At 39.9% G+C, this 144,179-nt stretch overlaps 2 protein-coding genes across 4 annotated transcripts; both read right to left on the bottom strand.

Moving 5' to 3' along the window:
• Positions 1–30,912: 30,912 nt before the first annotated feature.
• On the bottom strand, positions 30,913–43,394 carry LOC115426982 (multidrug and toxin extrusion protein 1-like). The gene is made up of 16 exons (XM_030145334.1): positions 42,610–43,394; positions 41,572–41,673; positions 41,130–41,198; positions 40,860–41,008; positions 40,320–40,362; positions 40,133–40,177; positions 39,943–40,040; positions 38,715–38,812; positions 37,914–38,095; positions 36,160–36,268; positions 35,935–36,010; positions 34,992–35,061; positions 34,267–34,399; positions 31,642–31,736; positions 31,482–31,545; positions 30,913–31,403 (listed from the first exon to the last, which is right to left on the bottom strand). The coding sequence occupies exons 1-16, from the start codon at positions 42,781–42,783 to the stop codon at positions 31,183–31,185; spliced, it is 1,728 nt and encodes a 575-aa protein (XP_030001194.1). The 5' UTR covers positions 42,784–43,394; the 3' UTR covers positions 30,913–31,182.
• A 7,066-nt stretch (positions 43,395–50,460) lies between these two features.
• frmpd1a (FERM and PDZ domain containing 1a) lies at positions 50,461–120,204 on the bottom strand. Of its 3 annotated transcripts, none has more exons than XM_030145066.1 (16): positions 119,938–120,204; positions 94,270–94,383; positions 76,995–77,117; positions 75,505–75,665; positions 69,185–69,287; positions 68,995–69,040; positions 66,665–66,769; positions 64,308–64,403; positions 63,897–64,022; positions 63,661–63,780; positions 62,353–62,489; positions 61,688–61,907; positions 61,410–61,592; positions 59,621–59,765; positions 58,209–59,495; positions 50,461–56,020 (listed from the first exon to the last, which is right to left on the bottom strand). In XM_030145066.1, exons 3-16 carry the CDS (start codon positions 77,111–77,113, stop codon positions 52,488–52,490), a joined length of 6,381 nt encoding a protein of 2,126 aa, XP_030000926.1. In that variant the 5' UTR covers positions 77,114–77,117; positions 94,270–94,383; positions 119,938–120,204; the 3' UTR covers positions 50,461–52,487. The 3 variants fall into 3 exon arrangements, with proteins under 3 accessions (XP_030000926.1, XP_030000987.1, XP_030001071.1); XM_030145127.1 differs by having other exon boundaries at positions 94,316–94,383; XM_030145211.1 differs by lacking the exon at positions 94,270–94,383.
• Positions 120,205–144,179: the final 23,975 nt, after the last annotated feature.

The following is a 144,179-nucleotide window of genomic DNA, read 5'->3' as shown; positions in this document are numbered from 1 at the left end:
AAGGCCTTCAGAGACCTGAAGGAGGCCATTTGCAGTCATCCTGTCCTCCACAGCCCTGACTTCGACCAGTCCTTCATCCTGCAGACTGATGCTTCTGGGGTGGGACTAGGAGCAGTCCTCCTCCAGGAGAAGGATGGAGAAAGAAGACCAGTCGTGTTCCTCAGTCGTCGCTTGTTGGACCGGGAGACAAGATATCCAACAGTGGAGAAGGAGTGTCTTGCGATGAAGTGGGCCATTGATTCGCTGAGATACTACCTGCTCAGGCATCCCTTCATCCCCGAGACTGATCATCAGGCACTCCAGTGGCTGCACCGCATGAGGGATGCTAACACCCGCATCGCAGGATGCTAACACCCGCATCGCAGGATGCTAACACCCGCATCGCAGGATGCTAACACCCGCATCGCAGGATGGTACCTCGCCCTGCAGCCCTACAACTTCACTGTGCAGTACCGGCCTGGGAAGACCAACATTGTGGCAGACTCTGTCCCGTGTGGAAGAAGACTGAGGCTTCGCCTTCCCGAGAAGGGGGGGGGGGGATGTGACAAACAGCTGTGTCACTTAAGTACCAAATACTGACACCCGTGTTCACTTAAGCACTTTAACTTGCACGTGTAGTTTACAGCACAGCACTTTAAACATATTTGCACAAACAGTAATTGCACGCAATTGGTTTTTTAAAGTAGTTTATTGTCTTTCCTTTTCAGTTTTACATCCAGTGGTGCGTGTATTTTAATTGATTGATGATGGCTTGGCCCTGGAGAAAAGGAGACACAAATTAAGACACAAAGATAAAGTGCAATATAAATGTGCAGTATTTAAGTTTAGTTTGTTTAGTGTCTGTGTGAGTGGATTTTAAAGTGTTTTAGTGAATGGTGTTTTAGTGTTTGTGCTTACCCTGTCCTTGTGTCCAGGTCCGTCAGCAAAAAGAGTCCCAGTGTGAACAACAGCCCTTAAGAAGGTTCCGGCCTGGACCAAGCCAGGGAAATGTGTGGGGGAGTCTGGAGATGTATTTTATGGGTTTTTATTTAACTTTGGTGTTTAGATTTAGAATTTTAGATATTTAGCTTGGGTTTTAGATAGGTTATGGTTGTGGGTTTTAGTTATGGAGGTTTTAGATTAGTTTTAGCAATTTATATTGAGTTGTAACTTCCCTATGGAGTGGTAGTGGTTTTAGCCAGTTAAGTTGAACAATATAAAAGGCGCCCATTTTCATCAGTTGTGTGGACTGCTGGAGAAGACACTGCTGCTCCAACCTCCGCATGCATTTGCACTTTTTTTGGCATTTACACTTTTTTTGCCTTTGCACTTTCAGCACTTGCACTTTGCGTGAAATAGACAATATTGAAAACATTAAAAAAATTGTGGACCACCCCATCTCCTGCCTCTGCCTCATCTCCTTCCTTATTTCACGGACCTCCACCCGCTAAACGGCCAGCCAACGTCACAATCACCCTGGCAGCTGCTTTTACTCATGGTGTACTCTTTGCATAAACAGACCTGTCACCACGCATATGTAGTGTGCCATTACTGTAGGTAGGTCTGGCATTCTCAACTGTTTTGGAAATGGGCTAAAATTTATCGTGTTATTTGGTCAGCTTTGGGGCAGCACTGAGTTGTGCATTAACAGTGCATTTGCAAAATTGTGTTAGGGGAGAAGTGGTTTAGTGGAACACATGAGGATGAGGAAGTACTTTGTGATTTTAAGATGATTAAACCCATACAAAATAAAAGACACATAAAATGAAAAGCATCTTTGTCTAAACTTGCCATTTTCAGTGTGTAGTTGCAGCTTGAAGGCTATGCTTTTAAAGCTATACCTACTGATCTGGCATGTCGCACAGCACTTAGTAAAAATTTGAACATGAATAACCCGCCTCCCTCCAAAGCCCCACCCACTTCCCCCGCTTGAGCTCTGATGCTCCCCTCCTCACCTGACATACGCAGTGGGAAGCGGAGGTAGAGGCGGAGGTGTGGAGCCCTCCCTCAGCAATCAGAGACAACATCATCCACGTGCTGCACGGCAGCAGCTCCTGTTTCATTAGGAGACTGTATTTAAGGCTCTGGTCTGTACAGCGCTAGATCATTGTTTTCACTGCACCTCCTCGCCTGGGCATACTGTGCCGTACTGTGAGCAGCGGGGACTCTGCACACTGTCTGTAGACATTTGAGGTTTCATAGTCCATACATTTATCATCCAACATCATCCTACATTGTGTAACACCATGTGCGTGTAAGTGGAGTCCCACGGTCGTAAAAATTGAGCTTTGCATGGACATGTCTGCAGAGTCAAGTACACCCGACTCCCAGACTTTTTCTCCATCCTTCATTTACCGGACTCTGAGTACTGCAATCAGGTTTTTCTGTTTGTTCCCCTTGGTTGTTGTTTCTGTTAATAAATCAGTTTCTTTCCCTTCAACACCGTGCATTTGAGTTTTATCCTTTCACGCCCCTAGACAGGAGGAGCAGTGGGACTGAAATGTCAGATTCAGAGGCACTGGTATCTGATGCGGTAACGGATGACTGACAGGAGGCTCAGCCAGGCTCGGCCAATTATTTCATTTGGACTGAATAAAATGATTGGTCAGACTTTTATCAGAAATATATGAGAATTAAACATTTTTGAGTTTCAAAACCTGGTGGATTTCTTTTACATTTTAGTTTGCCACATGCTTTTTAGGGGCATTTTAAGATTACAAAAGAAAAGTGTAAAAAAGCCGCATTGTACAGTATAGCCTTATGCAACAATGGGGACTTTGAAAGTGGTAACACACACAGAAGGGAGAAGAATGACAATCATGCCACCACTGCCGCTGTGTAATGGGAATATTCACCCTTAACTCAATAGAGTATTTCCAGCAAGCCAGGCGACTCATGGTGTGAAAGCATCACTGCTCTGCATTTAGTGAGTCTATAGTCTGTTAGCACCAAAAATGCATGTTAACCTGCAAAACATTGTGTGAAGTGTTTTGTTGCCACAGTAAAGTCATGACTTAAATCATGTTCAGATCAGGTTCAACTGTCATGAGTAAACGTCCAATCACACAATGAGTCTGGGTTAGAGATATCAGTTTCTGTGTAAGCAATTTATGAGCATGAAATTACTACACAGTGGAACTTTACAGTACGAGTGCGCCGCAGTGCAAGAAATTTGCTTCATGACCCTTGGCTTGGAATGTTTTTCTCGAAATATGAGTGTATATGAGTGGAAAAGTATGAGTAGGTGCTCCACTTCAAGTTCAGAGGCACCAGTATTCAGATGCTGTGGTGGAGATTACAAAATTCCCCCACAAGGACAGTGTAGTGGAGTAGGCTTTCTCAAACTCTCATTCTATCTCTAAATTAAAAGAAGTGTTGACAAAGTGGCAAGAGGTTTCTGACTGGTGAAAAAAAATCATCCAGACCAATTAAGTGGATACGACCTTTAATGAAACGACCTGCAAGTGCAAGCGGTGATGAAAGTGAGGCCAGAAAGCCCAAATTAAGAGAAGAGAGTGAGAGAATGCCAGAAATTCTTCTACCTGACATTTTAGTGGAAGGACAACACATCATCTTTAAGGTAAATAACTTTATTTAGTTATTAACCAGTTTATGTACAGTACTTTTATTTTCTTTTCAACTGCATTTTTTTCTGCTTTAAAAAAACCCTTAAAAAAGGTTTCATTATATTTCAATTCATTTCAATGTGGAACATTGATTTGTTAAATGAGTAAATCCCAAATTGAGCATGGTAATGGAACAAATTACATTTGTACTGTGAGGTTCCACTGTACTCATTGTACCACAGTACATTGTTCTAGGATGTATGATCTTAATGCTTATTTTCTTGACCCTTCAAATGATAATTTCAAATTGGGCCTCTGCTTTGTGACATTTTGTAATGGTTAGAATGGAGAAATGTCTTGTAGGTACTTCTTATTCACATTTCCAATCTTAGAGAAGCATTTTTCACTGTGATACCACTGGAATACATGTTGTTTTCTTTTTCAACAGCCTAGAAGTGGATAATTCCATTGGATACAACTAAGGATTCCAGCTAGTAAATAGATGTGTCAGTAACAATTGCATTGTATTCAAATATGTTGAATTCTTATCGTTACTGGACCTGTTATTAACCTCATAAAGGACAAGTAGGTGATAACAAACTATAATTTCCAGAATGTGAGTTGTTTGTATTTTCTTACCTACAATTCCCATATTTGTTGCAAACATCAAGGTCACACCAATAGCAAAGCCAATGAAGTAATATCCCCCACCAGGTTACATGCAGCACCAATTATCTGCTTTGCTGCTCCTCTAAGAACACCTCCAGTCACACCCTATAGTTAGGAAGTGCAAATTTGGCCAAATCAAAGTCTACGACTGTTAGAAATAGGTTGAAAATGCTTTAGTGGTTAGTCGCATGTATGTTTTAGCTCACCGCAATGGCATCAGCAACATGCATGAAGGCAAAAATAATCATGACATCAACCAACTTCTTTACAGCATCTCTAGAAAACATACAGAGGTTTTTAGGCACAAAAACAACATAACCTAAGCCTGAAGGAATATTGTGGTCATATCATGTAACTACATGTGAACTGAGTACATGGTTGAAGAGTTAATCCAAACTGAAATCACATATATGTTATGCAACATAAAAATCTATATCTACAGACAGACTGCATTATGTTCCAAAAATTGAACATTTCTGAATAACAAACATGGTTTTCAAATGCAATGTTTTACTAAAACTGGAATGAAATGCACATTGTGAAAGTGCTGAATGGTATAACACATGAATCAGTACATCAGTGTTAGTAGCTGAACGACAGCTGTACTTCAGTGGGAAGCAATTCATGTCTCACTGCTAAACATGCCTTGGAGTGCTGCACTGTGTGTACTGAGAGGGAACCTACTTACTTTATCATGTAACAATTTTAACCCTTTGCTACGCCCCACCCACCATAGTTACTGTTACTATGTCTGTCAAGGTTTGGCATATGGCATGCCACTTTATGCTGTTTATAATGTTATCTGTTTTAAAACTGTCGCCATCCACATGTAACATAGGTTCAGAGAAATGGTAAGACTGGCTTCCAGGTTTGTCTTATAGTATTTTTGCTAACAGCAGAACACTTAAACTCATCTTCACAATTTACAGAATGAGAAAAAAAGCAGTCCATATCAGTATCTTCTGATGACTATGCACCATTGTAATGTCCGGCAAGATTCCAATTGTTGACTAATATATATAAATATTGTAGTATACGCTGAAAACTGGAATCTAAAAATAGCATCATGATTCACATGTTTGAGCATACCACCCAGCGCTACACTGCATTCGCCATGTTAAAACAGGTTACAAGTGACCATAATGTGATTATTGCTATTCTTTTAGGAGTCTTCTAGGCTGAAGCCTGATTATGTTTAATGTTCAGTTGTTTCAAGACTTGAGCAAAGAGATGGGATGAAAAATTTGACCCTTGGTCACTTTGAATGATCTTAGGTATACCAAATATTGCTATAAACTGAGTCAATGCTTTAACAATGGACTTAACAGTTATACTGCGAAGTGCATATGCAGCTGGATAGCGAGTAACCAAGCACATGACTGTCAACAAATACTGCGAACCTGACTTGGACTTGGGCAAAGGCCCCACGCAGTCAATAATCAAATGTTCAAAAGGATTTTCAATAGCAGGTATTGGACAAAGCGGTGCGGATTTAATAGACTGGTTTGGTTTGCCTGTAATTTGACATGTATAGCAGGTCTTGATATAAGCTGCAACGTCACGCTTCAGGCGAGGCCAAAAGAAGTAACGAAGAATATGATTGTAGGTCTTTTTAACCCCTAAATGGCCAGTTTGATCATGAGAGCAAGATAACACTTTCTCTCTAAATTTGATAGGCACCACTATTTGGAAAAATTGATTTCCCAAAAGGTCAGTACTCTGGGGAACCCACTTCCTAACCAATACCTCATCCTGTAGGAAACACCCCGATGCTGAACTTTGAACCTCTGAACCAGGTCGTACTTGGTCAAACAGCTCACTCAAGGATGCATCTGCTCTTTGTTCAGTGACCAATTCCTGCTGGGTGATAAAAAAAAGACTCAGGTAAATGAAAAACAACTTTGAAATCATTTCCATTTTCTTCTGTAGAATAATCAGACTTAGCCTTTGTCGTGGCCCTGGTGACAGCACAGGCTGTGAACACATCTGGGAAGTTCTGCTCACAGTCATCTGGTCCTTTTGTTTGAGCTGAAACTTTAACAGGACACCCAGTAGCCCAAACCCGATTCCCAGCCAAATCATTACCCAATATTACGTCAATGCCCTCTATTGGTAGAGCCGGCCTAACTGCAATGTTAACCTCTCCTTCTACAAGATCGCAGGACAGAAAAACTTTATGCAAAGGAGCACTCAGTGGAACTAAACTGACACCTCTAACTATCACTCAGTCACCAGTATCGGTCTCCTCTGAAAATGGCAACACTGAAGCTCGAATAAATGAATCTGTTGCTCCTGTATCTCTCAGAAGTTTTACAGCCACTTTCCTACTGGTGCCACTAAGGGACACAAATCCATCAGAAACAAAGGCTTCAAAACCAGAGTATTCTTTAGCCTTAACATCTGAAACTGAAGACAGTTTCTCCCTGGCTGGCGCTATAAAGGCAGCAGGTTTGCCATTTCTAGCACTAAAACGACCACCTTTGTTTCTCAATACAGGACATTCTAACTTCCAATGACCTCTTTCATGACAGTAGTTACACAATTGATCAGAACTTGTAGACTTAGAAAAACGACTAGGCCTAGGAGACTCAAACCTGTGGAACCTAGCAGTGTGATTTACAGGTCCAACATTAACAAAATCAGAGGGACAACTTCTCCTATGTTTTCCTTTATGTGCCAAAACAAACTCATCTGCTATGGTAGCTGCATCAGAAACAGTATCTACCCCTCGCTCAGTGATATGAGTAGCAACTTCAGGTGGAACACAGTCTTTAAACTGTTCAAGCACTATCAGATCACAGAGGCCCTCATAAGTTGTTACATCCAAAGCAGAACACCATCTTTGGAAATGTTTACACAGATCCTTCGCAAACTCCACATGTGACTGCTTTTCAGCCTTCCTCCATGACCTGAACCGCTGTCTGTAGGCCTCTGGAACTAACTCATAAGCCTTCAACACAGCCTCTTTAACAGTTTTGTAAACCTGGCTGTCACGTTCACTTAGGGCAGAATATGCTGCTTGGGCCTTCCCTGTAAAGACTGACTGCAACATTACGACCCGTTCTGAATCAGGCCAACCTCTTGCATTAGCTACCCGCTCAAAAAGTGAAAAAAATGTATCTGGATCTATATGTATCTGTATTAGGAACAAGGCGCAAATTAGAAACTAAATCAAACTCTTTCTTCTGAGCAAGATTAACAGAAGACTTCAACTTTTCTTGTTCAAACTGAAATCTCTCCCTCTCAACCATAAGCCTCAACTGTTCCATGGCCATCTTTTCCTTTTCCATTTCTAAATAAAGTAACTCCCTTTTTTGTTCAAATGTTAAAGTATCAGGATTAGTTTCATTTAAATCAGTTATAATTACATTACTTTTCCCTGGCAAAACCCCACTATGTACCAAAACAGACCTCAAACACAATTTAATTTCATCTTTCAACTTTCTGTCTCCAATATCAACGCCATAATGTTCAACTAACTGTAAAAGTTGGTCCTTAGTGCAACTATTTAACAGCTCTTCTGATGGCGACTGAGTAAAATTTTCCACTGAAGCCATACTGATTTACCAAAAAAAAAACAACACAGCACTATGGACTAGGGCTCCCCCGCTACCTACTTAAATCAAATCTAACTTAACTCACCCCTAGTCTTCGTGCAGCATACTAACAGTGGGTTTTTATGCACTGGAAACCGTTGGGCCGCAGAAGGCAACTGCTATGCAGTGACCACTCGTTCCCAAGGACGTGCTCCCGAGACAACTGCTCAAAATGCTTTCACTGCCACATAAAGAAAAAACACACAAAAAAAAAAAAAAAAAAAAAAAGAAAGACCGAATCCCATAAGGGGAAACGCTCCTGCAGCCTACAAGAGAAAGCCCCAGTCCCGACCAGTGCTTAAATTTGAATCAAAAACAAAAATTGCAGGCTTCAAAAATATAAAACCTGAGGTCTGTCACAAAGTCTGCTCCACACCATGCCTACCCAACCTGCTCCAACCAAAAAAACCACTACCAAACCCTACAACCATTCACACCTGAACTAAATTGACCCAAAACTTATTGTGAACCTGTGTGATCTCCCCCTCAAAACTATGGTTAAATATGATATTATTACCAAGAAAATATAACAAATTTATATATTGTACAGAAGTATTAACAAACTTACCCCAAAACCAGGTTTTTGTCATGGGACGAGCCCCCACTTGTTACTACTCTGGCTCAGGAGCAGCAACAAAGAGGGGAGACCACACAAGGCACAAGCAGTTTAACAAAGATTTATTAAATAAAAATAACGTGAACGTGTAAGTCAGTAGTGAAAGCAGTGATGTTGGTGCATGTGGTGTGTGGCAGTGTGGATCAATCAACTAAACTAAATGAAGACAGCCCATGGTCAGGTCAGGAGAGGAGCAGAGAGAGAGCAACCATGCTCTCGGCCATTTTATGGGCTTCAGCCAGGTGAGGCAGATGAGGGCCTGATTAGGACAACACCCCCAGCTTCCTGGACAGACAGGACAAGAGTGAAGAGCAGCAAGGGCTTCACCATAAAGGCCACCTTCTGGCCGTCACAAGATTGATATTGTTAGTTGTCAGTTGGTAATATGTTGGCAGTTTTTGTTTACGAAAACAACCTTGACTGTCTTTTAGATTTAATAAAAATAAACACATTTGCAGCAGACAGTTTATTTTTATTCAAGGCCCATCTCACACTGAAGCTGAAGCCTGCCTTTCTACCGCTTTACCGCAGGCTGGTCCTGATGACACAGCTGGTAAGGTTTTTTTTTCTACAAATTGTGTCTCAATTTAAACTGTGTATTGTGCTGTAAATTTATTGACATATTTTCTTTGACAGCTTCAATGAGGACTTCAAATGAAGAGTAGGCTTCAAGCTTGGGAAAAACCACTCAGTCTGAGCCAGATCCACTTGATCCTGAACTGTGACCTGTCAGACCAAGTGAGGACAGATTTGATGAACAGAGGATCCTTCAAGTAGGCAGAGACTTAAAGTTTCCCAAATCCCATTCACACAGATGTTTCCATTACTATTATACATTTAGGAAACTTGCAAATGGAGAAAGAATAAGAAAGTGCTCCTAGTTACTATACTCAATACAGAAAGATACAGTCTACTGCTTTTGCGGTAAACTCTTTACTAATGAATAATTTTTAGACTTATCTGTCACGTATCTGACCTTCCTCTTGCATTGATTCTCCATTCAACTATGCATTCATTCTCCATTCATCTGACAGCGCAGCCCCTACATCGCTTCGAGTTGCAGGTTTGATGGGTCGAGTTGCAGCAAGAAAGCCATTGCTGAGACTTCAGAATAAGAAAAAGGCTTGCCTGGGCCATGAAACACCACCAGTGGACTACTGAAGGCTGGACGAAGGTGTTATGGACTGATGAATCAAAATTTGAAATCTTCAGTTCATCCCACCAGACTTATGTACGCCGTTGAAAGGATGGTTCCTCAGTGTGTGACATCAACTGTCAAACATGGAGGAGGAAGTGTGATGATCTGGGGCTGTTTTGCTGGATCCAGACTTGTGCAGAGTGAAAGGCACCCTGAACCAAAATGGCTACCACAGCATTCTGCAGCGCCATGCAGTACCCTCTGGGATGCGCTTAGTTGGTCAGGGGCTCATTCTACAGCAAGATAATTACCCAAGACATAAGTCCAAGCTATGCCAGAACTACCTTAAGAACAAGATGGTACGCTTGAAAACATGGAGTGGCCAGCACAGCCAGACTTAAACCCCATCAAGAGGGTTTGGGATGAACTGGACAGAAGAGTGAAAGCAAAGCAACCTGTAAGTGCTACAAATTTATGGGAACTTCTGCAGCAGAGTTGGGAAGAACTTTCTGAAGAATATTTGATTTCCATTGTAAAAAGAATGCCATGAGTGTGTTCAACTGTTATATGTGCCAAAGGTGGCTACTTTGATGAGTCAAAAGTTTAGAATATGTTTTGGTTTCTAAATTGATTCCATGATTTCTTTTTTAACTTCAGTTGTTTATTTGTTCTATGCTTTAATTTCAGAGTACACTGAGACATTAAACTGTGTCATTTTCAATGAAATTCTGGAAAAATTAGGGTCTTCTAAAACTTTTGACCGGTAGTGTATATATCATGGAAGTTGTTTCAGAATAAAGTTGTCCATTCTAGTATAAGATGTTGAATATAGGATAAATAATGAATACATTTATGACTGCCATAGGTAAAAGGGAATGAGACCAACACACACAACACATAACATTTTAAAAAGTAACTGCTCCACTTCAAGTTAAACAAAACGTCCCACTAATTTTCATACTCATACATCTAAGTGTGTGACATTTGTTCTTCTATCTATTCTAACCTGATGTATTTACTTGACTGAGAAAAATGCATTTGGCATGTATGCAATTGAGGTTTTGCACATACGTCACATGATCGCATGGTTTGCTGTTTACAACGCCATATTGGTAGGCAAGCTTTGTACCGCACAACGGAGTTAAATGATGGACCGGCTAAACTCCTGTGTGTCGTTTATTACTTAGCTTTCACCAATTATAAATTAGGCAGAAAGACCGCTTGGTTCCATTGGTGGCAGCGGTGGTCCTTCTTCTGCCAACCGCTGTTTATAGTTATTACCGTGGTTAGCATAGCTTCTCAGTATAGTTAGCCTGCGTGTCTGTTGCGCTTAGCGGCGTGGAAAAAAAAAATTGTCATCATGTGGTACGGTGATGAAGACCCCTTTAAATCTACCAGGAGGGCTTCCCCTGGCCTATCACCCTATAGAGAGAGTGATTGTGGATCTACCTGCTCCCTTTGCCGGCAATGGCAGCCAGAGTTTCCTCAGCTAGGTGAGGCAGATGGAAGAGGCAGTCGGAGCTACGGCGGGTGACACCAGTGAGTTCAGTGGGGAGCTGGTGAGAATACTCCCCACCCATCTGTGCACGTCTGCTTTTCTACTATGGGACAGCCTTCCCGATGCAGTCAAGTCAAATTATGCACCCGTGAAAGAGAAGATGGGATCAGCTTTTGGACAGAGACAGTTAATGGGCCATTTTAGAGCTAACATATTGGCTCATTCACAAGTTCTGGGGGAGAGCCTGGAGGTGTATGTGGCTGACGTGAGCTGGCTGGTGGCTGATACTCATGTTTTTGCCTCCAATTCACTGTTGTTAGTAAACATTGAAACTCATGTATGGTGCCTTTATCACAAGCAGACATACTCGCAAATAACAAAACACGCAAACACGAGTCCAAAGAAAAACATGATATAAAGCAACAGTTCTGACTTTCTGGATCCAGATAGTGTGCCTACCAATATGGCGGTGTAAACAACAATCACATGGCCAGTGACGTCAGCTGCAAGTCCTCAATAAACACTATCTGGAGGTGAAAGTGGTATTTATGTACAATGAGTCGGGAGGTGTTGTTTCTCTTCTTCTTCAAGTTCTTTCTTTTTCAGTTTTTCTGCGCCTGACAGGTACAGTCATTTAGACACAATACTGATTGATGCGTCATCCTTGGGTTGCCAGGTTTTCATTACAAATACAATTTTCACTGGTGCTATAGTAAATGCCTGCAATAGCCCCAATACACAGTCTGAGGTTGTTAGGTCATCAACAAATTAAACAGAATGACACTTAATGTGGCGGGCTGTGGGAAAATTGACGCATTGCTCTGAGGGTGTTTGACATTCTATGTTCTATTCCATGTTCCGTTCAATGTTCTGTGTTATTTGCATTGGATCAAGGGATTATTGTGTTTATGGGAGTTTAGGTGAGTGTGTGGGCGTGGCAATAGTTTATCTGGCATTTCATGTTTGTTTTTCTGAAGTGACACTATGACTGAAGGTCATAGGCAGAACAGTGCCTTTACACCGTGCAGCAAATTTATGAGGTTTATTGGATTGGTTTGGCGGACTGTGACTCGTCAAAATAACAGCATTATTTATAGGAGTATATACAGGGTGGGGAAGCAAAATTTACAATATTTTGGGGCAGGGATTGAAAGACAGTGTATGACCAGTTAGTTTATTGAAAGTCATGAGAATTTATTTGCCACAAGAAAATTTACATAATAGAAAATATTTTTATCCTATGTGTCCTCCTTCTTTCTTCAGGAAGCCTTCACATGCTTCCTGAAACTTGTGCAAGTGTTCCTCAAATATTCGGGTGACAACTTCTCCCATTCTTCTTTAATAGTATCTTCCAGACTTTCTCGTAATAGTTTTGCTCATAGTCATTCTCTTCTTTCCATTATAAACAGTCTTTATGGACACTCCAACTATTTTTGAAATCTCCTTTGGTGTGACGAGTGCATTCGGCAAATCACACACTCTTAGACGTTTGCTTTCCTGATTACTCATATGGGCAAAAGTTTCTGAAAAGGTATGGATAATAGTGTTAGGTATGATTATGACATTAATATATGTTTGGTTTCAAAACAATTGACGTAGTGCCTGCTGAGAAAAAACAACTAAATGTTCATTGTAAATTTTGCTTCCCCACCCTGTACATTAATGGTAGGTTGGGCGATAATGGGAAGACCGACAGACTTGGAGAGAAGTTGCACTCACATGAACTCTGTGAGGAAATTCGAGTAATTTGCTGGAGGTATAGAAGACAAATTGCAACAAAGTATCAGTCTCATCATGCTAGTGTTGATCTGATACCGATACTCACCTTGGTATTGATACAATTGATATTTACATCGATAACAATTTGTGTGTAGTAAAAGGTAAAAGAGGAATTTTTTTTTTTTTTTTTTTTTTTTTACAGGTGAATTGTTCTATATTGTAGTTAGTTAATAAAAAAAAACCCAAAAAAAAACATGTTTATTTGCCTAAAATCTTTGTCCTGTGTTTTACCATAATCTTAATCAACTAACTAAAGGAAAAATCACAAAATTATTCAATGATCATGACATTTCAAGTAAAAAGTATCAGTAGTAGTGATACTTGGTATTGGATTAAAACCAAAATTCCCAGTATGGCCCACCCTTAACTTTTGGCAGTCTGGACAGGTGCCAAGTCCTTCGGAAAAATTAAGTTAGTATCTCCGTAAAGCTGGTCAGCAGAGGGAAGTATGAAGTGCTCTCAAACTTCCTGGCAGACAACTGCATAGACCTTGGACCTGATAAAACATTGTGGACCTACACCAGCAGATGACATGTCTCCCCAAACCACCAGTGACAGGGGAAATGTTACTCTGGACTTCAAGCAATTTAGATCCTGTGCCTCTCCTCTTTCCTCTTTCATCTGAAAAGAGGACTTTATACCCCTGAGCAATAGTCCAGTCCTTTTTATCCTGAGCCGAGGAAAGAAGTCTCTGACATTGTCACTGGTTCAAGAGTGGCTTGACACATGGAATGCAACAGCTGAAGCTCATGTCCTGGATATGTCTGCGTGCGGTAGCTCTTGAACCACTGACACCAGCAGCAGTCCACTTCTTATGAATCTCCCCCAAATTCTTGAATCGGCTTTGTTTCATAATCCTCTCAAGGCTTCTGTTATCCCTGTTATATGTGAATTCTGTGAACAGCCAGCTTCATTAGCAATGACCTTTTGTGGCTTACCTTTCTTGTGCAAGGTGTCAGTGATTGTCTTCTGGGCAACTGTCCAATCTGCAGTCTTCCCTATGATTGTGTGGCCTACTGATCCAGATTGACAGACCATTTAAAGGCCCAGGAAACCTTTACAAGTGTTTTTGAGTTAATAATTTGATTAGAGTTTGACCACAAGTGTCCAATATTGAACTTCATCACAAAATGTACATATTTTGAGATACTGAGTTTTGGGTTTTCATTAGCTGTAAGTTCTAATCATCAAAATGAAAAGAAATAAACAATTGGCATATATCAGTCTGTGAGTTGTGAATCTATGTATAAAACTATGTTTCACTTTTTGAATTGAACTACTGAAACAGATAAACTTTTGATGATATTCAAATTTATTGAGATCTACCTGAATATATAGATATTTTTATATATACCTTTATATTGCTGTTATTGTTGTTATTATTTCTATGTAGATTTTTTTTTATATCCTTTTACTTTTATACTTTTTGTGGTTGTTGTTTTAGCTGGCTCTTGAATAAAGGACAAGTTGTCATATTCAGACATGTCTTTTTCACATTTCATTAGCCTCATAGCATAATTGCCAGAGCCAAATGGATATTAAGCAGGTAACTCTTACCACTGGTCCTGTCAATTTGAAAACTTGTAGCAGCTCATTCCAGTAGATGACAGGGATAAGGTCTTCAGATATGATCTGCAGTCTTCAGCTGAGTCCTGAATAGGAGGATCTGCTTCACCTGGTTTTACATCCTTGATGTGCATGCTTTCTTTTCCGTTAACAACCATAACTGAGACAGACAGTCTTTTGAGTCTTATTTAGGAGTGCTTCTCTTTTAGCAGACCCAGACAAAAAGAAACAAGGTGTGCTATACTTAAGTTGTTAATAGTTAACTGAAGTACATCATTCACCCACAAAGCACACAGGAGGCAAAGGTGAAATGTTAGAGTGAAAGAAATAATGACTATAATTTATATACAATGACTTAGATTTGACTGACTATAAATAATAATAATAATAATAATAATAATAATAATAATAATAATAATAATGGATTGGATTTATATAGCGCTTTTCTAGACACCCTAAGCGCTTTACATTATTGACCCATTATTACTCACATTCACACTCAGGTGTGTGGTAAACTACATTTGTAGCCACAGCTGAATACAATGAAAGAATACAATGGCCTCCCAATGGCCAATCACGTTGCTATGCCTAGAATCATTGAATCATCACTGAAGTGGGTTACCTAGTAACAGATAAACAATAGGGCCACATTGCCATAGTGTCAAATTTCATCTGCAGAAACACAGATACCAGCTGAGAGGTTATTCAACTGAAAATGCTAGTGGAATTTACCCAGAAAGTAAAGAAAGTACAGGAATGACCTGTATCAGAGGATCTAGAACTCGTGGTTCCCCATGGGTCAATGCACTAGTGCTGTATAATCCATAAATAATCTAAAACCATGAAGAGAATCCTAGCACTTCATAGTTCTGACAATTAAAAGAAGTAGTATTTAAAATAGTATTTGATAAGCAGTGATGGAATGTAATGAAGTAAAAGTACTTTGTTACTGTACTTATGTACATTTTTTATGCATCCGTACTTTACTGACATAAATTTATGGAGGGGTACTTTTTACTTTCACTTCACTATATTTTAAAACGGGAATCTGTACTTTTTACTCCACTACTTTTGGAACTGTGTTTGCCCTACACACTACTTTGTTTTCTTTGTTTTGTAAATTGATTGTTTTACCATGTGCACAAAGTGCTGTGTATGGAAGCAAATGTGTGCCATCAGATATTGAACGGTTGTATTTTGCAATATTTTTTTGAATAGTTGTATTTTGTAATTTGATTTTTTTAATAGTTGAATTTCTTTTTTTTTTTTTTTTTTGAATAGTTGTATTTCATCATTTTAATTTTGTTAATAGTTGAATGTTTTATTTTGAATGGTTATATTTCAAGATTTGAATTTTTTTCAAATTCAATCTAAAAAAAAATTCAATATATCACGGACATCTTGGCCAGGCAAAACCAATGGAGTACTGAGCCACTTGATCCAACTTTCACCCAATCATGAGTCACGCCAGATATCATGTGACACTCAGATGGCGGCGCCATAGACATATATAGGCACTGCTGCTGCCCCTTAGAGTGATGTGCCTACAGGGCGCCCATCACAGTACAGTGCAGCCAAGCTAGCACAGTGCTACTCGCTGCTACTGCGTTTTAAGTCTAGATTGGAAAAAGGTGTTTGTTTGCACTATTAAAATGATCATAAATCACTCAATTGTTAACATATATTGTTTGTTACAAACATCAGACATGGAGGACAGATAGACAGACAGATACAGACATAAATAGAACAAAAGAAACTCAGAAAATGTCATGGTGTGTTCAGGTCTTTATTTTAAAGAATTGCTTTAAGGGTATATATTGCATTTGATTATTATTATCATAAAAATACTATTATTATCACTATCATAAATAATACTATTATAATTTGACTATTATTATAACAACCACAATCATAATTAATATTGTTATCATCACTGCCATATTATCATTATTATTATAACTTTGAAATATCTGAGACAAGGGCAAGAACATAAAGAACCCCCTAGAAAAACATTTACAAATTTACAAGAATATTTACCAGGGGCCTGTTTCACGAAACTAGGATAAGGGATTAAGCCGGGATATGTTGGCTATCCTGGCTCAATTTATCCATGATCCGGTTTCACAAAAGCAGGATAGGGGAAAGCAGGATATGTGTTGATATAAATTACCATGGAGATTTATTCTGTGGAGCTAGCCTGGTCCAGACCAGGCTAAATTCCAGGATTTATTTAATTTCATCCCTCATCTCAGTCAACAGTCACCACAAATGGAAACCAATAGTTATTCCACTGCCCACTACACAATGGAATCATATTAACTAGACCCACTGTCAGTATACAAACATTTGTGATTATTAATTGTAATAATTTTACATAAATGATGATTTTAGATGATTTTGCAATCATTAGATAAGTTCAGTTCAATTGTGTTTATTCAGACATTTCAAACATTAGACATTTATGCATATACAATGTTTAAAAACTAAAGAGTCTGTAAAGGAATAGGTTGAAGCCTAAGATCATTCTGCTCCCCATTCATATCACCAAACAAAATGAAATAAAATAGATACCAATGCCTTTAGCTTAGTAACAATAGAAACAACAAAAAACTAAACAGTTCAATAGTTTGAGTGGAAAAATAAACATTCACATTCTTCATATATTTTAATGACATTTCTTTTAAACATAGTTTTAAACATAAATAGCGTTGTACAGTCTTTGAACTCAGGACTGAACTTGTTCCAAACATTTCCTCCAACACACAGACTAAATGTGTTCATATTTGTTCTAACAGAAGGTTTATTGAACACATGACTTCCTCTGAAATTAGAAATACTTTCCCATATTTTAATCAAGCTCCGAATATGAACAGGCAACAGATTATTATTTTTTTGAACATAAATTGGGTTGTTTTAAAGTGGACTAAGTCACTAAACTTTAAAATTTTTAATTTGATCATAAACTGATGTGTGTGTTCCACATAGGACACTTTATTGATCAGTGGTATTGGCATTTTCTGAATAATGTTGATTGGATTTGTATTAGTTCTGTCGTTATTCCCCCACACCTCCATGCACTACAACATACAACAACTGCACTTCTTTTGTATAATTATTCCAAGGAATTTGATTACATTGACCCTTTCAGTCTGTGTATTATTTATACTAAACTGACAGTTTCCCATAGACTATATATGTCATATAAATATAAATACACAAAGAGTAACATGATGTTCCTTCATTGAATAAGGATCAATCAAAGCAAGTAAAACCATCAGCTCCTTTAAAACTGAAGTCACACAGAGACTGTAAAAGATAGAAAGAACAGAACCAAAGCATATGACAGAACAGAAGAATAAATACACATTCAAAAGTAGAATACAGCCCACACGTCTGCACACTAAAAGAAATACACGTCTGCACACTGAAAGAAATACATGTCTGTACACTGAAAGAAAAGCAGGACAAATCCATACATAACAAATGAACAGACAAATGAATGGATGCAGTAGCCTCCCTGCAACACAGTACACACACAGTATATACACAGTATACATACAGTATAAATACAGTATACATACAGTATACGTACAGTATAAATACAGTATAAATACAGTATACAAACAGTATACGTACAGTATAAATACAGTATACATACAGTATACATACAGTATATACACAGTATGAAACACAAACATCAAAACAGGCCAAATCAGTTTAAATTGAATACCCAAAAAAAAACAAAAAAAAACAAATTACTCTGCCCCTGCAGGACATATCATCTTAAATCATGCATGTGAACTAAAATAACTGAACACATATTGGTCCCTGGCCAGCTGACCTCTGCGGTCATCAGGGAAGATGGCAGGATTGTCCCAGTCCATGTGTGATGCACCTTTTTTTTTTTTTTTTTTTGGGGGGGGGGTCCCTTCCTCAGGCCACATTGTGGAGGACAGTACAGGCCACAGTGATGTCACATGACCTCAAAGGGCTGACCCTTAAGTGGTGAAGACAGTGAAAGCATTCCTTCAGGAGGTCAAAGGTCATTTGGATCCTGGTCCTTGTCCTGGCATGGGCATGACTGTAGGCCTGCTGTAGTTCCTGGGGGTCTGTGTATGGTGTCAGGAGAAAAGGATGGTAGGTAGACCCCCTGTCCCCAGGTAGACCCCCTGTCCCCCAGACACACACCAGACAATTCACCTGTCAACACAAAACCTCAGCATCACAACCTCATAAATACAGTGACAGTCTGGACACAGATATGATGTAAAAAGTGGTTGTTAATAGAGGTTGTGTGGCTCACCTTGTGATCAGCGCTGACAGATTCCAGAGGTCCGATGGACTCAGGAGTCATGGACCGAGCCAGAACCAGACCGCTGAGACACAACATTGATGAGACAGTCAGCATGGACCTGATAAGATGAAGAATATGAAACCAAACAATGAACAGTGTTCATTAACCCATAAAGGCCCGGCACTACTTTAATGTCAGTTCACAAATGAATTTTCTCTATATCTAACCTTTCTTAAGTGATTTATCTCCATTTGTTATAATGTTATCTTCTGTAGTTTGTATTTTATCAGTAAAAATTAGATATTTTCCTATATTTAATTCACTGATCATGTAGATGTTCATTAAAGCTCAGATTAAAGTTGATGGTTATTATATCAGAAACAGATCAAACTGAATAAACAGTGTCTTTTTCAGTCCAATCTGTCATTAACTGAACATAAACCCAGTGTGTCCATCCACTGTCATTGATCCAACTCCGTGGGTTTTACTGGGAACTCAGTGTTGTAGAAGATGACGGTGTTTCCATGTTCACTACGGAGCCTCTGAATGTCCAAATGGGTCATATCTGATGACTATGAAAAGATGAAGAACTACATTTTACACCAATTATTGACATGGATTAATAGAATTAGTGGATCAACAGGGATTAAACAGTTGAGATCAGTAGATGGTTTTGGTTGGTGATGGATATTTGGGTCTTTATGGGTTAATTAACAATATCAAAAAGTCATGAATCACGATAAGATAAGTTTATTTATCCCAAAGGTAAATTCATTGAAGTCAGTGAGCTCATCTATTCATCAGAGTTATTCAGTCTGATGCAGTTACATTTAAACAGTTTCATTCACATCTACAGTCAGTTTAACTTACAATTTCACAACTACGTTTTCACAGATATTAATTAACTATTTGGGTTGTAATTGTGATGGTTTCAGCGGAGCGGTCAGTGTGTGCTTGTGCACTTCTTACTCATTCAGGTGGTCTGCAGTAATTTACCGCTGTCTCTGGTTGTTTTTGTAATTGTGGCGGTGTTTGTCTTTCTTTCTGATTCGGTCCTTTACTTCCTCGTTAGCCAAAATGAGGAGTTTTGCGTCCGACGGGGGAAACAAACTGTGGTCCTAATGGAAAAAGGGAGGAAAATATTGAGTGATGTTTCTAACTCCTCACTTCCACGGCTGGCTCACATGCTTCATCTCATCCCTCAGTCCCACTGTGGGCACCTTGGGCATGAGCGTCTTCCTGTCAGGAACACATATTCAGCAACTACAGTAGGTTTAAATGGATGCTCATGTGGAAATGAGTGGCAGAAAGCAACAGTGATGAAGGTTTGAATCTGTCCAGGGTCTCGATGCTCTCATGTGTTTGAGAATTATTACATGTAAATACTTCCAGCATTACTGTGAGGGTCACCCTCATGGAAACGCTGAGGTAAATCCACTGGCAGGCTCTCTTCAGCTTTCCTCTACGCTTTTGTGGTCCTTGATGGTGCTGATAAAATTAAGAAACATAATACACAATTTAAGAAAAGTATTAAGCATCCGGAAGTGCACTGTACTTTTTTCCTAAACATGCAGACAGAAAAAAAGTTTAGAAACTTGTGGCATTAAGTAGTTATCAAATACTTACAAAGGTATATGAATCATAGACATTGGTTATTTAGCCAAATGGCACTGTAGTGGCAAGTTACATTTATTCCATATATCTTTGCATGCATTCCATATGTCATACAGGCTTTTACATCTATTCCATTTATCCTTACATACATTCCACCGGTCATATAACAATGGGTGACTTTGTCTCTAGTTTATGGGATCATGTTAACCTTTCCTGCCTGTTGTGTCGAGTGTCGAAGGCCAGTCTGACACCTGTGTGGAATAAAAATGATTTCACACAGAGACCTTATCTCTGGGTTCCAGGACTTCCTGGCACTAGCTGGACAAGTTCGACACAACATAATTCTTTCTTTCCTTTTTGTATAAGAGACAAAGACTGAGTGTGATTTGGTGTACTCTCACACAGACAGCATGAGCTTCCGTTTGATTTTGTACCTGATTGGAGCTCCAATAAAATTATACTTAAAAGACACTGATCGCCTGATGACCATTTCTTAGTTTGAGGACGAATTAGTAGACTATTACTTTTTCCATAACAGCACTTATCCCTTTCTACCTATCTTTTCAAACAACTGTCTTTGGAGAACCTTAGAAATGTGAGAAAAATATCCAGAGATGTAAAAAATTGTCTACAACAAAACAGAATGTTCACCATTCACATAAAGGGTTAATCCATAATCCATAGGCCTACATATTTAATACATCCAATATCTATCATTAATTGTAATCTATTAAATGCTGTATTCTAACAGATCAATGACTGCAGTCTAAGGTCTGTTTTTTTTTTTTTTTTATACCAAGAGGCAGTTTATAGATAACATTTTAACCTCAGTTTTGTCTCACTTGTAAGCAGCTGTGGGATTGTAGCTCCACATTATGTAATAACAGTGCAATATGTCATAATGTAATAATTTTTCACCTCATTATGTAATATCACCGCATTTTGTAATAAAATTCTTGAACGTATTTTGTAATAAACTTTGCTCCATTTTGTAATAACTTATTACGTATTGCAACAGTTAATGCAAAATGCGAGTGTGGCACTATTTTTTTTTTTTTTTTATGAAAATGTAATAATTTGGCACTTTATGTAATTAACCATCAAAAAACCATTGAAATTAATGCCTTACTTGGAAAAACTATCATACCAGCAGAACAACATTAGGCATTCCAGCTTAAATAGAATTCATTAAAAAACAAACAAACAAACAAACAAAAAAACTAGTCAAATGTTTCATTGGTCAAACCTAAATCAAATGTAGGTGTATATTCATTATAATGGGGAATGTGTTTGCAAACTAGAGACAAAAGCTGTTCTAATTAAGCATTACTGGCAAGAAACTTACTGGTGCACTTACATTTCTGAAGTTACTACAAAATGCAGCAAAGTTTATTATAAAATGCATTAAAGAATTTTTTTTTTTTTTTTTTTTACTTAATTTCTGACAGACAGAAATAATACACATACATACACAAACAAGGCTGGGATGGGGGTGAGGGGTTACAGAGCATTATATTAGTACAATTTGTCACACAAAAAAGAACAGGACCATCAAATTAACATATTTTTAAAGCAAACAAGATTTGTCAGTGGCCCATGGCCCTAGTGTTTATATTCACTGGGAGAATCCAAAAAAAGTGAGGCCTGTTCCATCGAGCCATCGGGCATCGAGAACTAACTCCAACAGGAAATCGGCAAATTGCCTTTCAAAGTAAAACCCTCAGTTATATATATACAGGGTGGGGAAGCAAAATTTACAATATTTTGAGGCAGGGATTGAAAGACAGTGTATGACCAATTAGTTTATTGAAAGTCATGAGAATTTATTTGCCACAAGAAAATTTACATAATAGAAAATGTTTTTATTCTATGTGTCCTCCTTCTTTCTCAATAACTGCCGTCACACGCTTCCTGAAACTTGTGCAAGTGTTCCTCAAATATTCGGGTGACAACTTCTCCCATTCTTCTTTAATAGTATCTTCCAGACTTTCTCGTAATAGTTTTGCTCATAGTCATTCTCTTCTTTCCATTATAAACAGTCTTTATGGACACTCCAACTATTTCTGAAATCTCCTTTGGTGTGACAAGTGCATTCAGCAAATCACACACTCTTTGATGTTTGCTTTCCTGATTACTCATATGGGCAAAAGTTTCTGAAAAGGTATGGATAATAGTGTTAGGTATGATTATGACATCAATATATGTTTGGTTTCAAAACAATTGACGTAGTGCCTGCTGAGAAAAACACTACTAAATGTTCATTGTAAATTTTGCTTCCCCACCCTGTATATATATATATATTTAAGAATAAAAATGAGGACATGATAAAAATGTGAATGGTACACACACACAACACACACACAATAAAGTTTTTCAAAATCAAAGCCTTAATAAAAATGGTAAAGTATGAGTTTTATGCTCAGCTGTTCATACAATTTCAAGTCACTCAAACGGATTCTGTTTGTCACACACACATATGCATACACACACAGTAGGCTTTTCAAAATTAAAGCCTCATCAAAAGAAGATGGTGGTTTCAGCAGAGGGGCGCAAATGTTCTGTAGGGATGAAAGAAGGATGGATGCAAAAGGGAGGGGGCTGGTGTTGGGACAGAGAGGTGTGAGTGGAGCTGAGGTGTCGACGGTCAAGGGAGGTCAAACGCAAGGGAGGTGGAACGCACGGGAGGTGGAACGCATGGGAGGTGGAACACACGGGAGTTGGAACGTATGGGAGGCGGAACGCCCGGTGCGCAGTCCCGCCCAATGCTGCTTGCAGCTTTAATTTAGATTGAATTTGAAACGCACTGTATTTGAGAATATTGAATTAAAAACCTTTTTTTTTTTTAATAATTGAATTCAGATTATGAAACTCTATGTGTAAAAATTCAACTATTAAAAAAAAAAATTCAACTATGAAAAATTTAAATTGTGAAATACAACCATTTAACAAAAACATTCGACTATGAAAAATTCAAATGATGAAATACAACTATTAAAAAAAATTCAACTATAAAAAATTCAAATGATGAAATACAACTATTAAAAAAATATTCAACTGTAAAAAATTCAAATTACAAAATACAACTATTTAAAAAAAAGATATTGCAAAATACAACCATTCAATATCTGATGGCATACATTTGCTTCCATAGATCTTCGGCTGTGTGCATCACCGTAATCAAACTGTAGAGGTACCGCTGGATTGATCTTCTCTCCCAAAAGAGTGCAGGTCAATTAAAAAAACTTTGAAAATCAACTCCTTTTGAAGTTGAATCATAAATACTGGTAATATTCAGATTTAGAGATGTCTGGCCTGTTGGGTTGATTACTGTGTCCGAAGATTCTGTTTCTTGTAGGTCCCCTGTTATGTTCTGATTCACCTTTATTTTTCCCCCTTTGTCTTTTGTGGGTTTTTTGTTAGAATTCTTACTTTACACTTTTGGGTAATTATTGCTCTCTCTGTTGTTTTTGTTGCCTTGGTAACATTTTTGTAAAATATTACGTATTTAGTGTTTTTGTTAATAGGTGGCCATTCGGTTTTCCCACCGGCAAAGCCTATAAATTGGACCGGCGCTTGGCTCTCGCTCTGTCTCGCCTCCTGCTCTTACCTCCTCCTCCTGCAGCGATGCCGGCGTCCAGAGCACGCACGTCGAGGTGCACATCCGCTCCACTCCATGCAAGTTGCTACACGCCAGCGGGGCTTTTGTTAGCCTTTTGTTAACTTAATCTTTTTGTTTGGCCAGGTGGATCCGGATGTCCTGTTTTCGCTTTTCTTTCATTAGGACTTATTTTGTGGTTTGTTTTTTTGACAGGGTAGCGGTGCGCTGGCAGCTTCTACGGCCCTGTATAGGGTTGGCCTGTCCAGTGCACCGTCCTTATGTTTATTTTGCCGGTCCACTCTGGTCTTTTCTTTTGTTACTTTGGGTATTTTGGGTTTAAAAAGGGTTTTGATTCAGCTAAATTAAAATCAGTTTGTTTTCAACAAAAGAGAATCGACGAAGAACAAAAAGAAATGCAATACAATAAAATATGTTCTTTCGAATTATACTCCTTGACTCCCGGTGTCCTTTGGAAATATGTTTCACCTTTTGGGTTGTAGCACTCTTTACAGTTTAAGACCAGAACTTGTTATGCTTCTATTTACAGTGCTCAATACTAAATAAGTTGAGCAGTCAGTTTTAATACTGGTTCTTGTTTACTGCACACAGTTCTAAATATACTGACGTGAAACACACTGAGTCCAGCTCAGTCAGAACGTTTATTTCACCAAACGGCTTCCAGGTACAACATCCTGTAACCAGGTAATGGCCTAACTGTCACACTGCCAACTAGTGGGGAACGCATTTCACATATCAATACATTAAATAAAGAACTGAGCTGTCATTTAATACGCTGGTTCTTTTTTTGTATAATTACCAAACGTCCCATTCCATCAATTTTAATTAATATTACTTTATTAAGTATAATGGTTGAATATAGATTAAATACTTTTATGTTTTAAGTACATTTTAAAATGAGTACTTTTACTTAACTAGCATTTTTTAAAATTTATTTATTTATTTATTTATTTATTTATTTATTTATTTGACCTTTATTTAACCAGGAAGTCCCTTGAGATGAAATCTCTTTTTTGAGGGAGACCAGGGATTTTCCCTGGATACTTTTACTGAAGTAGAATTTTGCCCCTGTATTTGTACTTTTACTGAAGTAAAAAAAAGTACTTCATCCACTACTGTTGATAAGCTAAAGCTTGTCTAAAATTCCAGCATATTGTGAAAATACGTACAATGTGCTATAATGCAGTTATACTTGCCTATTATTTCCAGGCCGGTATTTACACCGGTGTAGGACTCGTCGTTTGCCATGGTAGCTCCTTGTAGTAGATGCTCATGCTGGATCTGGCAACCCCTAGTCTGGGGGGAGGAGGAGGGGATATCATGCTCTACAGTATTTTGAATGTGATTGCAGTGCCAGTTTTGGTCACAAACCTACACACAACTCCTTTAAAGCATCCAATGGTCATTCAGCACTGAATTTTAATACAGCTTGATTCTTGTTAAAATAGTGAGTGACCATTAAATATGAAGTGATGAAGCCTGATCTTGTAAGTCTTTATGAATCCTTATAACTGTGGTTATACAATATGACAGCTGCCTTATAACACGTTATAAATAACTTCATATGATGTTGTAATGAATTATAGACATATGTGAAAGATGACATGAAAGAAAATGTAATGGTTGTTGTAATATGAATCTGTCTTCCAAACAGCACTGTTGGAAAATTCATGCCACATGCCATTACTGCCACCATGTGGAAATTGTAAATATTACATTTTCCAAGCTATGTTAGAAAAAAGTGCTTTTTTGGGGTTGTTTTTGCTGTATTTTTTTTTTTTTTTTTTTTTCATTATAAAAATGTAATATCTGTCAGGTAACCAGTCATCCACTGTAGTGTTAGCATTATGGCTACATTTTAGCCATGTTTAAAGTACTTTAGATTGTTAGATTGTGTGTTACATTAAACACAGAGACTGGAGGATATATATGCATATTAGTCTCACACCTCTATAATAACATTTGAACTCATGGAATGACATTGACCAAAAAGGCCCGTCTCAGAACTAGGTAATAATTTAAACTTGATGCTTCATGAACCGTGAACTCATCCTAAACTGTAGCACATTACTGCCCCTGTGTGAATAATGTGAAAACTGGATTTGTTTTTCCAAACTGTGCTAAAACAGCAAACATTATGTAAGTCATTTTGTTTGTTTGTTGATTTTACTAGTATACTGACTTTCTTAGGTGAAGCAATATGACATGCAGCATGAAGGAGTATTTATATGGACATTCTGAATCAGTTTGCTTTTCTTTCTCTTCTCCCTACTGCAGATACAATGCTGAACACAAGTTAGTTTGTACATGGCCATGTTGTTATAAATAGTGAACCACTTCAAGGGGTGACACTGGCTTCAAAATAAAGATGTAAAAAAATGAGGACTAGAACAGAAGTTTTGGTACTTGCTCTTTAAAAAAAAACATTTACTTTAGAGTGCGCATGCACGTCTTGTATATATTCTGTTTTTTAATTCCGGATGGTTTGAGGGAGGAAAACTACACCAATCAAAAAGACTAGAAACTAAACAGTTTCAGTCATTTGTACACCAAAGAAATTATAAATTAGATGGCTTCGATGAATAAGACATAAAGGAAATAACAAAGAATATCCAGACATTGGTTTTAATGGTGGCAGCATAACAAACAAAGAATAGATATAAGCTCTCAATCATTCATTAAAAAACAAACAAACAAACAAACAAACAAACAAACAAAAAAACAGTCTGTGGGAGCAAAATACTGCATTTTATGACTTGAAACCGGCCTACTTGAGATTACTGGAAGAGCAAATCACATATTCTCTGTTGCAGTTTGGGAATTAAATGCAAGGAACTGCAACCGTGTTATAACCAAAAGGAACCGAAGTTGTATATTTATTGGATGGAGAGATTGTGATGTTACCTGTTTCATTTTTGAAAGGCTGATTTGAAGCCAATGGATTGTAATTTGGTAATACCATGTTGTGTTTTTAAAGCCATAGGTGACCATGTTTGGATAAAAGCATCAGAGCTGGGGAAGAGCACGGGGTCAAAGCCATCTGCAAGGTGTTTGGAAAAGCTAATGCTAGATGCTGCCTTAATGACTTCATCAAGCACTGTGTAACAGTCATTTTCCAGTGTTGTTAGTGGAATTTGTTAAACACACAGTGGAACTGTCTGTCATAACAAAAAAAAAAAAAAGGACCAATGGCCCTGTAGCTTACCAGCTAAATTAAAAGCTTTGGGAAATGTATCCAGATTCCATTTATTATCACCCAGTTATGTGTATTTATTATATTACAAAAATTGCCCATGTTTTGGTCATATTCCGATCAGATCTGTAACAGATGTAAATTCCAACTTGATATCATTGATACTTACTGATTTATTGGACCACTTCCTATCTGTTCTAATGGGGAAATTTTTCAAAGTCACACCAAAACCAGAATCAGATCTGGATCGAAATAATTTCAATACCTTGTGCTGACATCATCATAAAGAAGTTGTATACCAAATTTGAAGTCAATCAGAACTGTAGTTTCAGAGAAAAAGACGATTGAAATTTATTCCCCATAAGAGCCCATGTTAAATTTTCCGTAAGGTCCCGGATCCAGAAGAAGATTCTGATCAGCATGTGGCCATTATGTTTTGGTCATCTCCCCATCAGGGCTGTACTGTAGAAATTTCAACTTGATATCATTTATATTTACTGAGTTATTGCATCGATCCACTTCCTATCTCTTATAATGGGGACATTTTTCAAAGTCGCACCAAATCCAGAATCAGATCCGGATCCAAATATTTTCACTGACTTTTGTTGACATCATCATAAAGAAGCTGTATACCAAGTTTGAAGTCAATTGGAATTGTAGTTTCGGAGAAGAAGACGATTGAAATTTTTGTAACGGACGACAGATGACATATCGAGAGGGGCCAGCTGAGGTGGCTCGGGCATCTGTTTCGGATGCCTGCTGGACGCCTCCCTGGGGAGGTGTTCCGGGCATGTCCCACTGGGAGGAGGCCTCGGGGAAGACCTAGGACACGTTGGAGAGACTATGTCTCTCGGCTGGCCTGGGAACGGCTTGGGATCCCCCCGGAAGAGCTGGAGGAGGTGTCTGGGGAGAGGGAAGTCTGGGCATCCCTTCTTAGACTGTTGCCCCCACAACCTGGCCCCGGATAAGCGATGGATAATGGATGGATGGATGGATGGATGGACGACAGACGATGACGACAGATGACAACAACAGATGACGGCAGACGATGACAGATGATGCCGACGGACACCGCATGACAACAATAGCTTACAGCCTGTGGGCCGGTAAGCTAAAAAGCAGTTTCATTACAGAAGCAGAAACTCCAGAAGCCAAACTTGGCAGACAATCAAGCAGACATCAAAGCTTCTATTTGCCATGAGAACTTGTGACAGACAACCAGATCATTTATTAGTTAGACTTAGGTTTTAGAGAGAGACGTTCACTGTAAGTCAGTGACATATCACAGCTTTTGGGAGCAGCCAGTGTAAGTGGCTGTAAGTGGTATTACACTTTGCCCCTTGGTTTCAGAACATGATAAATATATGGGTCAATTGCAAATAAGAATGGACATGTTTAGTGGTTAAAAATGTTATTTTAAACTTTACTTTACTTTTGTCGTTTATTTGACAGGGACATTGTACAATTACACAATTGCACCAGAGTTAGCTAGAGCTAATTTGCATCTGCAGTCCCTGGGCAGGTAAACAGACAACAGTAAATACACTATAGAAAAACAGGACATTACATAAAACAGTTGACAAACAATTTAAAAACAAAATACAGGTACAGATACGACAATATAGTATAAATATATAAATGCAATAATCACAATATTATCACTGTCTGTGCTGGCGTGACTGCCGGCTCCTCCCTCTCCACTTACCTATGATCAGACCCACCTGCTGCGCGCCACTTGACTGCAGCATATCACCATTTAGCCTATTTAAGGCTTGGTGCTGCAGCTGTGCAGCGCTGGTCCATTGTGTTCTCCACCCACTCCATAACCTGGACATTCAACCACTGCTACAGACTCTGACAACAACCCAGGTTTTTTGTTATCCCTTGTTTTAGTTTTCATTTATGTCGTTAATAAACCCGTTTTTCCCTTCAGCACCGAGCAATTGAGTCCATTGCTTTTACACCATTGTGACAAATGTAGTCTAAATAACACAGGATAAAAAATATAATTTGTACAAAGCATAAATAGTAAATATAAATAGTACTCAGGCCAAGTATCATTAAAAGGCCCTACCTTTGTTATAGCAGTGTCTTTAAGGATCAAGAACTGAGTGAGATTCAGTAATACAAAAATAAGTGGGCAAAGGCGTTTAATTATGTTTAGTTTTGTGTGGATTTTAGCCAAAGTTCATGTCATTTTTTAAACAGTGCAAAGCTGCCAGACCCCCTGATATCGGCGGGAAGGAAATTCGACTTCCCCACCACTTTTACAGAAAATACTGATTTTCCAAGAGTTGTTCTCTTAAACGCTGGTACTCAAGTCTCTCCTTGAGGATGCGCTGGTTTGTCACCTGCACAGTTCTACCTCTGTCAGGTGAGTTCAGGCACGCTCTAATGGGAGGGGGTGCAAACCCATGAATAATCTTGAACATCAGGCATACGTCTGAGTAGAAAAGGTAGTTTTCAAAGTTAAAAAGGTTATATATATTTCTTAGAATATTACAGTGGCAATACTCCCTTGTTTTTTTGTTTTTTTTAATTAATCTAATGTTTTTAAGATCTGTTTGTAAAGAGAATATACTGGTTTGAGGGCGGCCACCCCTGCTTGGGACCAGGTTGTTATGCAATGTGACAAATGAGGAAGTATCATGGAATGTGTTTAAAAGTTTTGCAGTAGATGTAGTCATTTGATGCCTGATGCTCTTAAAATTACTCAAACTGAACTTTACTTTCATTGTTATTGTGCTGAAATGTTTTTTTAAAAGACAAATTACTGTCCATAATGATGCCTGAGTATTTAAAGTGCTTTACAGCTTTCACAACTCCCCCATCAAACAAAATATCCAGGTCATCTGTTTTAGTAGTTTTTGAAGTAAAATATATGCAAACTGTTATGATAATATATATTTATATATATAAACATGATTTTGCAAGCCAATCAGACACCTTGCACATAACGTCTCTTGGTTTAGCTTGCTCTTTAGATCATGCATGTGCAAAAATAATCATATCATGAGCATACTTTTGAATGTTAACATCTGGGTATGCACTGAAGCATGAAAGAAAAACCCAGGACACTGGTGTCAATCAAGGGAGAGTTACATGGTCAATAAACACATACGACCAGATTTTCAAAATGTCTTCGTATGTTAGTTTTATGTTGTTTTTTCTGAGAGTCTGCTTTTTTCAGATACACCCTGCATTGTGAAGATCAGATATGCTTCATTTATTGGTTGAAGGAGTCTGGTTCTATTTCCAAACTTCTTAGCGAGGCACCTTACAGAGTCTACAAATTATGTTTTAAAATGGTTGTCATTAAATCCATGGATCTGGTTTGTTCAAATGCACATTTTGTATTTAGATTTATTTCAGGCATGTAAAAGTAAACTTGAAATTGACTTGCATTAGTTTTACTTGCTATTAAATAATAAATAATAGAGGATCGTGCCAAACCTGATAGGCTGATTATTATTGACCCTTTTCAAGTAGGTACAACGAGACCAGTATTTCTGCAGAATTTCCTGAAATAGTCTCTAAAAATCAATTAAAGCCTTATTTTTTAGACTAAGCCCTCAAAAATGTCCGGAAGCAATTTGTGTGTTTATTTTCAAATGTTAACCTGTTTTCAGTCTTGATTAACAAATGGTGTGTCATCAAGCTGAGTGTCACTAAACATTAAGTTCTGTAACACTGAGATAAGATGTTTACTACTTTATTTTATATCAAAGTTGGTACTTATGAGAAGTTTCAGTTATAGCAGCCAACAAGCAGACTGCGATGAGAGAATGGGATGTCACATTCACACATTTATTAAATTAAATTACAGATTTTTGTGTGACTATATAATACAAAGACTGGCATTGCGCTTCAATTAATTGTATAGAGAACCGAGAACTGAAATAAAACCGATGAGAACACAGTATAACTCCAACTATTGACTAAAAATGAAAAATATCTACGTAAGTACAATAACTTAAGGAATTACTAACTGAATGTGTTAAATATATCATATGAAGAAATGAAAGATATTACACTATAAAATAGCATACGACTAACAATCATTTCAGCAGCCTGGTGACAAAATGATTGACAATGATTCCAGCAACAAGGATGAGGATCATGACAATCAATGTCAAGCCACGGCGTAAAACCAGCTGAGTTACAGACAGGACCACTCCCACTGTAGTTGTGGCAGATTTACTCTGGTCTTGAACCTCCTGATATGTGTGGTCCTCAGTGCTCTCACACCTGGATGTAATGATGCTGATCTGAGACTGACCTACAAGTTTCACAAGAGAACATATTAGCATCTAAACTTTTCATACAAAGGATGAGTCATGTGAACACTAATTCTTACCTGTGGTTTCTGTCATGGCCATCTCTTTTCCTTGTGGGACCTGGATCCCTGCTCGAACAAGAGCCTGACAAAGATAGTAAAGACACCGAAAAGCGTGTTTCAACTTCATGGGTATATAACAGTAGTATCTTTAGTTGTTTTAGAGCATAAAAGTACGCACCTCGTCAGCAGCCTTCTTCCAATTCAATTTGCTCAAATATGTAATAAAAAATGTGGCCTGCAGTAACACACAAATAGTAAGTCCTGTCCAGAGCCCTATAATAAAGATGGGAAAAGAGTTCAACAGCTTTTTCAGAGCAAGTGAGCTAACATGACATTAATATGGTGGATTGTGCTGTTTTGTATAAAACTGGGACAATCTCTCCACCCAGCTACATGTTCCATATATACAAGGGAATTTATGATCTTGACTGAGCAGTCTGTCATAGAAAGAAAGAATAAGACGAAAGATTAACATAATAAAAGGGACCTAATTAGAAGGTAGACAGGCATTTATCCACTCTCTGGTGCAGATGAGAGCTGGTGGTTTGCTCCTGTGCTTTACACAGTAAAAGGCACACAAAGATGATTTTTAAATAGATGAGTATATTGAGTTGGCCAAAGGTCACTGCTCTGAAAGGTGTTGCAGGCTGTGGTGTCCTGAAAGTAGAAGGGGCTCCCAGGAGGAAGTGCATGATGATAAGTACCTTGTTGCCTAAAATGCACAGAGCCAAGTCTGGCAAGTGCTAGGGGCAGTTAGCCAAATGCTTATATGAGGTCAAGGTTGGCAAAAGGGTTATGGTTGCACTGCGATTGGTGACACTGTCTCAATCCAAGCTGCAGGAGGATCAAACCTATATGATGGAACTATTAGCCGGATCTACTAAGATCCTAATTTGCATGTACTAATTTGCATGCACAATCTAACATTTTGCATGTGGGGCTGAACTGTGGTCTGTGGGTGATTTACTAAGAGTGACTGCGTAAATGACAGCAAGTGCAAACGTGTTGGAGACACGCCTATTTAAATGGAGATTTTGCATATTTTTTGTTGGTTTGCAGCATGGCAAGTTTGGAAAGATGAAAGCGCAAAGCTAAATTCAACCCTTAAGAATTAGAGGTGTTGGTAGAAGAAGCAAATAAATACTTCCTTCAACAGCTCCAAAATGACAAGGCTGGATAGGCAAGTTGTTTTAATGAGTGTTTCCTCATTCATTCTAAAAATGTTCACACGAGGGTGAAAAATGCAGTCTCTGTGTCTTGTTTAATCGTTTTGATGTCTCCTTCTTGCGACAATAACCACAGCCATGTGTGCACAATTACACATTCAAACCATTTGCACCTCCCTTTGAGATGTGTTAAATATAGACACAGTTTCTATTAGCAAAATTGCTTTCGGGTTTATTAAATCACTCTGCTTGTGCTAAATTAATATATTTACATTTTCTTCTCCCAGCACACGCACAATTGTGCGTAAACTAAAGAATATTGTATATTCATTGCTGCAAACATTCTAACTGGATGCAGATGTGCTATTTTGCACCTTTGAAAGACGCAACCATTAGTGAGCACTGTTAGTAAATCAGTTTGTACATTTTTTTGCATTACGTTTTTGTACACGCAAACCTTTAATAGAGTACAATCAGCAGTTGTGTCGGGCCAGGGGGCTGAAAACTCCTACAACAAGCTCAGGGGACCCGTGATTGCGCATGGGAGGGGTGCACTACCTATTAGCATTGGATGAACACTGGCCATCAAAAGAAGTAGGAGGAATGCCCCCATCAATAATCTAACACCCTGAACTCATATTTAGAGGGAATCTAAGCAGGGACGTCTGCTTGGTCTCCATCATGATGGGGCACAGGGTTGAAGATTCCACCAGCAACTACCCTCCTCTTGACACCCCAGCCACCCACCACCCTACCTGACTCTATAACGTAGTCTGGACAACTATGAGCACAGCTCTTTGGATGGCCTCAACATTGACCAAAGATTGCTAGCTTCATTTTGCTTTAGTTTCATAAAGGCAGAAGAACTGGGGCTGCTGGAGCATATCAGTATGCAAGGCTTGAGTATGACCGGACTCATTTCTGCTTTACTTTCAAGATGGATTTTGGGTTACTGAGGAAAGACAGTGTGGTTGTGGCAGTGCACAGATAGGCCTTGGTTCCCTGTGCCATTACCGGCTTGCACAATAGCTATGGATGTGGGCATCTCCATGCACTCCATCTCTTAACATGGCCCACCAGTGGCTGCAGAGCTTTTTTTGGTCTACTCCTTACAATTCTTGGGAGTCAAGCTGACATCAGACTTTCCCCACGTGTCTTGGTTCACAGACAACTCACCACTGAAATACAGTGTACAGGAGTCCGTAGAGGTCCTCAGGGGATACATTTTCCTCAGGGCTTTGGGCTTTGCCCCTAAAATAAAAACTCTCTCAATAAATAAAGAGCCAACTACACATGTAAGGTGTCCTTGCAACTTTCACTTCTGTGGTCATTGGTTTGAGATAGTGCCATAGCATACAGCAACAGCAAATAGTTTCCAGTGTATAAATTATACATGTTGTATATGGTTGGTTTGTTGTATGGGTTTGGGTTCATGAGACAGTTTCATTGACAGAACACTGATGATGGTTTCAGGATCCTGAAAATATGAAGCTGCTTGGAAAGAGAGTGTCAATACAAAACTGCAGGTGAATAATGTAACCATTGTTCTTCGAGTGAAAATAAAAGTTATGTAGGCCTATTTTTTCCACAAAAGAAAAATGCTTCATGAAAGAAGCTGTGTTTGAGTTTTTTCTTACCTACAATTCCCATATCTGCTGCAAACATCAAGGACGCACCAATGGGAAAGCCAATGAAGTAATGTCCCACCAGATTAATTGAAGCACCAATCGCCTGTTTTCCTGCTCCTCTGAGAACTCCTCCAGTCACACCCTTTGGGGAAAAAAACACAGATTTGGTTAAACCAATGTGTATGTACAGGGTGTCCCAAAAAAATGACATAATTTCAGATGTCCATATCGGAGTGACAACACGGTCAGGAGAAATGATACATAATAGGATTTATTTTGGACATAAAATGTTTTACTCTCCAAATTTCAAACGAAAAATTCTGGGGCATGGTAATTTTATGATGTTCCAAAGTTGTTACAAATGTTCAGTGTATGCGAGAATAAGAGGAGAATCCCTGAGGCTCTGGAGAATGTTACACACAACATGCTGTAGCAAGTGTGGCAGGAACTCCACTACCAACTTCATGTGTGCCACGTCACAAGCGGCGCACACATTGAACATTTGAAATAACTTCGGAACATTATAAAATTACCATCCCCCAGAATTTTTCATTTGAAATTTGTAGAATAAAACATTTTATTTCCAAAATAACTCCTATTAAGTATAATTTCTCCTGACCATGTAATCATTCCGATATGGACTTCTCAGATGATGTCAGTTTTTTGGGATATCCTATATATTAATAATAAGTCTAAAATGATTTAATGATCACATGAATGAAAATGTTTCTCACCGCCATGGCATCACCAAGGTGCATGAAGACAAAAACAACCATGACGTCAGAGAACCTTTCTAGAACATCTCTAGAAAACACATAGATAAAGTTTGTTAGACACATGTCTGACAGTTCCTCCTAAGCCTGTAAAACACAGAGATTGTTTGTGAGGAAACAACTAAACTGATTGCATTCTTAATGGACATGTAAATGCTTTAAGATACTATATTTTGCTTTTGTACTTTAAAGTATTAAAAAAGATTTCAGTGCAATGCAAAGATGTGCACTTATCCACAACTACTCGAGACAGTAGTGAGTCACTGTAGCTTTAAGTGTGCCAGATTCTCAGTGCATTGAAAACTAATGCTAAGGAGTCTCAATTTGATACCTTGAGAACATTAACCATAAAGAAATAACTATCAGAATCAAAGATGGTGATAAAGTGATCAAAAAAAAACACAGGAATTTACATATTTTTTTCCTCTGAACACAACTCAAAAGTAAAAGAATGAAGTTTGACTCTGAAATCACAATGTTTCTTCACTTATAAAAGTATCAAGTTACTATGTCATGACTAAACTGTAACAGTTCTGACCTTAATTGGACATTTGAAATTGCACATTTTATGCACCTAGCAACAACACAAACACTATAGAAAATAAATGCCATTTGTGATTTTACTGTAGCTGTTTTCTGTCTAAAAATAGAACTAAGCTAACAGAACTATAATGTTAACTGGAATGAACTCTATCGGTTCATGGTTTTAGAGGTGTAAATGGGCCACTGGCTAACATATGTCATGTCAATCAAACGATTGTGATAATCCTGACAAAGCAAGTGTTAAGTGCAACATTCTGTCAGGAGTCAACTGTTGACCCAACATGAGTACACATTACAGAATGTATTTGAATCATAAGTGAAGTGAATTTTTTTTTTTGTATTTTTTTTTTAGTATACTCACTGGTCTGAGGTGAAAATGTATCCAATGATATCTTTAGCAACAGTGAGAGAAGTTCCCACTATGCATGCAATCATAACTGTAATTAGACAAAGAAAAAGAAGTTGTTTATAAGACTATAGATAAAAATATGTAGAAACTAAAAAAAGGAATTACTGAGAGTAGTAATGTTTCAAAAACAACCCTGCTTATTATTTATGTCAGGTAATCTTATGCTCTATCACTTACATTCAGAAACAGAGGAAACTTTGAATGATAGCTTGGCCTGCTCTATGTTTCCAGCACCAAGAGCATTTCCAACCCGTATGGTAGCAGCAGTACCTATGGCCATAGGAATCTGGGGATGAGATTGAGAAGTTTCTGAATGTATGTTAATAGGACTTTAAGAAAGTATCACCAAATAGATGATAGACAAAAAGTTTGGAAACTGTGAAGGAGCATGTGTTGTGCTACTGCAGTATTTTAAGAAGGTCTCAAATCCATTAATTACCTCCGCCAAGGAGGTTATGTTTTTGCCAGGGTTTGTTTGTTTGTCTGTCCGTTAGTGTGCAACATAACTCAAAAAGTTATGGACAGATTTTGATGAAATTTTCAGGGTTTGTTGGAAATGGGATAAGGAAGAAATGATTAAATTTTGGTGGTGATCGGGGGTGGGGGGGCTCACGGGGGGGGGGTGGTGCAGACCACAAAATTTCATCCAAATCTGTCCATAACTTTTTGAGTTATGTTGCACACTAACGGACAGACAAACAAACAAACAAACAAACCCTGGCAAAAACATAACCTCCTTGGCGGAGGTAATGATCAACCATCAAGTTTATGTTCCCCTCAAATTCTAACTAGTGTCTAAGGCAAACCTCTGAGTCAGATCAGTAATGAACAGAGGTGTCAAGTAATGAAGTACAAATACGCAAGAGAACTTGAGGGAAATGTCCCAATCAAGCACCACCAAGGAGACTGGTAGCAGCCAGGAAGACCATTTTCAATGTGCATATGCAGCTGAAACAGGTAGCTTAGTGCATCCCAAATTTTTCAACATTAATTTTTTAATATAACATTATAGTCATAATGACCTTTAGAAAAATGTTTTTTGGGGAGGTGGGGTAGTGCACTATAGCCCCCTGTGGCACAGCCTAAGCTTTTGCCCTGAAGGCATTTTTTCCCCTTACATTTACTTTTTTATTTTAAGTAGTTTTGAAACCAGTACTTTTACACTTTGACTTGAGTAAAATCTCGAGTTGATATTCCAACTTCTACAGAAGTCTTTTTAAACCCTATTATCTATACTTCTTCCCAAGTAATGAATGTGAATACTTCTGACACCTCTGGTAATGACTCTGACCCCCGTCCGCATCGAGAATTCTTCCCCTCATGGGTACACAGTACTGCCTGATTTAGATCTGAGATATAGCTTCCCATACTTCAGATTGACTAGTTGACTGAGTCTTCATCATTTAGTGATATTTTTGGTTGCTTTGAACTGTGGCTGGAGATGCACAACAGTTGAATGACTGATGTTTTTCCCACTAGATCCAGCTGTGGTGTTTTGACCAGACAGATTAGTTACCACGTTCCTCTCTGTCCATGTCAGCTGTGGTGTCTAGACGCTGACAGTGACATTGATCTTTTGTGATTGTTTTATGCAAAGGGACCATTTCAGGTCAAACGTTAAATTATAACTGTTCAGTGAGTACAAAACCACTGAAGTAGAACTGACCCAAAAGTTTTCCATTCCAAATATTAGGTCTGATCCCTGATTCAAGTACATGTGCACTAGGATTGTTTTTACCCCTAGAATAGAAATGATTTTAACTGTTTGAATGTACCTTTCTTGCATTTGCATTTTTAAATACATGCCTGTTGCCTAATTCTTAGTTAGCAAGGATCTTAAAAACTTAAACACTGAAGCGACCACACTAATACCTGATAATAGCAGTGTAATAAATGACTTAGAGTGTAAAACAGCAAATGAAGGTAGTTACCATGTAAGCTATAACAGTTAGCTGGTATATTATAGCCTGGGCTCCCAATTCAGTCTCACTGATCACACCAGCCAGGAATCCTCCAATCTCAAATACCCACCACTCCAGACAAAGCATGAGCATACTCGGGATGGCCAGTCGGATGAAGGGCCCCCACTCCTGCAGACAGTCCAGTGACCAACCTGTAGGTCAGAGGTCTCTTGGTTAAGCAAGTGTGGAGAAGCATGTAACCTCTCCTCTACATCATTATACTCAGAGGGGAACTAAGGCTGTGAAACATTAGACACAGTTTATCCCAATGAACTCAAAGTTATTTCAACAAAGACAATAATTCTACTGTGTTACTCTATGATATTAGCAGTTGGTCGATGGCAACTATAAAAGAAGAAGACACAAAACATGGTAAATATGGGCACTGGGAGGAGATTTTGGTACTGCTGCCTTATAAAAAAGTTTGATATGGATGGGAGACTATAGTAGCTATAAGACAGGATAGGGCTGGGGGTGCCAACCTTGGCATTGGCAGAGAGAGTGGGAGTTACCTGTCCTTGCCCTGGTTTCAAATCTTCATGACCTTAACAGGAGAAGTTGTTGGCCTCTGTAATTTAGCTGGTTTTCATCCCTGATTGTAACCACAATCCTGGCCCTACTATTAAGCTCTAACCTTAACTAAAAGTTGATTGATGTAAAAGGATGAAATTACTGACAACATGAGTACAGTTCAGCTAATGACATGAAGTCAGCCTCATTACTGAACTGAAGGAAACAATGAGGAAGATATTTCAATCAGATCCAACTGACCTTGCCATGTGGACTTGTGCAGACCCCTCAGGCAGATGTATATGTATAAGACCACAGCCAGTGTATACTGGGAGATAGCATTAGCTGTTGCAGATCCACTGAGATAATAAGGACAATTTTGAGTATGAATACAAATCTTTAAAAACATTTTACTGGCCACACATTTTTGTCAATCAGGATTGTTGACTCTATCTTTATAAGATGAAGAGAAGACATAAGACAACTACAAAATCAGTTTAACCTTTTAAAATCCATTGTCTTCAAAGAACTCTAAGACTAAAAACAGGGTTAGGATTAGAGTTATTACTGTTTTAAGAAAAGTACAAGGATTAGACTTCACTTGAAAAGAAAAATTGTCATGTTAATGTCAATATCATGTGGCTGAAACACAAGCTAATCTACATCAGTTTAACATTTTAGCACCCACTCTTTCCTGGGACTCTTCACTCTCTGCTCCAAACTAGGGTTAGGATTACAGTAAAGTGCAACATTGGTGTTAATAGGTTTCAGTATAAAGGGAACACTAGTGTCTGTATTTAACCCATAAGGACCAACTGTAGCAGTTCCCATATGAATTTTTGTCTATATTTAACTGTCCTTAAGTGGTTTATCATCATTTATTGTAATATTTTCTTCTGTATCTTGTTTATTTCAATAAAAATCAGGTATTTTCCAACATTTAATTTACCAATTATGTAGATGTTCATGAAAGCTCAGAGTAAAGTTGAGGATTATTATATCAAAAATAGAGAAAACTGAAGAAAAAGTGACTTTTTCAGCAAAATGTATTGTTAACTGAATATAAACCAAGTGTCTCCATCCACTGTCATTGATCAAAAGCCACTGGTTTTACTGGTGAATCAATGTCGTAGAAGATGAAGTGTTTCCACGTTCCACTACCGAGTCTCTGAACCTCCAAATGGGTCATATCTGATGAAAAGTTGACAAACTGTATTTTGCACCAATTACATTACATGGATTAGTGGATCAACAGGTATTAAACATTTTATATCAGCAGGTGATTTTGGTCGATGGTGGATGTTTGGGTCTTTATGGGTTAACATGTAACTGAAACACATCAATTTAAACATGGCTCAGCTGTAACCCTAAATCTAACCGTAACCCTGAACACCCACTGAGTCACAAATTAATCCTACTAACTACCAATTAATGCAATTAGTAATCAGTATAATCTGTAACTCATAATCATGAAGGTACAAAGACTTACGCAATGCCTAGGTCCAGGACAAAGAGCAAAACATAGTTGATGATCGCATTAAGGATATTTCCAGTTACTCCAGTTACAACCTGAGGCCATATAATTCCCTGTAATGCACAGCACAAGGTCTCAATATTGATTTTTCTTTTTCTTTTCTACAATTGAATTTCACATTAGTAGTCTTGTATTAGAACTGCACCTGGTTCTGAAGATACCTTGATTGCAGTTGGAACATAAAAGCAGCCTAAATGGGAAAACAAAAATAAATTTAATTGAAATGGACCTGGAGAGTCACAATGAACCATCAAATCTCAATTAACACTGCATCATCTGAGGTGAGTTATTGCTTCTGTGTACTGTAACCGATAAAACCACAGTAAACTCACTGGTAGTGCAGGCATGAAGATCTCCACATACAGCTGAGAAAGGCTACATGACAGAAAAGTAAAGAAGCACTTTGTAAGTATTGAGGGATGAGACATACAACATTATATTTGATTAAAAGTCAGAATTAACCAAAAATACCTCTACCTCTGCATTTCATTATGGCTGTTAAGATAGGAACCAGTGAAAAACAAAAAATCAAAGAGAATGTGATGTGCTAGTGAGATCCATAAGAGCTGCAGTTAATGCTTAAACTGAATGGTAATTCATTATCACAGTCATTTTCAGCCTTTTAATGTTTAACAGAATTATAGCACTTAGATGTCCAAAGCAGCTACTGAATGAGTGGACTATTTTGTTCAGTATGTGTTTTTATTTTTGTTTTTTGTTTTTTCTGAGGAAGACCCATTTAGCTATATAAAATTATGTGCTAAATTATATCTTTGGAACAAACAATGTGCAGGTTGACCTCTGCAAAATTAATTCAAAAAATATTTTCCTTATATTTTCTCTTCATGTTGCTTCTTTTAACCATGACTGACCTGGCGACCTCTGGGCTCTGTCTGAAAGCAAGTAGGAGGGCTTCAGTGTTGATAAGGACTGCCCAGCAGGGGAAACATGCCAGCAGCAGAATCAGAATCCCTCTCTGCAGAATTACACCTACACGCTTCAAGTTACCGCTTCCATATGTCTACATGGGACAGTATATGGATAGTCAATGTCCTTGTTTCTTTCACAAATACTCAGTGATCAACTGTGAATTTAGACTCCCTCTGATTAAACAAATAAATAGAAGAGTTTGTTGAAATCACCTGTGATATTAGGGTGTCACAAGTGAACGTCAAACCAGTGCCAATGCAAATACCAGTCACGTTGACTGCCTGTTATTAAAACACAAATATAACAAGATATAACCTAGCAGTATAATTTTAACCAGTTACTGCAGACAATACATTTTCAAGGCTGAGTACATTGTTACTAGATTGATTAAAGCTAAAGAGGGTAGAAATATCAATGAGGCAAAGCTGTTTCATACCACTGTTGAAAAATGAAGCCTATATACGACAGCTAGGGAAGCGGCATTGGTGCTTTTATGGTGAAGCAAACTTTTCTGAGAGATCACTGATTCACTGTAAATGTCAATCACTTGTTTTCATGTCTTTCTCTTCTGAAAACATAAAATGTGTGTCACAACAGACATGCTGAGGTGAACTGTTAGTAAAACCAGAGGTTAAGTTGCACAAGTCTTCTCACCGCAGTTGCTAGTGATACGGCTGCAAGTTCAGTTTTCCCAAGGTGACCACAAAACACTGTGCTGATGATACTGATCATGAAGATCATCAACTGGGAGATGACCTGGAGAACAAATAAATGAATAAAGAGAAGGGGCTTTTATAGCTTGTTTGGTCAGTTTATTTTAATCACAGAAATCTGTTCTTCAGCAGTGCATAAATCCTCAATTTGGGCAAATGATAAATGTGCAACTTTATTCAGTAGCACCTTTAAGTGTATGTGTAAAATAAAATAAAACAAAATTTAATTTAATTTAATTTAATTAATTAAATTAAAACTACTATGCCTAAACGAGAAGGTCAGCAATCTACCCTTTTCTAATTTCTTAATACTTTTCTACTCCAAACAAAGTCAAATTTGTAAATTTTCTTTTCATCTTTTTAGTTTTGTTTGGTGGTGCATCTGGTAGTTGACATTACTGTTTCTAGAGTAAAAATATTTACGAAAGAGAAACAAAATTTGTGAAAAGATTTTCAAATTCTTCCATAATTTTAAGTTGCACTTTTAACCAACATTTTAAATAAGTCCACAGAAAAAAAAAATCAATCCATATAATACTAAACAGACTTTAATTATGAAAGAGTAAGAAAACAGATATTTTCTGCTTATTAGAAACTCACTGATTTCAGGAATGTTGAAAGATTGATTTTGTTGTTTTGTTTTTTAAAAAAAAAAAATATTTACAAGTAAATATTCAACGATATTATGATTACCAGAAACAGGTAAATGTCACCAAAATCCCGCACAAATCACTATATTAGTCATCTACTACAGTGCTGTGGTACAAACTAATTTGATGAAACAATCAAATAAACGCAAAAACTGGACAAAAGAATTGATCACACATCTGAGCATCCTATATATAAAAAAGATAATCTGGTTCCGTCTTTAATTATATATCAGACAGAACTTGATTATCTCTTTTTTTTAGAAGAGGAAAATGAGTTACCATGTATTTGGCTCAGAAAGTCACTATGCAGTATCTAAATCCAGTCTTACCACTGGTCCTGCCAGTCTGAAGAGTTGCAGCAGCTCATTCCGGTAGACAATAGGGATAAGATTCCTTATCTTTAGACATGATCCGTAGCCTTCAGCTTCATCCTGAGCAGGAGAAGCCACTTCAACAGATTTCTCCTCTTTGTTCTGCACTGTTACTTTTGTGTTAACATCCATACTTAGGTCTGACACTGGACAGTCTGCTCTCTGAAAGCCTTATTTAGATGTGGTTCTCTTTTAGCAGAATAAGAAAAAGGCTGGTTAATATACTTTATCTGTTAATAGTTAACTGAAGACAGCTTTCATCTTGGAAAAAAATGGAGGCCAAGGTGAAATGTTGGAGGGATAGAAATAAATATTCATGACAAGTTAAATATAATGACATACATGACAGCCAATATTGAACATTTATGTTATTAAATACACTATGGCTCATAAAGTTGGAATAATTTTGTTTTCAGACACATTCCTTTTTCGTTCCTTTGTATACATATCCGCAATCAGCTTTGACCAGGCAAACTGATTACATGCAATTACACAAATCACAATGTTACAATTTCATGAGAAGAGGTAAAAATGTTTATTCCAACTTTATGGGGAGCAGTGTTTTTCATAATTTTCACTTGAGGTTTGCTAATTGTAGGTTATCAATTATAAAGCAATAAATGATTCCCACTACAGTGTTTTTCTTTCTACATCCTAATTCTCCCATAGTAGTTTCTTCTTATATTCTTTAGGTGATGATTTTTCACATTAATTTTTTCAAATAAAAAAATACAAAACCAAGTTGATTGAGATTTAAGTTTAGCCTTTTTTCTTTCTTTTTTTTTTTTTTTTAACCATTTGACCAGATAAGACTAATAGGATTCTTTATCCTGATATGTTTCCACAAGACTACTAATCACTAACCAATCATTGGTACCACAATGTCATCATCAGTTAGGCATGACAGAAAGTCATTCATGCCTGTCAACTTAGAAGAGCTCCACTAGTGAGCAAGAATTGTCATTAGGGTCACTGTTTTCTCCATTTTATGCTTTTTCAGTACACTGTCTGTGACATCAGCTGACGCAAATTTATGGCCTTGGTCGTGTGCTTTGACATGTGATTATGTTTGTTTAAAGACAAGCACACATAAATCTAGAGACTGAACTGAAATTTTGGAAAAGTCAAACATGAGTTTGAGCATTTCCATTTCTACAGTACTTTGCAAAAGTCTAATTCCACCTTTAGTTTTGTTGTTTTTGCAGGGTTAATACAAGCATACATATTTATTTCTCATTCTATTTTCTAAACATACAAGAAAATACAGGAAATATTTGCCAAGCCTTAAAAGAGACACAAAAATTGAATTAAATGGGTCGTAAAGGTTAAAGTCACTATTCACTGTGACCCCTGACCCCATGACAAGAAGCAGCACAATTAGAAACATATCACACGTTGACTGAAACCTGGTATAAAACATCAAAAATTAATGCAATAAATTACATATTATCTTGAAGTAGTAGGAGAAGTAGTAGAAAGGGAGGTTCCAATAATACTACCACTTTGGTTTATAGAAGCTGCACTGAAACTTTTGTTTTTAGTTTTGCACATTCTTCCCATATATCCAGATTGTAATACAGAGAGTGAGAAATGCACGTGTGGTCATTAGAACTTTACTAAACCAAAAGACCTAATGTTGACCCAGGACTTTTGCAGAGTACTGTATGAAATTACATCAGTTGTAGACTTAAAAGTTTTTATAAGTTTTTATATGATACCTGTTTACCATTGATAGTGTAAGGTAAAAACACAGCATCCACCAAATAGATTTGTAACTAAGGGGTGTACATTAGCAGGACTGGGGTTATAACAAAGGAAGTATCAGGCCAACATGCATGTGTAGACTTCATATAAGAGGCAACATCTTCTAATTCTTGTGTTAAGCATGTGGTTGAAATGCAATCTAAACTACATCACTTTAAATATGGCTGAAATAGAACCGTGAACCTAACCCACAGTAATCTGGTGTCATGCCTGCAGCCAGACGTTAGTCTGGTTTTGTCTGTCTTTTATGTTTTGTTTGTCACTTCCTGTTTTATTTTGTTAAGTTTCCCCTCATGTGTCTTGTCTGTCGTCTTTACTTCCTGTTCCCTGATCGTTCTTACCTTTCACCTGATTACCTGTCTCCGCCCTGATTTGCTCCACCTGTGTCTAGTTGTCTTCCCTCCCTTTTGTGTATTTAAACCCTGTCTCTTCCCTCTGTCAGTTGCCAGTTTGTTACTCTTGTAGTACTTACCAGCGTTCTGATCTTGTCTGTCTGTTTTGGATTCCTGTTTTTGCTTACCCGGTTTTTGCCTACTGCCTGCTCCCTGTCGGTTTTTCTGCCTCATCTGATTCCTGGTTCTGATCGCCTTGCCTGACTTTTGGTACGTGAGTTTTTGCCTTTCCCTTATGTCCTGTCGCCTGATTAATAGCTTACCTGTGTATGACCTGTTTCCGTCCCTGACCCCCCTTTGCTTTTCCCCAGTCGGGAAAAAGACCCCGCTAACCACACGGGGAGACAGGTTGCCGTTCTCGGTCCGGAGGACTGATTCGAAGAGGAAATTGCCACCCATGATCCTCAAGATTTTGTCAATTATATTTTTCTTACACCTGTGTGTGACTAATAAATCTTTTGAACTTTACATTTTGACTCTGAGTTCTGCATTTGGATTCTGTGCCTGTACTAGCGCCATAACAGTACAAACTGGCCACATTATGAATCCAGCAGAACTCAATCAGGTCAAGGAGGCTATCCAGTCCCAGGGGCACAGGTTGGGAGGACATGAAAAGACGCTACACTCCCTGGTGGATAGGATGACTCTGTTAGCCACGCAGGTCTCCCAGCTCACCCGTACCCAGGCTGCGGCTGCGGCCGTGTCAGGCGAGAACCAGGCTACCAGTCCTCCTGTTTGGGACTCGGCCGAACCTCACATTCCGGCACCGCCCAAGTACTCAGGTAATCCAGATACCTGTCGGGATTTTTTCACCCAGCTCCATCTTATTTTTGATTCTCAACCCATTCGTTTTTCTAAAGATTCTGTTAAGATCGCCTATGTGGCCAGTCTGTTAGAGGGTCCCCCTCTGAGTTATTTCAACGCGCTCTTTGAGCAGAATTCCCCAGCAGTTCAGTCATTTTCCTCCCTAGTGACTGAACTCAAAAGGGTCTACGACCACCCGGTTCGGGGACAATTTGCTGGTCATCAGCTTATGAGGCTGAGACAGGGAGATTAGTCTATCAGGCAGTATGTGAGTGTTTTTCGCTCCCTAGCGGTTGAATCAGGGTGGAACAACCAGGCCCTGATCACTGCCTTTTTGACCGGGCTAAGCCGCTCCGTGGGCCGTGAGATGGCGCTCCGTCAACAGCTCCACTCCCTGGATGACGTCATCGCCGAGGCCATCCGGGTCGCTGATCAGGAGTCAGTTTGGTAGACAGATGAGTCTGTGGTTCACTCTTCGTCTGGCAAGGGGCCCGTTCGGGAGGTGGTTCGACTCCCGGTTACTGAGACAGACGGTGGGAAGGAGGAACCCATGCAACTGGGCCGGACCCACATCTCAGCTGAAGAACGCCGACGTCGCCTGACCGAGGGTCTCTGTCTGTACTGTGGACAAGGGGGACATAGGGTATGTAATTGCCCACTTAAGCCTGATGGCAAGACAAGTGAGGGGTCGCTGTTGAGCAGAACTGTTTGTTTATCCACTGTTTCTCGTCCGTTTCCTGTGGTTCTCCTCTGCTCTGATTCTTTGTCTCTCCAGCACCCCGTACTGATCGATTCCGGGTCCGACGCTAATTTAATGGACCAGAGCCTGGTACAGAAGTTGGGACTCGGGTCGATTCCGATCCAGCGTCCGTTAGAGGCCCGGGCCCTGGATGGCCACGTGATTTGCCGGATAACCCATTGTACCGAGCCAGTCTCCGTTCAGTTCACTGATGGACACACTGAGAGCATTAACTTTCACATTTATGAGTCGGAGTCCCAGCCACCAATTCTGGGTTATCCGTGGTTACAGATTCATGAGCCATTTATTGATTGGGGCACTGGGGAGGTTCAGTCTTGGGGTAAAGACTGTGAGACTCGTTGTAAATATATTAAATTACCTGTATACTCACCCAAGACTCCACAGATCTCCGTGGCCCCGGTTAGTGTTCCGGTAGGGGAGGATAAGGACTTTCCAGCACTGGAGAAGGTTCCCCCGTGTTACCATGATTTAAAGGAGGTGTTTAGTAAGTCTAAGGCTACGGCCTTACCTCCTCACCGTTCGTATGACTGCGCCATAGAACTACGTCCTGGTACGTCTCCACCTAAGGGGAGATTATATTCTCTATCTGGGCCAGAAAATTTAGCTATGAAAAAGTACATTGACGAGTCTCTGGCAGCCGGGTTAATCAGACCCTCTTCATCTCCTGCAGGGGCGGGTTTCTTTTTTGTAGACAAAAAGGATAAATCACTAAGGCCATGTATAGATTATCGGGGACTTAATGACATCACTATCCGCAACCGGTACCCGTTACCGCTGATGTCCTCAGCTTTTGAACTTTTGCATGGGGCTAAAGTGTTTACTAAGTTGGATCTTCCTAATGCCTATCACTTGGTTAGAATTAGAGAAGGGGATGAGTGGAAAACAGCTTTTAACACTCCCAGTGGTCACTACGAGTATCTGGTGATGCCTTTCGGTCTGACCAATGCCCCTGCTGTCTTCCAGGCCCTCGTTAACGATGTCCTCAGGGATATGCTAAATATTTTTGTATTTGTCTATCTGAACGACATATTAATTTTCTCCCCAGATGAGAGCACGCATGTTCAGCATGTGCAACAGGTGCTCGAGAGGCTCCTCTCCAACCAACTGTATGTCAAAGCTGAAAAATGCGAGTTCCACCAACCTACGGTCTCATTTTTGGGTTTCATCATTTCTGAGGGGAGTGTCCAGATGGACCCTGAAAAGGTTAGTGCAGTGAGAGAATGGCCAACACCATCTTCTCGGAGAGACGTTCAGAGATTCCTGGGTTTTGCTAACTTTTATAGAAAGTTTATCCGGGGGTTCAGCAGTGTGGCTACCCCCCTGCATTCTCTCACCTCTTCTAAGTCTGTATTCAGGTGGAGCCCTGAGGCTGACAGGGCGTTTAACCGCCTTAAGGTGGCGTTCTCCTCTGCTCCCATTCTGTCCGTTCCAGACCCTGCTCTACAGTTTGTGGTGGAAGTCGATGCTTCTGATTTGGGAGTGGGGGCTGTCATCTCCCAGCGCTCGCCAGCCGACAATAGGCTCCATCCCTGCGCCTATTTGTCAAGGAGACTGTCGCAAGCTGAGATGAACTATGACATAGGCAATCGTGAACTGTTGGCCATTAAGGTGGCATTGGAGGAATGGCGACACTGGCTGGAGGGGACAGAAGTTCCGTTTCTGATCTGGACAGATCATAAAAACCTGGAGTACCTACGTTCGGCTAAACGTCTCAACTCCCGTCAGGCCAGGTGGGCATTGTTTTTCACACGTTTCAACTTCACCCTATCCTACCGTCCGGGTTCCAAGAATGGTAAGCCTGACGCCCTGTCCAGAGTTTTCTCCCCTGAAAAGCCTGTCTCTGAGCCTGAAACTATTTTGCCTAGCTCTTGTGTGGTGGGGGCTTTTCAGTGGGGCGTAGAGAGGATGGTCACTGAGGCCCTTAATGGCTGTGATGTTCCGGATGGCGTACCGCCAGACCGTCTGTTTGTTCCTCCTCATCTCCGTTCCCAGGTGATCCATTGGGGCCACACTTCTAAGATGGCGTGCCACCCGGGTGTGAGGAGAACCCTGTTTCTGATCAGGCAACGTTTTTGGTGGCCCGCCATGGAGAGGGACGTGAGTGAATATGTGGCCGCATGTCCTGTCTGTGCTGCTTGTAAGGCTTCTAACAAAGCGCCGATGGGGCAGCTGCATCCGCTACCTGTCCCTAAGAGACCCTGGTCGGACATCGCCCTGGATTTTGTTACTGGTCTTCCCCTGTCTAATGGTAACACGACCGTACTCACAGTGGTGGACCGATTTTCTAAAATGGTGCATTTCATTCCCCTACCTAAACTCCCGTCTGCTAAGGAGACTGCGGAGGCGCTGTTGCAACATGTGTGTCGACTTCATGGTTTCCCAAAAGACATTGTTTCCAATAGGGGACCTCAGTTTATTGCTCGATTTTGGAAGGCTTTTTGTTCTCTCATTGGTGCCTCTGTCAGTCTGTCCTCTGGTTTTCACCCGCAGACCAACGGCCAAACTGAGAGACTTAACCAGGTCCTGGAGGTGGGACTCCGTGTGTTGGCTTCCCAAAACCCCGCCTCCTGGAGCCGTCATCTGTTGTGGGTGGAGTTTGCTCACAACTCTCTACCCAGTGCTTCATCCGGATTGTCTCCTTTTCACGTAGTGTATGGTTATCAGCCTCCTCTGTTTCCTTCATTGGAGAAGGAGGTGGGCGTTCCTTCGGCTTTGGCCCTGATCCATAGATGCAAGAGGACCTGGACTCGGGCCAGGCAGGCTCTGATGAAGGCGTCGGCCCAGTACAAGACCACGGCGGACCGCCATAGGATTTCTGCACCCGTCTACCATCCGGATCAGCGGGTCTGGTTGTCAGCCAGGAACCTTCCTCTGAGGATGGAGAGTCGCAAGCTGGCACCCAGGTGTGTAGGCCCATTCCCTATCTCGAAGGTTATTAATCCTGTCTCTGTACGTTTGAAATTGCCAAGGTCTATGAGGATACATCCCACTTTTCACGTGAGCCAAGTCAAACCTGTTAAGGAGTCGCCTGGTCCCGCCTACCCAACCTCCACCACCACCACGCCTTATTGAGGGTGACCCAGCCTACACGGTTCGGCGACTGATGGCAGCTCGTCGGGGAGGGGCTTCCAGTACCTTGTGGATTGGGAAGGGTATGGGCCTGAAGAACGTTCCTGGGTGCTGGCCTCCTTCATTTTGGACCCTGACCTGATCTGAGAGTTCCATCAACGCCATCCTGATGTCCCTGGTCCGTCTGGTGCCGTCCCTAGGAGGGGGGTACTGTCATGCCTGCAGCCAGACGTTAGTCTGGTTTTGTCTGTCTTTTATGTTTTGTTTGTCACTTCCTGTTTTATTTTGTTAAGTTTCCCCTCATGTGTCTTGTCTGTCGTCTTTACTTCCTGTTCCCTGATCATGCTTACCTTTCACCTGATTACCTGTCTCCGCCCTGATTTGCTCCACCTGTGTCTAGTTGTCTTCCCTCCCTTTTGTGTATTTAAACCCTGTCTCTTCCCTCTGTCAGTTGCCAGTTTGTTACTCTTGTAGTACTTACCAGCGTTCTGATCTTGTCTGTCTGTTTTGGATTCCTGTTTTTGACCCGTTTTTGCTTACCCGGTTTTTGCCTACTGCCTGCTCCCTGTCGGTTTTTCTGCCTCATCTGATTCCTGGTTCTGATCGCCTTGCCTGACTTTTGGTACATGAGTTTTTGCCTTTCCCTTATGTCCTGTCGCCTGATTAATAGCTTACCTGTGTATGACCTGTTTCCGTCCCTGACCTCCCTTTGCTTTTTCCCCAGTCGGGAAAAAGACCCCGCTAACCACACGGGGAGACGGGTTGCCGTTCTCGGTCCGGAGGACTGATTCGAAGAGGAAATTGCCACCCATTATCCTCAAGATTTTGTCAATTATATTTTTCTTACACCTGTGTGTGACTAATAAATCTTTTGAACTTTACATTTTGACTCTGAGTTCTGCATTTGGATTCTGTGCCTGTACTAGCGCCATAACATCTGGTGGCTTGGTGGTACTACACAAGTGACTGTGAATAAGTTACTCTGCACACATGGAAATAAAAACAAGTAAAAAAAAAAGGAACATTTGGACATTGGTTTTAATTGTGGGAGTTGAGCATTACAAAGCAAGAGCAGACATCAGCTTTCAGTCATTCAACAATAAAATCCCTGATGAAACAATGCATTTCATGGCTTTGCACAGCATGCTACGTGAGCACAGATGATGACAGAGAACATGTTTCTCACCATTTCTTTGGGGCAATTTCCTCATTGAGATCATTGGAAGAGTAATTCAAATATTCTCTGTTGCAATTTTTAAATTAAGTACAGTAAACCATACTCCATTGAAACCAAAAAGAACTAAACAGACAGGTGTTTTAGCACATTATAAATACCGTATATACAGAAACATAGCCTGTTTGTGTTCCCAGTACTGGGGTGGTGAAATAATTACTGATTAATTTCTCCAGTGAGCATGCAGGTCTGATGTGCGTCAGTCTTTCATTTTAGAAGCATTCACAGTGAAACTGCAACAGCTTATGCATAAACTTTTGTCAGATGAGTGTTGTGTATGACTTAGGTAACATATGTCTGGAGGAACACCAATGACAAGGTTGTTGGTCAATAATTAGATTGGTTTCACTGAAAGTCTTAGACACTCCTACCTAATGTGTCAATCAGTGCTCATTTTTGCTCTGATTGGGATATCTGCACCTGTATTTAGTTAATGGTTCACTGCCATTTGTGGCCATACTGGGTAATCTGTAGAATAATGCACTTAGTGTGAGGGTCTAGGTCAGCAAAAGGTCCTTACTGCTTATTGTCTCCAAAGAATGGATAGAGGTGTGCAGGTTTGATGAAAACCCTCGAAAAACCCTGCAAAGTATCTGAACCTCAGAATCTTGAAATTCTTACATGGTTTAGACCATTATAAAACAGTGTTTAGTGTAAATTGTCTGAAATGGGTCTCTTTTTGAATGAAATCCTTAACCTAAATGGAATGCCATCCAAAACTGAAAAATTAATTACTGTTTGGAGTGGTTGTTTGGTATACGATTATGCACTAGAGGATTCAGTCTTTCAACTGAAGGTGGATAAATGAGACAAATAATTAACCAAAAGCAAGCAAAGGTTTTACAATTCCATAAAATTAATGTCCAAAATATGTGCAAAATTGACCACAAATTGAATGTGCAAAAGACTTGTACCTCATCCAAATGTTATCCTTTGTATTATAAAGTCATATAATGAGCATTCACCAGCATTCTATATTTATAAAATGGCAAACACAGCTTTAGGCTTGAATCGTGTTATTTGATCAAATCCTTTAAACTACAGTTTTTGGTTTTGTAAACAGTAACATTCAGAAAAACACTTCACTGCCTGACAGCCTAGAGAATATAATAATATAAGCATCAGTCCCCTGCAGTGTTTCATATAAGAAGATCGATCCAAAAATGTAATCTTAATATGATCAGTCAGTCAAACAAAAGGCCTGTGTATGAACAGACGAATCAGAAATGATTTATTTGTATGGATGCAGTGTGTGTATGTGCTCTGGTATGTTTGTAAAAGGCCAGCTATTCTCATAATCACTACTGTGTCTAAAAACTATGCCTGTAAACATTTTCACATTTCTTCCCTCTTTGTCTTTACATTCCTCTCATGTCCATCAACACACTGTAGTAACTTGTAGGTTAAATATATCAATAAATTAATAAACATAAAAGATAACATAGAGTACATTCAAGTAGATCTGTTGCTCAGTATTGGAATGCAAGCAGGTTCTGCTTTTTGGTTTGTGGGCTACAGTACGTGCACAGCATACAGTCACTCACCACATGCACCTCATTAATCTGCACCCTTTAACTGCACAAGTGCAAAGTTACTGTGATCACTTGAGGTTTTATGGTGCTTGATGATCCTGGTGTGTTTCCCAGCTCACTCAACTTGCATTTGAGGGCTCCTTAGAAATCTGTGAAATGTTCACACCAAAAAGTGGTCACACTGCCCACGTTTTCAGCAGCTGTGTCCTCACTGATGACCATTCCCCTTGTTGAGGTTAGAGCCTGAGGTCAATTCAGACTTTTCAGAAGTTGGATCAAGCTTACAGTGCAGTGAGGGTGCGGAACAGCTGTGTGAGGCAGAAGACAGAGGCGGTGAGTGCTGTGCACTGTTTGGCTAGCAGCTTGGTGCTCAGATCCTCGCAGCTTCGCTTGCTGTTGGCTCGCTCTGCTGCAAGACAGAAGTCCCTGAAAGACCGGGCCACATCTGCCAGACCTGCAACTGCCTCAGCGTTTCTCCGGTCGCACCTGTCGCAGCCAGAGAACCAAAGGCAGATGCCAGCCAGCTCCACCAGTGTCCGAAAACTGTCAGCCAAGGAATGAAGCATTTCTTCGGGACTCTGTCCAATCCCTACTACCTTCTGGCAACCTGACATTAATCGCCGTGCCTCAATTTGTAGAACTCGCTTGTTCTCTGTAAAGTGTGAGGGGCAGGTTTCCCTTGGGTGCCGACCTCTGTGACTTGCAACAGAGCGGTCAGTACTGCTACTTTCTAGAATAGATAGGAGCTGGTCCACATCTACTCTGAGAACCTGGAAACCTGCAGGAGGTGCTGGGTAGCGCTGCTGACCCAACCGGTTGACAGTCTCCTTGTGCATTTGAGAAAGAAAACTGTCAGATGCTTCAGACAGCGGTGAAAGGAGAGGACTGAGCTCAGAAGCAGAAGAAGAAGACAGGACAGAGCGTGAAAAGGATGGAGAGTGGGTAGAGGAAGTGGACAAAAAAGAATGGACAGGAGGAGTTGTCATGAGAGGAAGACCTGCTCCAGACATTTGGGGTACCCCACTGCTCTGTGTGCGACAGGAGAACTCATAAACTGTCAGCTCCTCATCAAAGCTATCTCCCTCATTGATGCAGTTGGTATAGACTGATGGACAACCACAGGCATCCAGCGGGATCTGCATTCCCTCCACAACTGACTCACAGCCTGACGCAAGAACTGAGCTGCAGCTTACTTCAGACTTCAAGCATGGTCTGCCAACCTCGACTGGTGTCTTTGTCTGGGATAAGTCCTTGCAGATGGTAAACACCCTACAGCCTGAGGAAAATGTGTTTGCTGACTCCAGTTTCTGTTCTGAAGGTCTACAAAGACCTATTAAAGGCCTGTCACTACTGGTCTGTCTTGCTTTCTGTGTCTTACTATGAAAAGAGAGTCCTGGCCCATTCAGGTTCTGCGTGGTCACCACTATTGAAGGAGGAATAGAAAGGGACAAATTGGTTATTTTACCGGGAACATCTTCCCCCAGTTCAGTGAATAAAATCTTTGACTCTGGAGCATTTTTTATAGGACCTGGAGTATCCATGTGCAGGCCTGACGTATTGTGCTGAAGGCTGCTCACAATGGTGGCTGGAGGCTGCCTTATTGGTCCTGGTGTACTGTTGTCAAGTTCAGTATAGAAAAGCTGATTCTCATGCTTAGGCTCAGTCTGGACAGGAGAAGGTGAGATTTCAAAGGATGCCTGTCTGGGTTCTGTCACTCCCTTCTCTTCAAACACAGAATTCTTAGATGGGATTGTTTCCATAAAAAACTCACCATCCACCTCTGATCCTGTAACCGTTGTGTCAGAGTCATCTGAATCCACTGATTCTGTAGTTGTGCCCACATCTAAGTTTATGGTTTGTGTGACATTATTAATGTCTGTCACACTAATAGTGATCTCTGTAGTTTCCCTACTGTTGTCCTCAACAGGACTCTGAGGTGTAGTACTCACCCCGGCCTGATTAATAGTTTCCTGGGAGCGTGATAAATAAAGTGGCAACTTTTGAATCTTACCCCGAAGTGTAGAGGCAGATAAGCGACCCATGATGCTGGGAGAACAGGTCTGAAAGAAGAAGTGAGTTGGGGAGGAAGGATCTTTGGAGACATCATGGACAGTGGACATGTTAGCCTTTGCTAAGCTAGAAATAGCTAAACTTTCCATTCCTGCAACACCTGGCGGGGTAGAATTACTTTTAGCCTTATTTATATTTTCAAACATATCCCCACTTTTCAATTTAGCACTTGAATTAAATGTAGAAGATGGGACACTTGTTGCAGCTCCAAGCTTCGCAGCAATAGAGTTTATAGTACGAGTATAATCAGGGCTAACAGAACGAATTCTTGTATGTGCTTCAGTGTTTGTGCTCATACAGGACTTAATACTCAGTTGAAAGTTACTTTTACCTTCTGCCTCTGAATTAGCACTGACACTATTCTTTCCGGCTATAACCCAGTCATATCTCTTGTCACTCGAACTAGAATTTAAGGAATTACTAGCTTCATCATCATCAAATACATTATCAGAACTGGTGCTATCAGTAACTTCATCACTTGCTGTCATGGTGGAACTAACCACACCCATCAGTTCATCCTCAGTAACAGTGGCTGTTGTTGCTAAATGTGCATTGTCAGTGTGATTTCCTTTTCTTTTTTGTATCTCTGGACTGTGTTGTAATTCCTCAGAAGTAGACAAGAACACTTTGATGGAAGTTCCTGGGTTTTTGCTGCCTCCTTCCTTCTCCAAGCAATCACTTTGGGATATGCAATTAACAGGTAGGGGAGGAAGAGGGGATGAAGGTGGAGGTGGTGGTGGTGAGAATGAAAGTGGCTTTGGGTCATCTCTCAAGCCTTCAAGCATGTATTCCTCTACAAATGAATTTTGTTCCAGGGCAATTAGACAGGTGCCTAGAAGGCCATTACCACTCTTTGTGTTTACGTCCATCAAACATGTAGCTGATGTATCTTCTGACTGCCTTTTAGCACTTGTAAGTGGCCTGTTTGAACTGGATGAGTACGCTTTGGTGCCCTCTCTCTGCTCCTCTCCGGCATCTTTCTCCTTACCGTCCTTCTCGGAGATTCTTTGCAAAAACATGTGACTAGTAAATGGCCCATTTTCTGACACACATGTTGTGTCCTCCTCCTCCCCCCTTGCTTTCCCCTCATCTATCTCCTCCTTTCCGTCCCCCCTACTGTTGGCACTCTCTTTTCCATCTGGATCTAGCCGGCAGCGGACAACGGTAATAGTTGGAGACGGTGCCTTCACCAGATCAGTGACTGACTTAGATTCCATTGCATCAGGTTCCATCTCCATTTCCTGTTTCCTTGTCCTGGAGGGGGTCTGTGGGTCCCTAATCTTCTCATGTGTCCCAAATTCAGAAAGGGACCCTTGCGAGCATGGTTTGGATAAGATTGGTTTTGACTCAAGCTGGGCTGGTTCTCCTTCAGAGTGAGTCAATGAGGAGACAGTTGGACTTGGATTCCGGGTTTGTTCCGAAGGTTCAGGATCTGAACTCAGTGTTTGAGCTTCACCGTATTCATTTAACAGGCTTTTATGAAGCTTATTAGAGACGATCTCCTGCTTTGATTGTGCATCTTGTTCTGGATATGACACCCTAGAAGTATATTCTGTTTCCATGAAGGAACGCCGCTTACGGGATCGTTTTCTGAGCTGGAACAGTGTTTCCCTGCTGCCCACTTTTTCATTTCCTGCTTTTCTGTCCTCTTCTTTTATTCCTTTTTCGGCATCTGCTGCAGAGACTCTAATGTCACTGAGACTACGTATACTCAAGAAGTCCAACTTGATTTCTGTGGAAATATCTGCAAGACAAAGAAACACACACAATGGTTCAGAGCAATTGCTTTCATATTTTAGCATTTGTATTGTCACATTTTCAATTTTATCAAATTTAATATTATGCACGAAAAAGACTGGCTTGAATATCTAATTTCAAAGAGACAAAGAGAGCCTCCATTAAACTAAAAGGTTAAGGCCCATACATGAGTATGTACTAGACTTAGTCTGAAAGGGAATGTTGTCTAATTTCTGAAACAGTTTTTAGCAGATGTCAAATGATCAGCAGTGAGTGCCAGTTTTGCCACTTTCACATTCAGAGCTGTGATGTTTTACAAAATTGACCATTACCTTAGGCCAGTGGTTCTTAACCTGGGTTCGATCGAACCCTAGGGGTTCGGTGAGTCAGTCTCAGGGGTTCGGCGGGGGTCAAGACACACACTCGACAACAGCAGAAGTCACACTGATTTGCAGTAAATATTCATTATTATTGTAGCCTGATGGAAATTAGGTGACAGGTGTGTGTTAAAATGTTCAAAATGATAAATAGCATAAATACAACAAGTTCATTATTGGAATACATAAGGTTAAAAATTAAAACCATTTCAGTGTGGTAGTATTAAAAAAGGTCATGTCTTTGTGAAAAGGTATGGAATTTGTTGTGAGTTCATGCACTGTATTGGTTTTGTTCTTTGAACACAGTGATGTTAATGCACGGTTCATTTTGTGCACCAGTAAAACATATACCTGTGTCTTGAATTTGAAAAAAATCATATTTTATTTTTTAATAAAGAAGGGTTCGGTGAATGCACATATGAAACTGGTGGGGTTCAGTACCTCCAACAAGGTTAAGAACCACTGCCTTAGGCACATGACACTGCTCTGATGCTCCAGCTTTGTAATGGTTAAGTTATGGTCACTAAAGTTGTAACTATCAACAGAGTGTCAAACATTTCTAATAGTATTTTCTTGCTGTGAGCAAATATTATAAAATATTTTCTTGCAGTACTCTGTACTTGCAAGTAATTTTCTGACTTGCCCTGGCTTCTGTTATATTACATTGAAGCTGGTTTATTTTATTTGTCAATGTCAGTGGGGCATCTCATGAAGGGATATTAAGTCTGAAATACAATTACAGGCAAAACTGTTATTCATTCACTTATCAAACAAAGAGGAAGAAGAAGTATTTAGGTGCTTAACTTAAATAAAACTAACAAGATAACAATAAATAAATAAATAAATAAATAAATAAATAAATAAACACTCCATTATAAAGAAAAGTCTGGGACCAAATGTAGTTAAAAAATATTGAAATAAAAGTCACAGTTTGGTCTCTGTGACAGATATGTTGCTCTAGAGACATTAACATTAACGCATCAGTGTTGTGGCAACATGATACTGTTATTACTACAAGAACTGAAGTTAGTACACCTACTTTAAAGCTAGTTTTATATTCATGGATGTTAGATAAAGCTGAGGAATCATTAATTAAAGAAAGAAGAAAAAGCAATGTTCTGACACACAAATGGGTTGTGAATACCTTTACTTTTTCTCTAATCTTTGACTACTGGTGAGACGCTGGTTGATTTTGATCATTTCTTGAAAGAGAACGAGAGAAATTTTTAGGGAATAGTCAATATTTTTTGGAGCTGCTAAAACTCATTGACATTTGAAATGTGAGCCTTGACATCACATCTGACGCAAGAAGCCAGAAGCCAGATGAAAACCACTGGTTTAATAATTACCAAAGCATTATATTACCCATTGTTCAAGTAGATTAATAATTAGGTTTCAGACATTAACAAAGCTCAACGTCACAAAGAAATGTGCTGTCAGACTCATATTCCAGATCTATGAGTTGTTACAGTTCCAACAAATAGTGACTTGGAATTCTAACCTTCAAACGTCTGAAACAGTCAGACTCTGAAATCTGAGTAGAAGTAGAAAGAATCAGAAAATGGAGACACCCAAGAACAAATACCTCAAAGATTTACAGTAAAAGTAAAGTCCTTTTCACCATTGCTTACAGTTTGTATATTCTTAGATATGAAACAGTGAGTGCAGTGTAAGTGGTGCACTTAAACAATGTGCAGTGTCAAAATCTGCCTCTAGATGGCAGTAAAAGCCAAATTAGCAGCTCTTGCCTGTTGACAGAACTGAAACTAAGGTGTGATCATACATTTGTACTCTGCCTCAGAATAAAAATTAAATCACCTCTTGGCAAAATCCCAGAGGTTGGGTCTTCAGGAGATGTGAACCGATCTCTGGCATCAAAGAACTCTTCATCTGAGCTGCTGTCTCCAAAACCAGGTGGGGGCTGAAGGAGAGGGATATGCTCCAGACCTTCAGCTGTATCCTCATCTCCCTCAGCCTCCTCTTCCTTTTCCTCCCCACCTCCTCGCTCATTATGATGTGGAAGGTGGGGGAGGCTGCGAGCACTATCTGGGGTGATGTTGGAGCAGATGTTGTAGTAACAGCGAGCGTCACTTTGGTCAAAGTTGAAAACAAAGTCTATGTGTGAGGAGGATGTGGGCGGGGAAACGGATAGAGGATGTTCCTTAGAAGTACCCTCCCCGCTTAAGCTTCCACCCTCACCTTCACCTGCTCTCCTCATGGACTCATCCATTTCTCTTAGCACCTTCTCCCTTCTCCTCCTCAATTCCTCGTCTTCGTCTTCATCATCTTCGCTGGCTTCTGGGGGGCTGGGCAGGAAGTCCACAAGGCGGGACAGCTCAGCAAAACACAGGGAGCTGTCATCAGAGCAGAGGATTCCAGAGATGGGTGCAAGGAACTGGGTATCAGCTCTGTCAATGGACCTCCTGCAACCCCCTTCCTCACCTTCGCCTCTGATGTGGGTAGAAGGGTGGATCAGAACAGGGTGGGAGTGAATGGGTGGAGGGGCGAGAAGGTGGGGGTGGGTAGGCCTTTGAGAATATTGGTGAAGCTGAAGGGGTGGGTGTATGTGGGCATGGGTATGCAAAGAAGTGATAGGATGGGTAGAGGATGAAGAGCATGATATTAAGTCATCTTCTTCCAGAGCGTCTAGGGAGTCACTAGAAGGGCTGGTGAGGACATGACATGAATCTGAAGTTTCTGATGGCTGCTCCTCTGCTCCTCGCACCTCTTCTCCACTTTCCAGTTTGCTTTTACTCACATCTTTTTGCATCCCAGTTTCTTCCTCTAAACCACTGCCTGAATGTATCTGTCCTCCATATTTTGCACTATCAGTCCCTGTGTCCTCTCCAACATTATCTGGTGGACACTTCTCTTTTTCCGTGCCAACATCCTTCTCTTCTTTTTTCTCCTCCTGTAACCTTTCCGCTGACTCTTTGTCATCTTTGCTCCTACTTTTCAGTCTGTCCTTCCTTTTTTTGGACTCTGGATCTGAAGAAGATCTGACTCGATGAAAGGGTTTCTCGTCCTGAGATGCCGTGCTCACCAGGGGATCCATGTCAAGGTCAGAGGAGCTGTCAGAGTCACTGCCGCACCGTGATACATAACCTGCGCATATGAAAACATGTGGAATCCTAAGTTTCATCAAACAACAGCTTGCAGGTGTGTGACTTTATGGGTCTAACAACCCTATTTATTGTTACATTACTATACACAGTATATGTTTTTTGTACCTTCCTCAGCAGAGATTCTGTGCTTCTTGGAGTCATCTACCCATGGAAAAATGTTGAGGTTGGGGTCAACAAACACACGACAGTACCCAGCTATTAAGCAGGACATGTCTTTTGCGGCTACTGACTCCAGAAGTAATGTAATGGGCTTTGGACGACAAAGAAGACAACATTACATGACATGAGGTGAGATGAAGAAAGAGAGGAAATGGAAGGACAAATTCAGCTTGTGTGATTCAACGCTGATTGTCATTGAGTCATAATAGTGGTGAAAAAATAGTTCTTGTGCTGAGGTTAATGTATGCCTATTGTAAACAGGTGAAACACAAATGAACTCTTAAAGTAACACATCAACATGAAAACACTGCTTAGAATGTAGGTCATATGTCTTAACGTCCACCAGGTCACAAGTGACACATTTCAGGTTAGGATTAGGGTTACCTTTGAGACATAATTACTCTCATGTAGTTTGGGAGGTGTTGCAGCTTTACATGTAACACTGAAACTACAGGATATTCCATTTTAAATAAATGCTGTTCTTGTGTTATAATCCAAACCCTATCTCGTATGAGAAAAGCATACGTTAAAAGGTTATGCCAATTAACAAAATTTGCACCTATTGAAAAAAGTTAGCACCTTAACAAGTTAACATTGATAGAACAGTGCATTTGCAAAGGCTGAAAAAATGACTTACCACATCGCTGTTTCATCATAGGGATATAAAGTACTGCTTAATAAACAAGGTAACAAACAGACTTTTAAAGTCATTATAAATGCAGTTTCAGACCTATTTCACAAAAGTCACAGTGGACTTTTGATGATGTCTCAATTAGAGCACTGCATTACATTCTAAACTAACTTCTTATGTTTGAAGGTCTAGTGAATGAGATTTTAAGATCTAACTGCAGAAATGCAATGTGATATTAATGATTCTGTTTTTAGTAGGTACTCTACCATGTTTCAACAGAAGCCAAGAACAGACTTCCTCTCGTTTTCTTTTCCGTTTAATATCTAACGCTATTCAGTGTTAAAGTGCATTACTGTCACTTACTGTGTTGGAGTGTGAGCAAGAGTTAATATTAACACAATATTATATGTTACTATAATTTTTTTTCTTTTTTGGGGGCGGCAGCCATGGTCTAGATTGTTGGAGAGTTGGCTGGAGAGTTGGCTTGTGACCAAAGGGTCACTGGTTTGATTCCCTGGACTGGTGGGGAGTCCCCCCCTTTCGCTCCCTGGGAGATACGTGATCTAGTGATGGGTTAAAGGTAGAAGACAAATTTCGGTGTGTTGTGCATGTTTATGTGTGCCAAACTGCTACTGACAAAATAAAGATTCTATTCTAATACTGACTCTAAAGACTTTCCATGTTTCTCAAGACCACCTCAGAGAGGATTGGTAGGGATACAGACTGCAACTTCCCCCCTAAATATCACATCCTGGAATTTTAATTTGTTTTTATTTCCTCCAAATTTGTATTAAGACATTTTGAGGCCTAAAATTTACATTTTTGGACTTTACACAATGAGTAATGTGTGGTTCAAAGTGTAACCTCCATGCATTTTTATGTACTTAGATTAACTTTAGTCTGTTTTTGTTGAATAAATAAAAAACTGATACATAATGAAAAAACTCACAATTAATATAACATAAATAGACACACATTAGCAGCAGTGTTTTAATGTTGACTTGGCTATTTCAAGACAAAAGTGCTATTGTGGAGTTTTGTCCCTACATGCTATTTGTGTGTATGATGATGTAATACGTGTTTGTCATGTATTCCTGTTCTTACCTTAATGTCCTGCAGGTATATTTTCACCAGGCTGACCCTGTCTGATTCTGGCAGCAGCTCAATGCGGGTGATGCTGGTAAATTCTGTGAGAGTGGACAGGATGCTCAGCTTCCGGTTGACCACCTGACTCACCCCGTACCGTGCCCCCACCAACAGGGTCACTGTTGACTCCCTGTCCTGGAGCTGAAATGTAGGAAGCAGAAAATGAGGAAGAAAATTAAGGATATATAGAACAGGTTATTATTTAAGACAAGTTCAAGACAAGACAACATTCCTACCATCATAGTGGCACTGAAGGATTTGCCTCCAAATGATTTCAGATCGCTGAGCTCCTCCAGATAATTGATCCGTGCCTGATCAATTGTCAGGCCCTTCTGCTTGGGATCGTACTGTGATTGGCACTTCTTCATGTGATAACCTACGGCCTTCCTCAGATCTTTCTCTCTCATGTTTCGCAGTAAGGTAGATGACACAAAGTTTTCTATACCCCACGTCTTCCTGGAGCAAACAATTCACAATGTAAAGATTCAAGCTAATGTTAGAGCTGCTTTTAGGAGTTAATCAGTAACAAAGATAGTGTTTGTAAAGTTCATTTTCAATCTTGGCATAAATCCCATAAAACCTGTGTTTCTGTATAACACAGGGGTTGCTCTAAAAGTAGGGCTGGGTATCAACACTTATTTCCTAAATCAATTCAACTGCATTCAAGTACAGCTGGTCTCCTGGATATGGAATTCTCAGAAAAATAATGATATGAATCAGTGTTTCATACACATTATTTATGGCTAAACACTAAATGACGAATGACAAACCATCCTGACCTGATTAAACATATCTATAAATCTGTTTGGGACCATTTTACAGCACTGTATCATCTAATAATATCTTGAACATGTGAACCAGGTAGTAAATCCATTTTATATTGTACAGTTTAATTTCTCACGTGATCATCTTCAGGTTGGTCTTTGGTGACTGTCCACAACTTGCCAGCCTCTCCTGAATGTGTAGGGCAGCAAGTCGCAGAGCTGTGTTACACCTCATCTCGACTGCAAAGCGCTCCTGCAGCACGTCATTCACACCCTGCCACATACACAAAAAAGGTATTTTTTCTCTGATAGTCTACTCTGCAAAGCTGAAAGTACACACACCTACAGTGTTGTGTAGATGTTGAAGGCTCATTTATTATACACAATATGGCAAAAAAAGCCCCCCCTGGATTTAAATAGTAAATAGTCCAGATCCTTCCTTTCGATCATTACTGCAGAGATTAATACGTTACCTCTCCAACAGCTTCTTTAACCATAACTGATGCAGTGCGTAGGTTCTCATTTTTTAAACAGCCATCAGTTTAATAGAAAGCATAAGGGGTGGACAGTGTTTCAATGGAAAAAGACCATGTGGTCTGAGTCCAGAACAACCAGGTTCTATAGTGATGTGTGCTTTAGAGTGATGGGTGCATCAGTGTTCACCACATGCGGATTGGCCACTCTCGACTCCAGATCTGAACTCAACTAAGAATCTTTGATATGTGCTGAACACTTTGTACAGTGGCTGCATAAGCTTATTGAAATGATGTCACTGTGAACGTGTGCCATAATCAAAGCTAAAGGTGGTCCAACATAATATTAGAGAGTAGGGCTTCTTCTTTCTTTTCTCATGTGCTTAAAATTGTTAGAAAATTTTTAAAAACGCTGATCGCCGATGATTTATATTCAGATGCTTCATCCATAATACGAAGTACTGAAAAGATCATTGTTGCCCCCCGATTCAGTTGAGATTTGAGAGTCCCATTAACAGTAAAATGAGACTTTTTCTATTGTTGTATAATACGGAGTAACATGAAGCAGCTGATTCAGTTGTTTACATTCTTTACAACATACACAGATCTGCATAAATAATCGCAATTGCAGTTGTTGTGCCAGCCTGTGGAATTATATAATCGCACAAGATCCTAATGCAAAGGTGGAGTCTGTGTTTGGTGACATTTTAGATGTAGTGATATAGAACAACAAATTGCTTTTGTTTTTTTGTACTCATTTAAGATTGTATGTCTGGATTGGAATAAATACACAAATATAAATTAAACAATGATCAGTAATCTGTGCATTTTCTTCAATAAACAAACACTTAGACTCCAGACACTAGACTAAGACTGACCACAGTGACTTTTTAATAAACTGTATGGCCCTTAACAACCAAGTGAAAAAATCAAACTGAAATAAACAACATAAACTGAATAGCATCCATCTACCTGTAGATAGAGGTACTCAAAAGCAGTGGGGTCATCTGCTAGCAGAGTCTGGGGGGTTTTGGGAATGAAACAAACACGGAACAAACATCTGTAGTCATGAGCTTCTTTCTTCTGGACCACCTGAAAGCACACAAACACATATGCACATAGACTCAAATGTTTCTGTTTATATTCAAGCAATAATCTAGCTATAATCTTGTATTGCTTGTTAATAGTGTGTGTCTGAGTGGATGTACCTGCTGTATTCTCTCCTCATCATGCAGCAGCAATAGTTTGGTGACGCCAGGCTGCTGCTCCAGCATCAGGGAAAAGTGCTCAATTCGGCTGAGAGAAAGCTTTTCTTTCAGTGTCATTACAATGTCCTGAAGTACAAAAAATTATTCCTTAAGAGCCAGTACATATTTTAGAGCAACTACCATTTTTTATGAAGTGAGCTGCACTGAGGTTGGGCAGTCTCACTGGAGCCAGGAACTAAATTACATCTAACTCTAATAAAAAAAGGGAGAGTGAATGAATCAAATGAGCTGTAGTTTTTAATATCAGGCACTATAATTATGTCAATATTGTAAAAGTCTGGTAAAGTGGGCTAAGAGAATGGTGATCACCTGAAATGGGTTTGGGTGTTAAATCATATCATTGTACAGTACCTTTACCGTGGTGCTGGGTTCAAATTTGAAGGCCTTTGTCTGTCCGTTTTCTAGATACACCTTCAGGACATTAGGCAGGAAGAGCAGCGAGTTACCCTGCCAACAAACAACCAAAAGGGCTAGAAGTCAGGAAACATCATTACATCTAGTGGTTATGAATAACAGCAAGGATGCAAGTTTGGTCTCAGCACTGGTTAAGATAAAATTATTAACCCTGAACAATTAAAAGCATATATTATATAAATATATAAACATAACATATCATTATTCTTGACATTTATAGGCTGAAATGTATCTAATCTACAACGTGTTTAAATTAAATATGTCACATGAACAGTAATTTAACCTGTGAAAGTGGCTAATGGGAGTGACTGTTATATGCCATGGCTGAAATCCACCTGCAGTTGGCAGGATGGTGGTTAGGTTGGTGTCTGTGTATGTGTACATGGGGAAACAGAGACATCAGCTCTGTCTTATTTTGAGTTGTCCTTCAGAACATTTCTTCACATCAAATCCTCTGGCCTGTTTCTGTCTGCCTAGTGAGTCATCTCTCTCTACCTTGTTCTCAAACGATTTTAGAGAGTGTTTTGCTGTATTGACACTAATGTAATGCAACATTGATGTCTGTGTTTTTTCAAGTTCAAACACAGAGCTCAAAAATTCTACACAAGCTTTCCCTTGTTACCCACCCATCCTCAGTTTCTCTTGTTTTTCTCTCTCTTTCAACAACAGCTAACACCACCCCTCTGTACTTCCACCCCTCCCTGTCTGTCTGTCCTCACTAATATGAGGCTTATTGTACTGTAATCACAGACATTAAGACTGGAGGATGGGGCAGATATCGATCGGTGTTTTCTCAGTGATTAGTAATGGGCACTTTGCTCTCTGTTGCTCTGTGGTTTTCCTCCTACAGCTACTTTAACTTCCGCTGCCAGGAAGTAAACTTTAACCAACCTGTGTCAGGCTTATACAAAAAGGTGCATCCGGCATAGGACGAAACTGACCAATCATAATCCATCACTCCTTGCAGTGATTCAACACTGGCAATGATGCTGCAATTTCTACTTTGAAGTTCTGTCTGTGCACTGTATGCTGAACATAACCGTCTTTCGCTGATTATCTCATATATGAAAAACTCTGACTATAATTCCAATGATTAACTGATTAAAGGATCAATGAAGAGCGAAGGTTTATGGATGGAAAATGAGGACTGGCTCTAGTTTATTCTATGGTAACTATGGTTCCATGCACAAAACAATTCAAAACAATATCAAAATACCTTACTCTGAAAAAAGACAGAATTCCTAATAAACTATGTACATGGCTAATGAAGATGAATATTCCTCTTATAATCGACTGCCTACATCTTACATGCATTCCCTAATTAAAAACAAGGTAAATTTTTCACTAGGAGCTGACAATCCACTGTGTAAAACAGCCTGCCTGTTTCACCCCTTCATAATGCAAAATATCAAAAAACCTGTTCACACCTGTAGGTTTGTGCCTGCAGTGAACTTTTCTCTGGAGTATCCATCTCTCTACCAGAGAGGATCTTTGTCTCTACTCCGACTGACTGTAAAAATGGGCTGTGTGTTGCCCAATCTGTTTGTTTTACCAAATGACCGGCTTCCTATATACCTCTAGGAATTGGTTAATTGGAAAAATGCCAAATTTTGAAAATTAAAGAGGGATATGCTGTTTACATGACATATGCCACACTCAGAAAATGTTTATTTTTGGAATATAAGTGGAATATGAATGTGCATGCAAATGAAGACAGTCATGTCAAATTCGTATCTACACTGCTACAAATGTGGAACAAGTCATAGCGGAGAAGAAGAAATGCGTGACTTCATCAAGAAAGATGATAATACTAGCTGTAATTTCTGAAAAGCCATAGATTCAAGTGATATCAGAAACATGGGATGCCTTGCATTTTTCCCCATGTTTTCCACTTTTAAGACCCCCCCCCCCCCCCCCGAAGAAAATCAATCAGGAATCAGTAGGATAACTGCTGTTGCTATCACCCGAATCTGTTGCATGCATTAACAACATGTATTCACTGCCCAAAAATACACCAACAATATTTTGTGACTGAGTTAAAGTGACCTATGCACTGATTCCTTGTATAATAAGGAAATTGCATGAAGAGTATGTTAGGATAATGTACTTGCCTATCAAATTCTGCTTCGTTTTAAGGTATTAGGGAAAACCAAATCATATATGAATTTAATCCGTCACACACACCCACACTGTTCACACCAATAACCCATCACTGAACTGGACACATGGTGGGATTGGTCTAAAAGGCTGTAAAAGGGACTCATAGTAAGTGCATGACATGTCATCATACTCACCTGAGACTGTCCATTGACTTCCACCTCCTCAGCAAAACGCACTTTGACAGGGTTACACTTGAGCTTGGCCTTCTTCTCTGGGGTGATGAATGATGATTTTGGACCCTGGAAGTAACACAGATCAGTAAACTGTAGAACAGGCCGTAGTAGTATTTCATTAGTGCAGGATGTGATGCAGGCACAGTTTACTCTGAGCATTGCAGAGGCAGTGAACATATCAGAGCAAATATAAATATATTCAGTCTGCAAAGTAGCAATTTTACCATTAAACTGTCAGTCAGATAGCACCACTAAAGTTTGTTGAAATGCTTAATGAAAAGCTTAATTTTTGTGACCCTTGATTGTAAAGATTTTCACCGTGTTCAAACTTAATTGTATTTTTCAAACACAGACAGATTTTTAGAGATTGATGCCTTCAACACATTCAAAAAAATTGGAAGACACATGGTTACCTCAGTGTTACATCATCTCTCCTTTTTATGACATTTTTCTTGTGGCCTGAGGAAACTGATTGTTGCCGGTGTAATTTGTGACTGTGCTGCTCATCAGTCTATAATGGCTGCTGTATGATTTTTTTTTCATGGTGTCCATTCTTTGACAATAGGAGACAGATGTTGACTACAGTTCAGCACCATAACTCTGTGATTATGGAGCCACACTGTTGGACCTGGTCATGACATCTGGCATCATCTTGCTGAAATAACCATGAACTTCAGAGAGAAAAGATGTTGACTTGATGTCAGCATATGTCTCTGTAAGAAATCCCCAACTTTGTCTTCAGATCAATGGTCTCACACATATGCAGGTCAGTCGTATAGACACCAATGCATCCCCAGATTGTCACAGATGCTGCTTTTGTACCTTTCATTGATAAACAAAAACGTGGACTTGTCTGACCACAGCAAATGTTTCCACTGCCTTTCATTCCAGAGATGGTCTCATGTCCACAAAACTCTACACAAATTGATTGAACTCTTCCTACTTGTGTGAAATTAGTTCAGGTTGTGTTTCTGTATGCAGCAGTGAGCAGTGAGTTCATGTGTCTATATTCATTACAGTAGTATGACACTTTCTCATGTGACATTGGCTGTGGGTCAAAGGTCATACACATTCTACAGTGGCTTCTATCTTTGGCCTTTATGCACTCAGATTCCCATGAAGTCCATGAATGTTTTTTAAAAGATGATGAATTGTAGATTTTGATTTGACTGAAACTTTTTTTTTGCAATTTTGCATTAATGAATATTCTTTTTGAACTGACTGAAAATTCTCTCATTAATTTTGGTCCAAAGTGTTGAACCAACACTCATCCTTATACAGACTGATCCTTTGGTGGATGTTCCTCTTACATTCCATCACGATCATTCATCTGTTGCCACTGAATCTGATAACTGTAGCAAAATCTGACAAAACAATGGTACTTGAATATTCCACAAAATTTCAGTCTTGTTTTGTCTCTGTCCAAAATTTAGTGAATGTGTTTGAAGTTAATTTTCAAGTCCACAGTTAAATAAAGGTTCAAACAAATGCTCAAACCACAGTTTTAAGTTTTTATTGCATTTTGCATAATCTTTATGCATTTATGGAAAAGTTATTTGTAGAGTTCTAATGCTAATACCAGTCCTTGAGTTACAAAACTAATTTACTTTTTTTTTTTTTAAACAAATTCAATAAAAGTAGAAACTCTGTACATACTGGATTATCTAGCAGTGATAGTAAAAAAATGGAAAACACCTCAGTATTATGAAGCAAATATGGAAGAAAGATAAAAGAATTCCTCTGCTCCTACTGTCTCATTATAACGATAATCCTCTCTTGGATGAGCATTGTGTCTTTTGATGGAATTGGGGTGGTGGTGGTGTGCGTGTGTGTGTGTTTGTGTGTGTGTGTGTTTGAGTGTGTGTGCAGGTAGGGTTGTGCTGCTGTGAATCAGATGGAAAAAGGTGCTTCCATCAGCAGGGCTGCTAATGAGAATCGCAGCAGCCATTTATTTACCTATCTACTTCAACTCAGTGCAAACACATAAATCAACTTCACGGATAGACATGTACACGACTTGCACATACACTCAGCCAGACTGAGTGATCACGGCAGAGAGTGTGTGTGTCCACAGGAGGAGCTGTCCAGTGGAGGGAGGTGTCTGAGGGTGTAACACGTTGATGCCAATAACAGTGATGTAGTGGCAGGACCTTGGAGACAGGGCACTTGTTAGCAATGATGCTCCACCTTGAGCTTCATTGACATACTGATTAATGGGTTTGTTGACACCAGGGTTTTAGAATCTGTAGTATGTACGTATGTGTGTATGTGTATTATATACAGTATCTCACCAGCATTGTTCTGAGCACTGTCATTGTCAATGTTTCTTGACACTCCCTGAAAGAAAAACAACAGCAGTGTCTAGTGAGACCATACTCAAGACAACACAGTGCACATACACTAGCTCAATTTTACGCTAGTTGTGTCATTCATTATGCAGTTTTCAAGTGTGTGTTTGTGACTGCAAATGTCAGTGTGAACCTGATTATTTCAGCAGCTTGCTCCGGGGTCAGATCATCGGCAGCAACGTTATTGATCTTCACAAGCTGGTCGCCAGGGACAAGCCGACCATCTGCAGGACCACCTGGACACACAAAATGTCCTTGTGTTGTCATCCCTGAGGGTGTTCAGTCAGATTGCATTCATATTACAACTGGGCCTGATGACAAACAGTACAGTGTATTGTACAGAGCTGCTTTCATCTCACGCAGATGCATAATTTTTAAAGCAGCTCTTAAAACCCAACCGTAGTGCTTTGTGGATAATCCAATTGCTCATTCACATATGTCTCAGCTTCATGTATTTAGAATTACAGAATTTCATACATCATGATTAAACATTTCAAATCAAACTCTAATTTTGCTTTTCACAATGTATTGTAGAGCCAGGGGGAAGTTTGTAAATGAATCAGTCTCTGCTTTTAATGACTGATACTACCTAAAAGGCTTCAAACTGAAGATCTCTGGACTGCATGTTGGTAGAGAACCTTCTTAAGCTGTTTCTGTAAATTAAGGAATAGATTCTTTATGTAACTCATAAAAAGATCATTCAAAAAATGAAATAAAGATGAAATAATAGAACACAACACATGCTAAATAGTGTAAGTTTTACTTGGAATTTGTGTTTAACTCTAACTTGAGGGAATCTAAAGCATGCTCACTTTGTGCTCAGTTGCAAAAATATACCATAGTGCTGAGCATAGATAGCTGCAGCAGACAGCTTTGATGACTCTGTTTTTTCTGCATTTATTAAACTACAGCATATTTACTAAAAATAATAATGCAGTATCATTAACAGTGTAGTCTTGGTGTAGTCTTCTGTGTAAACAAGAATTTATCTATAATATATCTATATCTATATTTAACTATATACAAATGGTTCATGGCTAGGTTATTAATTAGGTCATGAACATATTACAGTTGTCATCATTAAGCTGTTATAACTTAGAAAATTATAAATTAGAAAACACGGACAAAAGCGACCTTTTGCTTGCCAAATAGTGAACACACATTACATTTACTATTCGGTGTCTGATCTCATTGGACACTGAGCTACCTTTGTTTTCATCAGCAGCATTCATACCCAGTAAGTTACTACCATTTAACCATTGTCAGCAATTTAATATTACGCTGAAGTCCCACCCCTTCCATTGCGTTCCATGGCAATGGTGGACAGTGATGACAAAGAAGTTTTTGATCCCATTTGAATCATGCCACCATTTACAGAAATGATGTTCATCAGTTTGAAATTAAATGTTGTTGTGTTTTGTGGCAAAGACAGCAAAGTAATATGTAGTTTTCTGTTACACAGCTCTATGGACTGCATGCTTCATCACCAACAGTGAAATGGCCACAGCCTTGACACATTTTTATTACTTAGTGTTTTTGAGTGAGGTGAATTAAAGAGTTGGAAATCAGTACAGGTCTGGTCATGTTGATGCTGCAGAGACATCAGACACTCTGAATAGATCATGGAAAAGACAGGTACAATGACATTACCTCCAAAATTTTCAGTTGTGTAGTTTTTCTATTTACATATTTCAAAATCAAATAAAATATTTTAGAAATAACCCAGGAAAAAATAAAAGGAAAGGAAAAAAAGGAAAAATAAATGTGTTAATAACAGCTGTGTGTAAGTAAAAGTCTGAGACAATGAACTAAATATGAGATACCATCCACTGTTAAAAGCTTGCATGGGGCAGCTGTGGCTCAGGAGGTCCAATAACCGAAGGGTTGGAGGCTTGAATCCTGCTCTATCCTAGTCATGTCCTGTTGTGTCCTTGGGCAAAACACCTCACCCATCTTTTTACTCACACTGGTGTATGAATGGGTATAAATGTTCGGTAGTGGTCGGAGGGGTCATTTGGCATGTATTGGCAGCCACGCTTCTGTCAGTGGCTACAAACGTAGCTTACCACCGCTAGAGTGGGAATGTGAGAGTGAATGCATAATGGATCAATAATGCAAAGCGCTTTGGATGCCTTGAAAAGCACTATAGAAATCTAATCAATCATCATTATTATTATTATTATTATTATTATAAAAACACGGATATTACTTCCTCTTCCCTCTGGGAATTTCTCCAATTGTCCGTGATCTACACAGAAATAAGAAATGCACAATGCAATTTGTCTGTGCATAGATAAGCCTGGTATTTAATACAGTATAGTGTAATTCTGTGAGATCACGGTAATTTATATAGTTGTATACTTTCTGTGTGAGCTAATTTAACTCACATTTGAATAAGTTCAACTGATATAAAAGTAGGTCACACAAAAATGACTTCATGTGATTTGACTCTACCGTTGCATGACGTTTACATATGTGGACAGTTGGTTTTTGATGTATACAGGAGGTGTAACAGTAGGTTTATAAAACACAATCATTTATCTTAGTCCCCTATACATGCTTATATTTGTACATGAGTGAACCACTCTGAATAAGTTTATACAGACCTGTCTAAAAGATTTTACCCATGTCAACACTACTGTCAACCATGTTAGACTGAGTGTGTCACCAACATGAAAATATTTAGCATGTAACATAGTAATCAAGTATAGTATTACATTGGATCTACTGATACAACTTGAAAGTAAGTTGGATGAAAAACAAACCAAAATTGAGTTAAATTAAGTGTCCACATGCATGGACACCATGCATGAAAGAGTTAAATTGACAACATCATATGTGTAAATGATGACACACACACTCCACATCCTGTAGATAGATAGATAGATAGATAGATAGATAGATAGATAGATAGATAGATAGATAGATAGATAGATAGATAGATAGATAGGCAGACAGACAGACAGACAGACAGATAGAACGATAGAACGATAGATAGATAGATAGATAGATAGATAGATAGATAGATAGATAGATAGATAGATAGATAGAACGATAGATAGAACGATAGATAGAACGATAGAACGATAGAACGATAGAACGATAGATAGATAGATAGATAGATAGATAGATAGATAGATAGATAGATAGATAGATAGATAGATAGATAGATAGATAGATAGATAGATAGATAGTCCACTGAGTGTTTGCAGCAATTATGCAAACACTTTCCACATTCTGGATTTCCAAAATGTTCAACAAATTTTTTCTGCATTGTGCCTAGCTGTACCGATAAGTGTTACAGAACTGACAAATACCTTCAGGTGTGGTTTGTAAAAGGAACATATCACACTTTTTCATAAATAAACACGATGCAAAATTGATGGGAGTCAGTACTGGTTTAGTTACCTTTGGATGATCATTTACTATTTATACCACACAAGAAGGCCTCAGATCTAAAAGGCCATCAATCCTAAACTGTGTGAACTGTGAGACGACTGCAAGCTGTGAGCACATCTTATCCAATGCTCCGGTTGTAGCAGTGTAATGTTTCTATTTTTGGAGAGTTACTGAGGGACTGTATGACTGCAGCAGCTCTGCTTTGGATGTGACAACATCTACAGCAGCTAAGAAATGGCTCCAGAAACTTCTAAACTGAAGCCCTAATGTGCAGCATGCCTAAGCATTAGTGTTGCTTCACTTATTTGTGCATATTTTTGGCATTAACCACAGGCAGTTTCACAGACTGAGAAACAAAATCTGATATATGCTGGTAGTAGCTTAATAGCTAAAATTCAAAAACTAAGTGTCATCCTTAGCTTTCTGATGATATAGAAATACAGTACACATGACTGACTACACATCTTGTTTGTTGTTGTATCTGAAAATACATTATCAGTACCATAAGATGCAGCACATCTCCAGGATGACATTTTCCACAAGCATGGTTAAAATCAGGAGGCTTTTTCACCCTCTGTTGACCTCACCAGACCTACCTCAGGCTGTGATAAAATCCCACCTCCTTTGCTCAGACTCAAACTGACAGACCTCAGCTCCAATGGAACAGCTTACTCCACTTTTACCCATCTATTGCATAACACAAAGCACTCAAACTGTTTTATTATTAGAGGTTCTTGTGAGCAGCAGTACACCACCTATAAACAGAGCCTGTGTTAAGGAGAAAAATCCCCCTTCTTTAAAATATCCCACTCACTCACTTTAGTAAGTTTCCCTGGTTTGTGTAATTCTTTATTCTCCCAAGTAGGTTTCACTTTTGCACTTGGCCTTATACACTGGCAAATGGGCTGCAGTAGTCTGGCACAGCACCATTCCATTATTTGCTGAGGAGACATGCTGTATACAAAATAACCTGCTTCTAACAAGGAGAATTGGATGAAAAGGGTACTGGGTCTCAGTGGAAACTGAATATGCCGAATTTTAACTTTTTTAAATCAAGTTATGCCATAATATATTTTTTTTTTTAGCCAGAGTCTTCAATGTCTTGAATGGAGATATATTACAAATAACATATTTACATTAAGTAGGTTAGCCAGCATCATTTTCAATCTCTACAGTCAAATAAAAATAGTGATTCATAGTTCTACATTGTGTTAACTTGCATCTCCATTGCAAAGGAACAGAAGCAAACAATCTTGGCTTGAAAGTGAAGAAAATGGATAAGCATCTTACAGTGTAATACCACTGATGGCCACTAAACATTGGCACCAAAAAATCCTGGCTACTGTAGCCTTAAATAATAAATAAATAAATAAATAAATAAATAAATAAATAAATAATCAAAATGATTGTAATTGGACAGCAAATACATTTATGGTACAGATCAACAGACAAATATCAACATTTATTTAATTTTGTCATTAAAATCTGTCTCCCCTAACTGCATGTCACTGCCTGACACATACTCACAGTACCTAACATTACCATTAGCATATAGCACACACACATTAGTTTTTTTTTTTTTTCCGGAGGCGGGGGGTGGGTGTATACGTGGGGGTTCGGCCCATAACTAACGTAACCAACGCTGGCGTGAAACAAAAGTGAAACTTTGCATCCTTTCAACTCCTTTCCAACTTCCAACTCCCGGGTTCTATTCCTCTATTATACAGCGTGTGTGTGTGTGTGTGAGAAAGACAGAGAGAGAGAGAGAGAGACAGAGACAGAGAGTGTATTAGAACTACCATAGTTCATAGGGGACAAACAGCGTTCGTCTTATCTTCTCTTTCCTCGTTGCTGTCTTTCACCTGAACCCGTAGTGATCCCAAATGGGCGGAGGGTCTTCAGTCTCTTCCCTTCAGGTTGACATCATATTCGTTGTTTTTTTAACCTTATGGCAGCTGTTATTTCAGATTTTGTGTCATTGTGCGCTATTTCAATAATGTCCGTGTGGAACTTGCGTGGATTTAAAGTTCTGCATCAAACAACCTCTTTAGTTCCTTTTTCTTTTTCTCAACATACTGTGCCGTTTCAGTACAGCTGTGTACTGAACTGAACAGGTGCGTAGCGAAATGGTTCAGTTTGGTATGTGTACCGTTATAGGCCTACGTGCTACTAATATTGCTGATAATCTTAGTTTGGGATAAAATCTGCTTTTCAGAGGACATCATTAAGTAAATAAATTACAGTATTGTCCAAACTTTCCTATGTTATTACAGAGTAATAGTGGAATCCTGATATTTTAATTTGAGTGTTGCCTTATGGGCAACACTATGTTACCATTAATGTTGCTAGGCTAGTGAGTGTGTTTATGCTGTTGGTGATATTTCACAGTCTGTCAGCACAATAAGTGTTCAGTTAGTCCACTTCAACCCACAGGCGCTGAGAAGGCTTATTATTAGTTTCTTCTAGGTATGGCCAAAATATTGGAATAATATATTCTATAAAGTATATAATAAAGTTTTTAGTGTAAAACAACAACAAAGCCATCCTGCTGCCCTACTACTTATTTCTACACAAAAATGGTATGCTGATATGCCCTCTACCTAGGTTGCTAGGTACCTGTTTCAGATTATCAGATGATGTTTTGGTCAGACTGCCTACCACCAGAACATGAGTTACAACGTAGGGGACAGCAGCTGTGCCTGTCAGGCAGGAGGCCCTGACAAAGCAGACCTAGCTTCTGGCACACAGACTGAGACCCCTGCAGGAGGAAGGAGATGAGAGCAAGACAAAAACTGGCCTCACTTAAACCTGCAGTGTCAGCTATGAAACAATACTCCTGAATAACAAGTACGCTATATCCTTTACTCAGGAGTTGCCAGTGTAAGATTCGCTGCAGCAGATGTAGTGAGAAGACAGTAATGTTAAATATGGAGAGAGGGTTTAAGACAGATTGCCTAACAATTCACAAGAACACCAGGGACCTTTGAAGAGACAGTAGAAGCGTTGTTTAGAATGCAACAACCCTGCATTCACATTCCTTAAACCTTGACCTACCAGGGATGATCTCCTGTACCAGGATCGGGGTCTGAGACGAGAGAGTGAGGCCATGAGAGTTAAGGCCCGGGTCCCGTTGGATCTGAACATTGAAGCGGAAGGCATAACTCCTCTGATCAGAACCACTGGATTGTGCCTTTCCGTCTGGTGCAGCCCTGTCTCTGGAGGCAGTCATGAACAAGAAATTAGAATGACAACTTTGTGCTTATAACTCCTATAATTCTGCATTTCCTGTTTATCCACTCCAGTTGTAGACACCAGGATGTCATGTGTGAACTATGTGCATGATTTCTGCCATGTCTTGTCATTGAACCAGAAGCATCATTTTTTTTTATGGTAACAGGATGTGAGAACAGCAGTATTAAGCCTCAAATGGGATAATGTGATCATACCTCTGCTTTCTGCTGTGAGGGGATAGGAGATGGAGAAGTGGCCTCAGATAACACACACTAGCATATTTAGCTGCTTTATTGATCCTGTTGTTACAGATGGAGGAGCTACGGACAATCTGAAAAAGGTCTGAAGCGTATCAGTACTTCCTCAGTATTAAAGTCACATTTTGTTTAAGGATATGGGATACTACATTATCATGTTAAACCCTCAGTGTGCAATATCTTTTGGCATCATTGGGGAAAAATACCCTACATTTTCTCTCAGCATCTAATTCAGCAAGACATAGAGTAAATGTGACTTTACAGTCTATAAAAAATGTACTCTGTGACAATAGATTTTGAGAAAATTTGGGAAATCACAGATGCCTTTTGGGAGATAGGGATGCAAAATATGTTACTGACAGCTTTAATTACTGGTCACTGTAAAGACTCCATCAAACAAGACTCTGAAAATAAAGTGGATAAAGGGAAATTTTTTGTACAAGTGGGAAAAAGCTAATTGTCATGGCTTAGTAATTTAAGATAATTTCTGTATATTCCTACAGGCCCTTCTCTCTCTTCCAAGAGAATGTTAAGGTGACATTAAATGCTCAATATACAGCATTTAATGGCTGTGAAGCTACAGATTGCAACCAAATGAATTCCCTAACCACCCTCCCCTTCAGTGGCTGTAAAAAACATAAATTAGTGTCATTAGTCAGTGTCAGTGTTTATTTTGTCTGTTCTGGGCTAGTTAATGGGATATGGCTCTGTTCCACACTCAAACATACCAGGTGACAGTAATCCACCTTAATTCCACCTGCTATAAAATGGGAAAAAGAGTAGTCTAACAAGGGTTGCTGTAACAACATGAGGAAACAGACCCATTTTCTCTGTAGAAATAAAGACTCATTCTAAAATAATGAAAACACAATAATAATAATAATAATAATAATAATAATAATAATAATAATAATAATAATAAAATACACACAAAAAAATTTGCTATAATTATTAGAACATATTTCTGCAAGTAGATCCCCCACATACCACACAATGAACATTTTAATCAGTACTCTAACTACTCTGTTATTGTGTACTGGACAAAAAATGTTTCACCTGCTCAAAGAGTGAGATCTGCTTCCTAAGTCTCTGGACCGTCTCAGCCATCTTCCCACCACCTGCTCCACCCGGCTGGTCCTGCGGGATGGGGAGCGACTCCTGTCCTGCACTTCCATTTACCTACCAGTGGGAACCAGATCAGACAAATTAAAACAGGTTAAGGATAGGCACACACAGCATACACATATTTTAAGCACTTCGTGGTATTCTATGTGTGTGCAGGAAGCCAACCTAGAAATAAAAGTAAATGCAAATGGAGGCAGGGACCTCCGTTGGTGTACCAAAAAATTACACAGACAAACATGAGGGAAGTAGTGAGACTTCTGGGTATTAGACATATGGTCTGAGGCCAACAATGATGTCACTTGTGGCCACAAGCTGCCTAATAGGCTCTTAGCCAGAGTTATGGGCCAAATTGCTTGCATGTTGCATTCAAGCCACACCAAACGTCAATATCAACAGTTTCTAATTTCCGATAACAGGGGTGTCTCCTTTGAATGGGTCCCTGTTGTGTTTTGCTGTGGTGCAGTGTGGTTGGTGAGCTGGTTGGTGTAATGGACATAACTTACCTCTGGTGGGGTTATACCTAATGTATAAGCTGAATGGCAAGAGGTAATTGTTTCCTCCTGGACTATCGTAATAATTTGGGAAATGGATATCAGCTTACATACATGTGATTAGTATAACAGGTACAGGCACAGTAACAAAAGACCGATCAGTTTGGTCAGTTTATTGATGTAGATAGCAGTTCTGTCATTGAGCATAAGCAGAACGTGGTTCTAGTAGCTAATGGCTATTACTAGGCTTCTCAAAAAGGAAAATAATAAATCATAGGTAGTTAAAAGATGATCAAAGTGAAAAATGTATGACAGTGTCGAAGTTTGTTTCAGAGATGGGGAATCCACTATTGGCTGATGTTTGCTTCATGTCCACAGATCCTTATGGATATATGGGAAGTACATTTCAGACAATCAGATACATACAAATCAAATCCCCCCTCTTGGCTTAAAGACTAGGGTAGTGAGGCAAAGACTCTGTAATTAGCCGTTACCTTATACCCTTCTCACATTATTAAGGTCTAAATGTACTGGACCATGACTGGGAAATACTCTACTAACAACCTAATACTCTGCGAGATACTCTACTCTACAAGAGGGCATTCATGTACAGTATGATCACTTAAAATGATGATGAACAAATGCATAAAGGAATAAGTGAATTGTTTAAGACATCAATAAATTTTTCATAAAGTAGATTAATTATTAGGGAATACATATGAACAGATGTATGGGTGTAATGATGGTGATAGATCAATGAGGCATGATTAAATACCTGAAACAATGGATAAAAGCATCAACAATCTCATGGAGCGGAGCCATCAGTTGGTTGTAAGGCCAAACAATTCATTAAAATTTGCAAATGCAAGAGCTGCAGTTTTATTTAGGCACAGAATATGTCACAAACATGCCTTTATAAATTAAGCATTGCTGCGTGTTAGGGTAGAGGCAAGATGTAAACAGAATTTGGTTCTGATAGGAGCCAATGGCTGATGCAATACTGAAAGGAAAATTAAAAGTAGCTAAAAAAAATTAAAGAAATAGCTTAGACTTATATTTTTATAGCTGGATGATGATCGGCCACAGTTTAAGAGGCCAAAGTATACATCCGGGGTATAGTCTGGCCTAGGCCACTTTAACCCTGGGTATATTCCAGATGGGGGGGTATACATTGGCCTGTTACACCAGGCTTTTTTTCCCCAGATATATATTTTTATTATGCTTACATTTCTAATAAAATAATAAATTTTTCATTTTTGACAGTGTAGGCTTGTCATATTAGTGCAACATTACTGGTTATTCTGTTAACTTTAAGCCACTGTAGGTGTGTTTTTATATTCCTTATGTTACAATCTTTGACTACCACCTTTTTGGCTGCAAGTCTAAAAAAAAATCACCCCTTTCATGTTACTGGCCTCTCATCTTTTAGTGTTTAACTTTACAAGTAACCTAAATATATTTCTACACAAAAATGATGTGGAAACATTAATAAATAACTAAACTAAAATATACTAATTCATCCACTTTATAAAAGTGGATGGAGGAAATGATAATGAAGCAAAATAATTAGCTCAAATACCTGTGATGATGCAACAACTGTGACAGGGTGCAGGGTACGACTGCAGGGTGATATTGGTTGATAAATTAATTATATTTTCCTGTTCCAGACTATTGTTATATGTTTTAACATTGGCTAAAAAAATCACTATCCCCTAGATGTAAATGGAACATGGAAGTCACACAAATTTTACAATAATTACCATTCCTTATATCTGTCAACATAATCTGAAAAAAATGTTTTTGTATGTCCCTAGGGTTTGGATGAATGGATGAACATATTTCTGTGTGATTTGCTGGAATGGGAGAGTGAGTGATCTCAGCAGGCCTGCCAAGTTCCAAAGTGAGCAGCTGCAGGAAAGAATCTCCTCCAGATGGATGCGGTTGATGATCAACATTAGCACTGCCCATTAGAGGAAATGAGGGTGGAGGAAGAGAGACCAGGGGGAGAGGACTGAGGATGTTTAAGGATGTCTAAAGGAAGGTGAGAAGGTAAAGGTGGCCAGTGAATTAAGTGTGGTGTAAAGTCACAAGTGCAGAAAACAGAATGAATGGTGGACTGAGATATGATCAAAGAGAGCAGGGAGGAGGGCTTAGTGATGAAAGTGTTGAGTGACACAGCCAGACAGCAGCGTCTCCAGGGGAATCTTGAGTCATAAGCACATTATCCATCCATCTGTCTGTGAATACCTTTCTTCCTCTTCTCTCTTTCTTCCCTTCTTTCTTTTCATATATCTGCCCTCCCTACTCTCTCATATCTCGCTTTTCCTGTTCACTTCGCTCTCACCATCTCACTTCTCAGGTTACAGAGACATAAAGCAGAGTGTACTTAGGTATGTAGGGGTCAGAGTATAACAACTGTCCTGCTAGCTTGGTGATCTCAAGAGTGAAATGAATACAAACACAAACAGCCAGAAGCCCTGATACAGGAGGGAGGTATTCCCAAAAATGCACAATCAGTGATGCATTACAGCTGGATGTTTGTGTTCCACATGTCAAACACTGGGACAAAGCACACAAACAGCTGCAATCCCTTTTAATCCCACAACCATGTTTTCCATTATATAGTAAGTGGATTTGATATACTGATGAAGTACAAGTCTGGTCTGATCAATTGGAAAAAAAAAAAAATCAGTGCCAAGGCCACATAGCAATTCCTCTTATGCAACCACAGCATTCAAGATAAAAGATCAAGACAGGAAACATGGCCAGCTTCTTTTCATTTTTTATTATAAGGTTTTATATAACATTAGATGCTGCTTGGAATATTATACGGTGTACTTTCCTTTCACACCAAGGTTCACATCTCTTTCTGCTTCACCTTCCTCATTTCAGCAATAGTTTCGGTGCATTCATTGCTGACTAGCTTTCATTTGTGCAGTTTATTACCTGTGCTAAGTGGTTATGTTTTTACCTACAGTTATGGTCATTTCTCAGTCAAAATCCTTCTGATTTGAGTCTAATTTATCACACACATTTAGCCATCTAGAGCCATACAAGGTTAAATTTGAAAAGTCAAAGGCTGCATTTCTAAAAATCAATAAAATGAAAGATTTTGTTGACAGATCTATTTGGTATTTGACCTGATGTATCTTGGGATCCTTGTTTTGCATAGTGGAAAATAGCATTTTGAACAAATCTACATACATTTGCAAAAGCAGGATCAATAAATGGTAAATGGACTGCACTTATATAGCGCATTTTATACACCTTGATGGTGCCCAAAGCGCTTTACAAAGCCTCAAGTTCACCCATCCTCGCACACAATCATACAACAGTAGGTGGCTGTTGCAATGAAAGGCACTGCCAGGCCTTACTGGGAGCAGTGTCTTGCCCTAGGACACTTTGACATGAAGACAATCGGAGCCGGGATTTGAACCGCCAACCCTTCGGCCATTGGACGACCCACGCTGAAGAAGGCGCCAGCCCCTCATTCAAGCCTACAAAGGACTCGTTGAAAGCATCCTCACCAGCACCATCACAGTGTGGTATGGCAACACCAATCTGGCTGAGAGGAAAATGGTGCGGCGGGTCATCAGAAATGCAGAGAGGGTCATTGGCTCTGGCCTCCCCTCCATGGACACCATCTACAAACAGCACTGCTGGAAGAAAGCACAGAGCATCCTCAGAGACCATCACCATCCAGCTCATGCTCTGTTCTAGTGGGTGGAGTCAGACTACAACCTGAGACACTGCAGGCCGGTGAGCATCAGCACTCGCAGGACCTGCCTCCACAACAGCTTCTTCCCAGCCACAGTTAGACTAGTGGCACAAGACATTTAGGGAAGGAAGTACCCCTGGCCACTAGTCACTCATGACCTATACACTCTTACATATAACTTAACTAATACTGAGCTATAGTCTATTCTCCCTTCATAAGAAGAACATTCTCCTAAATACGCGCAACAGCCACTTTAATCAAATGTGCAATAATTTGTTCTACCTCCCAGTACTTTTATTATTATTATTTCTTTATTTTACGGTGTGTATTTGTGTTTATCTGTGCAATAACTGTTTTGATATGTTTTAGCAGTGTTTATGTGTTGTTTTTTTGTTTATGTCTTTTTTAACTCTGTGACTCAAGAGCAAAGCACAAGAATTCCAATGTACCTATACTGTGATGTATCTGTGCAAATGGCCAGTAAAGTCTATTCTATTCTACCAACTAAGCCACGGCCACCCAATAGGTAGGTTCTGGGCAATTTAGCCACCTCAGTGAAGCCAGTCATGGCCAGTGGCGGCTCATCATTAAAGGGCACTAGGGCACCGCCCCACCTACACTATATTGCCAAAAGTACGTATTTGCTCACCTGCCTTGACTCGCATATGAATTTAAGTGACATCCCATTCCTAGTCTATGGGGTTCAATATAACGTCGGTCCACCCTTTGCAGCTATAACAACTTCAACTCTTCTGGGAAGGCTGTCCACAAGGTTTAGGAGTGTGTTCATGGGAATTTTTGACCATTCTTCCTGAAGCGCATTCGTGAGGTCGCACACTGATGTTGGACGAGAAGGCCTGGCTCTCAGTCTCCGCTCTAATTCATCCCAAAGGTGTTCTATCGGGTTGAGGTCAGGACTCTGTGCAGGCCAGTCAAGTTCATCCACACCAGACTCTGTCATTCATGTCTTTATGGACCTTGCTTTATGCACTGGTGCACAGTCATGTTGGAAGAGGAAGGGGCCAGCTCCAAACTGTTCCCACAAAGTTGGGAGCATGGAATTGTCCAAAATGTCTTGGTATGCTGAAGCATTCACAGTTCCTTTCACTGGAACTAAGAGGCCAAGCCCAGCTCCTGAAAAACAACCCCACACCATAATCTCCCCTCCACCAAACTTTACACTTTGCACAATGCGGTCTGACAAGTATCGTTCTCCTGGCAACCGCCAAACCCAGACCCGTCCATCAGATTGCCAGATGGAGAAGCGCGATTTGTCACTCCAGAGAACACACCTCCACTGGTCTATAGTCCAGTGGCGGCGTGCTTCACACCACTGCATCCGGTGCTTTGCATTGCACTTGGTGATGTATGGCTTGGATGCAGCTGCTCGGCCGTGGAAACCCATTCCATGAAGCTCTCTGTGCACTGTTCTTGAGCTAATCTGAAGGCCACATGAAGTTTGGAGGTCTGTAGCGATTGACTCTGCAGAAAGTTGGCGACCTCTTCGCACCTCAGCATCTGCTGACCCTGCTCCATCAGTTTACGTGGCCTACCACTTCGTGGCTGAGTTGCTGTCGTTCCCAAACACTTCCACTTTCTTATAATACAGCTGACAGTTGACTGTGGAATATTTAGGAGCGAGGAAATTTCACGACTGGATTTGTTGCACAGGTGGCATCCTATCACAGTTCCACGCTGGAATTCACTGAGCTCTTGAGAGCGACCCATTCTTTCACAAATGTTTGTAAAAGCAGTCTGCATGCCTAGGTGCTGGATTTTATACACCTGTGGCCATGGAAGTGATTGGAACACCTGATTCTGATTATTTGGACGGGTGAGCCAATACTTTTGGCAATATAGTGTATCTCAAATGAAGAAGATAATGATAGGAATAACATAAAATAATTTCACAAAAACACGAATATCTAAATCAACGAGCTATACATGATGCAGCCTGTGAGTACCGTGTATCATCTGCATTCAAGAGTAGTTTAAAAATGTCTTTGGTCATTTATTGAGCAGTCAAGGGACATGTTTCCTGTTTGGGGTGCAAAAATCTGCACCCGAGGTCTCTCCCTTTACCATATAGACTCTTGTTATAAATGTGTGTAGTCGACCCCCTCCAATACAAGAGATAGTAGAGCCTTAGGGCACAAAAATATGCGCCCAAGCACTGCCCACAAAATGTGAGTAAACATCACATGCTGAAATGAATCAAGACCTTCCTCAGAAATGCAATTTCACACCTGATCATCTAAACCAGGGGTGCCTACACTTATCGGCTTGTGAGCTACTTTTAAAATGACCAAGAAAAAATTATGTATTTCAACTATATATTATTGTATGTCAGCAGATAGCTCAATAGATAATACTACTGACTTCAGTGCAGGATACTGGGGTTTGAATCTTGGCAGGACCAGTTACAACAATGTCATTTAGGCCCTAGGCTAACTTCTACTTTTAAAAAATGTTAATTCATATTTTAAAATAGTGATGCATGTGCTTATAGTATGTGGTTATAGTGCACCTGAAAACTGACATGCCTAAAAATAATTTCACCAGCTGCCACTGGTCATGGCTGTCATATGTCATTCTGGATAAAAAAGAAAAGGCTGGTTTTAGGTTGACTCATGAGCCCAGCTACAGTAACGTATGAAACACTAAATGCTGCTGCATTACTTTAATTCATGTTTTTCTGTAACTGTTGGTTAAGGAACTGACAGAATACATGCTGCTTCTTACTCATGAACACTCACAAGATGTGTATGTATGACACACACACACATTTTTATATAGATATTTTTATATACCATTTTACTCTTCCACCTTTTGAGGTTGTTTCAGTTGGTTTTTCACCTCTTTAAATTGTTTAATCAAATTTAATCAAAGAAAAACAATCAATAGAGTAATCAGTTACAAAAATAATAAACAGCTGCAGCTCTAATTACATTACGAACATATGAATGTATGTTATGATGAATTATTTAAACTAAAACAGAAAGCTAAATACCTTGAATTGGCTCTCACCAAATTCAGCCTCTGCTACTTTTGACACCTTGGATGCTTGGGCAGCTTGACAGGACTGCAGTATTATGTAAATCTTATTCCACTGATTTTTTCATGATACTAGATGGTTGTCTTGTACTGCATGAGATTGGTCTAATTTAAATTTTCAGTTTTGTCTGGGTAAACTTAGATTCATTTATTTGTTAACATTAAGACCATGCTTAGATTTGATTCACATCAGTTTTATTTACAGCCCAGTTCTATACGACTGTATATAATTCATGAAAAAGAGGAACCATGATGTCACCCACTGGTTTCTGACCTGCTGTTTTGAAACTACTACTCTTTGATTTGGCTATTGGTTCCATTTTGGAGCTGGAAGTGACCATATTTAGATAAAAGGACTGGACCTATGGGAGCCTCTGGGGTAAGAGGTGAGTTCACGTGCTATACTGAAAAATTTACAGTATGGTAGCTAACTTACTAATAAAGTGCTAACTTACTGTAAAAACAGTAAAACAGAAAACTTCATCAAGTAGTATCTAACAAATTAATTCTACAGTCCTATTAATGGAACCTGTAAACTACAAGGAGAAGTCTGTCAGGACTTATTAAAATGATTGACAGACAGACCTGTCAGTCAAAGCCTGACTCAGACATCAAACCCTTATCTGATCTGAGCTCTTATTGATGGAGGAAAAAAAATTAAGATGGACAAAATCAACTATTTGAGAGTCCAAATAAGAGAGCAGAATGACTTCACAAGTTAATGGGAGACATGGCTTTTTGGGGCAGTAATATTACATGTTTAAGATTCTTCTGAATTGGCTTCATTTTGGAACTGAGGTCCTTGACCCTCAAGCACAAATCAGTGTACAACATACAATATCTAACAAAACCATGACAACCCTATTTCATCTGGCTTTTATTTAATTAATTTTATCCTTTTCCCTGGTGACACGATTCAAAAGCCTTTCTCTCAAGAGTAAGAACTCTTTAAATCAAATCGGGAAATGGTCAAGTAAGCTGATTGGTGAGTCCCAGATGAGGCCTTTATCCCTGTACACTTGACGGTTACAGTGGATAACCATGAGCATTGTACATTGCAGAGCTTCTTCACTCTGGTTGGAGGTTTTCAGTCCCAGTTTGCAAAACTAAATGCTATACAAACAGCTTAGTTCCAGCTGCAATCACACTGAAAAAACAGCTGTAAAATTAACTGTATAATTTTTGCACACAACTGCACAAGTCACTTTGGAGCATGTATCTATATTTTTATGTTTATTTATCTTTTCTGTACTGTTTTCACAGTGATAGCTTCAGTTATTTGTCAGCTATTAGCCACTACTGTGTGCAAGGTAACTCATTTAGTTTGCATATATGTCGGTGTAGCTAGTTAGCTTTGTTAGCATAGGGGCAGGACATGTGGTGACAAGAACAACACAAAGTAAGAGTGTGTGTTGCTAACATACATCCAAACTTAAATTTAGCTAAAGTTGGATGTTTACACTGTTTCTCACACTACATGTTAGACATTTAAAATAGAAATAAACATATTCCCCCTTTAATCATCTTAATGATTTTTTTTCTGTGCTGTGGAGAGAAAATTAATTGATTTGGTCATATAATATATGTCAGCCACAATCTAGTGTAATTATTTCAAAAATATGGTTATCATAATGCATGTGTTGTGTATCTAGTTTGAACTTGACACAGAGACCAAGGTCAGGGTGTTGTCTTGGTCTCCTGACTATAACACTAGTGGTGGAGTAGATCTTGGTCTAAGGATGAACTCATTACATTTTGAAGCACATTTTGGAAAATCAGAGGAATGTTGGGCCTTGGCTGAGGTATATACTCTACTCAGTGCCTTTCTCTTTTTTTCTGTCACAAAGATAATGAGTGTAATTAAGCTTTTGGAACTCAAGCTCAAATAGAATATGAACTATTACACAATCCCATAGTTGTTCTTGCAATAAAACTAGATGAATTCATGATCCTTTTTCACAAACAGTTCTCATTCGGTTTAGATAATTGTCAAATGTGTTGTGCTTTGATTGTACAAATGGCTTCCCTCTCCCTCACTTTCTATTAGATTACTGTTTGTGGGAGGAATCAGATTTCTCACATCTGTTTATGTTTCTTTCAGCCTGTGATACAGCTTATAGATCAAATCCACTCTCAGGGAATTATATAATGTTTGGTGTACTTTTGTAGTCATAAAACTCTAAAAGCTGTAATTTCAGACTTTCAGAAAACACCAAAGAGGCAGAGCGGTGAGAAAAACCAACAGCTCATGCTAAATGCTAAATGATGGCTGTGTGGTACAACACTTCTAGCCTAATCCCTCAAGGTTGATTTGTCTTGAATTTCATAAACCATAATTTCTGTGAAGATAAAGAATGGAAGTCTTTTGTGATAATATGGTAGGGAAAGATCTAATATCAAATGTCAGCAATGTTTTAGGTTGGAGGTTACTTTTAATACTGAGACTGGAGCTGAGCACGGAAACAAATACCGCAGAGAAATAAACAAACACATGCTGAGTAATGGGACTGCAGCAGCACTTATAGACTCCTGGCTACCGCTCACTCTTCAGCTCTTCCTTGTTCATTCATTCATTCCTTGTACATCTTGCACATCTTCCAAACAGATTAAATATGTTTTTCTACCTGCAACAGACTCATCAGGTGAACATGTAAAAATTCACAGGAAGAGGAAATTGCAGTGTAGATTACATAAGGCTAATCTACATAATTATAGGACAACTTTCAATTCCTCCAAATGAACAATGGTTGTTAACATTTTAATGGTGTATTGGTTTGAAAGTGTTGGTTTTAATTCAATCTGCAGGTAATCCAACTCAGTCACTGCATGAGATTACGAAAGAGCAGCTGCAGTCTTATAATATTTCCATAAGTATATGCACATATGTGCAAAATTGACAGAAACAACCATGTCAGCAAATGACAACCATCAGCTACAAACAAATCTTCCTGCCTCTGCAGATAAAGGATATCCTCTTCCACACTCACTTGTAGCCACAAAAAACAAAGGTGTTCTTCAAGGCCAGTGGGTGCATTTCCATCCAGCTGTTTTAATTTACATTTTGAATTTCAGCATTAAATATCCTCAGTGGAAATCTACAAAATTTGGAAAGAAACACTTTTGAGAGGTGAAAAAGTATTGATAAAGGGGAGATGCAAGTAATAGGAATGGCTGAATGGAACAAATTTAGTGAATAATCATGTATGGATAAATAAGGAGACTACCACATTTGCCAAATTAATACACATCATTACCTCCGCCAAGGAGGTTATGTTTTTGCCGGTGTTGGTTCGTCTGTCTATCTGTCTGTCTGTCTGTCTGTCTGTCTGTCTGTCCATGTGCAAGATAACTCAAAAAGTTATGGATGGATTTGGATGAAAATTTCAGGAAACATTGATACTGGCACAAGGAACAAATAATTAAATTTTGGTGGTGATCGGCACTGATCTGCCTTGGCGGAGGTCTGCACTCTCCGAGTGCTTTTCTAGTTAAAAATGCAACTTACATGGTCATGAAGCACCCCCACACATAAAGAAAGACCTGCAAAAACTTTAACAAACTTGGGTTATTGCAGTAACAGTTTCATAGTTCTTAAAACCATTGGACAAAGTCCCCCATTTTGTGTGCAGGAAATAGGGACTATTTAAGTTTCCTTCACTGATATTATTTAAAATGTGGATGAAATGAGTAAAGGTGTGGACCATCAGCAACTCAAGTGCAGCGCACAGGCCTAGAGTCTGGTCAGACGATGGAGAACTCCAGCCAGGAAGCACCCCACAGTGCAGGAGATCTCTCCGCACTCGAGCAACCCCAGCACCATGGACCAGTTCAGGAGAACCCATTCCCGGTAACCCTAACCTATCCAGCAAAGAGAGAGAGGATCCAGTGGCCAAAGATGTCAGACTGCAAGGTTTGGACGCAGCTTGACAACGACCTAGATGGCATCTTGGAAGCAACCTTATCAGGCCCAGTTCAAAAGAAGGTTGATTCTATCGCAACCATTGTTTACAGCCTTGCTAGGGAATGGTTCGGCATAACAGAGCGGAAAGGCCAGCTTCAACAGCAGCAACCGAACAGGAGGGAGAGGGAGATCCGTCACCTGAGGAGTGAGATCAAAGCACTCAATAAATTGTTCAAAACCAGCTCACCGACTGAGAAAGAAGGTATCAAAGACCTAACAAGCAAGCTGTGAGGACAACTGTGCAAGGTTAGGAGAGCAGAATACCTCCGGCAGCAGCGGCGGAAGAAAGAGAAAAGGCGCGCACAGTTCCTCAAAAATCCGTACAACTTCACAAAGTCTCTTCTTGGCCAACGAAAATCTGGCTCACTCTCCAGCTCAAAGCAGGAGGTAGAAGAGTTCCTTTTGGAAGCCCACAGTGACCCCAACAGGAATCAGGGCTTCGGAACCCACCACAAAATCTTTAGGCCTGGAAATCCATCAATTGAACTGAACGAGAAGGAGCCCTCTTGGCAGGAAGTTCAGGATATCGTTCGCAGAGCCAAATCATCAGCTGCCCCCGGCCCAAGTGGTATACCATATAAGGTATACAAGAAATGCCCAAAACTTCTGCGGAGGCTGTGGAAGATCATGAGGAAGATCTGGGCAAAAGGTACAGTTCCATCAAGCTGGAAACTAGCAGAGGGATGTTTCATTCCTAAAGAGGAGGGTTCCTCTGTAATCTCCCAGTTCAGGACGATTTCCCTCTTGAGCGTAGAGTGCAAAATCTTCTTCTTGGTGTTGGCAAAGAGGATCACCTCCTACATGACGCAAAACCATTACATCTATCCAGAAAGGTGGAATCCCAGGCTTTTCGGGCTGCCTAGAACACACCTCGATGATCAGCCACTTGATCCAAGAAGCAAAGCAGAAGAAAGGCGACCTAACAGTTGTCTGGCTAGACCTCGCTAATGCTTATGGGTCAATTCCACATGACCTCATCCGAGAAGGACTCGACCACTATCATATTCCGCAGCAGATTCGAGACATGATTAACAGCTACCTTGCTGGATTTAAACTTAGATTTTCATCAGCCCTTTTCACCACCAACTGGCTGGACCTCCAAAAGGGGATCCCAACAGGGTGTACCATCTCTTGTTCATTATAGCAATGAATCTTTTGATATCCGCAGCAGAAGGCATAACCCAGGGCCCAAAGTTGGAGTCGGGTGTTGTCCAGCCAGTGCTGCGAGCATTCATGGACGATATCACAATAACCACCGTGACCCACGTCCAGGCCAGATGGGTACTGGAAACTTTGGGCAGTGTCGTGTTGTGGGCAGGGATGCTATTCAAAGCCAGGAAGTCCAGGCGCTTGATCATCAAGAAGGCCAAAGTTACCAGCAAGTTCAGTCTCCAAGTCCAGGGTGAGGTCATTCCATCGATTGAGGGCAACCCAATAAAGTGCCTAGGAAAGTGGTTCAATGCGTCACTGACAGACGGTGCCAACGTTGACAAGGCAGTGAAGCAGACTGAAGAATGGCTGAGGAGGATCGACAGATCTCTACTTCCGGGCAAGTTCAAGACCTGGCTGTATCAACATGGCCTCTTGCCTAGGCTCCTTTGGCTCTTCACTGTTTATGAGTTCCCCATGACAGCTGTAGAGGCCATCGAGAGGAAGATCAACAAGTATCTACGAAGATGGCTAGGCATTCCCCCAAGCTTCTCCTCAGTGGGCCTTTACATCTGGTCTGGGCAGCTGCAACTCCCTTTGTCATCAGCTGTGGAGGGATACAAGGTGGCAAAGTGTAGAGTTGTGCTGAGCCTGAGGAACTCCAACGATGAGCTGGTTAAACAAGCAGGTGTCACAACCAGGTCCAGGTGCAAGTGGGCCGCCAACACAGCTGTGGAGCAGGCAGTGAGCTCTCTGAAGCTCCGTGACATCATTGGCAACCAGTGCGTCCATCGGCAAGGCCTCGGCACTGCTCATTTCCAGACCTGGAGAGATGCAAATGTAAGATCGAGACGAGATATGGTGCAGGCAGAGGTCCGGAGCAGGGAGGAAGAGAGGCGGATAGCCAGGGCAGTGGAACAAGGCTCCCAGGGGGCGTGGACAAAATGGGACCTGCCCAGCCGTAAGGTCACATGGGCAGAGCTTTGGCGACTGGAGCCTTACCGCATCTCCTTCCTCTTGAGGTCCGTGTATGATATCCTTCCTTCACCATCACATCTGCATACATGGGGGCTGAGAGAGGATCCACTCTGTAAGCTCTGCAGCCAGAGGGGAACTTTGGCACACATACTGTCTGGGTGTAAAACAGCTTTAACCCAAGGACGGTATAGATGGCGCCACGATAAAGATCTCCTCTCTCTTGCTGATACCATAGAACGGGAGAGGGGCAAAAAGAGACCAGCCGGGGTTGCCACAAGGAGTGCGATCACCTTCATTAAGGAAGGAGCTAGGCCCATCCACACCATAAAAACATAGCCCAACATTCTCAAAACTGCAAGCTCCTGGGAGATGAGGGTCGATGTAGGAAGGCGGCTGCAATTCCCGGAGGTGGTCCAAACAACCCTCCGGCCAGACATTGTGCTGTGGTCCCCGAAAGACCAGAAGATAATTCTGGTCAAACTAACAGTGCCATGGGAGGAAGGTTGTGAGGAGGCCCACGAAAGGAAGGCCTCAAAGTACCAGTCTCTTATCCAGGACTGCAGAGACAAGGGCTGGCAGGCATGGTTGTTCCCGGTGGAGATCGGGTGTCGGGGCTTCCCAGCCCAGTCGGCATGGCGGCTGCTGTCAGCTCTGGGGTTGGACGAGCGGAACAAGAAGCAAGCGGTCCGCAGGATGGGGGAGGAGGCAGAACGCGCCTCGTATTGGATTTGGAGTAAGCAGGAGGAGGAAAGCTGGAGGCCAGGAGCAGGTGGGCAGTGAGCTGGCCACTCACTGCCAGCCCACCAACTGGAGAGTGTTGTGGTTGAGGGCCGAAACACTCTAAGAAGGTTGCGTACCACCTGATGACACCTGCTCCTGGTCAAAGGCTACAGCTACCTGCTAAGGTAGCTGAGAAAAGCACCCAAAGTGTATGTAATAAGTAAAATGGGGAATGAGCGCCACCAAATGTTTATCTCAGCAACAGGGGCAGCTGTCCCATAGTGGGCAAGTGCATCGCCATCTTTAAGCCACATGAAAAAAAGAGAGAAAAAAGAGTTTATTTTGCCAGGCTAAAGCTTAATATTATTGTCCAACCAGCAGCCTGAATGTCACTTTCCAACCAGCAGCCCCACCCTCTTGGGGCGATTTCAGTCAGACTGAAAATCACCCCAGGCACTCTCATAGACTTACATGTTGATATTCTTTTTTTCAAATTTTGATGATAGTATAATTTGGTATAATTTGATTTGATTATGGCTATGGTGTCCATAATGGCTATGAAGTGTAGACTGCACTAACAGTGATTTCATGGGCAAACTAACGGATGACAATGTATCTGTTGATGGCCACAGTGGAAGTGTTTTACTGTGTAACCAAATGTATTGTATTTAAGACATTTAACTTGATATAGCTATACAAAAACACTGTACAGTATGTACAATTCATGTCTGGTGTTGCTGTCTAGTGGTTGAACAGGAAAACCAAAATAAATCATGCAATGCAACACTGCAAAGTTAGTAATCTGACTTTTATTTATTATTATTTTACCCATTGAGTGGGTCATCTTAGTCATCGTCACAACAGTTGCCCCCCCTGAGAAATTTGTCAGGAGCCGTCACTGCTCAGCACACTTGACACTTCAGTATTTGTGGGTTTTGAGTTAGTTGCAAAGCTAAACACCACAGCACGCTTTGGTTTTATTCTAAATTACAAAAGGATAGCCTGGTAGCTTGCATGAAGAGATTTGTTGGATTTGCAGTAAAAAGAGGGTGACATAATGAATTCAAACATGCGTCTATGCACCCAGCCACTTTGAAAAAGAATTTGCAAATACAGTCCCTACCACAGCATTCAAATAATTCCAATTTGTATATTAAACTGTACCATATCCACAAAATGTACATTTTAAATGGCTGTTTTTGACCATAGCCAGTGGTCTACTTTGACTGTGTAACTTGGTTGGATAGTTCAGGAAGAGGCTTTGGGCCGGATGTACTAAAGGTTTGCATGTATAAAAACATGTGCAAACTAATTGCACATGCAAGAAAATGTACAAACTGATTTACTTAACAGTGCACACTAAGGGTTGTGTCTTTCAAATGTGCAGAAGAGTGCATATGCATACAGTTAGCATGTTGGCTGCAATGAATATGCGACATGGGGCATTTACACACAATTGTGCATGTGCTGGGAGGAGAAAATGTAAATATATTAATTTAGCACACACAAAGTAATTTATTAAACCTGAAAGCAATTTTGCTCATAAAATCTGTGTCTATATTTAACACGTCTAAAAGAGAGGTGCAAATGGTTTGTTTGCATAATTGCGCACACATGGCTGCAGTTGAAACAATGAAACAAGATGCAGAGAGTGCATTTTTCACTCTCATTTGGAATGATGGAAGAAAATATAACAGAGACGTTACCTTGACGAGACCCCCCCACACACACACATACACACACACACACACACACACACAGACTTGATGGGACTCTATTCCACTTGATCTGAGGATTGTGATTGAAAATACGCACCGACATTAGGCTACAGTGTGACAAAGTTGTGTGCCTGACAGTCAATCCAACAACCCCCCCCCCCCCACCTCTAAAATTAAAAATAAATGAATGAATGAGTCACACAATACCTTCTATGACAAATCTCCTCCAATTTTACATTTACATTACATGCATCTGGATCATTCAGTGCACTGTTACCATTAATGCTGGCGTATCCCAGAGCAGTTTTTTTTTTTTTTTTTTACAGCGTATTGTCTCCAGTAGAGCATGCAAAATCCTCATTTAAATAGGGCAGTCTCCAAGACTTTGCACCTGTTGACATTTGCACAAGCAATCTTAGTAAATCACCCGCAAACCGCGGTTCAACCCCACATGCAAAATTCTAGATTGCGCACGTGAATTAGTACACGTAAATTGGGACCTAAGTAGATCCGGCCCTTTGTGTATTATATAGTCATGTCCTATCATATATCACAAGATACAAACTGCACTGTAATAAATTTTGTATGTTCCCAAAAATTCTATGAAAAAATGTCTTTCCTTCTTCTCACAAGAAATGTGAAAAGTGTGTGTGCATAATTAATAAATATTACACAATGATGGTATCATAAAGTTAAGAATATACAATGACATTGCTAGTCATAATCATTTTTTATGACACATAATTGTTAACTCATATTTAAATATTGTGAGAGCTCTAATGAAACATGAAATAATTTTGCACAATCCTACATTTTGATTTGGCATTGATATTTAACCAGAAGCACAACTCTTCCTTCAAGAATGTAGTAGCCTATATGTGGTAACTAACATCCTATACCTAACATTACATGAGACACAGTGAGGTATCTGGATTAGAGAAGATTTTACCAATTAATGTAACTTTAACAAGAATCCTCAATAAAGTGCATTTACAATCCATAAAGCCACACCTACAGAATATTCAGCAGATAGCCATTAATGCAGCATATACTGAGACATGGATCTCTCACAATACAGAACTTTTCCATAATGCTCTGAATACACACACAGACACATTCACTGCAGGCAAAGGGGATTACAGAGTATGTCTGGATGCAGAGACAGAGTGTTGTGCGTCACTACTGCTGAGCCAGATTAGACTGAGCCTCACCTTTACTTCTCAGGTCCATTTAGGGCAACAGACTGGCTGAAGGTGTAATGCAGACTATCTATGTCTAGCTCATTACTACCTTCACTCTCACTCTCTTCCTTTCCTGTCATCGCTTAACCCTCTGATCTTGCCCTCTGATCTTTTTTGTGCAAACAATCTGTTTCACATGCACATACACAGAAGCAGAGACACACACTGTGACACACCTGCTCTCTGCCCTGCGTATCAGGGCTCCATGAGGGCGCCAGTTACAGTCCGGCTGCATTTTCACTCTGTCCATCGTTCTTGTGAAGAGGACCAGGGTGACATATCTTCATCTCCTGAGGCCAAACACAATGTCACAATTGAATTAGCAAGTTAGGCAGTTACACTGTTGTGAACTTGAGATCATTGTCGTTTTGTGACTCATCCATGCCATACAAAGCATTTGCATATGAATGGTCAACAAAGCTGAGAACAGAGGAGTGAGCATTAGAGGGGAGATTCTCTCTGAAGTCACATGCACTAATCAATCAGATCAGCAACCATCAGTGGGAGGAAAAAGAGGATAATGAAGAAACGGGAGGGGAAATAACATTTCAGTACAAATTTAATATGTGACTGCTGCTTGCTTCAAGTTTGTACCTATACAACAGTAGCCCCTGTAGATCCATAGCTACATTCAGCTTAACAAACCGAACCGTTTTACAATCTGTTCAGTTTGTTAAAAAAAATCTGCTGGTTACTATGGTGTACACGGTATATACACAGTACCTGACATCACTGAAGTCTTTCCACTGTGAGAGAGAGAGTACTTTGCTTAACGCATTGATATAAATTTTACGTGGTTAAAAGGAAATTGTGGGAAAAACCATAATGTAAAAAGTGTTGTTTTTTTTTTTTTTTTGCCTTTTTCTGGATTTGCTCTTATTTATTTATTACCCCATCCCCTGAAGGGAGGGCAAGGGGTATTGTTTTTGTTAGTTTCTTTGTTTGTTAACACTTTACCGGCGAAAGTATTGGTTCAATTCATACCGAATTTGGTTTATAGATTGCCAGTGACCCACAATAGATCTCATTACATTTTGGGAAAGGTAGGTCAAAGTTCTAATCTATATAATAAAAGCCAAGTGGCCTTTGCATGTTTGCGTGTATGTGTGTCTAGGGACTCACACAAAATCCGGAAAGAGCTGACTGCTGCAGTTTGGCATACTTATGTACTTTTGGTCAAGGAACAGACTAGCGAAAACGGCAAGTTGATAGGACCAATATTTTGGGAGATATTAGTAATTTTGGAATACAATAGCCTTACCCAGAATGCTTTGGCGTTGACTGCTGGACAAATACGGTACAGCATGCACAAATACACAACAGCATACAAACTACCACATCTAGAACCCACGGATCCCCAAGGGTCAACGCACTAGTTTTTATGATTTAAAAAAAAAAATCTTCCCATTTACTTTTAATAGGGAAAATATCTGTGAGGGGCAGGGTTTGTTGGGCCTGGCACCACTTTTTTTTTCTTTTTTTTTTGTTTGTTTGTTTGTTTAATGGTATCATTGGATGGACCTTCTGTCACTTTGTGGCTCTGTAAGTCACTGGGCTTTGGGAGTCACTCTGAATGACAGAGGACAAATCTGGCTACATTTGTGATAGATAAGCTGTGCTAGATGTAAACCATTTTAGAGTAACAGCCAGTGGCGGTCCGTCAATGGTGGGCACTAGGGCGCCGCCTCACCTGTCTCACATGAAGAAGAAGACGATAGGAATAAAATAACATAAAATTATTTTTACAAAAACATTTAATATTTAAATAAACAAGCTATACATGATACAGCCTGTGAGTACTGTGTATAATCTGCATTCAAGTGTAGTTTAAAAATGTTTTCAGCTGTTTAGCGAGCAGTTAGGGGTGTGCGATATGACAATATTAGATTGTGAAGGATTAGAATGTATCACCCACCTGTCAAGGCAGAGAGATCGGGAATCAGGGGGGTTTATTAGGGGGGGCATTCCATATGTTCCATGCCATATGTACCCCACAATGAGTACATGCACACCATACATGAACCTTACACCTTAAGTGAAACTTAAGACTTAAGTCTCCCGCTGTGCCTCTCCTAGGGTGCCCAAGCCCCACCCACACAAGTAAATGTTACATCCTGAAAAGAATCAAAACCTTCCTCAGAAAGGGAATCAGCAAATAAGTCCATAAGTAAAACTACTGAGATTTGTATAAGCAGCAGGATAGCTCAGTTGTTAACACAACTACCTTTGATGTGGAAGATAAGTGGACCAAATCCTGATGTGAGTTGTATCACTTGATACACTTTAGGTCTTGCGTTGATTTTCTATTTTTTCAATGCCATGCAATCTGCTCGCAATACCTTCATCGCTGGTCTAAAAATGCTGCCCACACTATCAGTGGAAAAGACAATTGTCAGGGACATGCCTGACTTTAACAACAGAGTCACAGAAAAATGTGGATGTTTGAAGGATAGACAGGTGAAATTTACAAATAAAACTGAAAACACATACTATGTACTTTTATTTTAATTTAAATTCATATTTTAAAATAGTGGCACCTATACTTTGGTGTATCCTAGTAGTGATATGTGGTTATAGTGAAGCTGAAAACTGACTTGTATACTATGCCCCACCAAAAAAAATTATTTCACCAGCCACCACTGGTAACAGCTGTTTTAGATGAAAGGTTATCAGTATTTTCAATAACCTCCCTTCAGAAGTCTGAACATTTTGTGCAAATTCAGGAAAAAAACATCACATTTGAAGTGTGGCAGTACCTGAAATTTCATATTAACATCCTAATTAGTACACTAAAACACATTATAAAACATGAAACATAGAACCATAATATTAGCCCAACAATATGTGAACTGCATACTAATTCCAGGAAACTTTTACAGTATTGCTGCTATCGACAGCTACCACCACCATAAATATTCCATGATGCAATGCAGTCAAGGTTTGTACTGGAATTTTTTGTATAGTTGAGATTGGCCAGTGACCAAGGTATGTGACCCAACTGAAAAGGGGGCTTCCCGGAAAGATTATGATTACTATTATTGATTACTTTCATAGTTTCACCTTTACTGAGTGGGAAATTGTTAGTAGCGTTTGCAACTTGTGTTGCCAATGTGGATTGCTAAAAATATCATAGTATGTCATTTATTTTTTTTTCATTAGTTATGTAAAGTTGTGCAGAAAGAGTGAGATGCTGACATTCATGAGCAAGAAGAATCTTAATGTCGTTGCTTATGCTGCACAAACTCATATTTAAATTAGAGCCTGACCGATTATAGTGTATCACCAATTAATCAACATCAGCCAAAATGTAGCCGATATATTAACTTTTTTTTTGCTACGCGGAGATTCTGTCGCTCGCTGCTCCTGTGTGTGTGTGTGTGTGTGCTGCCCGGAGAATAAGAGTAACTTTAAAGCGAGTTAATTTCACTTTCACTCCTGCTCGGACAATGATGCTATCACCCCCCCACACACAATCACATAATCACGGAGCTACCCCCCCCGCTCGCGCACTCTGACAAGGATGGACTGCTTATCCCCCCCCTCGTCTTATGAAGTATTCACCCCCCACACACCCATGTCTGTGCACTTCCTGTCTACGTCACAGTTTCATTCTGAAGGCAGGCCTGGGTGTTAATAGTGTAGGGGAGACTGGGGACAGTTGTAACATGGGTCAGTTGTAACTCTTGCAATTGCTCCAATCAGGAACAATTTAGGACTCACCTAATCCACTCTGCACATGCTCAGTTTAGTCCTTAGTCCACATAAGAAGTTGTAGTGCCGTGAGGCAGACACATCAAAATTTGTGAGGGAAAACATAATTGTGTGGCAAGTCATATTTTTTGCTCTAATTATTTTTGTGATTGTATAGTTTGCATTTGAAAGTTGTGTAAATTATACTTGTGAGATAAACAAAGATTTATGCAACTGTTAATCCACCTATCCACAATAACACTATATTGCCAAACGTATTTGCTCACCTGCCTTGACTCGCATATGAATTTAAGTGACATCCCATTCCTCATCTATGGGGTTCAATATGACGTCGGTCCACCCTTTGCAGCTATAACAGCTTCAACTCTTCTGGGAAGGCTGTCCACAAGGTTTAGGAGTGGGTTCATGGGAATTTTTGACCATCCTTCCTGAAGTGCATTTGTCCAACACTGATGTTGGATGAGAAGGCCTGGCTCTCAGTCTCCGCTCTAATTCATCCAAAAGGTGTTCTATGGGGTTGAGGTTAGGACTCTGTGCAGGCCAGTCAAGTTCATCCACACCAGACTCTGTCATTCGTGTATTTATAGACCTTGCTTTGTGCGCTGGTGCACAGTCATGTTGGAAGAGGAAGGGGCCAGCTCCAAACTGTTCCCACAAAGTTGGGAGCATGGAATTGTCCAAAATGTCTCGGTATGATGAAGCATTCACAGTTCCTTTCACTGGAACTAAGGGGCCAAGCCCAGCTCCTGAAAAACAACCCCACACCATAATCCCCCCTCCACCAAACTTTACACTTGGCACAATGTAGTCCGACAAGTATCGTTCTCCTGGCAACCACCAAACCCAGACCCGTCCATCAGATTGCCAGATGGAGAAGTGCGATCCGTCACTCCAGAGAACGCGCCTCCACTGGTCTAGAGTCCAGTGGCGGCATGCTTTACACCACTGCATCTGGCGCTTTGCATTGCACTTGGTGATGTATGGCTTGGATGCAGCTGCTCGGCCATGGAAACCCATTCCATGAAGCTCTCTGTGCACTGTCCTTGAGCTAATCTGAAGCCCACATGAAGTTTGGAGGTCTGTAGCGATTGACTCTGCAGAAAATTGGCGACCTCTTTGCACTATGCGCCTCAGCATCCGCTGACCCTGCTCCGTCAGTTTATGTGGCCCACCACTTCATGGCTGAGTTGCTGTCGTTCCCAAACACTTCCACTTTCTTATAATACAGCTCACAGTGGACTGTGGAATATTTAGGAGCGAGGAAATTTCTCGACTGGATTTGTTGCACAGGTGGCATCCTATCACAGTTCCATGCTGGAATTCACTGAGCTCCTGAGAGCGACCCATTCTTTCACAAATGTTTGTAAAAGCAGTCTGCATGCCTAGGTGCTGGATTTTATACACCTGTGGCCATGGAAGTGATTGGAACACCTGATTCTGATTATTTGGATGGGTGAGTGAATACTTTTGGCAATATAGTGTATCTAATATAAGATTATTATATCCTTTGTAGATCAGTGTTCTTATTTCATATATCGGCCAATATATTGGTTATTGGCCAATATTGGATATCGGCCGGTATATTGGATATTGGCCTTTTTTTTGCCCCTAATATCGTTATCGGCATCAGCCCCAAAAATCCCATATTGGTCGGGCTCTAATTTAAATCAGCAAATACATCAGATCCTTCCGTTGGATAAATACTGCAGTGATTAATAAGTTTGAGCTGAAACAACTTCTTTAACTTCTTTAACTGATGAAGTGAGTAGCTTCTCACTACTTGAACAATCATCAGTTTGATAGAGAATAAAGATTGGACTGTGTTTCAATGGAAAAGGGTCATGTGGTCTGATGAGTCCAGATTGACCCTGTTCCAGAGTGATGGACACATCAGAGTGAGAAGAGAGGTGGATGAAGTGATTACCCATCATGCCTAGTTCCAACAGTACAAGCCTGTGGGGGCATTGCCTGATCTGGGATTGATTCAGTTGGTCACATCTAGGTTCAGCAATGTCCACAAAATGATGGAAATAAAGTTTATCACAACAATGCCACAGCAAATGCATGCTGTAATTAAAACTAAGGGTGGCCCGACAAATATTAGTGAGACTTTTTTTTTTTTTTGGCCCATCTATCCAGACATGTAATGAGAACAGAGGAAAAGACAAGAGCAGATGAGCCAAGTGGTGCAACGTGGTGCATAGACTAACAGACAGACATTGAAATAAATGTAGCAAAAAGAGAGGGATGAGGGGATAAAAGAGGGACAAAAAATGGTGAGAAGACAGTGATGGGTGTTGAGGGAGGAGAGGAGGAAGACGGAGAGACAGACGTGGCAAAAAAGACAGCAGGGCTCCATCGCAGCAGGACGGGCCTGCCTGGCGGTTCGGGCTACTTGTGCAGTTTGCAGAGTCCCACTTGCCCCTGCTCTGCTCCAAACACCATCCATATTTAATGAGGCCCTTACAAAGCCCTGGGAAAAGAGATGCTGGGAACTCTTCAGCCTCCCTTCCTTCCTTCCCTTTCCCTTCCCTCCCTCCCATCTTCTCCTTCCCCACTACTCAAACTCTCAAACCCTTCCTCTCCCTCTCTCCGTCATCTGTCTTGGCTGTTCCGATCGTCTCTTTTTAAGTATTGACTCTTCCTGCTGCTACTCAGTGCTCCACAGTACTCCCGAAGTACTACGGCCTGTTAGTATTATGTTATTATTTATTATTAGCCTGTTGTGTGTGTGTTTACCTAAGTGTGTGTGAGCGTCAACACAACAGCTGCTTCTTTCTTTTTTTTTTTTGGCAGAATCAGCTGTGCTATCTCACTCATACAAACACACTGCATTTACATGTGCCGCAGTCCTTTTTGCACTCACATTCAATAACTAATGAAAGAAAAATGCTCTTTGTGTTTACCACACAGCAATGTATTTGGCTTTTTGAGTGTATGTTTTTATTATGTGAGAGTGGTTGGAGATTGTGAATGTGTGCATGTGTGTGTTAGTCAGAGCGCTGAGTGCATAAATAATGTATCTAGATAATGCAGCCGCTTCACTCTACCAACAACTAACGGGCATACTGATGCAGAGAGGATGACAGAAAGAGAGGCGAAAGAGAGAGAGAGAGAGAGAATATGAGGTTGCAAAGAGAAGAAAAATGAGAAAAGGAAATGTGAGTGATACAAAAAGGAGCAGGAAGGTGGGAAGAAGAGGAGCAGGGAAATCTTAACATTGTATGTCTACAAGTCACATATTCATCAGTGGCAGAGGAAGTACTCAGATCATTTACTGCAGTACAAGTACCGATACAACAATGTAAAAATGGGGTGCCGTAATATCACAGTAGGTGAAAGACTGAAGTCTTCACTTTTATTTTCTTCTTGTTATTAGTATTATTGCTATTAGCTCCTGTTAAATGGAGGTGAATCACAACAAAATAATATTTTCCTCTAGGTTGGCTTAAGCTGATTGCATTTAGCTGTTTTTACCTCACTTTGGATCATATATTTCCACAATGGATATGAAAAACTTGAAACAAATCTGCTAATCAATATAGTACCCACCAGTCCACCTATTTATAACAGTTCTGACAGCTGCACAGTTTCTATGAATTACATTAACTGTGACAGTCTAATTTGTGTTATCATGGACTAAAAGAAACTTTTACACCCTAGCGTTATGTAAAGTATCTATGAGACTCATTGAATTTGATAATCTTTCATTATTTCTTTGCCAGCAGCAAAAGGTTAAAACAGACAACAAATTAGAGCTGCACAATATATCGTTTGAGCATTGTCATTGCAATAGTCACATCGCAGATTCTGCAATGTAAGAGGCAAATAAACTCAACGTGTTCTCATCTAATTTCAACCTGGGTACCTGACACATACTGCGCACAGTAATCCACCAATCACAATCGTTCTTAATCAGTTTGCCAAAGCAGACCACCCCCATGCACATGGAGTGAGTCGCTGGTAACAACATTGAAAAATGAGCAACAAACAAGAGAAAATCACTGAAAATGAAGACTTGGTGGCAAAAAGAAAAGCAGTATCAGTTATCTGGAATTATTTGGGCAATGAGAAGGATGATTCTGAAACACATGTTCTGTAATGACAGTGCTTTGCACCTGTTCCCACAATGAGAAGTAACATAACTAATTTGTTTGACCATTTACGTCCGCACCACACAGCTACTATATTCTCCTCAGCCTTTTTTCATATCACAATATATATCGCAGGGTTAAAACAATTGCAATGTCAGTTTTTTTCAATATTGTGCCCTACTACAAATGAATATTTAGACTAAGGGTGCAACACAGTAGCCCACAGTCTGGTCCGTACCTTTAGTCCATGGGCCATGTAGTGGTACCACCAAAGGGGGCAAAACCTTTGTGGTGCCATTTTGTTAGTACGACAAATATATGTGTATTAAACCATGATAGCCTTTCCAAATGAGTAGCTTAATCATGATTATATGGTACCTCTTTTTTTTCCAAAAAACGTATCATTACGCTTAATGGCGTGCGGTGGTATTTCTGAATTATTCCACCTTTTCCTGTAAAAATTCTAGTAGAATTGGTCCAAGATAAGGTTGTGACATTACATTATGCTTCTACTTTTCAGATTTGATCCGAAGATGTTACAATTGATTGTTTCTTTCAGAAAATAGCACGTGTTTTCATTCCATTCGAGCACCGCATCTGAGGCAAGTAAATATCAATGTTTATTTAAGACTTAGTCAAAACATAGTTAAGATTGAAATAAGTGAAGTGATGATAAATTCTCTTTTCATACAGAGCAAATGAAAGCAAAGGAAAGTTCTGGAGTGATCACAAGACAGCAGTTTAATAATGACACAACTACGGAGCAGAAAATGAATGTACCATTTCATTTCATACATAAGAGCACATGTTATAGTGCCAATCCCGATGCAAACAGACAAGAAAATAACACATAAGGTATTTTGGTATCTTTGCAGGTCTGGATGCTAGGGCCTAACTGAAAATGGACTCAGGGATGAGTGGCACAGCACCCAAGCGGGCACGCCTTAAATGCCTGTTACTACTTTTGTCTCAGTTCCCTCTATGTAACCTTTCTTAAGTGATTTATCACCATTTATCATGATTTTATCCTCTGTGATTTGCATTTCTTTCTGTGAAAATCAGGTATTTTCCTGTATTTGAAGACCCTGGTGCTAAAAGTACTGATATCACAAAAAAAGTCTGTTAAAAAATATTTAGAAGGTGGACTTAGCTAAACAACTACATCATGTTTATATGCTCAACTTGAATTGTCCAAAAATGTGACTGCAGTACTTTTAGCACCAGAGTCCTCATTTATTTGGATTTTATTTAGTGTTTTATTCTGAGCATGCAATGAAATTTAACATATATGGAACAAGCAAAACATAAATAATAATACAAATATCAACCATTATAACAATCTTAGACAGAAGAACAGCACAATAGTTTCATTTACATGCCCGAAAAGGGGTGGGAAGAAGTGTAACTTATTTAATCCCACCCCATCTCCAGAAAATATTATTAATAATGAATATTTATCTCCCTATTTTATGAATCATGTACTTTGATCATCATGGAACTTGAGAAATAGTGACTTTTTCTGTCAAATCTCTCATTAACTGAACATAAACCCAGTGTCTCCATCCACTGTCATTGATCCAACTTCATGGGTTTGACTGGTGAATCAATGTTGTAGAAGATGAAGGTGTTTCCATGGTAACTACGGAGCCTCTGAACATCCAAATGGGTCATATCTAATGATGATGAAAAGATGAAGAACTGTATTTTACACCAATTATTTACATGTATTGATAGAATGCATGGATCAATCAGTATTAAACAGTTTAGATCAGTAGATGCTTTTGGTCACATGCGTATATTTGGGTCTTTATGGATTAATTATGCTCATAATAAAACTGCTAAACTATTATATACATTTTACATTTTCTCCTAACCTTAAGGACTTTCTCTCACATGTACTTTACCACCTTACTTCACTTAACCTTAATTAAACTTAGCTCAGAAGAGAGACTATTCATCAACAGGACTGCTATATGTGTAATGCTGCAGTATGCACTTATCTTTCTGTCTAAACTGTTTATTTTGGTTTATATGTAACTCAGATCTTTGATAATAACAAAGAACTGGCCATGAATGTGGCGAATCTGTGTTGGTATTAACATTCCATACATTCAAATGACGTTTTATGACCTCTGATTTTGTCCCTTACAGTGGGTTTATTCAATGGCTGATATCTATGACTAAGCTACTACTCTGGAATGGCTATCATAGCAAAATATTATCTATAGATATAGGCCATTTCAAATTGCATCACTAGAACTTGCCCCCTTGGGTCATACCAATATCCCAAATATCTGGTCTTGGCCCATGGACTACTTGGTTTTAGGGCCATAGTTTCAGTTTGGTTTCGGTACATGTTTTGTGCTTAAAGAGGACTGTTTTTTTTTTCCTCCCAAAATGATATTTCTATTTTGCTTGTCAGCAAAAACTGAATTTCACAGTAGGAACAAATTATATCACTGTACTGAATAAAATAACACTTTCTGTACAGAATAAAATAACACTTCCTTATTCCTTGACTACTTGTATGGAGTAGTATAAAACAGGCATGTGCACACATAGGCCCCAAAAGGTGCTTGAGCCCCCGCCCTTTTGAAAAAAAGTGCCCTTTTTATTTTTTTTTTAAATAAGTAAATTCCTGTTCTGCATAGGGATGTAAAAGAAAACAGCGGCATATCTACCGTACACGCTGTACGCTTTGTAATAGTGTGTCATAGTATTGTATGTGTTGAGTCGAAAGCCGCTTCCCTGTCCGCTGTCTCTCACTGAGGGGCGGGGCATCTCTGCACTGTGCACTCACATGTATGTCAACAGAGGGACAGAGGGAGAGAGAGAGAGAGAGAGAGAGAGAGAGAGAGAGAGAGAGAGAGAGAGAGAGAGCTACAAGCCGCGGACACATCTACACTCCATGTGTAGTTACTGCACAGATGAGACAGGACAATGGAGCGACTTAAGCCTTCATGAGTTATAAAGCCGCCCCCCCCCCCCAATCTTTGTTCTGGAGGCACAACATTCATTCATTATCTGAACCCGCTTTATCCTCACTAGGGTCACGGGGGTCGCTTGGAACCTATCTCAGCTACTTACAGGCGAAGGCGGGGTACACTCTGAACATTTCGCCAGTTCATCGCAGGGCTGACATATAGAGAAAAACAATCACTCTCACATTCACACCTATGAGCAATTTAGATTAACCAGTTAACCTATCAGTGCATGTCTTTGAATGATGGGAGGAAGCCGGAGTACCCGGAGAGAACCCACGCAGACATGGGGAGAACATGCAAACTCCACACAAAAAGGTCCCACCCTCCGTCAACTGGTGATGGAATCGAACCCAGGACCTTCTTGCTGTGAGGCACGAGTGCTAACCACTGCACAACCGTGTCGCCTGGAGGCTCAACAGTGATTAGATATTAACTTGTGGGGGCGGGCTTTCGCCTGCCATGACAGACACAGAACAGTTCGGTATTTTCCCGCGTACCATTGTATCCCTAGTGCAGACGGACAATAAAAATCACTATAAATGCATCTAAATACACTCACTAGACTAGCAACATTAATGCTACAAACCCATAATGCACTGCTCTATAAAATACAGTAATTACTAGAAAAGATTCAATAATGCTATCATTTATTTAGTTCAATTATCTGTATTGTAACTTTGAAAAGATGTCATATGATAAATTAAGACAAATAAGATTGTGAGATGGTCCTGCTCTGTACTATTGTGATGTCACAGTATGTTACAGTTACTTTGCTTTAATCTGCCCCCATCTCTGGTGAGATTTTGGAAGATGTGAACATTTATTGATGGATTAAACCATGTGAGAAGTCTACAGGGAAAATTACTATTTGGTGGAGCTGTTAACGACTCATCAGCACCTGAGGTATCAGGTAATTGTTTTCTCCTACAACACAACCTCTGTACTCTCTACTTGTTTCAGTCACAAAGGATCAAAGTGAGGATGGTTTAGTTTGCACCAGCAGATGAATAACTGGGTGGTGTAACTGCTGACATAACTTCAAAACTTGAAGTTCAACAAGAATTTGGACTTTGAATTTTCACCTTTACAGCCCAAGAGTTAAATGTCATCAGTGCTCAGTGTTTACCTGTGCAGTTACAGTCTTAAACAGTGGCTGTAAGCTGATCAGAAAGAATATAATATATCTATAGGAAGTTAATATGATTTATTAACTTTATACACACAGTCAATATTACAATCTTTCTAATGACAGTGATCTGCTTCTTGATTCAGCAGAAGAGGTCAACCTGAGTTCTCAACTTTCCAAAGAAGGCTTGGGGTTTGTATTTCTAGTGATGTTAGATTGCACACTGCATTGATCCTTTTGTAATTTCATGCTGAATTCCTACCAGTTCCTACTGGGCAGAGTTAAGAGCAGCAGTCACACTATAAACTCAGTTGTACACTGTATAATTCTGGGTGGTCCAAGCCAAAAGGTGAGAAAACAAAGTGATAGCTTAGATAATGGCTTATAAAATGGCAGTCCTCCATCACACAGCCAAACGAGGTATAAAGACAACCTTTGTCTTGAACAAAACTCTGCCAGCGCCAAAAATTTTGGTTGACCTTCTCAAATAGTAGGCCAGGCTTTTAAGCTTTTACCAGTATCTGTTTAGAACACCACACCTGCACCACCTGTCCACTTCCATGTCCGATGTCGATGCATACAGGGTTAGGTGTCACAAAGTCTGGATCTGTTTAATAAGAGTGCAGTTGGGCTGCTTTCCTCCAAAACATTCTTTTTATTGGTGAGTTGGCAGTGTGCTTTGACCATTTTCTCTTATACGCAAAGAACGATAATAAAAAGTGATATAAGCCCTTGTATTACTATTGCATGCAGAACCCCTCTCTGGCCCCCACTGATTCAGATCCTCACCCAACATTGAAACCGTCTGAATATAGATACTCAGGACAAACTCATGTCAGTTCAAATGAGCCCAAATGAGTGAGCTTCAACTGTACAAAGACACATGATATGAGTAAAAACCCAAGGAGAGGAGGCTATATGAACTGAAGGACATTCAACAGTAGATCCACTGACTGACCTCCAGAGGAACTGGATAATTTTGGTCACAATAACCATGATATGAAATTTTCATCCCGTTACATCCCTAATCCTGATGAATCCTGGCGCTGTCATCTTGAAATAAGTCTCTGTCATCAGAGAACAACAAAATCTGCTGACGTTCAGACTTGGTCATTTAGTATATTCAGGTAGTCAAATGACCTTATTTTTTGGACATGTAATGACTTTGATTTTGCATTCACTGCGGCATGGTTCCATAAACTTATGCAATTTAACTTCCATAATTTTTTTGGACACACAGCAGTGCTGAACCTTGACATCTGCGCTGGTTTCTACCATAGGCTGATAAAGGAGGGCCAACATGTCTGGATTAAATGAATAGGACTGCTTTAGCCTCATTCATCTGGGACAGACCAAAATCAAAGGGTTAATATCCGGCTTAAAGACAGAGAAGTAATGAAATCCAATTAGCAGCTCACATCAAAATAAGACACACACAGACAAACAATTAAACTGTCCTCATAACCTCATGGCCTCATCAGGGAAATACCTATTCTGTAAGTAACATAAACTATAGGTCACAGACACACTAATGCATGTGTTTGTATGTCTCTGCAATTATGCACTGCAACTTGAATGTCACTGTTACTTACTTTGACGTCAATATTCAGTCCAGCGATTATCACGCTTTTGATCAAGTCTTGCAGATTTCCAGGAGTATTTTTTTCTGGGGCAGTTAAATTGTCTGTTTACATCATCTACTTTTTCTTGTTAAAAAGTACTTTCATTATGGGAAGTTTTAAAACTCTCCTCTCGGTTAACCTCTAGTCCACCATGCCAAACACAATCAGGGTGATTTAGATGTTGTGTTCCATTTCTCTCATTAGCTGATTTGTATTTGTTCACTCAGTGACCAGAATGTTGGCTTTAATTCAGAGAACACATTTATGCATGATTTCTACTCCATCAATAAAATGAGTTGGTCTTTATGACAAATGTGAAAACAGAAAATACGGCAACATTGTATTTGTTCGTATGTGTTTTGGACCGTTTACTCCAACCCTGTTTCTGGTCATTTCCGCCATGAATCTTTTGTGACATGTCAATTAGGGATGTAATGATAACCAGTATAATGATAAACCACGGCAAAATTTCCGACGGTTAGTATTACTGTTTAAATTCTAATTATTATGATAACCTTGTTCGATTACCGCACCTAGAAAACTCACGGTACTGTTCATTTCCTGAAGAAGCAGTGGCACTCCAGGCGTGTGTGCGCAGTTTGTAATGTTTGGCCTCTGAAAACATGGCCGGAAGGCACCTGCACCAACAGTGCTCCAGGGATTCAGGGATAGTGGCTCCCGCACGGACCCGGTCCGTCGGAGCGCACACACGGACCTGGTCCGTCCAGCTGCGGGTCGGTCCGAACAAGCACGTGCATGGACTCAGTCCATTCTAACAAGCAAGCGAACAGACCCGGTCTGCGCTAGTGTTAACCCCTCACCGGCCCCCACTGATTCAGATCCTCACCCAACATTGAAACCGTCTGAATATAGATACTCAGAACAAACTCATGTCAGTTCAAATGAGCCCAAATGAGTGAGCTTCAACTGTACAAAGACACATGATATGTGTAAAAAACAAAGGAGAGGAGGCTATATGAACTGAAGGACATTCAACAGTAAATCCACTGACTGACCTCCAGAGGAACTGGACCATATGACACTGTTGGGATTGGTCTGTCACTAACCAGGAGTGAACCACTGACCATTCTGGATCAGATCACCACTGACCAGTCTGGATCAGATCAACCTAACATGTTTTAAAATTCTCATTCTTTCAGAATATTTACATTTGTTCATGAAACAGTTCAGGAAAACGTGACTGTGTTTCACTTTCTGTTTGTGTGTGTACAATAGTATATATGTGTGACACTGTGAATGATTTGATCTGGAAAATGTTCAAACAAACTCCACTATGACCTGTCCAACTACTTTTTTTCACACTCAAAAACACCTCAGGAATCAATAGGAGAATTGATAAGGAATTGGATTGATAAGCAGAACTGATAATGGCATTGATATTGATCAAATCCTATCAGTTCCCACCCCTGGTGCAGATATCTCTTGTGTCTATAAGGTGCCAACTTAAATCACATTTGTATGTTTGTTTACATATTATTACTTGATTGTTTCTGCAACAGAAAGTACATTGTGCATGTTACTTCATTAGTTTTTTTCAAAATACAGCTTGGTTATATTATTTCAATGTGTGTATAAGTACTTTTTGAACATTCTGAACACATTTCAACAAGACCGCGATAATAATGGTAACTGTGATAATTTTGGTCACAATAACCGTGATATGAAATTTTCATATCGTTACATCCCTAGTGTCAATACACTTTTAGATGACTAAATGAATATACATCCTGAATTCAGCTCCTGAGACTCATACACACCATTTAGATCTTTTCAGTTAGACACAGTCCAACTAGGACACTAGTTGTAACTTTCAGTACACCAATGAATCCACTAACAGGTAGTTAATGAGATTACACCAGGTAGCTTCAGTGCATTAATGAGGGAGCGATCTGTGTTTGGCCAACTTAAAAGGCAAAAATAAGGATTCCTCAGCTTTTCCACAGCAAACACTAATTTGCAGAAACATCAGATATAGATCACATAGGTGTATAAGTCAGTGTATTACCTATAGTAGACTGTGACACCTTTGGAGGCAGGCAAAAATTACATCCACTGTGTGGAGAACTCACCTGACCAACCCAAACAACATGGACTTACATTTATATCATAACCTATCAGTAGTGATCAAACTCATTAAAGCCTAAAGCCTTGCCATTTGGTGTTTCCAATATTATCCAGAGCATCCACATTCTGCAAAAACACAATGGTTTGCCTGAGTGTTTGTACTACTTTGTAGTCATTTCCGTGCTGTGGTGTGGATAGAAATTGTATACAGTGAAGGTTGTGCATGGACCCTATTCTTGTGTCTGTACATGCCTAAAGAGTTATTTTCTCAGGTAGCCTGTTTTTAAGCAGGGAGCATTTTTGCTCCGATTAGAGGTGATCTGCAGGACCTTTGGTTTTATTCGTATTAGTAGTGTTAGTCAGTGACGTGCAGTCAGAGGAGGCAGGGGAGGCAGAGCCTCCCTTGTCAATCTTGAAAAGAAAAAAAACTTGACTATAAAATATAATACATGTTGATAGTTGTCAGCTGGTATGTCCTATAAACTCATTTTCCGTTCGAATCCAATATTATTATTATTATTATTATTATTATTATTATTATCATTATTATTATTATTATTATTATTATTATTATTATTTATTTATTTATTTATTTTTTGTCAATTAGAATAGCAGAATTTCCGCATGCTCCGTTCAAATACAGGGAGGAGATGTGTTGTGAGGCAGCACTGTGCTGTGCCTCCAGGAGAACTGTCTCCTCCCCTCATGAACTCTGCTGGTACCTGATGAAAATATTGTGTCGCTGTCCCTCTGTATATTGCAGTTAAAATGCTTTCAAACACTCTGATTATATGCTCTATCATTCCATAATCTGCGTAACGTATGGAATGTATTTCTGCAATGTGTTTAGGCTCGCAGATTAATCATAAAACCACAGTGAAAAAGTCACTGGGGAGGCAAACAGTACCCCTGCCTCATGATAGATGGCGCCTGTGAGTCCACAGATTCATGCGCTTTTAATCTTCTTCGTTCTTTTTTATACACTTTAATTCACCAGGATCGGCGCATGGATTTCGTTTACAAATAAAGGTAAGACCATAAACTTTTTTTTATTTTTAGTTTGAAATGGCTCTTTTTGAAGGTTTCCTGTTGAGTTCCTGCCAGTCTACCTATGCTGACTTGATGCAGAGCCCATATACCCAGGCCATTCCTTTTGCTCACTCTCTCTATTCCAGTTTCTCAGGCCACCATATATTTGTAGATCTGGCTCTGAAAGAGTCAGTGCCTCTCCAGCCATGAACCCCACTGCACGTCACTGGTGTTAGTGTATGTGGAGTACATCTGCAGCTCATTTATGACTGCTGTAGTGGAACAGCTTTAGGCAAATGAAGAGAGAAACACTACTTCAGATTAATACTGTGATCATATCCGATGTAAGGCCAGACAGTGAATAATGACCAAATATTGCATGGCCCTCAACAAGAATGTTCTCCAGATAGATGAGATAAAATAGCACTAAATAATGTGGTTCAGGGTTGAGTAACACATCATATTAGCTGGTCTAGAATAGAAGAAGACAGTTGCAGATCAATGACTCACTGTTTAGATATTCTTAAGGAAAATGCCAAAGTGCTCAAGTAAAAATACAATGTAGATACAAGAACGTAGTCTGTAATTCCTGTTTAGAAATACAGTGTATGGAAAATAAAGTCCACTGAATCAGCATGCGTGTACTTCACTGTTTATTCTCCATGTCTGACTAACATGGACAGTGTCTGATGGGTCTAGTGCAATAAAAGTGCTTTAAGAAGTCTTTCTGTTGTTGTTGAAAAATCCTTTGATAAGGAGTTTCAGACTGAAGCCTAACTAGCTTGACTGGCTGTCTACATGGCAAAGGAGATTAGAGTTGACCTAAAACCTTCTAGACCTCTTTAGAGCAGTCCTTCCTGACCTCTCAATGTACAGTTTTTACTCTACTCTCAAATTTCTCTTTAACACCTACATTTTCCTGATGTACTGTTACCTACATTAATCTCATCCTCCTCTTCTTTTTTGTACATCTAGATTTTTTTTGGTAGGTGACAATTAGTGCATTGCCTCCATTTGCTATGCTAATGTATGTTAGTGTGATTATTTGCAGGAAAAAAGCACATGATAAGGATGGATGATAACACTGCTGGACATGAGGCATTACCGAATGTAGTCAGAATTAGGGGTGAAACGATTCTTCGAGTTATTCGAGTACCTTAATTACAAAAAATGATCAAGGAATTTTCTCTGCCTTGAGGAATCGCTTATTTAATCGTAAAGCTCATAGCACGGCATTTCGCACAGACTACTTTATGAGGCATAACGTGCTTACGTCATTCACGCAAAGGAAGATGACAGAGGACGTGAAAGTGTTCGGTTGAAGCAGTGGGAAGATGGAAGAGGCAAGCATAGACAGGTGAGTGAATACAGCAATGATGACAAAAGACAAAAAATAAATAAATAAATAAAATAAAAAAGAGAAAATGTCAAAAGTGTGGAGGCATTTCAGACTGAACAGCAAGGTAAACACTGTGACATGTGTCTGCTGTTACACGGCCTTTCCATACCACAACAACACATCTCTGATGTAGCATCTTCTCATAAGACACCCAGAATGGAGCAGAAGACCTGAGATAAAATAAAATTAGTGTAGGGCAAATCCATGAGATTAATGTTAATGTACCTTACTAACATAACGTTAGCCCTGCAGAGGGCTAGGTTTCTGTTCATTATGGCTACTGTCAAATGTGTGGCTAGTTTATTACCTCCACCAAGGAGGTTATGTTTTTGCCAGGGTTTGTTTGTTTGTTTGTTTGTCTGTTTGTTTGTTTGTTTGTCTGTCCGTTAGTGTGCAACATAACTCAAAAAGTTATGGACAGATTTGGATGAAATTTTCAGGGTTTGTTGGAAATGGGATAAGGAAGAAATGATTACATTTTGGTGGTGATTGGGGGTGGGGGGGCCCACGGGGGGGGGGCCACTGATCAGCTTTGGCGAAGGTCTGCGCTCTCCGAGTGCTTCTAGTTACGATTGTGACAAGCACAGATTAAGGCAGCGAGCTGTGCACCCGTGATTTGCATAGTTAATTTCCCAAAAGCACGGGCAAAATGGTGCATGGATTGCTGAAAGTTTTCTCTTACCTTGTCATGGTCTAATTTTGGCAAAATCCAACTACTTTTTGTAAAAATGAAGCGAATCATCAATTAACTGGACGTGTGTGTGTGTGTGTGTGTGGGGGGGGTTATAGGTTAAGAGACAGACAGATAAGGTGGGGTAGCCGTTGCCTTGATTCTCCTGAATATAGCAAAAATGTGTAAAACTGTTCAGGCATGGACTCGTTCCGAGTTCCCATTCAAAAGTTCTTGCCTCTTATGCCACAACGCATTCCTGTTATGTCTAAGTTGTAAATTCTGAAACTGATAGCTGCCAAAGTTCAGTTGCATAACAAAAAGGCAATGTTTATGCCTTTTTTAAAAATGTATTAATGCCTTATATTTTTGATACAAGAAATACTAACTTGAAAGTAATTCAATTTTATTTATTTTTATTTGTGTTTTTTAATTTGTGTTTGCAGTTGCCTTTCTGGAAATGTTTCTAGTCAAGAAAATACATTTTGTTGTATATGCACAATATGAATGTAAGAAATAAAACTGTTAATTATCACAAAAAAAAAAGGAAACCAATTGGTCCTTCATTATTAAGTGAAATACCTTATTTCTTCTTGTGTATTTATAATTGCACTTTAACCAAGCAAAAATAAGTTTTGTCTGATTACTCAATTAATTAACGGAATTTTCAGAAGAATACTTGAATACTAAAATATCCGGTAGCTGCAGCCCTAGTCAGAATGTTATTGTCTGTAATTTGGTATCTATGTTGAAGTAATCACTAGTAGGCATGCAGGATATTTTATTTTCTTCTACAAAGAATTATGTGAAAGGAGCTTGACGAATGAAGGAAGAATCAGGAACATTTGTAAAAGTTTTGTTGTAGTCAAAAGTCTTGAGTTGCATGGACAGTAATAAAGAGTGAGGGTGTAAAAGCTGGAAAGGTTATGCCCTTTGAAATAAAAGTGTAGAACTGTGAGATGGGTCAATAGTCAATAGTCCTCTCCATGTCTAAAAGATGCCATTTTAATGTCAGAATGTTCAGGAGATATGTGACTTATGAAAAAATGGGTCTGATATATTTAATTGGTGTCTATGAAGGTGACCATAATTAGTCATCATCTGGATTTCCTGTTGGAATGAAAAGGACAGGACCTGCTGAATGGACAAATCCAGTAACACAGAAAGAGGACATCACTCTACGGTGGACATCTTTGACATTGCAGACTGCAATGTACACAGTAGGCTGCGTCTGCAGAAAATAGCATATGTACTACACATGTATGTAGTATCAAGTGATACTGAACACACCCACTTTGCAGGTAAAATATGCCAGGCACTACAACAGCACATTACTACTTACTTAGGCTGCAACTAATGATAATTTTAACTATTGATTACTCTGTAGATTATTTTAGTAACTAATCGATTCATTGGATAAACACAAAACACTCAATTCTCAAAGATCGGTATTTAACCCAAAGCAATACTGGCTGAAGATAAGTCACTAATGATTACATCCCTGCAATGGCTTCAGGTATAGTTAGCGAGCACTAGCCTGCTATCTAGACTTGTTATAGCTAGAGACTAGCAAGCTATAGTCTTTAACCAGCTCCAGTTATAGGCTATCAAACTAGCGTTGTATGTATTACTACCAGTCAGCGATAGGTAACATTAGTCTAATGGCCTGATAAACGGAGATGGATGAAAACGTTACAATGATGATGATAGTGTCTGACTAGCTAGATTTACATTACAGTTCTGGGTGGCCATAGCAGCCTGAAACATAGTGCACCATGGGATTTTGGCCATATTTTTTCCTCCATATTCAAGTTTTGTTACATAAACAGCGCACTATGTTTCAGGCAAACAGGGCTTCTGTGGCCATTGCAATCATAATATAAACCTAGCTTTAATAATATGGCCTGATATCCAAAGCCTCAGCCATGCTGCTCTGTGTATTCCTCTGTTACAGTACACAGTGTGATGGCATGCCTCAATACTAACGTGCTCAAGACCCAACGAATCAACAGCCGAATTCATTGCCACCTCTTTTAAGAATCGATTTGGATCAATTTAATCGATTCGTTGTTGCAGCACTAGCCTACTACTTACACTGTGACAAGCACAAATGTGTTTCAAACCAGGCTACTTTGAGGAAACTTGCCATGCATTGTCTAACCTTCATCCAGTGGTGGCCTTACTTTATTATGTAAACACAGCCTCCCTCTTTCAAAAGGATGAAATGACATAGTAGGTGTGTCTCTCCCTCTGACCACAAATATTAGTTTTCTTTTGTGCATATCTGTTTAATATTGCCCAGCCTTCTATAGGCTGTTTAGTTTGTGTACAGCATACAGAGCTGGGTGTCACAAACGGCATTAAAAGTTCCAAATGAGACACATACCTGATTCATATCAGCATATTCAATGTCTTTTTTGGGGAATATGCTACATTAATGAACCCTGGAAATTTCAAAAGAAGTGGAATATACTGCATATCCTCAAATAAAAATCAAAAGTCAATTACATCTTAAAAGCTTTGTATCTAATAATAGCCACAGTTGAGGTTGACACAAACACATAAAGGCCAATAAAAATGTTTAAACTTCTGGTTCATGTCATGAAATATGCTAGCAGTTAAGTACAATTCTCGCTTCTACACATTTAATTTCATATTTTCAACAATATAAACAAGTGTTTTTCAACAATCTTTTGTTGTAGATCACACATCTGAAGTGTTTTAAAGTGTTTTATTTGCTCAAATGTGAAATATAGAACTTTTAACAATACAAACAGGAGTGGATCAAAATGAGGTATCAAACTAAATAGGACAATACAAATTGTTTGAACAGATGCAATTAGAAATAAAGGCCTGACTCTAACACAAACCCTCAAAAAATAAAGGCCCTGTATCTCCTGTAGCTGATAGAAATAAAAGCCCAAGCCAGTATTTGAGGAAATGCAGTGGGTAAAATACATTTGCATGATATAGGAAATTCAGAAAACAGTCATAGAGGCACCGATACAACAGAAGAATCAGCATTGGCAGGACCAGGCTTTAATAGTGCATGGTCTCATGGATTTGGAGTTATAACTACTACGAATACATGGATGCTATGTAAGCCACTGCTAATTTCACCCATCCTGTACATTTTCAGTGGACATTTAATGCTCTTAAGTGTTTAATCTTCTCTCTTTTAAGATTGTTTTACTTATATGATTCGGGGTGTTACACACTGAGGGAACAAAGACTCAAATGTGCTGGAGATGGAGCATAATAATAATAATAATAATAATAATAATAATAATAATAATAATAATAATAATAATTAGGGCTGCATGATTAATCGATTTTAAATCGAAATCGGACTTTTTAATTGGACAATTTTAAAAAAAGGGAAATCGTCAAATCAATTTAATCTTTTTCGTGCCTCCGGGCCGTGCGCCTGTGGGCTACAATACCAGCTCCTGGGACATAATCCTTCCCGTGTGTCCTGGATCGATCTCTTCCACACACGGATCCTCCAGTTTAAACAGAACCACATGGGGTTCACTCATATTCAGTGGTCCACGCACGCACGACTGATGCCTGTCACTGACTTACATTGGTATCACTTCTGTGGGCCCAGATACCCCAAAAAGGAAAACAAAACATTTTTAAAAATAATTAATTTAGTTCTCTTACTTGCTAAATTTTTCATTCACAAATGTAAGTTTTGTAACACAAAACCAAATATTATTTATTTGTTTAAAGATGTTGAACTTTATTTAAAGCTGTTAGATAAATCTGGAAACAAAAAGGCGATAAAAACCATCAGTATTTGCTCTGATTTGGACATTGTATTGTAGTGTATTCCCCCTGGTAAACTTGTTATGTTATTTTCTTTTTGTATACATTGTTTGTATACTCTACTTAATTCAATAAAGTTTTAATTAAGAAAAAAAAAAAAAAAACCTCTGTGGGTTCATCACATGATACCATCACAGATTTGAGGTAGGGAGCAGTGCCTTGCATTGCGGGATGCTCACGAAAACAACATGCTGACTTCTGTTGTCTTTTGTAGTTTTACCCAAAAATCAAAATCAAAATCAAAAATTGAGTTTTTAGAGGAAAAAATCAGGATTTTATTTTTTGCCAAAATTGTGCTGCCCTAATAATAATAATAATAATAATAATAATAATAATAATAACAGATTAGATTTCTGTAGAACTTTTCATGGCTCCCAAAGCCCTTCACATTATTGATCCATTATTTATTCGCTCTCACATTCATACTTTCCCAGCCAGCATGTCTATGCGGGCCCCAGAAGGGTTACAATTGGACTGCATGTGAGGGTCTCATGTGGGTTTGTCCGCAGTTTCCATGGTGGCCCCACATGTGTTTGCCCATATCAGAATTAGAATCTCTTCATTGTCACTGTACCAAGTACAACAAAACTGAGGTAAAGCTCTCTTTTTCAGTGCCAGAATTTACAGACAGACAACAAATATCAGTAAAAGGCACAGTTATTTACATTAAAAAATAAAAACTATTGCAAACTAAGATATTTATAAAATGTAGAATTTAAGTAGTGCAAATAACATGAGAAGTAGTGCAAATGACATGAAAAATAAATATTGTGGGATAAAATAGTGCGAAGAATAAATAATATGCAATATTCAGGTCTCTGATTCTGATTCTGATATGGTCAAACACATGTGGGGCCACCATGGACACTGCGGACAAACCCAAATGGGACCCTCATTTCAGCCCAAATGTAACCCTTCTGGGGCCTACATGGACATGCTGGCTGGGTTGGTGGTGGTAAACTGCGTTTGTAGCCACAGCTGCCCTGGGGCAGGCTGATAGAAGCACGACTGCCAGTTCACACCAAATGGCCCCTCCGACTCCCACCGAACATTCATACGCATTCACATACCAGTGAATAAGCCTAGACACGCTAACACCAATTGCTTACTCCCTATACTCTGTTACTTTAAAAATTCATTCATTCATTTGTTTAGAGCAGAATAAAAAAATAAACATTTTTTGTGTACAAGGAACTAATATCCAAGCAAATACATTAATAAATACAGATGATCAAGACAAAATAGCAATTGCCATGTAGCACCTATTTATGTGACATCGTCATCCTGCTGGAATGTATTATCTAATATGTTGCATTTCTTATTTTAATGTGTTGTCATGACAAAAAAAATGACTTTGGTGAATAACTTTATACTTCAGTGTTCCAACTACAAAGTGATATGGTTTATCTGTGTTTTTAGATTAATGCCAAAGCAGTGCACTCTTTGGAAATTAATACCTTTTTATCCTAAGACAGTGAGGTGTTTGGTATTCGGCACACAATAGCTATAGTTTGTATTATACATTTAACCTAGAACACAGTACTGTTAAATTAGAACGAGTTAAATCATGAAAGTGACAGACTGAGGTGCAATACATGGGATGCAATTTCCCTAAATGTTATTTTTATTGATGAGGTAAAGGACAGTATTATCAAGATGGCTGCTGTCTAGATAATAAGATATGTTGGTTTATTTCTAAGGTTGTAAGTTTCATTTCACTTGCATGTGCAGTGTAGATGCACTGCCTGACCAAAAACAGAAGTTCCTACCTGGATTTAACCACGCAAAAAGGTGAGATCCTTCTGATGGATAATTGCTGCAGTGATTAAGTTTCAGCTGTAACAAGTTTACTAAGCCAAAATGATGCAGTAAGTAGCTTCTCATTTTTTAAACAACAGTTTGACAGAGAGCATAAAGACTGACTGCCAGGATTCATCAGGTTCAAAGACATCAGCATGAGACATCAATTTACACATGGATTAGCCACCACAGACACTGACATTTATTGTGACATTACATAAACACTGGATGGCATAAGCAATGCCAGGGTGAATGCTTCCCATAATCAAAGTGAAAGACGTTCCAACAAAATTTCTAGGGAAATCCCATGGCTAGACTTGTCCAGTCCTGCAGTGGATAGCTGATATTAGAACCTGAACAAGACATCTTCCATTGTTGCAGATAATGTAACAGAAATGATTTCTTAATAAGCTGAAGTATTGGTTATGACTCCATATATAAAATCATGCTGTTGTAAGTTTAGTACAAAGAGGATGATGACACACACAGAGTTTTCACCCAGTATTAAACTTGACAAATATGAAGCATCAAACATGTAGCCAAGCCTAAAAATAACATCATAAATAAGTAAAGTCTGGGAGGGCCCTCCCAACGCACACTGCCTCATATACTTCTAGTGGTTCAGTTCAGTGCTGAGTGACTGAGCTCATTTTATATTCCCATTTTATCATGAAACACAGATACACATATGACCATGGTGCACACACACATACTGTCACACTAACATCGACAGCATGAGGCATGATGCAGCAAAATGTCCCAAGTATCATCTGCCTGTGAAGTGCAGGTAGTAGAATTCATGTATATGTGTGATTATACATGCATATGTAAGTAAAACATGTTTTCATTTCAAACAGACTATGCAGTTTTAGTCAGATCACCTATTTTTAGAACATAAAATGAGTCATTAATAAGGGAGACCTGTCTTTCAGGTCACGTGTAAACCATTCAGATCATTGAGGACCACCTGCCTCAGTACTGTCTACACAATCGTCAGTCTCAGACGGTCTCTACGCTTAAAAATCTCTCTTATGTTTCCTCCTCTTCACGTCCTGCTGTCAACTATCACATGACCTACTCAGGTTTAACCAGGTGAAGAAGAGTGGGTGGAAACTTTCACATGGTCGCTGTATTTATTGTCGGTCATATAATTCTTCTACATTTGTATATCATTGATCATTTTTTTTACTCTGTAGAAAAAAATAAATTGACTTTTCTCCCTTGTTAGATTTATTTGAAAACTAAACAGTTTTCTGGGCTGCTCACTTTCTTACACTTTAAGTAACACATTATAAATGCATAATTTAAAGATGAAATTACGGACTGCGTTTTATTTTTCTTTCCATTTCTCCACCTACAAGCGTCGTCATACTTTTATACAGCAGAGGCAATGGAAGCAAACCAAACTGATGGGAGAAATCTATATTTAGTACTAGACCTTGTCTTGTTGTTGTTGGTATATTGTTCTTAAGAATTAGGTGCAAAGTCCTTACCGAGCACCAGCTATCTCCTTACTAATCCCCTCCTGAGCGCAGGGCGCGCCGTGTCGAACCGTCCTGAATGTGGAACAACTTCGAAAAGCGGCGCAAAAGAGGAAAAAAGGGGGGAAAGCACCTCTTTCAGGTTGTGAAGAAGAAGTTAGTAATCCATTTCACCTGGTGTTCACTGCGACTTATGTTACAGTGCGTATCTTCGTGATGGTGCGTCTGGCAAAGTCCCACAGCAGGTGAGTGCGCGATGCGGACGGAGGAGGCGCACACGGCTTAAACGACTGTAATCCCCTCTCACTCACTTAACACCCTCCCTCTCACACACGGACGCAAACAGACCGTAGAGTTTGGTAGTATTGACAAAGGGGCGTCCTCCCCTCATGAAACAAAACAAAAGGAAAAAGAAAACAGACCGCAGAGAGGAGCATCTCATTCTCTGCATCTCTCTGCACGTTTCCTGCTCTGACACCACCCATTTATTTATTACCATGCACATAAGTAAACAGACAGACGGATAGATAGATAGATAGATAGATAGATAGATAGATAGATAGATAGATAGATAGATAGATAGATAGATAGATAGATAGATAGATAGATAGATAGATAGATAGATAGATAGATAGATAGATAGATAGATAGATTTTTTCATTCGTTCTGTGTTGCCTCCTGCTGGTGTAACTGTTTTACTGTCACTGCACACTGCATTATGGGAAGTCTGTGGACTCAATAGAAATCCTACAGTAATCTGAAGTACAGTGCAAATGCTTCAATGTAATCTGTTTCATGTTCTCCCCATATCTGCATGGGCTCTTTTCAGGTGTTCCAACTTCCTCCCACCGACCAAACACATGCATCCTAATGAGTTAATTAGTTCATTTTAATCAGTCATAGGTGTGAATGTGAGAGTGATTGAATGTTTGTACATTTCACTGGCGACTAAACAACCCTATAAATATATATATATATATGTATATATATATATATATATATATATATATATATATATATATATATATATATATGTATATATATATATGTGTGTGTGTGTGTGTGTGTGTGTGTATATATATATATATATATATATATATATATATATATACACATTGCGGGATACGGCGGCATTTGACTCGTTCATTGTGTGGTCTGCTCTGCCGTTTTCTGATGAGACGGATACAGGTTCTTTTGTTCCCATTAGGGGTATGGGAATGTCAGTTTTCCCTGTGCCATTACACAAATTGGTCCTGCATTCTGATTTGTTCAGTGGGGTTGTGAAAATAGGCGTGCGTCCGGCTCTGCCTGTAGAAGTTATCCAGGTCATTTTGGGGAATGATGTTGCTGGAGGCCAGGTCTGGCCTGATCAGCCAGCCCGCCTGCTGGTTGCCCCGATACCACTTGACACTCGTGGGCCGGATGAAAATGAAAGACGTTTCCCTGATGTGTTTAAGGCGTGTGCTGTGACACGGGTGATGATGAGAGCTGGTCTGGATGCCGGTGGCGCAGATCAGGCGGAACAGAAAGTCTTTATTGCTGATTCGTTGATTTCACATTTGTCTAACTGTCCATTTTCTGTGTCCCACAGTGAGTTGGTGAAAGAACAAAAGTCCGACTCCACATTGGCAGATGTGTTCCAGTCTGTGCGTCCTGTGGGTGAGGTGAAAGATTTGGCACAGGGATATTTCATTTAGAAAGATGTGTTGTTGAGGAAATGGGTGCCACATGGAGAGGGTTTCGTGGGGGAGCCCTTGTATCAGGTCGTGATACCTACAAAGTTTCGTGATGTGGTTCTCCGTGTTGCTCATGATGAGTCTGGTCACATGGGTGTTGCTAAAACATACAACTGGATTCTGCGGCATTTCTTTTGGCCACGGGTTAAGAAAAGTGTCTCAGCATACATAAAAACATGTCACACCTGTCAAGTGACAGGAAAACCAAACCAAGTTATTAAAGTGGCTCCATTGTGTCCGATTCCTGCAGTAAGTGAACCATTCGATCATTTGATAATCGATTGTGTTGGTCCTCTTCCCCCCTCTAAATCTGGCTAAGTGTATTTGTTGACAGTCATGTGTCAGAGTACTAGGTACCCTGCTGCATATCCGTTGCGCACACTGTCAGCTAAGGCAGTGGTATGTGCGCTTAGCCAGTTTATTTCCATCTTTGGCCTACCAAAGGTTATTCAAAGTGACTAAGGTTCTAACTTTTCCTCACATTTATTTGCACAAGTCTTAAAACAGCTACATGTTACGCACAACAAGTCCTCTGCGTATCACGCACAGAGCCAAGGAGCACTGGAGCGGTTCCATCAAACATTAAAATCTTCTTTGTTGCGGGCTTATTGTGTGCAGATGAATGCTGACTGGGAGGAAGGGTTGCCATGGTTATTGCTGGCAGCGAGGGAGGTTACGCAGGAGAGTACAGGAGTACCAACTCCTAATGAGTTGGTTTTTGGCCACACAGTGAGGGGTCCACTGGCTGCTCTGAAGAGTGGTTGGGAGGAGGCAGAACCTCCTCAGAATATCATAGATTATGTTAATGTTTTCAGACATCGTCTTTATGCTGCAACTCAACTGACAAAAGAAAAATTGGCCTCAGCCCAAAAGAAAATGAAGCGCATTTATGACCAGTGAGCTGAGTGTCGTAGTTTTTCTGCAGGTGATCAGGTTTTGACACTGTTACCTTTAGTGACGTCACCGTTTCAGGCCAGGTTCATGGGTCTATATACGGTGGTTAAGCAGGGGTCAGAACAGAACTGTTTAATTTCCACACCTGATCGAGGAAGGAAAACTCAACTTTATCATATTAACTTATTAAAACCGTACCATTCTCAGGAGAGTCTGACACAGGATGAGTTAGGTGCAAGCCCGGATTAACCATTTGGGCAACTGGGCAATTGCCCAGGGGCCCGCGATGTCTGAAGGGCCCTGGGTAGCTCGGGCATAACGAAAATATCTGGTTATCTTTTGCTTATAAATGAAACTGTCCGCTGTCCGGAGCCATTGCACTGCACAGAAACCCTGCTCCTGCTGTCTGTGACCGTGAGCTGAGACCCTTTCCTCATTGGTCAGTCCAAAAAGCAAATCAGCTGTGACGCAAATCAACGTGCGGGCACTGAGCGGGATGTGAGACGTCAAGAACTATGCGACATACGTACGCGAATCAAAACGATGTTTACATTGCACTTACTTTAACTCTCTTGTTGAATTCTGAGGTGACAAGTGGATTTCTGTTTAACTCTTTCTTCGCCAATGACGAGATTTTCCGTCAATCCGTGTTTTCACTGTTATGCTATAGTTGGAGGTGTTGCGGATCATGTGAAATACTTTCCTTAGTCCAAAAACAAACAATTAAGCAGTTTTTTCGGAAAAATGAAGGACCGGGTTAAACGTTTTTGCACTGGAGTCTCCGTATCCCATGGCAACGCATCCAGCGGCAGTCACTGAATGAGGAAGTGCAGACTGTGCAGGAACCGCACGCAGTTTCAAAAGCCTTAAAGATGATTATGGAGACAGAGTCTGACAGTTCAATATGTGATGGAGCTACAGAACAACCATTTAGAGACAGAAACGGAGAAACAGAAGGTGAGGGAGACGGACACGGAACACGGGAAACACGGAGCGGCTCAGGTCCGACACGGAGATGGGATGGGGGGGCACGGAGCGACACGGAGAAAATGACAGACAGGAGGAAGAGAAAAGAGACATTTCTAGGGGACATTCAAGGAGAAGACAGACAACCAGACGTGGGACAAGACAAAGGACAGCTAGTGTTCATCTGTTAGAGTGAGTTCAGATTCAGACTGAGGACACAGAACAGATTCAGCTGTAGAATGTCAGTGGGGACAGAGGTAAGACACTGTTGGATTTAGCTTTTGTATGAAATAAATAAATAAATACATATATTCATCCAAAGTTAAATAACTACATGTCCATATAATTATTTACAGATCAAACACAGCAGGTGGTCCAACAGGAGGATGTGGTGCAGCCAAGCAAAGGCCAGAAATCTGCAGTATTTAGTGAATTTGTTTCTTTTTTTCTTGAAAATGAGGAATATTGAAGTGTTTATATCAAAAAACTAAACTAATATGTTGTTACTTATAACTGATGTATGTCAAAGTGTAAAGTTTAGAAGGAACCTGGTGCTTTAGAAGGTGTTTGGTCTAAAGTTTGGTGTGGATTCCACTAACATTTTGTGGAATGATGGGATATCTTAGAGCTGTTTGTTATTATTATTGTTGTTATAATTATTTTATTTTGTGATTTTGAATACAGTGTTACTGTTGGTAAAGAAGAAAGAGTCAAAAAAGTAAATAGGAAATCAGTTTTATCTTGAAAATCAATGTCTTCGAAAAAATTCAATTTTCTCAGTTTTTTGCTCTAAATTCATTTTTTTCCTGAAAATGACCAATATTCAAATATTCATATCTCACGAACGAATGAAGATAGAATAAAATCGTTTTTTGTGTTTAAAAGTTGAAGTTCTGTTCTTTCTTTTGATGTATTCAGTGTTCACATACTCCTAAGACAACATTTTCAGTGAGCCTCCAAAGATGAGTGAAAATGACCAAAAAGGCTGGCGCTGGCTACCAACTCACTGGAAAATGGTCTGGCGGGGAAAGAGTAAAAATTCATTTCTGAGTCTATCAGATTATGTTTGTGTTTTGTCTGTGGGCTTTTTCTGACGATTCAATACATTTGTGTTGGCAAAAAGTGTTCTTAAATATATACTGGATACTTTGGAAATGGTTTCTTATTTATTTTTTGTGAAAATGGAGGACACTTCCCTCTCTTTCTAATGTGGTGGATCAATTTTAGATTATACTGATGCTAATGTGTTTTGTTTTCATATCATCATATGCAAGTGAGTGGCCTTGACAAGAGGCTATAGTGGTGCACTTGTAGTTCTACGAGCATTTACACATTTGTACATCAAAATGCATTTGATGATAGTTAGATATTGAAGTATGGGGTATATTTACATATATTCCTGGAATTTATTCTGTATTTTGTCAGATTATAGGGATCCTGGGGTTGTGATGATGGGGCCCTTGAATATTGTTGCCCAGGGTACAATGAAGTGTTAATCTGGCCCTGGTTAGGTGATAATGCGCCAGCTGCGGGTGCGCACCCTGTTTGTGTTGGTAACACGCTAACAGGTTCTGATGACACATTGTGTGAAGATGGTTTACCTCAGCTTCACTCTGCTGTGTTGACTGGTTGGCTAAAGAATTCCCAGATGCTGGCAAACTTAGATTCTGTTTTGGGGCATCTGTCTGCGGTGCAGCGCACAGAGTTGGTTGACCTCATTCATAAATTCCCCAGTCTGTTTGGTCACACTTCGACCTGTACACATGTGTTAGAACATGATATTGAGGTGGGTGAAGCCAAGCCAATTAAACAACGCTTTTACAGGGTTAATGCAGAGAAGCGTGTGTTGACGGATGCTGAGATTGATTATATGTTGGCAAATAGTATATCAGAACCGTCGTCCTCCGCTTGGGCATCACTGTGCGTGCTTGTCCCAAAGCCAGATAGTACACCACGGTTTTGTACAGATTATAGAAAAGTTAACAGCGTCACCAAAGCAGATTCCTATCCTTTGACCCGTATGGATGACTGTGTGGATCAGGTGGGTTCTGCCATGCTTATTAGTAAGTTCGATCTCCTGAAAGGATACTGGCAGGTCCCACTGTCCGAGAGAGCGCGTGAGATCTCTGCTTTTGTCACTCCGTCTGGGTTGTATTCCTACAGGGGTCATGCCGTTCGGTTTGAGAAATGCACCTGCCACCTTCCAGTGTTTAATGAATAAAATGGTTGGTGATGTGGAAGGTTGTGCAGTGTATTTGGATGACGTTGTTGTTTTTTCAGATTCATGGTCTGTCCACATTGAGCGCATCAAGGCACTGTTTGTCCGCTTGGCTGAGGCGCATCTTACTGTGAACCTGGCAAAGTGTGAGTTTGCTCAGGCCACAGTGACTTACCTTGGTAAACAAGTTGGGCAGGGCCAGGTGCGCCCTCTGCTGGCGAAGGTGCAGGCTGTTTCTGAGTATCCTCCACTGCTGACAAAAAAGGAGCTGATGAGGTTTTTGGGGTTGGTTGGTTTATTATAGGTGTTTTTGTCGCAATTTTACCACCACTGTTGCATCATTGACTGACTTGCTGAAGGCAAAAGCAAAGTTCATCTGGTCTCCTCTGTGTCAGCAGGCATTTGAGAATGTCAAGGCAATTTTGTGTGACTCCCCTGTTCTGGCTGCGCCTCATTTTGATAAACCATTTAAGTTGCAGGTTGATGCCAGTTTTGTTGGTGCTGGGGCAGTACTCTTACAAGAAGATGGTGTTGCTGTCGACAGGCCTGTGTGTTTCTTTTCCAGGAAGTTTAATAAACATCAGTTGAACTATTCTGTGGTGGAAAAAGAGACCCTAGCTCTTATATGGGCATTACAGCACTTTGAAGTGTATGTTGGTTCAGGACCAGTGGTGATCTACACAGATCATAACCCTCTCACATTCTTAAACTCATTGTGGTGTGCAAATCAGAGGCTTACTCGTTGGTCGTTGTGTCTCCAGTCTTATACTTTGGATATAAGGCATATTAAAGGGAAGGACAACCTGGTGGCTGACACCCTGTCTCGTGCTCCTGTTTGAGTTTTTTCTCCACTGCTGTCCTCTTTTCTCTGTCTTAATTTGCTTCCAGGTATCAGTTGCTGGGAGGGATGAGAGTCATGCAGGTGATGTTGGAAGATAATAGATGATGGTGTTTTCCTCACATTTGTTAAATAATGGGTACTGGGTAATGTAATATCTACAATTTTCATTCTTGGTACTTTATTGTGGCTGATTGATACACAGGGTTCCTAGTCGGACCCTGTTTTGATGTGGGGGTTGTGACGGTCCTAGGGCCTCTGTGCTGCCTGTCTGTGTGTCTGTGGATGTGCTACCTTTCCTTGCAGTAGCTGCGTTGCATCAGTGTGTGTGAGGCGGAGCCTGGGAATTGGAAACACCTGCAGCCGTGGTTCCCAGTCTATAAAGGATGGCTGTCCAGACCGCGCTGTCTCTCTCGCTCTCTGCCACCAGCTGGATGCTCAACCCGAGCCACCTTTTGTTTTATTGTACTTTGTGTTCTGGTTATGGTTTCGTTGGCATTTATTCGTTACTTTGTAAAATAAATCACGTTTAGCATTGATCCTCCGCAACGGTACACGTAGCGAACCGAACTGTTTCGGTACACACCAGTTCGGTTTGGTACAGAGCTGTATCGAAATGGCACAGAATGATGAGAAAAAGAAATAGGAACGGAAGACGTACAATGCGGAACTTTAAATCTTCGCAAGTTCCACACGGACATATGGAACTAGGACACAATGACCCAAAATATGAAATAGCTGCTGCCATAAGGTTAAAAAAACAACAAATATGATGTCAATCTGAAGGGAAGAGACTGAAGACCCTCCACCATTATTACAGTACGGTGTGGGATCACAACGGGGAAAGAAAAGACGAACGTTGTTTGCCGCCTGTGAACTACGGTAGTTCTAAAATACTGACCCTAGCTCTGTCTCTCTCTCTCTCTCTCTCACACACACACACACACACACACACTCTGTATAATAGAGAAATAGAACCCGGGAGTTGGAAGTTGGAAAGGAGCTGAAAGGATGTAAAGTTTCACTTTCGTTTCACGCCAGCGTTAGTTACGTTAGTTATGGACCGAACCCCTACGTATCCCCCCCCCCCCCCCGCGCGCGCCTCCGACAAAGAAAAAACAAAACAAAACACTGTGTTTTTGACAAGTCGCACCCTGAAAATAAATAAATAAATAAATATATTTTCTGTAAATTGGCTTAGAGTCTGGTTTTTGAACAACTCTATATATAAAGTGTCATGAGATAACTTTTTTTGTGATCTGGCATTATATAAATAAAATTTGATTGATTGAGTGATTAATTGGTCTTCCCCTGTAAGTCGCTTTGGAAAAAAGAGTCTGCTAAATGCATAAACATGTGTGTATATATATATATATATATATATATATATATATATATATATATATATATATATATATATATATATACACACACACATATATATATATATATGTGTGTGTGTGTGTGTATATATATATATATATATATACACACACACACATATATATATATATATATATATGTGTGTGTGTGTGTGTGTGTGTATATATACACACACACACACACACACACACACACACACACATATATATATATATATATATATATATATATATATATATATATATATACAGGGAGGGGAAGCAAAATTTACAATGAACATTTAGTTGTTTTTTCTCAGCAGGCACTACATCAATTGTTTTGAAACCAAACATATATTGATGTCATAATCATACCTAACACTATTATCCATACCTTTTCAGAAACTTTTGCCCATATGAGTAATCAGGAAAGCAAACGTCAAAGAGTGTGTGATTTGCTGAATGCACTCGTCACACCAAAGGAGATTTCAAAAATAGTTGGAGTGTCCATAAAGACTGTTTATAATGTAAAGAAGAGAATGACTATGAGCAAAACTATTACGAGAAAGTCTGGAAGATACTATTAAAGAAGAATGGGAGAAGTTGTCACCCGAATATTTGAGGAACACTTGCGCAAGTTTCAGGAAGCGTGTGAAGGCAGTTATTGAGAAAGAAGGAGAACACATAGAATAAAAACATTTTCTATTATGTTAATTTTTTTGTGGCAAATAAATTCTCATGACTTTCAATAAACTAATTGGTCATACGCTGTCTTTCAATCCATGCCTCAAAATATCGTAAATTTTGCTTCCCCACCCTGTATATACAGTACAGGCCAAAAGAGAGAGAGCAAGAGAGAAGAAAGTGGCGAAGACCCTCACAAGGAAGTATCAACAATACAAACAGTAACAGCCATGGTGACTATTATAATGGTAACAGTAACTACAACCAGAACTGAACTGGGCAGAAGAGAGAGGAAAAAACAAAACAAACACAATTACAAAACAATACAATAAAATATGTAAGACCTATTAAATGATGAATATAAGAAAAGAAAGCATGAACAAAATATCGTATACCACATTCACAGAAATAATACCTGTAACAAATAATACCAGTAACAAATCCACACAACATCAGTTGTTCACATTAATCTGCTGTGACAGAGTGAACAAGGCAAAGAGAATGAGGTGAAGAACACAGACATGCAACCGCACTCCCTCCAAGGATCAGGGACCAACAAAGAGGGCCCCAAGGCCCGACGAACCAGCAGACACCCCATAGAGGGGGGATCCAAACCCCCCCCTGAGAGGCAACAGTGCACCCGCCCCGAAGATGGTCGAGGGAGGCCCCCACCAGAGGCCCCATAGCAGCCGAGCACAGGCCCCAGGGGGCCAGGGACGCCAGCCGCCTCCCCCCCGCCGGGGGCCGGCCACCCAGGGGCAAGCGAGGCGCCAGTCCCCAAGCGCCATGAGCCCAGGAGCCACCCATCCCCCCAGGCAGGGGGTCCCACTCAGCACACTGGGTGGCCGGGCCGGCCCAGACAGCCACCCGCTGCGGGCTGGTGCACACCTCGATGCCACAGCCAAGTGACCCGGGAGCCCGGAGGCCCACCCCCCATCCTTATCCCTCGTCCTGCCAAGCCCAAACCCCACACGCCCTCCAGTCCCCCACTCACCCACACAAGCATATGCACACACACCCACTGACACCCAGACACACACACCACCAATCCCACATGTTCGACCACTCACACACACACACTCACATGCACAAACACCTCCACCCATGCCCATACACCCACCTACCCACATGCATGCCCACACACACACCCCTACAAATATATACACATGTACCCACACCCATCAACAGCCCCTCCCACCCACCTGCACACACACCTGCACGCACCAGACATGCGAATCCAGAGCGCCGCCACCCCCCTGGCAGCGAGCAACACCACTGTGAGTCCCCCCAAGGTGCAGCACCTGAGCGCAGCCTCAGCGCCAACTGCAGCCCAGAGAACCCCACCGCAGTCCACCACCTCGCCAGCAACCGCCACACCCCCAATGCCCGCACACACACCTCTTTCCCGGTCCCAACATGTCCTGCAGCAAGAGGGCAGCCAGCCCAGCGCCCCCCCCCCCCAACCACAGTCCCCGTGCGCACACATCATTCATCAGCGGGCGGCACCCCCCCAGCAATGCAGCCAGGTGGGACCCAAGCCAATGGCCCAACCCCCCTCCCCCTGGGCCCCCCGCCCCGGACGGCATCCAGGAAACAGGTATGTGGGAAGACCCCCCCCCCGCCTCCCCACCTATCAGTGTTTTGAAGTGTGAGGTGTGAATGCAAACAGTTAAAATTGAGGAGCAGGAACTGCGCACCACTGAGCGCGACGCCACACGGGCAGCCTCACCCACCCACATGGCACCGCCCACCAGGCACCACGCAGCCCACCCCCCAAAAGCGAATTTGTGGTGCTAGTGTTTCTGTGTGAACGCAGACAAGTTTCTGAGAGTCAACAGCTTCAAGCACAGCTCAATAGTGGTTGTAGTAATATATATATATATATATATATATATATATATATATATATATATATGCGAGAATGAGTTTAACTCCAGAGGAATATTAGTGTCAGAGCTACCAGATCTACTTCAAAACACTGTCTGCACATGACAATACATTCACTTTACAGGTTGTATCAGTGGAACATTTATAAATTTGTTGTATTAATGTACATAAACACACACACACATATATATATATATATATATATATATATATATATATATATATATATATATATATGTGTGTGTGTGTGTGTGTGTGTGTGTGTGTGTGTGTGGAATAACACTATATCATATGCCGTCAAAACATCAGCAAACCAGCACTTTGGTCATTTGTTTTCCAATTCATCTGATTAAAATATTTAACATTTAGCACATTTAATCTCTGAGGCAGATAATCTCTAAAAAACTGTAAACCAGTGTATATGTTAAGTGTCTCTCTGCTCCCCTCCCTCTCTTTGTGCTTTAACCAAATGGCAAATAACCAAACAATGTAATTTATATCTAATAAGAAACATAAACTGGTACATTTATCCAATTTACAACATCATTCTAAAACAATATTTGATTGCTGTGGAAAATGAGGTTACACAAGTTGATCTTGCACTCTTACCTGAATCTGGCTCTCTCTTTTTTTTTTTTTTTTTTAAGAAAAAAACAATTGTATGTTCATGATGAGGGTGGCTGGCTGTCTTCACACTAACACACACGCGCGCGCGCACACACACACACAAAAATCTGATTTCAGAATTAAATATGAGAATTGAGCATTGAGACCTGCAGTGTGAACATAGCCGTACTGAAAACACTGAGCACATTGGCCATCACTAGAAGAATAATCAGCATTAAGTAATTTTATCTACTGTTCAATTCCCAGTAGCCTTGCCAAGCTAAATGTGTTCCATAGGGACACTAGTTTATGAAAAATGACACCAGCCTTTGACACCACGAGGTGTCCAGTGGACCTCCCCTGGCTCCCTTAGTAACTAGCTGGTGGACCATTTAATTCAATATGAATAAGTGCTACTAAAAGGTCAACTAGTGCAGTCAATTAAGTAATTTAGCACCAGTAAACTTCATGACGGAATCCTCTGATTGTCAGTTGACATGAAGACCTACAGAATTTCATCGTGAAGAACTACAGACCTGCCTGTCAGGGAAAAAAATAAGTTTTAACCAAGGAACTAGAGCTCTGAATTATGACTCATTTGTCTCAAATCTGAGTCACATACATACAGCCCATAGGAGTGTGAAAACTCAATGTCAGTTTCAACTTTTGGCCACAAGATGTCAGTGTTATACAACCCTACTGCTGCATCCGCTCCCTCTCTTCTTGCTTGTCTCTCACTCGCTCTGTGTCACTTTCACATTCACACACATAGGCTTCACTTAACGTATTTGTCCACCCTCAATGCATGTCTTTATGAATAATATCATAACCACACGGTCCACTTCCAGTCACCACTCAAGCTCCTTTTATCCGCTCCAGGAAGCCTGTACTGTCATGCACATCCACTCTAATTTAACAGAGATTAGAGTAGGAAGCCCTTTTGTTGCTCTTGTTTTGACCCCCTCGCTTTGTGGTTGGTTTGATCTCTGTCTTTGGCTGTGAGTTGGTGGACAGAACTATTTTGGATGGATGTGAGGGGATTTTTTTTCTTTTTTTTTTGGCCACTTGATCGAAATGAGTCATAAGAACTGGCCCTCTTTTTCAATATGATGGAATCGAGACAGGCTGAAGTTGGGAAGGAACTTTATACCCATACTAAAGTCAATAGTAGTAGTGACATAAATTTGGAAATAAAAAGTAATCTTGCACTGAGACCTTTTTGTGCTGTGATGTAGGCCAGTAAAATTCCACTTAAAGATGGAAAAAAGTGTCAAATGTCATTATGTTTGTCATAGCTCTGACTTCAGAAAAAACTGTTTGTTTTCTTCAGTTTGTTTTCTTCTTGTTTTACCACAACATCAAAACTACACCTGAAATACACACCTTCTTTTGACCGAATATTCCAGAGTTTCAAAGAGAAGTCCAACAAACTATTGTATTGACTACAGAACTGAGCGAATACACATTCTCATTGCTTCCCTTTCCTTTTCCTCTCTATATGGAGATGAAAAGATCTTTCATGTTGTTTCCTCTTGTTGCATTATTTATTGCCGTGTGGTGCTTTATTAACTGGTTTCATCTCAGATTTTGCAGGCTGTTTTTTGGGGAAGCCTTTGAAATGTGTTTCTGATTCCAAACAATCCCTTCTCTCGCTTTCTCTCACTTGCTTCAGTCGCCTCCTCTCTTGTGATAAACCCCCCACCCCCCACTCCATAGATTTTCAAAGAGTTGAGCCACCCTCTGAAGCCAAAAAGCATCCAATACTGTCCTAAGGAAGGGAAATGTTGTTCTTGTTTCATGGCTGACATGAAAGGAGAACAGAGGATCCTCTTTGTCATTAGCCTTATTAGCATCATTAGCGCAGTATGGATGAACTTCAAATGATTGGCTTGGAGTTATTTGTGTTACCATAGAAGCAACATGAGTACTTTTTGTTCTGTGTTGGAGACTGTTGCATTGTGAAGGAGGTTGTAGGTTTGTTTTGCTGATATGTTTCAAATGTAGCCACTAGATGGTGGAGCTGCTTCTGATTCAGAAGAGGAGTAGACGATGGGAGAGGTGAATTGGGACTCTGAGAGATAATTAAGGTTTCTGGATTGTTAAGACACAAAAATGTCAGAACTGAAAAAGGGGATTTGCTTGACTTCTAATGTTTTATGTATTTAAAGTTTTGGAACTTTAATTTAATCTTACTGACATTGTTGGTATTTTCCTTAAACTTTCAGGTATTTTAAAACCTTTGAATATCCACCAGGTCATCACAAACCATTTTTAAGTTATGGTTAGGATTACATTTGAGCAATGTTTAAACCAATGCAGCATATGTTGCATTTTAAGCACATGTTAAATACAGAATCTAGAAGATGTCTGCATTCAAATAAAGTCTAATACACACATACATGGCCTTCCATTTCATCTGATATAAGCTCAACCCAAGGTTAAGGGTAATGTCCCATGGAAAGAGGTAATGCTAAAATGTTAATAGCCATGGGGGGAGGTTTTAACACTTAAGAGCACAAACTGCTGACTGCCTCATATGACTGAATGTCATGTTCCTGAATGTCATGTTTTGTGTTTCATAACCATGACATGAACAAAGTCAGCAGTATGTCTAGAAGATCTAAGGATCTAACTATGTGGTCATGCTCATAAGCCTATGGTCTGCAAAGTTTGTTAAAGACTTAAAGAAAGAAAAAACAAAACAAAACACAGTAGCCATAATATTGTCATATGCACACACCTCTGTTGTGTCTACAAAGTTTACTCACACTGGTGGTACTTGTCCTCCCTCTAGTGGTGCACAAAGGAATCTCTTTTTACAAATGAAGTAAAATGAATCTAAAATACACATCATACACAAATCACTGTTTAGAGGTATTGTCATTCTTCTCATTTCCTCTATCTGCATCTTATTTGAAAATCCCTCTCACTACAAGAAAGAACAGCAACCTCTGAGCTGCAACTGCACCCTGACAATGACAAGTTTTGACAAATACAGATGTCATTGTTTGTGTAGTTTTCTTTTGTAGGGATTTAGTATCAAAGCATGCTTCCTTATTTGAATATGTTCCACCAAATCAACTTATCTCTCAACACTATTTTTCAATCCAATGGTGCAGCATTAAAAACTAACCAAACAACTCAGAACTTTTACTCCTATTCTAGAACAAAAAGAAAGTACAGAAGAAGTGTTGAGACAGATCTACTTTTGTGGGACTAGCAACGCAGTGCATAGATACAACTAAAACAAAATTACAAAAACACAGCTGAAGAATGAACTCAGCAGCAGTATTATACCAGAGATTTAATATAAAGGAAAGTAAATAGCTGTCATAATCCTAGATGAAAGGGATCCCAGATGAAGATGTTATTGAACCTACTGTGAATATAACTGTTGGTAGTTAAGGAATAAATAGATGAGACAGTTTTCCCTCCCACCAGTACCTCTCTCTCTCTCTCTCTCTCTCTCTCTCTCTCTCTCTCTGTGTATATATATGTATATATGTATATATATATATATATATATATATATATATATATATATATATATATATATATATATATATATAATGCTAAAAAGGGGCATTAAAATCTCCTTTGACTGGTGAAGAGCTTAAAGCACCACTCTGCAATCAAAAGATGCATCATATAGGACGAGGGATAAGATATGAAGGAAAAAAATGACAAGTAGATTTTGGATAGCATGCTAGCGGTTGGTGGTGAGGGTCGAAACCTATGTAAACTTGACAGATCTACATTTTTTTTACCGCACCTTCTTCTCACTGTGGTTCCTTGCATATTTATCAGGAAGTTCAAACCACTCTGCAGTTGATAGTGGATAAGCTTAGCAGGCCTGATTTGGTTTAAACTCGTCTTTTATTCACTCCATTTCTCCCAGTGCCCACACCTCCACCATGGCCCGGTTTTCTCCTGGCAGGCCTTAATCTCTCTCCCTAATCGGCTGCAGACGTGAGGCTTTGCCATTCCCCATGGGGCCGCGTATGGGAAATGGCCAAGTTTTTTTTCAAGTGAGCGTGGAGGTACTCGCTCCAACAATGGCAGGAGTGTTGTCATTCTCAGGTCCAGAAAACCAAGTGTGCCATATCACCATTGTCAAGAGGAACTACAGATTAAAGAATACATGTCTTTAAATGTAATTTGTAATGCATTAGATTACTCAAAGCGAGTCACATATTTTAAACACTATGGGCCGGATCTACTAAAGGTTTGCATGTATAAAAAACATGTGCAAGTTTATTGCACAGGCAAAAAAATGTACAAACTGATTTAGTAACAGTGCGGACTAAGGGTTGCATCTTTCAAAGGTACAAAATTGCATGCTTGCATCCAGTTAGAATGTTTGCCACAATGAATATGCAATATGGGCTGTTTACACACAATTGTGTATGTGCTGGGAGGAGAAAATATAAATATATTAATTTAGCACACGCAAAGTGATTTATCAAAGCTGAAGGCAATTTTGCTGATAGAAACTGCATCTATGTTTAACACATCTCAAAGGGAGGTGCAAACGGTTTGTATGTGTAATTGCGCACATGAGGCGGCAGTTATTGTCTCAAGGAGACATCAAAACAATGAAACAAGACAGGGAACATTTTTCACCCTCGTGCAAAAGTTTTTGGAATGACGGAAGGAAAAATAGTTGAGACACATTACCCACACACACACACACACACACACACACACACACACACACACACACTTTAAGGCACAGACACATCAACCCGACTGCTGATCATCGTTAGAAAGGTAGCCCAACTGATCAGTCAAATGTGGTCAAAAAAGTGTGAGGAACACACCAAATCGACCACCAGCTTCAGTGTGCGTTCTGTGCTTGCGTGAGACGTAAAACTGGAAGAAGACGGAAAATCTCACAGAGCTCGCTGTCATCTGTCATTTTTGTCAGCAGAGAGTTTTGAGTTGTCAAGAAGGGTTGTTATTGTACTTGTTGAACGGATGGCTAATAATAAGAAGATACTGGCGTTGTCAGATCTCGGGCTTCTTCTTGTGGAAGAAGAAAGATGTCGCAGTTGAAATCTAAGGATCAATTGCACTATGCTAACAATGCTAACAGTGTTCATGGAACGAATGAAGTCCACAGGCAACACTGACTGGCACTCATTCAGATATGATATGAGCAGTGAATGGACTATTATAGAAGACAATAATAGTGTGAAGTACCTTGGCATAGCTGGATTCACATGTAAACTTCTCGTTCACTGATTCACTACTCAAGGGCTATCCCTCCACCAATCAGACTGGTCCGACTGAACAATGGGTAGCGGCCAATGACACATGTTGAATCGGCTGAAACAACTGGCAACGGCATTAATGATGGCCGATCGCATGGAACACACCAACCAGACTCATGTCACCGACCTCGCCAGACTGCCGCCAGATGATGTCTGACCGCCGAAAATCAGGTTGGTGTGTCTTCGCCTTTACAGGACTGTTGTGCTAAATGCTACTTTTCCAATTGATTTGATGGTTATGACTAAACATATGTACCAATATTAGGCTACAGTGTGACAAAATTATGTGCGCCTGACAGTCATTCAATCCAACAACACCTGTGGCCCCCCACCTGCAAATAAATCCAGTGCTGCTGCCTGTGTGTCTGGATCATTCCAGCGCACTGATGCCAACTATTCCAGGTTGCCAGACATTTCACACCCAGGTCGTCTCATATTCCAAATGTCCAGGGTCCGAAAAGACCTGCTCCCGTATCCCAGAGCAATTTTTCCAGCATATTGTCTCCATGATGACAACCAGTAGCTCCCGGAAAATCCTCATTTAAATAGGGCGGTCTCCAAGACTTTGCACCTGTTGTAGTTTGCGCAAGCAATCTTAGTAAATCACCCACAAACTGCAGTTCAACCCCACATGTAAAATTCTAGATTGCACACGCAAATTAGTACACGTAAATTAGTACATGCAAATTGGGATCTTAGTAGATCCGGCCCTTGTTCTGTATGAGAGACCACACTTCCAACAATAGAATTGAATGGACTATTCTATTTTGCAGAGCAATGAAATAATTTATTTTATTATCATTATCATCCTTTGAAGTGTTACGTATTGGGGCAATTTCATATTATTGATTGCTAATGTAATAAGAGAAATACAGTACAGCACACTGGTCATTATTGGGAAATAAACTTGTATCTCCCTGTGGCATTTTGCAATGGTAAAATGCTGTACATTGTCCCTTACATGTAACAATGCGATGAATGTAGCATTCACACAATACAGCTACCTGAAGTGGAATGAACCCAGGAGTCACTTCCTGCAATAAAGAAAGAACAAAGGCAGGCTGCAAGTAAAACAAATGCATGAGATGTTGTGTGAAATCCAAAGCATCGAATTACGGTGAAAATCATAAATACCAAGATGTTTTTAAAAAAAGGATAAATAGAACATTTTGCTTTCACTTCTTTCTGTTTCTTCAGTAAATGTTGATGCATCTATCACTAATAATTGCACCAGGAAGTGTAGCTTTTACCTTCCCTGTTTTCCCACAGCATGAAAGAGGTTAAAAAAAAAAAAAAGACAGGACAATGGTCCCCTTCCTGGTCCACATAAGAATATAAAAAAAAAAAAAATGACTGTGCTGAGTCCACCTTTCTAAAGTACTTTCTCAGCCTCAAGAGTAGAGCAGTAGAGTCACATGTATCAGAATATGATTAGTGATTAATTACAGCAACATGTATTTTACTTCCTACCAGTGGAGGCTTGTCAATAGAGGCCTGACCAAAAAAAGAAAAGATTGAACTGAGCAAATAGTTCAGATGAATAATTGCTGAAGTGATCATTATGTTTCAGTGGCAACAAGTTCTTTAACCGTTTTTCTGGAGCATTTGTTACTATATTCCTTAAAATCCCCTTCACACCCCGATTACAACTAATTAAATAAATGCTCTAACACAAAAATTAACAAAATTAGTCACCTGTGGAATGGACAGGACTGAAAAAACACCATCCAATCATTTGAGTGCCCACACGAAATGATTGAACGGTGATATGTCTATCAAACTCAACTGCCATTCATCCTTCCCCCCTTCCCCCCTCTGCGCGTACCCCGCTTCAAGCATGAATTGCATGTTCCCAGAGGCTGAATACGCTTGTACAGGAAGCGAAGCCAGAACCTGGCTATATTGGTAATATTAGGATGGAAAGTTCACCGGCAAACTGTTTTGTCACTAACATAAATCACTTGGAAATGTAACATTAGTCACATAGGTATGAACTGGGGCTGTTCTGTAAGAGTGGGGGTGTTAGAGGAAACTGAATGAGGTATGCATGGATACGCAAGCCGGAGGCTCAGCCTGGGCCATAGCCAGTGAGGGAGCCTCAGCCCGTGTAGCAGATGGAGCTGTGGCCGGGCCGTAGCCGGCGAGGGAGCTTCAGCCCGTGTAGGAGACCGAGCTGTGGCTGGGGGCTGTGGCTGGACCGTATACGGCGTCAGAGTAAAGCCGGGGACGGAGCAGAGCTTCACGGCTAATTGTTGCTGTGCAGCACTCGTGAACCCTCGGGAACAAGCATTGCGTGTGCCACTACTCTGGAGGTGTGGCTTCGGAGGGACGTTTGAAGAAAGGGGTTTGGACTGGATTGAGTATTTTCAAAATGTAGCTAGCTCAAACCATTTTTCCAAAATCTCAGACCCCACCTTTAACTGATGCAATTAGTACCTTCTGAAACAGCCACCACATTGAGAGTATAAACATTGCACAATTCCAAGATTAATCAGGCTTAAATTATGAAAGAGGGGTGTTCTGTCGAGTTGAGCTGCTCCGTTGAAGTAAGCTACCAGTAGCTTATATCGACAGCAATGTCTATCGATTGACGCTACCCCGTCAAAACATGCTACTTTACGTTTCGACACGCCTATTTGATAATGAAATAATGCTTCGACTGTAGAAAAACACCAGTATTTACTTATTCATCTGAATATGGGTAGAGGAAGCTCATTTCGACAGGCTTATAACTTCTATTAAATAAAGCTCCCACTACAGGTAACATATTTATACAGGCTTATAACTTCTATTAAATAAAGCTCCCACTACAGGTAACATATTTATACAGGCTTATAACTTCTATTAAATAAAGCTCCTACTATAGAAACACCGTAATTTACGTTATTATCATGTCACCTCAATATTCTACGTCTATCCTTTGTGCACATGTAATTGCTTACAGGAATTGTTAACATAGATTTAGTCAGTTAAATGGTAGGCTGTCATTATTGGTGTCTGTTGAACTAACTTGAACAATAATCTAAACGCCATTGACACCCACCTGACCCACGCACTTAACGCTGTATCATACAATGAGAACTTCCTTACGCTATTATCATCTCACATCAATATTCTACGTCTATCTTTCGTGCACATAAATGCTTCCATGCTTGCTGCTCAAAAGGCACTATAAAAGAAATATACTTACAAAATATAACTCACTTCTGCCTGGGGTAGCACAAATCGATGGGCATTTGAACTGTGAAAATGCTTAGGGGCATGCGCATGCTCAGTAGTGCTAGGTAGCTCAACTCGACAGGTAGGGTGGTTCGACAGGACAAGGGGTTCAGGGAACATTGCACATCATTTTCACACATGGATTGACCACCATAGAGTCCAGGCCTGAAGCCCATCTTTGGGATGTGATGAGAGGACTATACACAGTGGTGTGACTCTCCACAATCAGTGCGAGATCTTGGAGAAAAATAAGGCAACTATGGACCAAAATGAATTTTGTGACATCGCATACATTTACTGAAACAATGCCATATTGAATGTGTGATCCTTTTTTGTCCAGACAGTGCATATAATAACACAGGACTGACAGGTACCATTTTACTGCACAGTGCATACTGTGGCTTTCCCCAGTTTTAACTACATCTTGACTGTAACATACTTAAGTACGTACTTTTACTTAAGTACGGTTTTAAATAAAACACATTCACTTTTACTGAAGTAACTACAGGACCTGAACACTTATTCCACCTCTGAACTCAAGACTTGATCAGGCTGTTAAATTCTCCAATCACTGAATAAAGATTTTGGCCAAAAAAAAAAAAATAAAAAAATGAGTGCAACTATAGACAAACAAATTTGTGACATTTATTGGCACAAGTTATTCCATAATGAATGTGTCCTACAATCAAAGCTAAAGAAGGTTTAACCATAAAAGGTTTGTGGGATTTAAGTTTTTGCCAGGCAGGGTATTTGAAGGTAAGAAATGACCCATATTATTGTCTGCATTAGGGAAATGTTACAAGTCCAATTCCAGTCAAGTTGGGACGTTGTAGAAAACATATATAAAAACATAATGCAATGATTTTTAAATCATTTTTGATTCATTGTCCTCTGATTTTATTTACATTTCACACAGTGTCCCAACTTCACTGTAATTGGGGTTGTACTAAGAACTGCAGATTACAGCACACTGAATTGAGCCAACTGATTCATTCTATACTGAAGTGTATAGTTCTTGAAGCATATGTATCTGGATGCTTATTGAACTGTTTTATAACAGAGATGCCTATTGACTACAACCTGTTCAACCTGAACACAATTTAACATGTATTAATGTATCCTATATGCATGCAATCCAGTGATCTTCAACGCTGCACACAGCCACTTCATTTGTTATTTGTTTTTCTCTGAATCTGCTCCAATGAGGAGACCTATCTTATTGAAAGCCACACAGACCTTAGCTTCCACACAGTACTTGGGGGAAACTAAGGTCACTCTACATCACACCTAAATGTCAGCAGAATTAATGAAGTCAGAGTAACCAGCTGATCCCAGCATTTTAAGACCACTCAGGTGCAGCATCAAACATACACCAGCTCTTTGATTCTCCAAGGGACTCTTCCTCAAGGTTTCTATTGGGGACCCAAGTCATAATAAACACACATAAACAGCTCTGCCTTTCATGTGAGTCTTATAAAAAAAAAGAGGAATAAAGATAAATAAATAAACTTCAGTCCACTAAGCAAGGTCCTTTGTGGAGAGGAAGCAGCTGGAGATGGCACTGGGCCCTGGTATTGTTTGCCAGCAGCTTCCTAATCGGACCTATGGTGCCTTTCTGACATCTCTCAGAAAAATCGGGCCGAACACGTCACCCACATGAAAGAGACAGAAAATGCAGCAATGGACACTATGGGTCACTTTGTTGTCAGCAGTTCTGCCTGCTTTTGATGAATGTGGTTGAACTTCTTGAATTTTTTTTTTTTTTTTTCATGTCAGTAATTAGTCTCTTAGTCTCCACATACTGGTCATGTTACTTTTGATAATTTCTCCAGAGCAAAAAAGATCAAATGAAATTTCCTGTCAAATAAGAATGGAAACTGTGCGTGACTCCAACGTTTACTTTGTACCAACCCCTGTTGAAAATGTAGTTTTCTGTCTTCCATAATCCCTGTTATGGGACTTGCATTAGAGGATTCAGTTTCTGGGCCTGAGTATCGAACAATGTGGTATTTTTCTCTCTTCCTTTTCCTCTGCCCTGAGTTGGTGTTTTCTCACTAATTCTGTCTCTCTTTTAGATGTGGTTCAAACTATTTACAAATCCAACTTTTGGAATGAGTGTCCAACTCCCTTTCGTCTGAGATTAGAAAAAAGAGAGAGAACGGACGAGTGATGGGGAGGGAGGGGGAGATGGATCATAGGACAAACAGAGCTGCTGAGGACAAACTTGAAAGGATTAGAGGAAAATACTAAATTTCCATCAAGTCATGAAGGTATGCGTTATTTGTTGTCAGCTACAAAGTGTGAGGTGAAAATGACATCTGATCACTGTGAAGACATAATGTAGGGAGAAAATGTGGCCAAAGAGTTGTATGTGGAATATTTTTTGATACACAGAGTATGGTTTTCATGCAACTGGCAGCAGATACTGAGACACCGAAACACTGTTAATTCAGGAACATAAATGCTCAGGTGCTCATTAGCGCAGAGGAAGAGGGATGAGTTCAAAGGTAGAATGAGTGTTCAGATCCCTTAGTCAAAGTATGTACATGTTATTGTCCAGATGTAGTTAAAGTGAGAAAAGTCAAAGTCCATCATATACACTGTCTGGCCAAAGTAAGTCACACACTTTTTATTTAGCTTTGATTACAGCCCACACTCGTCATGGCATTGTTTCAGTAAGCGTATAATATGTCACAACATTTATCCCCATCCCAGAGTTGCATTAAATTTTCTCCAACATCTTGTACTGATAATAGGTCGGACACATAATGACACTGAACCTAATCCTGACCAACTGAAATAATTCCACATCATAAAAGTATCTCCCACAGGCTTGTACTGTAGGCACTGGGCATGATGGGTAATCAATTCATCGGTGTCTCTTCTCACCCTGATGACCCCATCACTCTGGGGCCATCACAGGGTCAATCTGGACTCATCAGACCACATGACCTTTGTCAATTGAAACACAGTCCAACCTTTATGCTCTCTTCTAACTGATTGTTGTTTAAGAAACTTCTTTTTTTTTTGGTTTCTTTCCAGTTTATAGCAAATGGCACCTTACGATAAGGTACTTTACCATTGCCTACTATGTTCTGCTTGTGGACCAGGGGCACGTTTCTGGGTTAAATAGTGAACGGAGCCGTTTGCGTGCCCTTCAGCGCAAATAGTGAGCAAACGATGGGTCAGTGAATGCAGATGCTCAATAAATGCAAAATCCGTCTCTGCACTCGTTGCGTTCACTAAGCCATCGTTCACTCACTATTTGCGTTCAAGGGTGCGCTAAACAGGTGCGTTCACTATTTAACCCAGAACAATGCCTCCGCTCCCACTGTTTCCAGTCATCTGACAGCATTATGGTTAGAATGAAGAACTATTATAGGATGTCTATGACCTCCTCCCTTACCCTCACCTGTCTGACCCCCCCCCCCACACACACACACACACACACTGAACTGAATTATTTACACATATATATCGTGTGTCCAGCTGGATGTCTAAGGATGACCCCAGTTATTCCGCACGGGTGACTTTATGAACAGAATTCTAAATGGTCACTGTTGGTCGTAACCACGCCAAACAACAGGACAAACAGATTGTATAGAAAAACTGAATGCTGTTCCGTTCCTCTCATCCACACGCTCATATGTCATTACGCACGCGCAGAAACACACACACCTGCTGGTGTGTGCGGCACCAGTTCCCTGGCTCAGGCCCCATACGGTTCTCATTCATTCATTCATTCATTCATTCATTCATTCATCTCTCAAAGCCACACACACTTTGTCCTGAACTAATCTATATTTATCCATAAATCGACAGAGAATAAAATTCAGTGAGCAGACCAGTCCTCACTCAGTAAATTTGTTTTTATCGGCACAAAATGTCCATGGGAAAAATCTGATATTATAAAGATAATGACAAACTTGTGTTAAAAATCTTCTTTTTCAAATGTAAATAATATTTCAAAGGAAATACAAGACAGAAGTGAAGTGAAATAAAGCTACGAGAATACATCCTCCTTCTAACGCGGACCTCTGAGGTCTGCGTTAAAATCAGCCCTTTAGCGACGAACTGGGCAAGCGAACACTAAAAGTTTGTGCTTGCCCAGTTCGTCGCTCATTAAAAATGAACTAGCCCAGAAACAGGATAGCGCATTTTGCGTTGGGGTTAACAAACTAATGCATGAACGCATTTTGCAATCGCGTTAGTTGTTAACGAACAAAGAGCGAGCCCAGAAATGGGATAGCGCAAAATGTGTTAAATAGATGCATTTTGCGTTGCGCTGGGCTTAATGATTTAATGAACTAGTGCAGAAACAACCCCCAGCTTCATTATCCCCTTAATAAAAAAAAAAATCACTAAATGACAAAACATTTTTTGGCTGCTATAGGGGATGGTGTTCAGTTTGTTGCCATCTACAACTTCACCACTAGATATGACAAAATATCACACACTCGGCCCACCACTGCTGGAAGTCATTTTACAGACAAACACTTGGCCAGATACAGAATCCATCATATAATCATCTTAAACACATCTAGATGAAGATACAGTATATTAGCTTGTAAC

Source organism: Sphaeramia orbicularis, chromosome 1 (assembly GCF_902148855.1).
Source record: "Sphaeramia orbicularis chromosome 1, fSphaOr1.1, whole genome shotgun sequence".
Taxonomy (NCBI): Eukaryota; Metazoa; Chordata; class Actinopteri; order Kurtiformes; family Apogonidae; genus Sphaeramia; species Sphaeramia orbicularis.
Note: the sequence above shows the minus strand (reverse complement) of the source record. Positions and strands in the feature narration are given on the sequence as shown.

Bases quoted from the DNA above. Each gene is read 5' to 3' on its own strand.
- frmpd1a (XM_030145066.1), bottom strand. From the start codon at position 77,113: ATGGAAGTGCAGGACAGGAGTCGCTCCCCATCCCGCAGGACCAGCCGG. The intron at 66,770-68,994 runs GTGAGATACTGT...TGTTACTTCCAG, and splicing joins CAGTGCTCAGAACAATGCTG to GGTCCAAAATCATCATTCAT. The intron at 63,781-63,896 runs GTACATCCACTC...GTGTGCTTTCAG, and splicing joins ATGAGGAGAGAATACAGCAG to GTGGTCCAGAAGAAAGAAGC.
- LOC115426982 (XM_030145334.1), bottom strand. From the start codon at position 42,783: ATGGATGTTAACACAAAAGTAACAGTGCAGAACAAAGAGGAGAAATCT. The intron at 38,813-39,942 runs GTAAGTCTTTGT...TTATTATCTCAG, and splicing joins GTCCTGGACCTAGGCATTGC to TGGATCTGCAACAGCTAATG. The intron at 34,400-34,991 runs GTGAGAAACATT...TTTTCCCCAAAG, and splicing joins ACCTTGGTGATGCCATGGCG to GGTGTGACTGGAGGAGTTCT.